The sequence below is a fragment of the Eleginops maclovinus genome, chromosome 23 (genome assembly GCF_036324505.1).
Source record: "Eleginops maclovinus isolate JMC-PN-2008 ecotype Puerto Natales chromosome 23, JC_Emac_rtc_rv5, whole genome shotgun sequence".
NCBI classification, from domain to species: domain Eukaryota; kingdom Metazoa; phylum Chordata; class Actinopteri; order Perciformes; family Eleginopidae; genus Eleginops; species Eleginops maclovinus.
The window spans coordinates 5,488,464-5,608,574 of NC_086371.1; the positions used below are offsets into that span (position 1 = coordinate 5,488,464).

Below are 120,111 nucleotides of genomic sequence, written 5' to 3' on the forward strand. Positions count from 1 at the left end.
AATGAAAATACCTTAAAGGGTGGAACCTGCTGCGGGATAACATATAAAAGTAACATCTTTAAGTGCTTATGTTTGCCATCCAGCAGGGTTCAAAAGCACCTACAGGAGTGGAGTCATCACTTTCTAACATGTTTTTCTACGTATACACAAACATTGACGTGTTTTCACCTATTTGCAATTTTTGGGCCAAGCTAAGCTAGGAATTTGCTGCCAATAGCTTCATATTTAATGTAAAAATATCAGAGTTGTATCAATAATCTCATCTAACTTTTGACCAAAAATTAAACAAGTTCATTTCAATTCAGAAGATATATGGTCAGTTAATAGGATTAACAGACTGAACCTTGCCCTTATGTTGATTTTTGAACATTTTGTATTGAGTTCGCTGGTTATTACACAAGACAGTTACAGCACCCTCATGATGCTGAAGCAGAAGCTCTCAGCCCACCACAGAGGGGGTGGGAGATGTAGCTTAAGTTGGAGTTCAGTCGAGTCCTCATCCTTCACTCCGCTGCTGCCTCCAGGCTGTCCAGAGCTTTTTTATACCAGTTTGTTTATCCTGCCAGCCTCCCCCGCTGTGGTGCTGCCTCCCAAGCACACCACTGTAAACAACAGAGGCTACTGGTGCATCCGGCAAAGAGAAGATTCAAAATGTCAGGCGAATTATATAAAGACATTTTCGTAATTGTTGTTCTTGCAGTAATTATCAGCGAACATGTCCAGAAATCAGTGAAGCGAAACAGGGTTTTGCAGAGATTTGTCATAAAATACATAAACAAAATCTGATTATGGTGGAAAAACATATATGCACAGGTTATATTGACTGCTTTAAATACCAGGGGGCCTTATAAGATATTCAGTATACTATGCGTTCTGTTCCACAGGTAAATTGCTCTTTAAATAAAAACTCCACTGTGCATAACAAAGACCTGCAGCCCTCTGACCTTTAAAAAGCAAACTTTTACTCCGTCTATTGTGCAATGAGTCGGCACATTTTTTAAATGTATGTACATAATAAACTGTGAATTTGATAAGCGCATGAAATTCAGATATGCTTTTTTACCGCTTTTTGTTAATGATGAATTATTGACCATCTGTACGAGAAGCTTTTGAAGTATAAAATTGGTGCATAATGAGAATTTAGCACAGAGGCAGTTTCAGCTCCACCTCACTCCTGCGTGATTACATGTTAAATATTGATTATGCAAAGGCTTTTAAATTACATTAGGAGCTTAAATCATCTTAGCAGAAATCAAGCTTAACTTGCATTTGTGCTTTTCTAGTCTTTGACACAAAGTTAAGCCGCTGTGTTTATTGTGCAGCACATGATTTAAAGCACTCCACTTTAATTTAGACATTTCTACTGGGTTATCATCTTAAAAACACAGTTTAAACAGCATCATTATAGGTGGACATACCTTTAAAGTGGGTCATGCTTATTTCAATTAACAAGCAGTTGTTTAAATATATTTTCTGTGAAGTCATTCATAGTTTGACTCATTAGCTTGTACATCTATTTGTCCCCAGCCCTTACTTTCCCCCACAAAGGGCCGACTAAGATAATAAGCCTGTAATTAAACCTGGCTGCAATGGTTTTTGGTATCCACGGAGAGAAACACAAATGGACGCAGAACTAATTCCAGCTTTATGTGTTGCAGAAAAGGCCTCAGATTAATATGTGCTTAAAAGCCAGGCCTCAGTAACGTCCCTTTATGTGGACCGGACGCACCGTCTATGCACTGACGGACATGAAAGAGCTCTCTGATGTTCTGAACTGTGAATTTACCCATTGTTCATTCTGAAATAATGCATGTGTTCGTGTGCAGCAGGTCCTGCATTTTAGATCTGGGTTTTTAGTGAATCCAACCATTAAAGATGACTACAATGTACCTCTATTGTCTTCCTATCCTGTGTTTGAATTACCTTTTGATCAATGATTCAATAGCTGCAGCCCTTTGCTGTGGAGCGCTGTGTGGAAAACAGTTTGTTATTAAAATAAAAGTGATTCACAGCAACAACACATCTAATTATGTTGTTAATGCCTGCCATAACTTACTTAGAATGTAATGTTATTTTTACAACAAAGTAAGAAGCCTCTGTAGTAAATTAGATATGTGATTTGCTGCTTTCTATTGGCATTACTACAGAATATTACAATTGCAACCACATGTTATATAGATATATATAAATATTCAAAGTCAAAATTGTTCAAATGAAACCAGAGAAGTTTTAGTAAAATTCAATCATAATGTTTAAAATATTAAAAATGGCATTACAGATTATTTTTAAGAGTTTTTTTGAATTATTTTAAAAAAGAATAGCCATCACAATTTCCAAAAGTCGAAGTAAAAGATTATTTTATGTTTTTGGGGAAATATTTTGCTAGTAATACTAGACAGGAAATAACCTCACACTTGCAGCCATGTAAGTATGTCATGCAAATACTTGCAGTCTTTAAATGACATACATTTAAAATAATACAATTATTATCATAGTTGCTGTTGTTTGATTGTCAAACAAACAATCAACTGATCATACAGTATAAACACAAACACACCAGAGCTTTGACAGGTTTCCCCGCTGTTACCCAAATGACTTGTGTACCAAATATTGACCAGCATAAGTGACCCCCTCCCTTTCATCCTCTATGCCGTTTGCCATAACAGCAAGACAGTTTTGAGGTGAGCCGACCTATCAGAGGTCGGACATGAACTGAGGGGGAAGTGTCTGTGGCCCTTCAAACCCTGTTAGGCATAATAGCCAATTAGTGGTTCAGAAGGGAGGGGAATGTCAGCTCGTTGTTTTGATGAGTGTCACAGCAGCTGGATAATACACAACCCAAGCCTGGGGGAGGAACACCCGATACTGGATCTCATTTTTTATGGCATCTTATTACAATAAGGATGCTGCCACCCAGGAGAGAACTTGACCAATAGTGATTATTAATGACTTGGATTTTAAATGCGCATGCCACAAGGATCATAAAACAGGTGTCAAGCTTTAGATAGAGCTGTTGACCAACAGGTAATTTGGACTGTAATAGATTGCAAGGGAGGGAGAACCATTCGTTATTTTAACAACCAAGGGCTAATAGAATACAACAAGATGAAATAAATACCTGGCTGTGTACGAAACAGCATATTAACATACCTCAAACCAATGTACAACATTTTGAATATCCACTCTGCTACTATACTGCCTACGAAATTAAAGATGACATGACCAATAATCTGATTGTATATGTCTTACTCTTAATGTTTGTTATTCAAGGCAAATTCAAATAATGGAATATTTGTTTAAATGTTTTCCATAGTAAATTATGAGCTATTGAGCTTTTCCTGTTTATTGTCTTTTAAAGTCACTCTCTATAAATGTATATTTTTTAAATTAACAGTTAATAATTGAAGCTTTGTGGCTTGTGGTCTGCCATAGGAGAGTCAGAAGAGCTGCATTGCATTCTGGGAAGGTTGCTCAAGTCTCACACAAAAAAAAAATCCTACTAATCTATTGCGACTTTACATTCCTTTCGTACACAGAATCAACAAGCGATGTTTTTTGAAAAGCGCTACTTTTTCCCCGCCATAATTAGGACATTTCTTCTCAAATATACCTGTTGGACTATTTTCTGTATACTAGTACATCGTTTATACTGCTTGTGTACGTTACTTACAGTATGTCGTTGAATTAGGTTACTGAATTAGCTGTCTTGTGATGCTAAACAACGTTTTGAATTCATCATGGTCACACTATCTTTCTTTTGATTAAACTATGTTGGTTACTATGTTTCTACTTCCTGTGGTGGACTTAAAGGAAGACTTCCTCATTTTAGAAAATCTGCTTACTGTAGCCTACTTGCATTCTTGATGATGCAGATGAGAATATTAATACCGATCTCATGTATGAAGCTATAGCTTAGCTTTGCATGAAGATTGGAACACGGCAAAAAAAGGCAAGCCTGGTTTGGGCAAATGTAACAAATCCTCCCATCAAGCACCTAAAGAACAACGGAAAAGTGCTAGTCACAACGAATGACCTGTGGGCTACGTATGACAGTATTATCTTATACATGAATACCTAGGCTATAGGCTACAGTTTTATAGATTAGTGAACCCATCTCGTCAAATAGCAGGTTACAGCTATCAATATATGTCAGTATAATTTCTGTGAAAATGTTTAAACAGGAAGCAGGTATTTACTGAAAATAATAAGTACTTTAGTTTCTAGTGCTCACTACCCATCTGTACTGAATAAAGCAGATCAGGACTCATTAACTTCATAATAATACGATATTTCTGGCTCTCCTCTCAGACTGGTTGGCAGTATTGCTTCCTATCTAATGGCTCCTCAGCCTATATGAGCACTATAATTACCTATGTATGTATCTGATATAAAACAGGTCTTGAAATGCAGGCTATAATTACCAAAATTGGTCCCAGTCTGACATCAGACCAAGGTAAATTGCTAATATATCGAAGCACAATCCGGCAAATCATGCTTTCTATATCCTCTAAAATATGTGGCTGGTCTAAATGTCAGCGTGGATTGAGTGAAGTTAATAATACATTAAACTTCCTAGCTTACACTGCAGACGCATTGTAGGAGAAGAAAACGCACTTTTAATGAATCCCATGGAGAAAATAACAGTTTTACTTCAGACATGTTGTACACTGATCCTTTGGTACCATTACGATATTCATATATTTAAATAAATGCTGAAACCTATAGAACATTATCATAACTCAGTGGACTGTAGCCAGTGTTAAAATTATGGCTCAATACTTTATAATGGACCCTTGAATATTGTTTTTAAAATATTTCCCCTCAGTAGGTTGGCTCCTTCAATCACACGCTGACACAATCAGCCAATTGAAGTGATGGGCATCCCTCTGCATGCCAACTAATATATTGTAAGTCTGCTTTGTAATTGAATCCATGGGTGGTAGATCTCATAAAAGAACATTTTGAATTCAAAGCATCTCAAAGCATGGCTCTCAGTTATATTTCCAGCTTGGATAATGATCAAATGGGATCCTTCAGGGTCGATGAAAATGGGCAGAACACTTCATAAAACACACAAGGGAACGACTCCCTTAATCACTTTCATGCTTCCTACACATTTTCTGTTACATGTATGTCTCCAGAATTACATTTTTGACTGAATGTAAAGCTTTTGTACTTATTTTAGGGGATGTAACTGCACATTGTTTATAACTGGGAATCATGTGATATGACTGTGGCAACACCACTTAATCTCCTGCATACCTGTTATCATTTGCATAGGCAGCATTTAGCTTTTTGACAATCTCTAAATACTGCCAGTAGAGCAATAGTTTAATATCGCCTAATACATTTATCTGCTTTTTACAGAAGGTAAGATGACAAGAATGTGTATTTCCTATAAATATGAAGCTACTGCTACAATAGCACCCAGAAAAAACAACTTGTTTCTATAGTTTTTTGCACAGATTAATCAGCAAGATATATCATGTTAAGGTGCTGCCAAGATATTTTGCTAAGTATTAACAGAGACAGCTAGCTTGTTCTTGTTATTTATAAGCTTTGTGATAGCTAAGCTAACTGGCTGCTAGCTATCAAAAGTTAGGCATACAAATGACTTCTTGGTTAAGCTCTCTTGCTGTTTTCCTGAGTTCAATCTTTGCACTAGGTTTAGCTAACTGGGTACTAGCTGTTGTGTAAAAAGCAATTGAGTTCTTGTGGTATATTGTTATTGTATAGGACAGTTTCTTGAAAGTGCTATGCTAGCTGATATCCTGTTTCTACCATCTATGCCTAACTAATCAACTCTTGAATTCCAAATCAACCAAATAGGTATTAGATTTATCAACAACAAACAACAGTTATCCAGCAAAGTAACTCTTACCAAGAAAGTGGACTAAAATTACAAAAATGCACAAATAATTCAAATTCTTCTCTTAAATGATTGTGCTATACAGATGTTGTTCTCAACCAGGGCCACTTGAGGTATTTCCATATTGTTCCCTAGAAAATGGAACATTTTCACAATTAAACATAGAAATATACCCATTGTTAGTAAGATCATAGGTCTCACTTCCACCTTGGTTATTGAAAACTAAAAATGTATGGTCTCAATTATATGTAAGATTAAGATATAATAGCAACAATACTTTCAGTTCCTGAAGCCAAATATCATGAACCGAGGGGTCAATGAACTGATGTGTATACGATTTGATGCTCCATGAGAGAATAAAAGGTGAGAAACACTGGCGTATGATATGTTAACGTTGAATGCTTGGCCCTGATCTTTAATCCCAGACGTTTTTGTTGCCTACCAAGCGGATGCTGAGAGGATGTTTTCTAGCTCTGTGATTTCTTCTGTGAGCACCATGAATGACAAGAGAGTTATTACTGCATGAGACGACAGCTTCGAGAGAAGTCACTCCTCAATGGCAACGGGGAGCAGGAAGGCACGGATTTATTTATGGGACGGGAGTGTGAGAGACACAGAAAGCAGTGGGAGGGCCTCTGCTGAGAGGTGGTTAGATGGATACGGATAGACAACACGAGTACAAACACTGACATTAACATACATTATAGGAGCAGAATGAGAAGTTGCGAAAAGACTGAAAGTCCTGAGACGGATGTAGCTGCGTGGTTTTGTTCCCAGTTTATTCTTATCTCTTCACATTTGCAGGTGGCATGTCAGAAGCAGAGCCCACTATCTGCTAATCTACCATACCTGAGAGCCAAGAGCCGGAGCGGAAGACTTTTGAGAGGCTTATCTAAAAAATACTGTAGGTGTTGTGCTGATTTGTTGTATTGATTTTCTTTTAAGTGTCATAAGACATGTATTGTTGTAGATCGAAATGTTGTGTTTTGACAAAGCGATTGGAAGTTGTAGTTTAAAAAGCTAAAAGCATCGACAGAGGAAGGGATCTGTTTTGTGTGAAAATATGTGCTTTTATCCAATTGAGGAAAACGACTCATGGTTGTTACTCATATTGGCAGCTGAAATATTTAAAAAACATAGCAGTGGAGTAATAGAGGTTGTTTCCATTTGGATATAAATTGTCTGAGAGAATCAACAAATATAACAATCCTGGTAAGGCACCTGCAGTAAAAATAGAAGCAGGTGCTGTAAAAGCGTGTTGGGAGTAAAACAGCTTCAACCCTTTTATGAAACCTGCTGAATGTGGATATTTTTCAATCAAAAATCTCATACAAACTGCTCTCCCCATCCTGACACTGAGCAATATAGACAGACACTTATATCCAGATATAGATGATTTCAATCTAATATCGCATATCATACATCATTTTGTACATTGCTATACCTGGAAATCCCTTTAAGATATCCAAGCTCTTCTACAACAGAGATGTGGTAAAGTACCATTCAAACAAACAAAATGAAATATATTTCATATCTTACATTACATTTCACTGAGCTGACGCTTTTATCCAAAGTGACTTACAACCATGAAGAGACAAATAAAGAAAAAGGAAGAATCCTGCATTAGCTTTCAATTAGCCAAATCCTTGTAAATGCTAAATTCGACATACAACATAAAGAACATTACATAAACAAATGACTTGCAAAGTAAAAGAGAAGATTAAAGTGAATGATGGATGTCACCACTGTATAAAACAGAGAAGAGTCCTAGTTACATCATGATATAAACTGATCGTTTTTAGTAAATGTATTGTCATATCACCAAGCCATATACCGCCTCCTAACCTTCACTCGATTGTACCAGAGCAAACTGTGCATGCAAGCATCTTAACTGAGGAGCGTGGAGCCTTTATTAATCGTTCTCTCTTTCGATTCTTTGCCTCTGACAGCTTTTAACTGACTTGTCTTGCTGGGCCTGTGCTGCCCCTTTGAATCCAGACACAGGCCGGTGCACGCTGTGACATCTCCACTCCCCTCAGAGCTGCTGCCTTCATCCAATTCACCATGAAAGGGAATCCTGACAGGCCCATAATATGACCCCCGGCTGCCTCCATTGAGCACGGTCGACAACTCATCGGCCGGGCTTCACACACACAACCAGCTGGCTATCTTCAGAGGACCACTGGCCGCCTGCTGCCCCTTGATAAGACCCATCGCCCAGGGTGAGAGTGGACAGCTCCATCTGGCTGGATTATTGGTGAAGAGTGCCCTCTGGTGTTCCTGAGGGCACAGCACACTAGACACAGCCAAGAGAGTGGTAAACACACCGCCTCTGACTGTAATCAGGGGGTGGCTTTACTGTCTGACACAGATTACAGCAATGTTTCCTCTCTGATTTCATGCAGCGCCTGTGCTTCGGGTGATTTTGTTGTTCTTTCGGTTCCACATCCATCCACGTGTCAGTCACACTTATCTTTCTAATGCAGGCGACTGCAGCCTGGATATTTTTTCTTCAGATATTTTATCTCAATGGAAACATGATTTGTCAGCGCTAAGGCCTGCACCTTCATTTGTTTTGAGGGGAAATGAGAACATATTATTTAAAGCTATTTAAAGCCACTTTTCTAACAGTGTTGACACCTCGTTAAATAATGGGAAATCAACGCTGTGCAGCCTCACTATAATCAAGTCCAAAGTTTCTGACTAATGGGAGGAAACTTGAAACAAATGAGTGGTTTCTTGGTGTACGACGAACACCGGTTTCAATTTAAACTTTTCTTTTTAATGTCTAGAGATCACATTTACTGTTAAAGTCACAACATAGTCTCATCTCCCTCTCTGGGAAAGATGAATATGTTCATTTACTTTCCCTAACACAAAATATAACGATACACAAATAGGAGTTTGGGTAAAAAACCTCCCCAAAACAAACAGTTAACCTAAATCATAAAGGCCTTCAAGCTACACACTGCAGCAGAGGTCTTTCCTATTCCCCTTTAAAGGTATACAAACTAATTAAATGAATGAAATGCTAGGGGCAACCACAGCATCCCTGCTCCTTTGGCATTTTTGGCATGGACACATTCAAGAAAACAAAGAAACTGAATATTGGCACAAAAGTCCTGCATCTTCAATAAAAAAAAAAGCTATTTTCTTCCAAATATTTGTAGTTTCTTTCCATGTGTCTGAGGATAGGAGGACAGGAATGGAGCGAGAGACAGCAAAACAGATTCAACATTATTCACCCGACTGTGTTTGTGTGTTTGAGGGCAGCTCCCAATCTTTCATGGTCAGTGTGTGTGTCACTTTTTTTCGGGAGAGAGTGACAAATTGGGGCTCTGTGGTACAGCCACCAGGACTGTATAGCCTGCATGATTCATGAGGAGGGGGATATATGGTGTCTACCGTCATCACAAAACTAGTCAGCATGTCGAGGTGTCGTACATTCCTCCATCTGCAAACAGAAACTGATACGCAGAAAACAAAGGCAACGTGGCGCAAAAATAATGATGGTATTATCAGTTTTAAATTACAATTAGTTTGTTTGTCGGTTACAAATACCTAAATGAAAAAACACAATTCATCTTTTTGAGTATGTTAAGACAAATTATAGATACACAAACACAATCTGTATTCATTATAATGAACATTTCTCATAACCTAGCATCATTTATGAGACATCCTGTGCTTTAGCTCTGATGTTGGTTATTCATTTTAGAGAAGCAGCGCCATCCTGTGGTTAGGGAAGCAGACAACATTTAGGGAAGCAGACACATATAGAACATTTTCATTAAATGCTGCTCCAAACTTTTGTTGTATGTGGTATTTAGATTCAAATGATAAAAGTGCAGTTATTTTGTGACAAAACCATAAAACTCCTTGCCATTTTTATCATCCCAGTCTGCCCACCTCTGTTGCCAGGGCAAATTTTTTTTACAATTTCTAATTTAATTCTATATAATTTGGTTTTCTATTTCTTTAAAAGCATAAAAAAATGAAGCAGTTTTAATATTTTATGGAGGAGGAATAACTGTATCAGATTGCACCTCTGAAACACTCCCCAAGATAACCTTTATTGTTGTTATTATGGGTATGTGGTGCACAATGATATTGAGTTTCATTACCTCTGCCAAGAAGGTTATGTTTTCGGCTCCGTTTATTTTGTTTGTCTTCAGGATCACAGAAAAATGATTGGCCCGATTTTTATGAAACATGGTGAAAGACTGTGACAGGGGACAAAGAACAATTTCGAAGCTGATGCGAATCACGGGTCGGATACAATCAATATCTTCAGGATAGGGAAATTGTGCTGCATTCATGTATGGTCGGGTTAATCTGAAAATATTTCCCCGACGATGAAGAATCATGTAAACACTGGAAATCAGATTAATATCTTACCTATATCAGCGTGTTGTTATAACACACAGAGCAGAAAAAAAACGTCTTGGTAGATACACATGTATGTCGTACCCACAATGAGACTTAAAGCTTATAAACACGATTCCGAGAAGCACCTGAATGCACCATTGGGCTTGAAGGAGGTCTGCACCTGCCATTCTAGTTATTAAACCAAACATCTAACGTAGGAAACTTAAGATCAAAATGAGAGCTGGGACTTGCACTCTTCTGACAGCTCTGGATATTAAGACAATACAAAACATGTAAAAAAAAAGCAAGAGAAGACTTCAATATCTCTTTTTTATTAATTCTGACACACTGCGGTCAGATAGAAAAGTATGAGAGTTACACTTTTCAAGTTGCTTCCATGACTTGTGCAAACACTAGACGGTATCTGGGGAAAAACCCTCTGAAGGAAAGAAAACAGACCGGAAAAAGAAAGACATCGAAATGCAGAAGTAATGAATAAGTGCATTTAAACCTATGTGTTGATTCTTTATGCAGTATTTATTGATTCCCAGCTTCATATAAACTGGATGTTGAGGCATAAACATAGTACATTTGAACAAAAATATAACCAATATTTACAATTATTGTATTAAAAATACAAAAACAACTGATACGTACTCCACCAATTGTCTTTTTAAAAGACATACAGGTCGAAGTAGTACAAGAAAGAATAAAGAAAAGAAGGTCATCACCAGCTAAATGTACATTTCTCACTGACATCACACATCAAATGGAGTAGCAGTTCTACCTACTACACTTATCTTTACGCTTGTACATTTTTGTGCAACTTTTTGTTTTTAGAAATGGACCTCGGCCCCGCTAATATGCACACTATCTTCAGAGTTCGATGAAAGTGAATGATGCATGTCACCACTGTATTACAAACAAATTATTAACAATCTATCTGCAGCCATTACAAAAAGAATTACGATAACAAAAACGGGAAACCCAGGAAATCATTAGTGTATAGTCACAGACCACAGAGGGGAACACTCATTCATCTTTTTCTCAGTCTGTAGTTTTCCGAGACTGATCAATGTGATCAGCGCGACTCAGTGTGGAAGAAAAACACAACGGTACTTTTCACAACTGGATTTATGATCGTTCTGATTGGCAGTCTTGAAAAAAAAGTTTTTCTTCATATGTCAACTTCCTCACCGGAGTCCAAAAAAAGAAAGAAAAATCAGTCACTTCCAGAGTGGATGCAGGAAATGGGATTTACATACAGCACCCACTGAGCTGATGTCTGTAGCAGAGAGGAGATTCTGAGGATGGGGTGATGGAGACGCGTCCACAGTCTGAAGCCACGCGGAAAAAGAGAAACAAAATGCTCGGCTTCATCTTGTACTGAGTCTTCACAAAAAAGTCTTGGGCTTGTATCTTCAATAAGGCATTTCACTCCACTATTGCTTGATTCAAGACTGCTCTTGAAAACAAGGTGATTTGTGACAGGGAACGTCCATGCAAAGAAATGTATGCAATCATGGCATCGTAAGGCGCTTTGGACATTCACAAAATGTGGCATCATGTTCAGGGAGAAGAGAAAAAAAAAGAAAGCCAAATCTGATTTAGTGGATATTATTTTCTCAAAGGGTGTGTTATAAGACTCTGTACAAGATCGTCTGTAAAAAGGTAGATAGTTAAGAGGTACACTCACACATTTTACACGTTGGCAGCTTCTGAAATATGCTGATGTTGTGATCCCTTAATGCCAAAATAAAGGAAGGAGAGGCGACTCCTCCTCTAGCTTTCTGCTCCCAGTTCTGATTCACTTTCTTCCAAATTTGGGCAAAAGCTCCTGGACTAAATCATCATCCTCTCCTCTGATGGAGTCCAACACCTTTCCGTGGGGGGAGGGGGTCAATGTCCTCTGTGCTTTTTGAAATCACCCACAGAAAACATTACACTCTGGAGCAAGCAACAGCACGAGGGAAAAGACTTTTGATATGAGCGCCGCAGATATGGTTCACTCGGGGCCGAATGTCTGGTAACATCTAGAGATTGTGCTGAAAGTGCTATTTTTTAAAATGCGTGTGTGTAGATTTGTCAGTACACTGTGCATGTTGGCTCTTCTTTACCAGGCTCTCGTCCCAGCTGTGATTTAAAACCAACACTTGATAAGCTTTCACATGTGATAATACTGGATTCAGAGTTCAGATCACTCGTCAGATGGGTTGTTTCAGTCCTGGGCCGACTCGGTTTCCATATTTTCCGGCCGCAAAGAGTGCAATCAGTCAGAGAAAATAACCAAAAAAATAAGAAATGAAATCTAAATGGGAGGTTGCTTCCTCAAGTCTGCTTTGTTTTTATTTGTTCTGTCTCTCCGAAAGTAGAAAATGACAAAGTGCAGATGAACTTAGACACATCATGACTCTGTCTCTCCCACAGCTGTGTATGTTTGTGTGTGTGTGTGTGTGTGTGTGTGTGTGTGTGTGTGTGTGTGGCCAGGTCGACCCCTCCTCCCAGCACCAGTTTTATTTCTGTAGTCTTTTTTTATCCAAAGTGCCAGGCATTTTGACCTCGTCTTTCCTCTCCTTCACTTCTTCACAGTATTTTTTGCATGCAGGGTCACGCAACCCCCTATGATGCTTTAAGGCAGGGGAGGGAGACGAGCAGAGGAGTCCACCAATCAGGAGGGAGAGCCGAGTGGAAGAGGCAGGCACGTACGTAACTGATGATGAAGAGTCCATTAGGTCTGTCAGTCTCTTTAATCCTGCCCCCCCAACCGCAAAATCAGGGGGACTTCAGTTTACTGCAGAAGGACGTCCACTGTCCCTCAGACTGCTGACACCTGTTCGTCCTCTGTGGAGAGACAGACAGTAGAGGGTTACTTCTAAAGTTGATACACACCCTATAGACTTATTTAGGTAATAAAGAAAGGTGTGTTCTAAGTGAAAGGTGAAATCTAAAGAAAAGCTACAGCAGTGTGGAGTTAGAATGAAATGGATTCCTGACAAACACTGACAAGTTATTTTAGGGTTTATTTATTCCAGTATGTGAAAATCAACTTATATCTGCTTCTATTATTGACTCAGAGGGACATCAAATATATCACTCTGGTTTTCATTTGAGGTTCCCTGGGGCGTGTATCCTTTAGCAGCCAAATTTCCCTATGAGTCCGCCTTGATTTATAGACACTTTTCTGTCTTTTCAAAATACATAGTTTTTGCTTACGGCTCATTAACACATGTTGTCTTATAAGTGTAGTTCTTGTATATTAAGAGGAGGGTCGTGTATAAAATTGCCTTATAAAGTTTTAACAAAAGCATGTTTTTCTTGTTGTAACTTTTACTAACAAGACAAAAACGATCTTTCATGTCATGTGATGTCTGTTACGATTTGATTTTCATGCACTAAAATAAACCACCTAATAAGTTGAAGAATATCTTTATTTCGCTGCAAGTGCAATTTATTTTAAATAATCTATATTTACTACTTATGTATTGTATTCTAAATGGACTTTGAACAGTTAAATACACAAAACACTATGTCCTCTACATTTAACTGTGAAAGGACCTCAAAAAAAAGCGCTTATTAATGTTGTTTTAACAGATTCTTAAATGATGTATCTTTATTATACACATATTCATTCTTTTTTAATCCTTCCTAATTTATGTGTTTATATTTAAAAAAAAATGTATTTATTTTTATTCGAAAATAGAGAAACTCTCACAAAACCAAATTTCCCTTAAACATTGGACACCTGTGTGTATATAAAGTGCTTTACAATGATGCAGGATCATCCAGAGTCTCTGCGGTGGGGGGCTGCGTGCGGGTGGAGGAGGATGGGGTTGCATGTTTTCAGGCATGTTGATTGCATGGTGAGGATTAGCACTGTGCCGCTGATGGAGGCTGCGCGGCACAGTGTGTGTGACGGAAAGAGAGAGCAGGATGTGTGGTGGAGAGGAGAGTACCAGGCCCACCCGGTATGACTCATGCATGATGACAAATTGTGGGTTAAAGGTGAGGGTCCCACTCCAGAGGAACAATTCCCAGGTCATAAATAATAAATGCAAGTTTTTAATTTTACCAGGGAATTGTGATTTGGAGAGGGACCGTTCCTCCTGTGGGGGTGTGTGAAGGAATGGTGAGTCTCAGTCCAGGTGTGTGTCCCTGATCACATGCAGGTTCATTGAAGTGGAGGGGGGTGGGGGCAACCTGATAAATGAGTTTTACCTGCCTTGGGGAGAGGGGCCCTGCCTGTTAACCCCCGCACACACACTCTCAGAGCCTGGGAGTCTCGCGTGTATGTTGTGGCTTTGGCTTCCTCAGAGCGACTAGTTTGGAAGACAAGGACTCACCCTCCTCTTCCTCCTCAGCCTCTTGCTCCTCGGCCGGTGAGCGTGTGCGGTGGAGGCCCCCAGCCCGCTGTTTGGCCCCCTGCTGGGCCTGGTGGGAGTCGGGCGACTGTGTGACCATGCGCGAGCGCTGCAGAGCTGTGGAGTAGTCGGGCGGCCGGCGGCCAGTGTGCGTCACCGTGGATGTGGGGACGGCCGGAGCCGGGTGCTGCCCATCGGCGAGGTCGGCGATGGTGAGTGCCGTGTAGCCGGGGGGAGTCGGGGGAGGCTCACGGTAACGGCTCTCTTTCCGTGCTGGAGGGACACAAAAGCAATGATGATGAAGATGAAGTTTGTCTTTAAGGGGCCGGTCAATTTTTATTTACATAGCGTGGTAGATAATAACAAAGGCTATCTCAAGACACTTATTATAAAGAGCAGGTCTAAACTGTATGTTTATAAACTCTCTGGAGCCCTAACACATTCATGTTCCCCGATGTGCATCCTCTGGTGAAATCTCTGCCTCGGCTGGTTGGGTAAATAGTGATGGATAATGACGGGAAATGAGGGGAGAGGGAGTAAATGCAACAGAGGTACCTGGGCATGGTCGGCATATTAAACACCCCAGGCCACCAGAGGTCCAATACCTTATGGCTCTTTTGCATAAAAATCCACTGTCTTAATTGAAGCATTTCAACAAATTGCCTGATGGGGGAGTTCATGGATTTTTGAAATGCTTGTTGAATATAAAACAAAGGAAATCATGATGGAAAAATGTTAGCACAATAAACATTGAATATTGGTTGTTAAAGTGATGCAAAACAAAGGTTTGATGGGATATTATGTGCCTTCATGTCGTTTTTACACAGTGAGTGCTTCTAGGCTTTAGCTTCGCTTTTGTAATAAAAATATTGTGCACTAAAAAAGGTTCCTTCCATTGAAAGGTTGAGCTATTAAAAGCAGCAGGACGGTGAAGTGCGGCCACTCACACAGCAGTCCTTTCCCCCCGGTGGTGATGGGTGATGGGGAGGGCCGGCCGAGGTGCTTGGCCTCCTCTGACCCGGTGGAAGTGATGCTACTCGTCTCTGCGTCTGCGTTCACGTCCTTCCCTCCTCTCCTCTTGATGGTGCCGGTGTCTCCCTCAGAGTCCTCCCCCCAGTATGCAGCTGAGGAGGAAGAGGAGCTGGCTGAAGCCCAGCTGCCTCTGGCCTGGGCAGCCCACAGAGCAGCGTGCCCCCCTAACATGGCCTCCGGTCCTCCAGGAGGCAGCCCTCCGCCTCCACCGAAGGCCAGAGTCTCCCAGCTGCGTCCCTGCTGCATGGTCTGGATGTTGTCGTGGGAGCCCGAAGAGCAGGACGTCCAGGAGCCGCGGCCGCTGTCTGCAGCGTCCAGGGAAACGCGGTCGCCCTGATCCTGGGTCAGCTCCTCTGAGCTGGGGGAGGAGAGTACCGTGGGGCAGCCGGAGTAAATGCCCCGACAGTCCTGCATCGACGAATACGACCTGTGATTTGATACAAATACAGAGAATCAATCAAGTTGAAAGGCACATAAATAAAATGGTGACTGGAAAGCATTATAATACTGCTTTTATTTTGATTTATTTAACCTCAAAATAAAACTCCTAAAGTTCCTACCCAAGGCTGTACTGGTCGGGGTCGGTTGTTGCCCTTCGTTCCAGCCGCTGTCCCCCGATGTTCGAATCCCCGACTCCCGAGTGACGCAGCCTCCTCTCGTCCTGCGCCATGTCAAAAGAGGAGTTACTGACGAGGCTGGAGCGGGAGGAGATCTCACTGTGACCGGAGTCCGAGTAGGCGTCTCCCATCCTGTTGTAACCTGCAGGGGGGAAGAAGAAAACGGAAAATAACTGTTAAAGATGTTCACCTTAAAATATGTACTTCAGTCCCATTGATTCACTTTTGTTGCAAAAAGTAGCATGACTGAAATATTTTCAAATTAAAGCACGATAAAGCCTTCTTATAGACCCCTGCATGCTGACTGGTTCTCATTCCCACACTAAGCTCCCAACATTAAACTAACTTATGGTGAATCAACTTTTTTACAGTCCTCATCATAAATCATCTTTGATTCACGTATCTCGTCTCAGTCAGTGTTTTTAAACGAGCCGTCACACAGACTGCGGGGTAATTGTAGAGTTCAATTTTCCAAGTGAGCCAAGCTGCTCTTTAGGGAAAAGTGCTGAAGAGTGTGGAAAAGTTTGGATAATAAGCGTGAAGGGAATGGGAATTGCATAATAAAGTCTGGAAAAATATAAAGAAATCACTGGTTATGATTGCTGACACATGTGAAGACATATTCTCCTGTTATGGACAACTGTCACTGTGGAATTTAGTCTTATTTCCACCACCATCAGCATAAATCACCCCAATTACATCCTCAATCCTGTCTCAACTACTGAGTCGGACATAAAAACAACGTCCTCATTATGTTTTTTAGGAAGCCTTAATTGTAATGATGTAGCTCAAACATGAGTCACTAGGAAATTACATAACAATCTAACTCAGACTGAACTCACATGACCCTTGAGGTTTCGGCAGAAATAGAAACAGTTTTTAAGATCATTTAAGAACAGGTTACAGATCTGAAAAGACAGCAACTGTACCGATAAAGTCCTCAATCAAGGAGCTTCTACGGAGCCATTTCATTAACTAAAAGTGACATGATGCAGGCTTTACTCTCATTTTGTAGCAGACAACTATTTAAGAGTTCTAGATTTTACTTAGGGTAGTTAACTACTTCAATATGTGTTGGTTATTTGACTTCATAACTGTCTTTCTTTGGCACTTTAAAGTTATGTATTTTTTATGTGTTTGTCAACAGGATGATCTATATAATAATATCATTTCTGAGTGGAAATCACAGAGTGGATACGGGCATTCATTATTTTACTTATGGAAATAATCTTCACAGAGGTCTGCGCACTCTTAGAGTCATTCTAGTTTACATGATACTCTTATTGTTAACATGCTGTGTTCAACTTGCTCGTTCTGTCCAGTATCATGAGCTAACTAAGACACTTTTCTAGTAAACAAAGTGAAATGGTGATGAAGTTGTTACAATGCTGTTTAAAAAAGTATAACTATTTATTGCCGACAGTGTGGTTTTTGCCTTAAGCCCAGAACTACTAACCTTACAGCTTAACACACAGATATTAAGGCTAACAATAGTGTTACCTACATTTAATCATCTCTTTTAGGCCTATAAACACTGCTGAAGTGGTTTAAAGTGGGACAAAATATCAGACTCTGAATCTGAAACATGATGCAGTGCATGCTGGCACCACCAGGTGGCATGTATGGCCCATGGTGACAGAAAGAAGGAGCATGAAGATGGTGTGGGAGGGAGGGATTATTGGCTTACCCTTCTTGGGTGAGCTCTGGGGGGAGGTGGGAGGGGAGGAGAGCTGGGAGGAGGCATTGGACACGGTGTCCTCTGGCTGCCTCCGGTGCCTTTCGTTCCCCTCCTCCGACAGAGACAGGATCTTCTTCAGAGACTGAGGGGAGCTGGTGCCTGTGGACATTGACAAGAAGATGAGTAGAATTAGCACGAGGAGCTCTGCCATTCCCTGCAGCGAGCATGCGACTGCATTGTCTGGGACTTTTCTTTTTTGGTATTTGTTTTCTTTGGTCGGACGGCCTCTAGGTGGCAGCACTGTCATGAGGAAGCTGGTTCTTCTATTGTCTGCAAATAACAGGATGAGGGAGAGAAGACTGGGCAATGGTGGCACATAAAACGACAAGGAAGCAGGAGATTTATAAAGGCGTATACCACTATACTACACTGCCAAATAGTATTATGTAAGAGAATACTCTACATTTACAGTTGTATTCACTAACATTAGGGGAGATATTAGCTAAGAAAGGTCCCTATATTACAATTATAAGTAGAGAATTCACTCTGTGGACCTATTTCACTCATTTTGAGGACAATTTCTCACTTTACCAAATAAAATCGTACACATTTCTCAATACAAATACCTCTAAATAGCATCAAAATAGTATTTTCAGTTTTATATTCCACACTTTATAAAGATTGACATGACATCCACTTACCAAAAGGCGGCAGATCCTTGACTGGCACTTTCTTTCGGGATGGGTAGAGGGCCACGGCGGGGACCTGCAGGGCCTGGCCCCCCTTGGCCAGCTGGCCCCTCTGTTGGCTGGCAGCTCGGGACACGACCGGGGAGGTATCTGGTCGTTTCCCACTGGCGTTCTTGGGCACTGGGTAGGGTCAAACAGACAGAGCAAATCCCCGTTACAAAGTTGGAATTTAATAAAATCATATATGCAGATAAAAGGACATAAGTAAGCGCATGAATTCACTGTGAAGTTTAAGAAAACCGCGGGTGTTTGATAGTCAAAGCTGTTCTTTCTGTCTATGCGTTAGCAGATACTGAAGTTGGCATTGACAACGGGAAACTGGCGTAGCGATTCATTCATTTTAATTCACTGCCAATGAGTCTTAAAGCAGGACTGAGTGTCCTGTTACTCCACCCTGTCTGTCTGCTGCTAATCCTGGGAACACACACACGTCTCCAGGGAGATATGCACCTCAACAAAATCAAGTAATCAACGTTTAACTCTAATTATATTCTAGAAATAATTGCTCTGGTGGGAGATGAGTCAGTATGGGTTTATGTTATACAGTATAATCATGGTAGATGGTAAATGGAGGGAATTTATATATTGCTTTTCCAGTCTTTGCAACCCTTCAAAGTGCTTTTACATATACAAGTCAGCTTTGTGTCTCTTAGTCTGTCACAAACTCACGTGTGCTGATGGAGGGTTCGCACTGCATGGAGAGCGTCTGCAGACTCTCCTCGTTGGTCTCCAGGCTGAGGTTGGACAGGTACTGTTTGACCTTCCTGGCCATCTGCGCGTCCTCGTAAAGCTTTTTGGCGTTCAGGAAGGAGCTGCGTCGCACCCTCTTCTTGTGCCCGCCGGTCTGCGTGACGTCCAGCACCGCCGCATTGGCACTACCCTGGCTTAGAGACCTATACATATGCACCCACACAGAAACATGCACATAAACACATAGAAAGAGGAAGGAAGACTTATTAAAATAGTCTGTGAGTGAGCATGATAAGTATAATGAACAGGTAATAATGGTGGACATGCACAGAGCAGTTTTAGGTATTTCTCTCGACTCCAAAACATTCCAGTCATTCCAGGGAGCACAGGGGGGGGGGGGGGGGGGGGGGGGGTGAGAGGGAGGGAGGCTGTAGTCAAACAACGGGGGAGTAGCGAGGGGGAGTTCTGCTAGCTCGCTCATGGTTTACATTTCTGTGGCGTGAGTCAGCTCGTAGTAGGAGTGGTAGTAAAAGCTTCACTTGCACATGGTGTCGTTAAGAAAGTAAACAGAACTATAAATTCATTTGTTCTCATCAGGGGAAAGATGTTAGGGTATTTGTTAAGTGTTTTCATATGATTTTGTAAAGAAATGCTTCTGTGAGACACTGACTATCATATGGCATATCATTTCCATTAGATATATATATAGATGCTCATTTCTAAACCTTTAAAGTACTGCTTTACTGTCCTGTAATTAGAACTCAGCAAATCATATTCCCAGAGATTAAGATCTCATAATTACAAGAAAAACTCTCACAATTACGAGATACACATCTTGTAATTCCAAGATGGCTTTCTCATAATTATATGACCCTGAGTCATAATTACGAGACACAGAATTCATAATTACCAGAAAACTTTTCTCCTTCAGTGAACGCAATGTGCTTCCCATCTGTTTCCTGTTATACGTCTCGATAAATGCACAGCGATATGTCCCATTCAACCACAAGAATGTAAAGCATGATAATAAAAATGTTTTTAAATCCAGGATATCTGGCGGTTTGGAGCTTTAATGTACAGATGAAACCTCAGAAACAGGTACAACTTTGAGAAATGAAGCTGCATGCATTTTGTTAGATAAAACATGTCCAAAAAGGTCACATTTGCAAACATAAGACTGGAATAAAACAGCAAGAATTTTCATTTGTGTGTGTTTTCCCAATCATTTGTGACTAATTGACTGTATTTTTCATGTAAAATAGTCCAGTGTGACCACATGCTAGCATAATGTGACCTTTGTTTCATTCAATGCCCTTCGGTTAGGGCCAGGCAGTGTTAGTGAGAGGATTCAACTCTAACCAGTTAATAAGGTTTGAGAAAAGAAGAAAAGAAGCACGCAAATTGGCAGAAAAAAGAAACCGTGGTGCAGGGGAGGGCAAAAGGTCGTAGGGTCACCACACTTACCCTAAACTCCTCCATTTCTTCTTCCTAGAGGGTGGGTGCCATGAACAGAGAAGCATGGAGGGCAAAGGGTGGATGAATCAAGAGAGAGAAAGAGACAAAGCTTAGGACAGGAAAGACCACCAAGATCACCAAAAGACGAAGCAAATTTGACCCACGTGAAGTCAGTAGAGAGGAAATCAAATGGTTACACCACTAAGAAGTCACATCATTAGACAAAGACACACTTTCACTGAAGCACTGTGCACATTATACGCCAACAATGTGTAAAGGGAAACAGTTGCCAGAGGAAACAGTTGCCAGGGGGAACAGCTGCTTGAGAGAGAAGCGTGATGCAGAAAGTTTTACTGACTACGTGAACTGGCTAACCCCTCAGAGTTTGGTTAGTCAGTGGAGTGCTGACAGGACCTACAGAGAGGACGATGGATCGCTTTTAATATGAAACCCGGCTTAGATTTAGAGAGGATTTAGTTTACCTTGTGCGGAACATGAGGGCCGGGTCCATGTTGACGGAGGCCATGCGACCGACATGGCGAATTTCTTTGGCGATCATCCTCAGCTTCTCAAAGTTCACCAGGCCGTCCACTTTAGAATCGTTGCCTGAGAAATAAAGGAAGCAAGAAAGTGAAATACTGACACATTATAAAGCTGACAACATGAATACTGATCAGAAGCAGGGCTGCAGGAATAAACACCTACATTATGATTTGATCAAATGAACTAAAGACCATAATCTGACATATGTTTGTTATACCACATACAAATTATAATTATGGATAATAAATCAAATATAAAGTTTGTAGTAACTACATAAGACAGACAGCTAATGCAAGAAAGCTATGTTAATGCTAAGGCTTGATGGTGATAAAGGCTACTAGTACCATTAGCTTTTTTCTTACCCATTCAGTGTACTTTTCATATCTATTTTCAATATTTAGAAAATCTGAATAAAGTTTACTTACATTGTTAGTCTTAATACAAAGTATTTAAGACATAGCAGACACAGGACCGATATAATGTAACTCGTATAAATTGCTGAGGTATGGCTACTTTAAAATGACACATGTTTATTTACAGATAAATGTATTATTCTCACACGAGCAGCACAGTCACTTAAAATAACCTAAAATATAAAAGACTGCAGCATCACTTTTTCAGGGATTATGTCCGGTCTGTGCCAAAGATTTTAGGGTTAAATAATCTGACATTAAAGTGCATAAATGACAGTATTATAACTTGTCTTTGTTTTATACAAGCTGTCTAACTTGCTTTGAAACGTCAGGACGGTACAGCCATAACATAGACACTAAAATAGATGTCGAGACAAGATATGTATGACTTATTTTAAGGTAATGAGAATATTTTTGATTGATTTCCTGTCCCTGGTGCTCACTGGAAGCTTTACCAATTTACAAAATATGTGATGTTTTTATCTAGATGGATGTGACCTACCTTCATGTAGGAAGGTGAGGTCCTTCTTGATGACGGGGAACAGAGGGATGATTGGCGGCTGCAGGTTCTGATTGTTCAGGACGTTCCTGTACTTGGCCATGTTCCTGGAGGGGTCGAAGAGATCCTGCAGGTCGCTGAACAGCTTCTCGTACTTACTGGGCAGCTTCTCCCACGTTCCCCTCAGCCTGGAGACTGGAGCCAGGTTCAGACCACTGTGGAGGGGTGGGGGACATAATAAGCATGAGAGTGGAAAAATAGTCCCAATTAAAGATTTATCCCCAGAGTTAAAACTGATATTCACTCTGAATCTAAAATAAACGGCACAATCCCTCCACATTCCTCCGTGTCTCACCTGATGATGGCGAACATGGAGTTGAAGTTCTTGCACTCGCGGCAGTGCAGGGCGATCTTGATGAAGTGCTTCACGTTCTTCATGCGCTTCAGCTGGTTGGGCTCGCGCGTCACCTCCGTGGCCACCCAGAAGGTCTCGTGGTTGATGGCCTCCTCGAAGCGCTTCAGGCTGGCCGAGCCCGTCTTGGACCGCAGCTTGTAGAGGTCGTCGATGTACTCGGTGGGCTCGATGGCGCAGAACAGTTCGAAGGCCCTCATGGAGAGCTGGGTGGCCACCTCCACCGTGCTGAGCTGCAGCAGAGAGATCTGACCCTCCCGCAGAAGATCCTGAGCGTCATCGTCCGAACACAACGTCTCCGTCTCCATGTTGCTCTTCAGGTAGTATCTGGGAGGAGAGGAGAAGATGTGGTTTATTAAAATGATGTGTTATAATGGTTACTAAATCAAGTAATGGGGCAATTTAACTGAAAAGTACCAGTTTTGGTTACAGATATTTCAGTTAAATTAGGCAACATATACATTTTATTACTTATTTTCTTTATTCCACATCATTCTAAACTAAAACATTTTGTGCCATACAGACTTTGTTTTCCGGAAACAGTGATTGCTGTTTCTGGCACTTTATTGAATAAGTTATAAATTGAGGTTAGTTGATTAAACAAATAATTGTAAATTGCAGCTTTTATTCATCTTTATTTGAACTTCAGTTAACCAGAATAATTTAGAGGTTAAACAAATATTTTGAGGAAGAGTCCTGGACAGAGAAGCAGCACAATTTTGTTACAAAATCAACATTTATATAAGAAATTTGAATAAGGAAGAAGGAAAACAATATTCCTTACAATAAATATAGACATTTTTTTCTACCTGGTGTGTTTATTGTATGTTGTGTGCTTGCCTCTTTATTTTATATATTAATTAACTCTCCTTGTTTGCCTTTTTTCCATACCGTCCCGCTTCGTCCCCTTCTGTGAGACGAATAAAGGATGTGATCCGGTTTTACATGTACTGTATTTACCTGCCGCTCAGCTGGATCCGGTCAGCCAGTTTGGACAGCTGGTCCGGTAGCCTCCTCTGTTTGATGACGCCCTCCGGAGTGACGGACACCTCACACAGCGAGTACGCTTCAGGAGCTGCTGTCAGAGCGAACTCCCTGATGGCCTGAGCCACCACCTCCTTCGCCGTGGTGTCCTTCCCGATCATGATGTACCGGGACTGCTGGTCCGCCTTGAAGACTCGTAACACCTGATCCGACATATCTGGGGATGACAGAATACATAATGACGATACATGCTCACTGTGAGGTATGAGCTTTATAAGCATTAGCTTCCCAGGATTAACAAACAGCCATTACATCTTCCCAGAGTTCCCCTTTGAGCAAGAATCAATCACCAGCATCCATCTCTAGGATGTCACCCGCCAACCTTATTAACCAGAATTCATTAGTTTGATCAGGAACACAACCCCGCCAATCAGACGACCCAAAATCTCCCAAACTTTTAAAGGGAAATCAATTACTATGTGCCCTGAAAAATTAACATCTGTAGAGGATTTGACAAAGAGGTGACAGTGCCAGGAGAAGCACGACCACAGGGGGAGAAATACTCACTCAGCACGACTGGGACTGCAGGAACACAAACAACATGTGATGAGCAGGAGGTAATATAGGAACTATACTTCTATTTTATACTATTAATGTACAGCCCATTAAATGTGTGGGAAGGTTTCAAATGCTTGTAAAGCAAGTTAGATTTAAATGAAGAGCATTATCATTATGTTAAGATCTTATAGCTCTCATTTTACACCTAATGCTGGGTGATTTGTGACAGTGCAGGGTCATATTTGGAGCAAATGAACAGAAATCTCAATGTGGGAGTTAAATCTGATCATTAAAATAACGGCTTAATGAGAATTCCACCATCTCCAGGAAAACGAACAGTACATATATATTTTTATGGTAAGTTAAAAGCCCATTAGATGTGTGGGAAGGCAGCTAATTCAAATAAGCAATAAGAAAAATGTTTAATGAAGGACATAATACTCTTTTGAGGATCTTATCTTCTTATAATGATGTGTAATGTTTGAAGAAAAATGTGTTTCTTGGCGACACACTCCACCTGATATCCACACTGCAGCAGCTGTACTCACCAGGCTGGTTGTTGAAGTCGAGGATGCGGTGGTGAGACTGCAGCAGGTCGGGGTTCGACGACGAGAGGTTTCCACTGACGGGCAGAGCCGGGGCGATCTGTTTGGACTGCTTCATCCCCACGATGCTGTCGTCCTGCGATTGGCCCACGCAAACGTCACTATGGAAACAAGAGGGGAGATGTCAGTACTGTCAACAAGAGGCAGGGGGCGATATTTGTGCTGGATGCTGCGGACTCCAGTCATATGTGGGTTGATGAATGAAAATATAAAGCTTAGAGCTGAACCTGGTGCTACATCTTTAAAAAACTGAATGAGAAGTCTACTGTCCCCAGGAATAGTAATAAAAACTAAGTATTGGCAAAACTAAACTTTACAAACTTGGTTTAAACTAATATGTTACCCCTTCTCTCTCAGCTATATCACATTATTATTATTCATTAATTCTTCTGTCACCGTCAGCTGTGGGCTGAACTGGTGTCAGCACTTCCATTATGTCTAATAAAAAAGTAAAAAATATGCACTTTTATTCAAGGTTTTCCTGCAGCATTTAAGAGTGAAGGTGCCTCACTAGAAAAAAGATTGCCTTGAGATTTTTATGAAACATAAAATAAGGCCTATTAAGCTTCAGGGAAAGGGAGCTGTGGCGCTAACACATGCAGCAAAGGCCCCACATTTCATCAGGGAAGTTATTGTTTAAAAATGTCTCTGAAAACTACACTGATAGCAAGATCAGAAGCATCGAGATCTGTCTGATTCAGCTCAGCAGGTGATTGATGATTGTACATTCGCTTGGCAGAAATCAATCAGAGCAGCAAGCTGCAATGTCGGGAAAATGGAAAACTTTCTGAGCTTTAAAAATGTGGGAAAGTAGAGACAAACAGCCCAATTACTCTCAATCAGAGGGGGATGTGTTGATCGCTGCTTCCTCTCTGCACAGCTTTGTATTAATCAAAACTATTATGGAAAACAGAAACACATTTCATTTCACTCTAAAGCTTTAAGCATCCTTTTGATGGAAAACAATCACAGACCTGAAGCTGTGTGCAGATTACTGACACCACCAATATCAAACATTTGGTTTATTACCATCTATATCTGTCATGCCATCTTGTGCCGCTTTACAGTATCATACTTCCTGATAAAGAAGACTAGGCAGGTGTTACTCAGTGTAATTACTTGTATGGTTTAGGCGGCAGGATGCTGGTGAGTGTCTTGTCGAAGATCTTCTTCAGCTTGTTGCGTCCTCCCACAGAGTTGGACTTGGCCTTCTTGCTGACCTTCTCCAGGCCCATCACCTGCTCCACGTCCACCGCCAGGTCGGGGATGGAGTAGCGGCTCGCCTTCTTGATGTCCCCGATCTTCGGGAGGTGGGGCGCGCCGTTCTTCCTGTCGTGTTCCTCCTCACCGTCTAGATCATGGTCATGTTCTGGCCTGGTGAGCAGATCCTTAAAAACTGGAGGAAAAGGAGAGAGGAGACAAATATTTAGTAAGAGAACGTATTCAGCATCAGTAGAATCGTTGTAAACGTGATTTAAAAGGTATGGATACAATATAACTGGTCTGCAGATGCAAGTGTAGTCAAATCATCAACAAAATGTGTATGTTTTCTTTTCACTAGTCAAACAAAATACAGTTTAAGGCAGTCAAGTTGCTATTAATGATTAGGAAAAAACGTTGCAAAGGAGAAATAGGTTTGAATATCCCGCCACCCTCCACATTTTGACATAAAGCTAAGAAGGTGTGTCTGATGAACATGATGAAGCTTTACCTAAAAGGTTTGTTTTCACAGTTATGGACAAGTGTGTGTTGTTCTTCAGAATCTCGTTGGCTTTGTTGAGCTGCACGTTCTCAAAGTTCTGCCCGTTCACCTCCAAGATCTGCAGGGGGAAGAAAAACAGGTTCATTTCAGCAAAGAATTGGTAGTATTGAACTACTCTTAAGCTAAGGCTACCGCATTGTGAAGAAACTGCATGCCATATTGGATCAGTGCAGAAAGTGTTAAGCTTCGCTCTAATGTACATTTTCCATGTGATGATCTCTGAACCACATCTTTTATTCAGTGCAGAAAGAGGAAAACCTCTGGCATGTTATACATCATGACATTTAGTCCTACACATGTTTCTGACATTAATCTGAGCCATGTCTCCTTCAAACTGTCTTCACAGCTTGACCTCCTAATAGGCCAGATATTTGCATTTTAACACAATATGCTAACCAGCCTCTGTCGCTTCCTTGTTAGTGGAAGAGGAAGACGCCTTTGACCGGAACATACGCACAGACCATCCTCTGCCGCTGTGACGCCGGTAAGCGGTGACTTATTAGACCGAACGTCTGGAATCAGCGGCGATTAGTGACACTCTCAGTACTTAGGGACTGCTTCTTATGGCGTGATGAAGAAACAAATGGGACTAATACCACAGCTCTGCACTGATAGGCTCTGAATGTATGATGATTGTAAGAGAAGCTGGTAGAAAGTGGAAGGTGTGAGCAGGAGTGAATGTGTCTAAAGATGCCAGCTTCTCTGCTTCCTTTTGGGGAAACAGCTGCAGAGGATGTTTGGAGTCAAGAGGGCTTAGCTCGCATCCAGACACTCTCGAGATGGCTTCAAGGATTAAGGGACTTTGCTTAAAGCCCTGAGGACTGCAGAGTGTGAAAATGTTCAAGCAGAAGAAAGCCAAAGCTTGCAGCTACTGGCAACTTTCGAAAAAACCTTTTAATGGCAGTTAGAGCAACATGTAAAACCAATTTCACAACAACAAATGAATTTCCAACACTAGAAAACTGATCTATTCAAGAGTGGGTCTGTGTGACAGGAGTGATTTCTGCTCACAAATGTAGCCTGAAGCTAAAAAGTGTATAACTTGAAGGCTTTTTCCTCCCTAGAGTCAAAGATTTGAGCAAACTTTAGACACTTTCTTTCTTTAAATATCTCACCTGATCTCCGCGCTTAAGGCCGACTTCTGCTGCCTTGCTCCCGGGCTCCACGGCATCGAGGAAGATGCGGAAACCTTTCTCCTGACCTCCGAGAAGAGTGAAGGCCAGCGGAGAGTCCCTGGACGGCTTGGTCAGCGTCACCAGCCGCGGCTTGGCTTTAGCAGCACACGCTATGTTTAACAGTCTGAGGTGCCCACACATTTTCTGGAGAAAAAGAATAGGACACAGATGTGAGGGAAGTGCGATAATTGGCATATTTAAAATGCATTTATAGCATGTGAGTAATCCCTGTGTAACTTTCTGTACTTACTTCTTTTTCCAGATTGTTTTCAAACTCTTCCAGAAATTGAGTCATGGCAATGTCACCCTCAAAGTCATTGAAGTGATTGTTTACCCACAGCAAGACTACCCGTGTAACCTGGAGGGATCACATGGGTCAATCTATAGTTTACTGCTTGATTAGTAGTGCATGCATTGTATAGTTAACATCTTTACCTAAAAATGCATATGGATCATGGAAAATCTATTCTAATGAGAGCCTTTATTTTCATGCAAACTATCAATTACTCAATGTGTTTTGTTGCAGGATATAGTCTCTTTTCTTTTACAGACATCTCTGATTTATATTTGAGCTGTCATCAGTAGATGTAGAAATACTCCCGTACCTTGTCCCTGAGGCTGGGGTCGTGGAACCACTCCAGGAGCTTCTTGCCCACGACCATGGGGCTGGAGAGGAAGGTCCTGTAGGTCAACAGGAAGTCCTCAATGTAGGTGGGGTCCACCACTGAGTGTTCCTCCACCAGGTGCATGGTGAGACGTTCCGATGTGCCCTGGGATTTCAAATGTTCTCGTTACTTTCATGCAACAGGGTTGGCTTGCAAAGATCTGTTTTAGATATTTTGAGTGACTCCCATTATTTCGTATTTCGGGTTTAAGGAAAATGTAAATACACTGAGCCTTGAAGTGGTACCTTGATGACGATATGTCCTTTCCTGGTGCCGGTGCGGTCCAGTTCTCTGTGCTCCTTCACCATAACGATCTCCCCTTCCTCCTCCACCTTCTGCATGTTCTTCTCCACCTGGTTGAGGATGCAGCAGTAGTCCTGCTGGGCTATGCACACAAACTGGAGTAGACAGGAAAAAAACAAAAGTTAGAAACAAAAAGGTCGAAACATTTGACACAAACTAAATTCATCCTCCGTGCTTTACAGTATTGAAGTGGATGTATTTTAAACACATATCTTTCTGTTACATCATCATCATTAATGGCAGATGAATATAACCGATGAAAGCTGATTACAAATGTATTCTGCATAGCCACTAAACAACTGTCCTCGCTGATGAATTACACAATTTTTACTTTTTAGAATTTTCGACTATTTCTAAAAATGATCACTTTTTCCTAAAAGATCTAACTTTTTTTTCAAATTTCTGAAATGTTTTTTAAATGTCGACTGTCCCACTATTTCCTCATTATTCTAACTCCTTCTTCAAGTGGCCCTAATCCTCTTCTTTTCACACTTTCTGTCTCCCGATTATTTTCCCCTTTGAATTTCTTTCAAATGATGCTTAAATGTGACATTGCTTTTCATGTATTCTATTTCAAAATGGTTGATGTTAAGGGGATGCCCTAGCCCAAAGCAACTTACAATATGAGTGCAAACATTGTCTGCATACAGTGGGTCACAGTGAGAATTAATATCATGAAACAAAAGTGTGTTTGCTAGGCTTTGCACACTGAGATGCAGATGGAATGGACTGTCTAACCGCGTGATGCCATGCAGGATCATTAAGCTCCTACCTGGCAGTCGTCCACCTTGGTCTTCATCACACCCTTCATGTATTCCTTCTCCATGGTTGGTGACACCCCGAAGCTGTTCCCCATACACAGGATCTCTGTGCGGCCCTCGGGGTACGTCACCTCCACCGAGCCGTTCAGGATCACCGACCACGAGTCCAGCTGGAGCCCGAACACAACATTATATTAGAACAAAGAAACAGGGAAGAAACAAAACATTGGAAAAGGGAAGGAAAAAATAAATAATAACTTATTTTATTTTAAATCAGCTGAGTTTTATTCCCAACAGCTGGTGTCACTTAATGAGTCAAAGTTATTTATCACAAAGAACCATATGCAGAAACTAGAACAGGACAGATGGTTTTTTACTTCCCTTAGAGTGATACAGACAAGATCTGTCCTGCAAAACAAGACTGGAATACGGAGATAACACCGTTAAGTTAAGAGTTACTTGTACTGTACATGAACATTTTTCCAGTTTCTGCTTGGTTATACTTCTACTCAACTACAATTAAGAGGCACCTATTGTTCTTTTTACTACATTTTATTATATATTTGACACCATAATTTACTCACAGCTCTACTTTCATGTACTGCCAAATGAATATGATATTCATTATTGAATCATGAACTAAATTCCAGTGATTTGATATTCTGAAAAAAGACATTTTTAATAATGGTACTCAATGTCTATTTAGATGCTTATACTTTTGTAATTTAACTTTAGTCACATCTTGAATGCAGGACCTTTTACTGTGGAAAGCAGTACGTGCTTGATTGAATGGTGTACATATCTTATTCCTTTTGAGTATAATATAAAGTAAGTTGTTTTGAAGAATTCCTGAATAGCTGACATTTCACAGAATCCCCTCTTTTCCCCCAACAGCAACAATATGCTCGCTGAACCCTGAATTCTCTGTGACCGGACATTTACTGAAGTCGCTTAAAGGAAAGGTCTGCTCTCTATTGTTGAGTGCATCATAGGAAAAAAACACCAAATCGTCTTCAATGAATCTCCTGTCGTGTCTTGACCAGACAGAGAGAGAATACGTGATGCCTGCTTTAGTTGCCTGAGGGACTCTACATCAGGCCTGATAATACAGTGCGGGTTGTCAACCATTCAGGTTTAATAGAGCAGAAAATAACATTAAATGGAAGATGAACGATTCGCTGGTGTGAAGGGGCAAGACCAGGGTTCAGTTCCCTGAGAGACACGAACACATATATAAATATAATTTAAGGCACGTCACAAGACTGGGCTTATGCGTGCATGCACCAACACACACCTCCTCTCCGTCGTTGAGAACGATGGTGCCCGCGCGCTCCACCACAGCGAACACCATGACGGCGCACAGCTCCCTCCTCACCGACATGGTCATGTTGGCAAATGCTGGCAGCTGATGCATGAACTCCAGTAATTGCTCTGCAAGACGGACAGAGGAGAGACACAGAGGAAGTGCAGGAGGTTGAGAAATAGAACGAGTCTTGACACACAGAGGAGAGGGAAAAAGCACAGGCAGCACTCTTGGCAAGTCGCATCGGTCTCTCAGTTCGAGCCGAGAAGGCACGAGCTGGAGGCCGAGCATCAACACGGATAATCACCACAGGGAAAGCCAACAAAGGAATCATTATCTGGAGCACATAAAACCAAATATCAATCCCATTGATATAAAGTTTAGAGGCGAGCCAAGAATAATCGCTGACTCCTCACTCAGTGACCTCTGTGTGAGTTTATTAAGTACACTGCAGACACTGGATTCAATTATTTGATCGATTCTAAAGGAACAGCTCACCAAAATTACAGAAAAACTTACTAAACACCCCGATAGTTGCATTTTCACACGTGCCTAGTCTCCTTTATCATTTTCTTTGCATAGTTTGCAGCATTGAGAAAAATACATTTAAGGTTGCAAATACAGTTATTTACAATCTATATATAGGTCTACACCTTCATAGACTAGTTCCTTTTATCTATACTGCTGCTAAATGTCCCCGCTGCAGGACAAAGGACGGATTTCTGATTCTGATTATTTTCTTCATTACTTGTGACTATTAAACCAGAAATAACTTTTAAACAACAACAACAACAGCAACCAATATCTTGGTTTATTCGACCTTCAAACACAAGGATTTATTTGGTTCACTATTGATTAAAACTTCAAATCCTCACATGCAATGTCTGTTGTTTTTGCTGACTCGATGAATCAATTATTCAAATACTCGTTACTCAGGATAATCCGTGGCTTTCACTGTGAGCCGTTTTCATAGTGACATTTTCTCTCAGTAGAAAGTCATTTTAATGAAAACTGTCAGGGTGAGATTTGCAGAACAAAGAGCGCATCCCAAAAGACAAGATGCTGTTCATTTCCTTTTTTTTCAAACGTTGTTTCCATTGTTTCAAGCTGCATATACTAAATTATTTATCACCTCCTTTGTACTGGAGCGGTGGCACATATATCAGAGCAGGCATGGCACGTCAAACCCAAACTTCTGTACTGCATGTGTTTGAAAGTAAGGAAATGTTGGGTATTTTGGTGAGGAGCATTAATATTGGGTATTTTACTGGGTGTGTCGCCAAGGAAAAAGCTCTATATATATAATCCAAGGTGCGAAACATTCTGCAGCACCCTACATTGGGGTCTAAAGCAGGAAAATACCCCTTTCTCTTCTTCTACTACCCAAATCCCCACCCCACAGCAGCAGTCTGGCGTTCTGGCTGACCTGTGCTTGGCATGGCAACAGCCTTGTGCGTGAAGCTGCGGATGCTCTGAAACTTTAATGTGCTGGGAGAGGTGAGGCGAGAGGATGTGCCGGAGTGACCTAGAAAAGCCTGCCGGCGAAGGGAGGGGTGTACCGTGGGGGGGTGGAAATCAGGGGAGGGGGAAAGCGGTTGGCACCCAGAGCATCATCCTCCCCCAGTCCACATCTGTAGCTAAGCCCTGACAGTGTGAGCTTGTTTTCGCCTATCATTATCATTGGAGTTGAGTCATAGCTTTAAGGGATATGATACCGCGAGCTTGATGAGGCTTTCAGAATTATTTGAAAGCGTATATCGCAAATGAGAGCAAAACAGGCTTCAGAGAAATGTAGATTTATGGCGAGCGATTAAAAAAAGAAAAAGGAGGGTGTGGCTTTTACACTGCGCTGAATTAATCTGAAATTGGGACGAGGAAAACTGTCCCGGCTGGGGACAACACTGCCGGTGCGGATATGTTTGAAAACACACCCGTTTTCTAGGTATGCACAAAAAAAAATAGCATATTTATAAAGGAAACGCTGAATGGCATACCAACTATAATGATGCTATTAGTAGGCTGCGTTGATATCATGTTTGCAGTTTATTTGGGAGCTTACCTATGTCGTCGTCAGTCCTGTCCATGGGGTCTTTCTCCAGGCAGTCCCGCACGATGTCCCGGCTCATGAGGGGGTCCGACGCTCGCTCGATGTCCTCCTCATCGTCGTCTTCCTCGGAGTCAACGGCGGTCTCTGGCAAGCCACTGAGGTCCATGTCGCCTGGTTCGTTTTCTGTGGCCTGGAGAGAAAAAACACATCAAAAAAGGAGTCAGGAATCTGAGATCAAAGTTCAACAAGATGAGGAATTTAGTTTTTTTCCATCCAACATCAGCAGTTGGAAACTACAGTCAATAAGCAAAGTTCAGAAGTCAATCTATAGCCACGACTTTGAGTGAGCACACACAATACAAACAAGCTGCAGATTGTCAGATAGACGCCTGAAAAGTGAATCAAATAATGGAAGTTGCTGACCAATCCAGTGAGCCAACTCATGTTCATCTCAGAGAAAACACATTTGTAAACAACGACAAAGAAACTGAGATCTCGTATGCAAACACACTCACACAAATATTGCTGAAATGATTATACAGTACAAACATCTGCTGTAACACAGAGCATTTCCAACAAACAGCATCAATAAAAAAAGACCCTCTGTAAATCTGTTGAGCAGATTTGACCCAGTTATTGAAATGGATTAGAGGTATTCGGTACTACAGTATGAGAGAAAGACAGGCGTCAACACTGCATACCAAAAAGTGTGCTATGCATAGTAACAAGCTCATTATCTCCCAACTTTCCTTTCCTCTTCCCTTTTTTTTCTCCCCCCTCAGCAAACTCCACAGCCTGCCTCGAAGCCACATCCTGTTCTTTGAAAGCACAAGATGAAATATGTGCGGAGATGAGGAAAATTAACTGAGATGATGAGCCAAAGAAATGAAATGACTTGATACCAACAGTAGTCCCTCTGCTATTATCAAAGGAAAGATTTCTAGAAATGACAGAAGCGCCGTATCGCCCGGTGCCTGCGACATGGTATAAACCAAAGCAGTTGAGAGAAAGTACAACAAAGCCTCAGCCCGGCCGCTCCGCCACAGGGCAAAACAACAACCTTCTTACCTGGATATACTGCCCAACCTCAAGCTTCTTTACAGAAAGAGACAAAAGGGTTGCCTTTGCAAACTGTCCGCAAAATCCCAGAGCCAGACGCATCTTCACCTCCCAGTCTGTCAGTCTGCTTTTAATTTTTCAGAGCTCAGAGTCCAGGACCCTACGTGATTTCCCCTCAAACGCCATGTGCAAAAGGCTCATCAATGATTCACGCCAGTGTCTGAGTGGCCATTTGGGCGTCACCAGTGCCCACGCCCTGATGGGTGGAGCCAAGGATCACAGACTGAGTAAGTATACACTACAAGCATTGCATTTTATCTCAAAATAAATCAATCAGTGGATGCAGTGAAATGGCTGTGATAAACACTGACTTCAAAGAGGTGAAAATGGAGGGACCTCTTACATAAATTTGAATAGTATTCCCTGAGCACCCCTTGTCCCAAAACTACTGAGAGTTACATATTCATGTCCCATTTTCCCCAGATGGACAGAGGACACTCTAGACAGGTTCATCTGCAGCCAGTTTAATAGGAGACTGAAATGAGGATGCATTTTGCTTCAGAAACGCAATCTTTCCCACGCGGCTCGTGCTGCATTTTAATACAAGTTTTGTATTTGTGCACGGTCTCGTTCTCGTGTCATATGTGCATCAACAATCCATTAATGTGCAGTAACCATTACGAGACAGTGTGCAAGTCAGGTGTTGTTAATATTTCATCAGGGCTATTCTTGGATCAATGCTTTCAAAGTCCTTCTGAAGGTCCAATTTCATGATTTATTCAGATGCAAAACAGAGCGCCGCGTTGTCAGTGACGTGAGAGAGTGATGTGGGACTTTTCAGCAGGTGATTCAATTGTCGAGGGCAGAAGGGAGGCTGTGGAGATTAGAGCAGTGGGGGGGGGGGGGGACCTGTGGTTAAACTACTAAAGGCTCCCCATTAATAATCTGCACACCTATATGCAGAGAAACTCTTAAATCAAAATGTCAAGTGCAAAGACAAGGGCCCCCCTGGTCAGAAAACACCTCCAGTGAAGGCTGCAAACATTGTTCTTCTTCTACAAAGACACACACATAGATTTAAACCCTGCAGGGTGCTAAGCTAACTTAAGCTAATGTGTAAAAGAAAAGTAATATTGACAGTTTGGTGAGTCATGTGGGGACCCCAGCACAGTAAGAGGATCTTAAATCCTTTTCTCCACTCTTAGTGTTTGTGCATTTTAATTGTGTGCGCTGATTATTAGTAGTTTATAAGTTAGGAAGGGGGGATTGTGAGCAGAAGCCCTGAAGCCTGACGGATAAAAGTTAAAGACAAACTATATAGAACAAGCTAAACTGAACTTTATTTAACATCTTTATCCTCATTACAGAAGTATTGGAGTAGTAACCCCAAGCAAGATAAATCATAGAGGTCAAGAGATGATTAAGAGGAGAGGGGAATGGAAATATTAATGAAAGTATTCTGAAATCATTGTGTATTACTGGATGATTGTTCAGGCATCTAACATGTGTTGAAAACCTATGAAAAACATTATGCATCATAGCCCACAGACACAGATATACAACCAGTGACAAAATCAGAGGAACAAATAAACTGCTTTTTAAAATGTGTATCTTAAAAATGCTTGTTTGATTTAATTACCAGACAAAAGCAATCAAGTTTACTGAGATGAAAAGACCAAGTTATACTGCAAATTCTCCAATGTGGGATTCTCACACCAGCAAAAGTTATGCCTCCTTTTTAAACATCAGCTATTAAAATCAGTCAAACCGTTCATACGCTTGCACACTCATCCTCTACCAGTTGTAGCGAAAGCGCACGTAAGTAAGTCGCCAGTGAGATGAGCAGAGGAGTTTGATCACATGTGACAAGAGAAAGAGCGATAATGACATTGAGATTGACACACAGGTTAAGACAATGTGTTTCGAGCAAGGTGTTGGGGTATTTATAGCACTGAGGAACCGAGCAGGTGTTGCGACAGGTAGATTAAAGGCTGTTAGAGTCGGAGATCCAGCGAAGGAGGATTGAGAGACTAAAGAAGGAAAGCAGACTGTGTGTTTCAGAGGAAGGGAAATCAAGAGACACAAGTGAGCAGATGGCTGTAAGATCACAGAGCGGGGACAGAAGAGCCTGTCCAACCTGCCCCAGCATGGCTGAAACACACACACGGTAGCTTTACGATAACACACACTCATACAGGCCCAACACGCAATTATAGAGCTGCATTCAAACTATATGATCTGATGCTCCTGCACTCAAGCTGAGAATAGTCCCAAACAAAACAGAGCGACTGTGACTGCTGCCCCTGAGCACAGTCACACAAATAGGAACACAGCAGGTGACGGCGTGACGAGCCAATAGGGTGCGTACTGTGTGTTAAGAGGATTTGAGAGGGTTTGGGGCACCTTTGCAGTCACGAGATTGTGGGTATGTTCTTTTGGTTTTTATCAACCTCTCGAGGGAGTGCAACGACGCTTAATGTGTGTAAATGTTTTTGTTTCTTACCTCAGTCACACCCTACAAACATATTTAATAAAAGCTCCTTAGAACACAAGATGGTATGTCACATCTCCCTGGGGGTGCTGTGTTTCTGCTTTGAGATGCTGCAAGCAGAGCTGGAGGCCGGATGGAGGCGGGACCACCTGCTCACCGCCACCCGCCTGTCTGCTCGCCTCCCGTTGAGAAGTGACAACGTCCTATTAGTGTCTCAAAGTGTCTGCCAAGCCTTTACTTTCTTTCCAGAATTTTCCTGTCCTACTTAATGAGACTGTAACCTGTGTTCCCAGAGGGATTTTTGTCATCTCACCAAGGAGAGACTCACCATCTTGGAATAAAATGAGCTGGGCTACAGTTCAACCACATCACTTCATTCATCCACACAGATAAGAAGCATTCGATTTTATATCCTTGTGAATGTGACGTAGTTCAGTCCAGGAAGGAAGCTAATGAAACATCCCATTGTCAAAATGTAAACTGCTGTTTGTTTCAATAATCTAAGGAATATGCTTTGTTTACTTTTGAGTAAATTGATACCACTAATGTTTGTGTAAATATAAATAATACATATTTTATTATAGAAATCTAAAGCAAGCAGCTAGTTAGCTTAGCTTAACATTAACACAAAGACTGGAAACGGCTCAGTGCAATGCTAGCAAAATGTCCTATTAGCAGCACTAAAGCTAACTCATAAGCATGCTATGTTTAGTTGGTTTAATTTGTACAAAAAACACAATGTAAAACTGTTAGATTTTGCAGTCAGCACCTCAGATAACCTATGCTAAGCTAAGCCATACAGTTGTTGATAGAGTATTTAATCCACAGACATAAGTGGATCAATATTTTAAACTTAGACAACAAATCAGCTAAAGGCAATGACCATAGCTAGTTTATTCTCATACAAACTACCTACTGAATGATTTATCCACGGGAGCGGGCCAAACTTGGGATCCAGCCCCAATTGAGGGGGGGGGGGCGTCCTTACCTGATAAATGTCTGACAGGCTGCTGCTTCCAGAGTCGCTGGTGATACTACATCCTGAGTGGCTGGAGGACACGTGGGTCACCTGTGGGTGCAAGCCGTCGGCCAGGTGAAGTCTGCTGAAGTCTGCGGGGAGCTGCACGTACACACACACACACACATACACACAGATGGTCAGTATCATCTAGCTCTGCAGCCACCGCTGGGCACTCACGCTAACACTCGCGCTGGATGCTAGCCAAGTAGAGACACACCTAGCGACTTGTTAACCTTCATTTTGTCTGAAGAGATATAGGTACTACATGGAAATGATTATATTTCCCTGCATTTATTTCTCATTTGACAGAGGAGTCATTCGGATGAACTAAACAGTGCTTTTTTAGGATAATATTGTATGTTTTGCATTGGATTCATACACAAATTCCTACTATGGTTCTCCTTTTAATTAGTAAATACACTCTCATATAAAAGAAGATCATCTTTATCTTTACTCCACGGCTGTGATAATACAATTGTTAACGGAACAAAAGAATATTAATTATTCCCATTGCAAGAGTTCAAGTCTACATAATCAGTTATTATCAAAGCGACAAAAAAGAAGATGTTAATTAAATCATCCGACTTACTGAGAATCAGTCAGAAGCATTTATCAAGTTTAACACAAAATAGGAGCGAATAAAAAAGGGAGTTTGAAAGCAAACTAACCCAGTTGTCCATTTATCATTCAGCTTAATGTGACCTAACATGTGTCCTAAACTTAACTCGTATTGTCTAAGTGAGATAATAACAACTCAAATTAAATCTTGGAAAGTTTTGCAGCTTTTAGTAACCGCTTGAGCTTGAAGACAAACCAACCAGAAGCGCTGCCTACATCAAGGAAATACCCTCATTAAAGAAACCCTCACAACCTAAATAAGCAAGAGGCAGTAATGGGGGAAGCCCCTCTGAGTTATTCATAGTGTATAAAGTAACAGAAAGCTGTGCTGTAATTAACCACAGTGAACACGAGCCAACCCACATTTTCTATGGAGTTGACCCTAAAATGTAAAATAGATCAGAAACCCCCTGCTGGTGGTTTACGATGATTAGAAGAAAAAACAGATGTAAACAACTGTGTTTGTGGTTTATATGAAGAACATGCTTTACTGTATTTATATGAAGAGTAACAAAGGCTAACTATATATTTTTTTACAAGAGGATTTTCCACTTTTCTCTCTGTTTTATATCATTATAAGTGGTTAAAACAAGGCCTAGGAGGACATTTTGAACTATTTCCTGAAACAGTTTAGACAAAATTGTTAATCCTTAACCGAGAACAACAGGTTATGGGTACTTTTTATTCCCTCATTTGGGAAATTAAATAATTGAATAAAATCACAACTATAATGATAGCTAATCTCAGCTCTCTAAAGTCTTTTATGAAAAAAATAAGACATGTGGTATAACAAATCTGTAAATATTATGGTTAACATGTCATTTAAATTGATTTAATATGTGATTTTATGTGTAGAGTGTTTTCAAATGAAACCCAGGATATCTGACTGGGAAGCCACGGGATGAATTATGAATTTAATCAAACTGTGTCAACTGGTTCATAGCGCCTATATATGTGAATATTTCATGGCTTAAATGTTTTATTTACCAATATATATTTGATACTCAGCAGGGATACGGCACAGCGCTACTTTAAACTCGACTTCTGGCTGCGGCGGATCATCAATATTAAATTCTTTACACCTAAAAGTCAACTGTGGTTGATTTAACTGGGTTGCACTATTCATCACATGATATCAAAGAGTGAGTTCAACAGTATATTTACAGGCGGTTTGATTTCAGATGTGGAGCGTATAAAAGGATTTTGATTTATGTATTAGAAATGTTTCTTTTAGATAGCAAAACTTAACCCAGCTTCGATATGTGCCAGTAGATTAAAAGCCAGACCATAAATGTCATAAGAAAATACTGAACTTTTCTCCAATAAATCCTGACTTGATACTGGAAAGATTGTGCAGTCACTAGCCAGGCTTTTCAAAGTTCCTATCGGAGCTTCAAAAGGTCATCATTTCTCTGAAGAAAAGTAATCTGGGTGTCAGTGTCATCTGCCTCACAATGCTCTTTGAGCTGTAAATAACAACACTGCCTCTGTCTTTCAGTCTTTTTGGAAGACAGACTCACTATGAAGTCTCACTTGGATGACAAATGCAACAGATTGGGAGAAAACACATCTCGGGAAGTTAATTTGCAAGTAAATGGGTTTGAGGCATCATCTGCTCTTGAGCGAGAAAACGTCACAGCTTCTGAAGAGCTCGTCAGTTTAATTAAAAGAGTTTTGGAAACGGGAGGAAAAGTGTTTTTGCTGGCAGACATATATAACAGAGAAACTAGTTTTGAGTTAATAAAATAAATCTCAATATTCATGATCTGCCCTTTGAGACGGAAAACTGCGGAGGTGTAGTGGCACTGCATTGATTTGGAAGAAGGTGTGACGAGATATTTGGAGACCTTTCTGAAGGAGATAAAATAAGACATATCTACACACAAAGTGTCACTGACAAGAGACTGAGGGGCAGCTCCTGCAGCACTGAGGTGTGATGTGACTTCACTGTGTCAAAGATTGCGATCACTATTAATTATCTGGCTGGCTGCACTAACCAAAAATGGTCGACCCGAGGGCCAGTCAGTCAGTCAGTAGCCCCCTCCTCAGGCTGCTGTTTCCCATCCCCTCCTTCGTCTGAACGCCTCCAGCTGACATCCCTGTTATTATAACCGGCCGGGCATCATTGTGTGGGTGTGACCAATCTCTTTGTCTGTTTCTAACTGCCGTGATAAAGCCTCATCACATTTCCTTCTGATGACTTTCGGGAGCAAAAGAGGTTATGGTGCAGTTTATCACTCTCATGTAATACCAACCCAATAAGAAGAGCTACGACTCACAATTCATATTTATTACTGGACATCAGTAAGCCCGCTGTGGCTTTGAGGCTTCTACTTTATTGGGAGAGGGACTACTAAAGCATTATTGGGTTTGTTGACAATAAGAAAAGTATTGAATAGCAGCTTTATCCTTGTGGAATAAAGAACAATACACTTAAAGCAAAGGACACAGTGCTGCACAATAAAACAAACCTCAACGTCAATAAAATACCTAATTTATTTACATATTTTTAAACAATTTGGGTGCACTTTCAATGATTGTAAGTGCACCGAGGGTACATTAATTAAATATTCTCATTATTGAGAGTACAACATGTTGAGTTTGTCGATATGGCGATTCCCTGGACTGGTTTAAATGTCAATAATAATATTCCCACTGGTTTCCACAGCCAGCCTGAAAGGTCCCATCTCCCTCCAAACAAATGAACGACAAACCCCACCCCCTTTAAGAGGGAGGGCTAAAGGGAGGGCAGGGAAGCAGGATAGAGGGAGAGGATAATAAACACCTAATCCTTTCTCTCCACTCATTTAGGTCATCTGTCTGTCGGCCAATAAGCCAGGGTCCATTCAGTCTATAAGCATGTGGTCCATTGACCTCCTCTGCCAAAGGCATGCAAGAGACTGGGCAAAGAAGAATGCCAGTACAATAATAACGACACGCATCATTACGGGTTTTCCAATCTGAAACACAACGACACGCGTGTTCAGTGCGTCATTAACCCCGATCAAACTGCAGAGTCTGTACAAGCACGCTTTTGTTTAAATCTATGAGTGATACGCTCACAATCAACCATAGCATTGAACATGTGAGGATTCTCCTACCTTCTGTCAGCCTTTCTGCACAGCTTTGCTCCGAATTCAGTGCTCTCTGATGACCGAATGAAGTGAGCTCTGCCGAACCGCGAGCCGGAATACGTACAATCAGCTGTCACCGGAGGATTAGGCAGCGCTCTAATGCTCGAGCCACAACACTCCCCTCTGCCTACATGTGAGCAGATGTGGCGCTCCTTAAATTACACTGTAGACCTAATGACCTAGATTGCTGGGTGGGAGACCTGGGTGGCTCTCAATCTCTTTACTGTTTTTATTTGATGGGGGTTACTAGATGTACACTATTGGGTTTTTGTATTGTTAACCTTAGGAGGTTTGAAAAAACCCCTCATATCTCCACTGAAGGGATTCACATTTTAATAGATGGTTCAATAGCTTTAAATTAATTGACAAAACACAAAAAACACAATGATTTTTCTTTCTGAAATCAAGCAGATAAAAGTGCCTGAAGCTCTGCTGCTACTTCCAACATTTCACTTGTGGTTTTAACTTTGTCTACTTGTTTAAAAATGGAGATCTGCCAATGTTGGAAGGCTGAAAGATAGCAGAAACATCCCAGAATCTCTCATGACCATGGTGGCAGCTTCTCTCTATCCTGAGCCCGGCGGATCAAGAGATTAAAACCCTTTTGGCGGGGGTGTCAGATTAAATGGGCCTGATATGCTCTCTGGGCTTTCCCCTCCAGTGACAGCTCCACCAGTCAGTGCCACAGAAACCAGCAGTCAGACAAGGGGTGATGATTACCTACAATGGGGAATGCACTCCACTAACGTCCTTTTTGTGTTTACGTCAAGCTAGTTGTTAGCACGATTACAACTAACTAAATAACAAATTGAAAAAAGAAGGGTGGGTTACATAATTGGAGAATGGTCTCAGTAACTTGTTGTTACAATTGAAATTCGATTTGTTATCCAAGCCCAGCAAAGCTAAAACAATGGCACTGATGTCTTTTTTTTACATGCACTATTTCAATTAAAATGTTCAAAGATATGCATCAAAGGCAAAGCAATTACCACAAGATAAAGCCATATATGTTCATAAAAAGCTAATAAATCAACTGTACTATGAAGGGGAACGTCAATGTGTGCCTTGTTGCAGTAAAGATAAAATGCAGAATGGAAATGGAAGGTCTCCGGGGGAAAGATAAGCAAATGGGGAATTACAGTATGTGGCAGCCAATGGTCATGAGCCCACTATGGTGATGCTATTACTGTAATAAGATCTGGTGGCTGATATTGACTCTACCCATGGTGGGTTTCCTGCTGGGCTAAATAAACATTTGAATAAACCTATGCTAAAAACATAAAAACAAATGAAGAGCCAGGCCTGCACAAAAGATGGAAAAAGAGATATTTCATTTTAAAACAAGAGACAGTTTTACTCATTTGTACCTGAAGCAAAGACAATTACAAAAAAACCTTGAAACCTTGAAACCTTGTACCTGAAGCAAAGACAATTACAAAATGAGGCAATCCTGATTATCGCCTTTAATCCAGGTTTGATCTAATTTACTTGTTTTACTTGCTGTCTTATGTGTTTGCTTCGTCTAATTTGCGGTGCGTATTTGTGGAGCTTTCAGCATATTGAAGCTGTGGAAATTATTGTAATGTGCTTTGAATTAGCATACAAGCTACGTGCTGTTTTGCTTTTCCTGGTCAAAGGTTTTTACCATATGATAAATATTTTAGGATATTTTTTGAGTGGCTAGTCACTTGGCTGATTGCTTTTGCTAGACCTCTAGAAAACCACCCAAATGAAAGCTTAACAATCTATTTAAATGAGGGTATTACTAAATGTAACAGCACATATTGAAGACTATAGACTAGTATACTCATAGTGTAGTTGGGCTAGTCTACAACCTAAAAATCTCAGAGTTGTAACAGGAAACATTACTATCCAAACCTGAGAGAATAGCAGTTGGCTACATATAAATTACTGTAGATGATATAAAATGCATCCCCTTTATTAAACAATGATGAAATGTAGTTCAAATTAGATTGCATACAGTTGTATGCATTTGTTAAGTGTATCTGATACAAACAACCTCTTAAAAAGAGATTTTTGTAGGACAAGGTACCCATGAATGCCTCCCTGAGAAGAGCTGCACAGAACAAGGAGGGTACAATACTGTATGTCATCAAAAATGGCACATCCTACTCTCACAGGAATAATAAAGTGATTTTTTGTTCAGCATCTTTCCTGTGAAACCGTCCATCAGGATGATTTACAGCCCTGCCTCCACGTATGTGTGTGTGTGTGTGTGTGTGTGTGTGTGTGGTCTCGACGTGTGAGTGATGTCAGCAGCGTTGACAGCAGATCAATCCATTCACCATTCAAGTTCAGATCAGCTCAGGCCTCGTCTGCAGGATCTGCCTCCAGCACCACGGACAGCGCCACCAGCTGCAGCGCTCCATAACATGGGCAGACTATGCTTCAGCTGGTGGAGCTAAAAACACTAAATATGCCAAAACATATCAACTGTATGTCGACTTTCTGCTTAAAAGCCACATATGTTGCATCATGCAATGTGATTTCAGGGCTGTAAAAGCTCCTAGGGGGTTAATAGGTGGGGTAACTGAATTTAAGGGAAGCTTCATCTCTGCACACATGACATCACCTCCCATTAAAGCCCCTGACATATTACTTGTACAGATTTCTCTCCAATGCATATATATAGGACACCTGGCGTGATTAATTTAACAGGCTCATCTTAGGACCTACAATCAAATATTGTCATCTGAGTGTGTCGTAAAACATAACGAGGGCGCAGACGTCGGTCGTTAAACACAACATGTGTACCGCTGGATGTGTGTGCGCCTTTAAAAAGGAACAAATCATTATCCATAATACATGTACACGCGTCAATAACCGGATAGGAGTGATTATTAGCCACATATTAACCTGGTTGTCGTATGTATTTTCATTTCTAAAATAATGTTAGTGTTTTACGAGAATGAACTACGCCTATTTGATCGATAGTGTGTGCGTGTGTCTGCGTGCGTGAATGACAGCAAGCACATGGCGGCCGTTTCTAGTTCAACACACTGACACACATCTTTGACTCGGTATTAACCAGCTTCTGTCCTTGGCCTGCCCCGCGTTCATTCATCTTGTGGAGGCTCGATAGAAATCCGATGTGCGTCCATTATAGTGCCGGTAATCATATCTAGAGGGTCATAAATGGGGGGGGGGGGGGTATAATTTTTTTCTTTTTTTAAAGAATGGAGCGAAACCGTCGACAGGCTACTTACCGGGGTTTTATCTTGCTGGCTCGGGACTCCATTGCTGTCTGATGCTGCTAATGGTTTCATACTGAAAAAATGTGGCGAAAATCTACCATCCCCGGAGCGGCTCTATGCTTCAGAGCGGAGCCCCATCTTCCTCCAAGCCGCCTGCCCTCTCCCTTCCCTCGGCTTGACAGTTTTGGGAGTATCCGCTGTTCGTTGGCCTGATTACACCCTCCAAAGCAACACCAACCACACTGCCTCCCTGCTGCTTCTCACACAAATATCTCGGAGGAGAAAAAAATATCCCCTTTTATCCACGCAAAAGGCAGATCTCTCCGCGCTCTTGACAATCACATCTCCAGCCGGAGAGCAGCGCCGATAATAAAGCCAAAAAAAAAAAAAAAAAAAGATGAGAAAAATGGCTGACAACACTTTCACTCACGTTTGCTCCCTCCGCCTTCCTCCTCTCCCTCTCCAGAAAGTAAAAACACGGGGCAAATCGCGCACACACAAACGCCTTTATGCACCATTACATTATGTGAAGACCGAGACGCCTCCACCGGGTAACGTTAGAGCCAGCGGTTTGTTTGTAAGGGGTGGGGGGGTATGTGTGTCAGGGGTGGAGGAGGGGAGGGGGGGGGGGGGAGTAAGGACCTCCTCCCTGCCAGACAGTGATGCTGTAAGAGCAGAAACACTGTGGCTGTGCCCCCGGTGCAGACAGAGAGATGAAAAGAAGGGCGGATGAGGAAAATGAAAGTGAAGAGGAGGTGGAGGAGAGATGATAAAAGAGATAAAGAGCAGCAGAGAGGTGGGAGGAAGAGATTCAGATAGGTAGATGGAGATGGATGGGTGATAGAAGGATGGAGGAGCACATCAGTGCGGGTATAATGCCATTATCACGCTCACTTCGGCACAAGACCGAGGCTGCAGTCGGTTGGCATAGTAACGCAGTGAAGGAAAGCCATTTCCTGGGCGGGGAGACAGAGACGGAGACAGAAGCACTTCCTCTTGAGAGAGTGAGTAAAAGATACACAAAGAAAGAAGGGAAAGATAGTATAGCATTATGTCTTACGAGAAGGAGTAAAAGATGTAAACACATGAGGAGAGAGGAAAGAGAGGGAGACAGAAAGAGGGGAGTGAAGAAAGAGAAGAAAAGGGAGAGAGCATTGTGTGTTGAGAGGAGTGAAAGATGCACATACAAGCAGGAGGGCAAAGACAAAATGAGCAAAACAGGGATAAGCTGTAACTATTTTGATAATCATTCCATCGTTTCAGTCATTTTCAAAGCAGAAATATTGATACAATGCAGCATATTCTCTGATTCCGTCCTTCTAAATTAAAGGATTTGCCACTTTTCTTTGACATACACCATTGTAAAGGTGATATTTCTGGCATATTTGGACTTTTGTTTCCAAAAAGCAAGATGTATAAACATGTCACAGCTTTGCGATGTTATGATGATTGATTCATCGATACACTATAGCAAGAATCTGTACATTAATAGATACTGAAAGTAATGGTTGTAGTTGCAGCCCAAACTGGCAGTAATGATGTCACTGTCACTCAGCTGGTGTAGCCATGGCAACTGTGAGCACAAGTCCCCCCCCCCCACACCCACCCAGCCCCCTACACACCCTCGAGGGCTTTCAGTTGCTGTGGCGACGGAAGCAGCAAGACATGGCGAAATGGAGGGTAGGCGAGTGTGTGTGTGTGTGTGTGTGTGTGTAAATGAGCAGGGACAGTAGAAGTGGCAATAGACTTCCACTTCACCTTCACTCAGCTGTAGTGCAAAGAGCAGCAGCGTCACCAACAAATAAACAACATTGCTTTGTGAGAGCGAGAGGGAAACATATAATGTGTCTCTTTTTTTGTGTGCGTGTGTGTGTGTGTGTGTGTGTGTGCTCAGGTGGCAGGCCGTGCCTCTAGAGACTCTTGATGTGGGACGCATAGCAGGGCCGGTTTATGAAGACGCCCGACACACAGATATGAGGACGTCACGGGGAACAATGGAAGGTTTAAAGGCTAACGGAGACAATAAACACAGCAGCTGAAGTTCATATCCAATTCACTTCACATCCGAGACACAAAAAGGTCTTAACGTAATACCAACGAGAGCTGTCATCATACAGTAGCACATCACAGCACATTTCATCAAGAAGTGTCACAGCTAAAAAATTAGCTGTCATTTTCATGAAATGTTGACATGTCAATCATTTTCTGCTGTCTTTTCAAATTGCTGTTATTTTCTTGTCATTTTTATATTATGAAAAAATAAGGTCAATTCCTTTTAGTACAAAAGTATAAACAAATAACTTAACTATTGTTTTAGTAATAAAGCGACGACAACAACTTTCAGAGTAAAAGATTCCTAAGTCACTGAAATTACATTTTTTATTGTATATTTTTAAAATTCTTAGATTTCATCGACACAACTAGACATCTGAATATGTGCTTTTGTTTTTCTATAATTTGAGATGGGATTTGTTTGATTTTTTACTATCTTAAAGATTCAAATATAGCTAAAAACACATTAGTGATAATAGTGCTAATGAGTGGCAGCTTTAAGTTATTTATATTCATGTGCAAGCATCACGGTGCTCAATCCCACCAAAATATGGCTGTAAATGTGCACAAAATGTACAAAAAAACAGCAAACAAACTCCCATGAAGATAAAACTGAATGTGATTATTGCAATAACAAAACAACAATCCAATAAAACCAATAAAGCACATTTTTTGTTTTATGCAGACGACTAAGACTGGATCTTTGTGTTGTTCTGAATATAAAGAGCTTGGCTGCTCTCCCTCAGACAAAGCCTAGAAAGCAGCGCGCTGCTTACTGGTTTTTTGGAGCCGCTCCAGTCAAAGTACTGGGGAGCTGAGTGGGAGGAGATGAGGGGGGGAGGGAAGCTGGAGACCCGGTATGACATCACCTATCTCGCCGCGAGCCATGATGTAATGTATCACAACAACAGAAAGCTCAGGTGCTTCTCTGTGCAGCCTGTTCATTAACATCTCAAACAATTGCTTGGGGGGGGGCAGGGCATCATTACATCAGCGGCAACGGGGTTGCGTCTGGGGAATATCAGACCTTCCTGCCCAACCCCCCCACTCTTAAAGCTTTCTAGGAACTAACAAGCCAATTAATCTATTTTTTTACTGACTAATCACAAGCTAATGTAAAGGGAGAGAGGCGGGGGGGCATCGATCTTACAGGAGTGGGATAGTGACGTGAAAAACGCCACTTGAGAATAACAATAATGCACTAGTGCTCAATAGCCGTGTGCTAAATGCATGAGTTGTAGGAGGGGAGGGGGTGGGCTCATCTGGCATTTGCAAACAGTCTGTGAACCCTGCGTGGCTTCAATTGTTCTATACATTAGTAGCGTTGGCCATGTGATGGTGTTTTGCTTGCTGGTGCGTAACAATAGAGCCATAAAAACCTCATTACACTGCAGGATGAAACACCCACACATGACCCACACACACACACACACACACACACACACACGCATAGACAATAAATGTTTCAAGGGTGATAACAGAGGAACTCATTACATGGAAACATCTGCGACCCGCCTCCTTTAACTCCTTAATTTGACTCTTTGCAATTTATATTCACAGGAAAATACAGTGCAAGGAACTCAGTTCACATTTCAAGCATTTTGATTCAATAAGAATAGAGCGCACAAGCAGCAGAGCAAAATCCCAACACAGCAGAGATGAAAACAGTATTTATGCACGGTAAAGCATGAGCAAAAACCCTTTTAAAATACATATACAGTCAGACAAATTCTCATCAAAAAGCAGAAGCCAACAAACTCTGTCACCTCTGAACCGCATGTCTGAGGCCCATTTCCCAACCCAATATTTCAGTTCCTCACCCAAAGTTTGGTGTTTGTTGGTGTGTAATGTGCCTCTTATCCAAACCAGCTCAAATGCAAGATACTAGAGGTGGGTTCAATGATGGATTTGCAGATGATTTATACACGGACTTGAGAAACACTTTGGGTTTCTCTTTAAAGTCACACAATTATGAGAGTTTTTTTAAAGTCTACGCACCCAAACACACAGGGTTCTGATAGGAGAAAGGGCTGATATCACTGTTAAAGTGATTTAAATGATGTGTTACATGTATCTCTGGGTGTGGTGTGGAAAATGGTGATTTTAGAACAGGTGGCAAGGCTATTTCTGTACACGGGTCTCTAACATATTGTCAGAATTATGCAGAGAAACACTTCTTAGCACGCCACTGTAGGTTTTAATGAACGTTACTCAAACACATATACATGTTTTGTTTGTTAGGGGACATCTTTTAGCTGCAGATTATTAACATTTGGTGCACTGTGGGTATGTACAGCTGTAGTATGGTATATGGGAAAAAAAGGATCTACAGTAAGTTCATGCAAATGAAGAGAAATGTCAAAGAAGTGACTAAATTATGCATTTTAGCGACCAAAGATCAAGAAGATATATAGGTCATGAATACACAGAGACTTCTTAACGGTAGGGTATACATTTTTCAGTTTTGGTAAGAGTGAAATGTAAAAAAGACTGCTTCTCAATGGAATTTATTATGGGGCATGGGAGAGGATTTTCTAACCAAGCGTCATTAGGGAAAACAAACAACTGACAGCATGTAGAAATAACCAGCCAGAATCTAAAAACAGAGCTCCGTAAATAAATCAAATGATATAAATGAAATCACTTTCACCAGAGACAGACACTGCCTACACCTTACTTGACTTGCAAGGAGTAAGCATGTCGTTGTTCAGTATTTCACTCGGGAATACTTCAACAGAACACGCGGCCTGGCTATTATAGGATCAAACTCGACATACTCTGATTTATTGATCCGTGTCCATTTTTGTTCCCTGAATGTGTGTGTGAGCCAGCAGCAGGAAGAGGAAACACAGCACTCCTGCCTGCCAGCTCGCCGCATTAATCCTTGAAGTCGGTCCCATTACGACGGCTCTAAATAGCATTGTTATAACGAGGAGGATGATCTAATAAAGAGACTACATTTTCGTAGCTGCTACAGCCCCGGGGATTATTTCATTTATCAAGCCGTTGTCACCTGCATGCTGCTCTGGAAAAATAATTTGGCAGAAACACAGGCAGCCAGGCACGTTTAAAAGATTACACTTGTAGGTTCAAGGGGGCGAAACATCTGCACGCCCCTGGACCTGCTGCAAGGTGCACAAATCAGAATGAAAAGAGGAGCTGTTGGAGAATAAGTGGCAGAGTGAGACTGTTGGTAAGTGAGTGAGACGTAGATGACTAACTAGCGGTTTCCGGATGGAGTTATAGACTAACTGTGGGAGGTTATGAACTGGAAGTCTTTAGCAATGATAGTGGGGGTGTGGGGGAGCAGTCAGCTACGGGAAGAGAGTTTCACCTTTATGTTTCTTGCACAATGTCCCCCGTTTCTCTGCTTTACATATCAGAAAGAAATGGAGAGAAAGGAAATGTGAGCTAAATGGTAACACCATTACTTGTCAATGACAATGCAACGCCTCTGTTTTGCAGGTATACTTGTAAGTGGGACACGAATATCTCCAGCAAATACCAGGGGGATCCATTTAAGACTTGTTTAAATATTTAGTGAAGTGAAGAATATACCCCTGCTAAAAATCCTCTAAAAGCACTTAGATGAACAAAAGGCTGCTTCCTTTTCTGAAGATATCTGGTCAAATGGAGAGTAAAAGACATTATGGTAAGATTTGCGCAGCCTTTCAAAACACCATACATGATGAAATCCATCACATGAGAGGCAGTTTCCCACAAACAACATCTTAATTGAACCAGAATGTAATTTGGTTGCTTCACATTTAGTGATAAAACAAAGTCGCTTAAATACATACACACCGCGAAGGCAACGTTCCATATTGGAGTGATATCACCATGTCAAAAGTGAGTGGAGAGTGGATTTTTTCTTTATGGTTTGAACTGCTTTTGAAGTGTTACTTGATGGAAGGTGCTGTCAGGTTCAAATGGATGGTGAGCAATACCAGCTCATGCAGAATCTGATGTATTAGTTGATTTCCTTTTAAAAGCTCAGCAGTTCTTCACATTATGGGACTTTACGTCAGAAGATGGTACATCATGGCAAATTGTGTGACAGACATTTCAACACCGCAGTATATATGAATGTCTGTAAACCACACGACTGTTTCAAACTGGACTGGAAACACCAAACCACCATGATTACAGTCTCTCATGTGGTTGTCTTTCTCAACATTAAGATGCATCCACCATCAGCCAACATGAAGCAAGACTCATACACAAACATATTAACCCTTTCTCCACCAGACAAGCAGAATAAGACCTGATATGTTTCAAGGTTTAATCACATATATCAAGTATCTGCTGCAGCATCCACTATTGTAACCAGCTGCTGAACACTGAACCGATCAAACAGCTCCGCTCTGAGAGATTTTGATCACGTTTAAGTGACACAAACAAACAAAAAACAGCGTACTTTGTTATCCCCGCCATGCAGGCTCATTACCATCCAAATAAATGTCATCTGTCAAAGCCCCTTTTGAAAATACTCAGCTTTGAAAAAGGTCTTTGAATGTCAAAACTGACATGAAAAGCAAATCAAATGTCAGTAAGCGTGTTCTGTAACAGCGGTTGAGGAATGAACCACAGCCGGTTTGTAAATGAGTTTTTCCTTCATTTGCACAAGGCACACTTTTCAGCTGCGTTACCGAGAGAAAGCAGCCCCAAAAATATCTGTTCTATTTCAGTCAAAGTCTGATATTTGGCTATTAATAACTACAAACACACATTTAGCTTTTATTATCTGTGCAGGGAGAGAGACACTCAGGTGCTCCATTCAACCATCAAAGAGAAACACAGTAAATCTGATTTTAGAAATGAATTTTGTGGATCTTTTTTCACATTTTTCACCATTTTTTTTTAAATAAATGAAAGCTGGTAGAGCCGAAACAATTAGTTACTGGTTGAGAAAAATAATTGGCAAGTTTTTAATGATTGATTCACCTGCCATTTTTACACAAAAAGCCAATCATTCACTGGTTCCAGCTTATCGAAACCACAGTTCATTTATTATAGTTGTGTTTTGGACTGTTTGTCAAAAAAAAGTAATGTCAATATGGTCTTTCTATTTGTTGGCATTTCATGGATCATTTGATTGATTGATTGATTATTATTTCACATTACAAAAAAATGAAATAATCATTAGTTCCAGTCCTGAAAAGGTCCTCAATCAAACAAACAAACAGACTGAGTAGTAGGAAAGAAAAGAAAGGTGTGCAATGAACCGTTGTTTCTTAAGCACTGCAGTCGCTACACAATGTCTTTTGAAAACTGCAGCTTTTTTACCCGTGCACAGCTGAAGCGGAGCAGGTTGTCACAAAGGACGGCTCTAAAAATAGAAGCTCTGCTTTTTCTGTGGCCCTAGATTGGCAGGTTTGTTCTCTCCGCTCTCCTTTTGCTCCCCAGGTCTGACTGCTCAACACCTTGAGCTCTGATCTTTTTTCAACCTCTCCTCTGTCTTGCATTTCTGCCTGGGCTGGGAGGAAATACTGATATGATATAAATACTCCATCAGGGGGACTGTGATAGTATGTTTACATGCAGCACAAATGGTGAAAGGCATCTTTGAATAGCTGCGTAGTGCGTTGGTAAATGCATTTCATTATACTTAAACACTTTAACAGCATCAGCAGATCAAGACCCAGCAGAACCACACCCACACAGCAGGAATAATAGTAATACAAATAATCCATAAAGCAAAAAGACAGTCAATACCATTATCAAGCACATCAGCCAGGAGGCACAGTGTTTGAGATATGATGCACCGCCTCAATCAGCTAAATTGTCGCCATTATCTCAGTTTACAGGCCCATAATCTGCAGCAGAGCGATGTTTATCATTTCTCTGTCATCACCCGGGGACGTGATGAAGTCTATTTTCTACCAAACACGCTCAATTTTCAGATCAGAACCAGGACAATGTGTGTGGAAGCAGAAGAAATTACCAAAAAAAAGAATTCAGTTCATGTTGCTGTTGTGGTAATGCAGTTCCTTCTTCATCTTTATCAGCACACATGCCAACAAATGGAAGGTATTTATTAAGGGAGACTACCAGGAAGCTACAGATACAACAAATGGCGAAGCAGAGGAAGATAAAAACCCAGCAGCAGGAGCACAGACAGCTATAGAACACACACTCACAAACACAGTCAACACAACATCGTTAATAGATACAGTACCTGAGGTTTATTGCATTCCTGGGAGCCAGGGTTAAAGGAGAAAGCCATGAAAAGAAGCAGAGAAGATGAAAGTTATCAAAGGTGCCACTTGCCAGTCGAGGATGTGAGGAATAGCAGGTGAAAGCATCACAGGAGGAGTTAGAATAGAGCGTTCTGCACCAAACCGAGAATAAAGTCAACGTAAGACAGAGTGTGATGGGACTGCATCCTGAAATGTTTATCGGATAAAGATTCCTAAAACTCGCTTTATGCCCTGTGAGAATAGAAAAAAAAAGACACTATGGCAGAAGATACAGCGTTTATTTGTACTGACATTAATAAAAAAGAATCTCAATTATGCAAAATCTTCTCATTGTTCTGGGTCTCAGCAGATTAATGCATTTCCAAGGTGAAATTTCAACTTTCTCAGTGCTGTTATAGCCAAGGACAGGTAGGGAACACACACACAAACACACGCATTATCATTCTAGCCTGCGCACACATCCTTGCATTCGGCATGCCTGCAGATTACTGAGCACTTTAACTCCTGCACCTCCTCATTACCACTGCGGGACATCTGTAATCTTTAAAGAGACAATAGGACTCCAATTATGAGGTGCTATGTGACGTGGTTTTAGAGATCATGTTATGTATTTTAAATTAGCTTATTATCCTACCAGAGATGTCTAATTTCTAAATCAATCAGCCACAGAAAAAGCAACTTCAAATAAAGAGAATACTTCAAATAATACTCATATAAAGCAAGACAGCAGCTCATAATAACGCTCTCCCTCACAGGCAAGAGGAGCTACCTCCATATGAAGTATTATTGAATAAAAAGGCTAGATATTTTGAGAAATAAAGTTAAATGAGAAGATCAATACAGTAATAAACTGCAACCAGCTGCCGGGTAGCTTAGCGTGGCACAAAGATTGGAAACAGCTCGGCCCTGTGAAACCTCAAACAATTGCTTTTCCATTCATTTTCCAAGGAATTGAAACAAAAACAACCATGATGTTAATTTGTGAGCTTCTACAGAGGCTTCTCTTTTACCCTTGGACAGTGTCAGGTGATCTGTTTTTACACTAAGATTAACTAACACACTAATGGCTCCAGTTAAATATGGTATATTGATCTTCACATTTAACTGTCTGCAAGTAATCCAATAAGTGCTTGTCCCAAAATAATGAGCTAATAATTCAATAGCTAGCTTTTTATTAAAAGAGTGGTTTCCATCTTGTCGCCTTACTAAGTAATAAATGCAAAATGTGCTTCTCAAGTTGTCGTAACTTTTCTTTTGATGTAGATTATCTTAATTGCAAATTTGATACAGATGCAAGTAATTGCTAAGCCTTAAGATGAGGTACAATGGGTCTAAAGTTCATAATAGAAGCTTTGCTATTAATATACAGTACAACCCACTGGAGACTGACAATCTTAGCATTCATTTACTTGAATAATTTTGTCTCAGAGTCGTCTCTAACTAAACATTATATATCTATGGGTTTCCAACATAAATCCATGTCAGAGAAAGTGACGAGAGAATCATGATTATCTGCAATTGCTCTCCTTTCATATGTAACTTAAAGGCAATTATGGAGTATTCAGGAGATGAGTGAGCAATGTCAGTGTCAAGGGCGCTCCAGCTGAGCCAGGGTCGCTGATGGACACCTTGGCTGCAGCGGGGATTAAAACTGCGACCTTCTGATTACAGGCCGGCCACGCTAACCACCGGGCCGCCCGGGTGGAGGAAAGGAGTAAAAGGAGTATTGATTGTCTGACTCCTGCTGCTTATATAATTATAGAACAGCTGTTTGGAGCCTTGAATGCCCTACTGGACGCCGAGTAAACCCAGTGGAGGAATATTACTGAGAGTTTGGATCTGGGGAGGAGTCTTAAAGGAGGAATAGGAGAGGGGAAATAGAGGACAAAGGGTAGGAGATCTTGGATATTATCATAATTTGCTATGGATGAAATCAGCAGCGCAGCGTTCAGTAAACATGAGGCCGCCACATCAACATGTCATTTCAAACTGAGTGACAGGACAAAGACAATAAGTGAGAGGACAGGGAGTAAATCTGTGTGGGTGTGGGTGTGTGTGTGTGGGGGGGGGGGGTTTGACAGCACAAATGGCTGTTGATATTAGATAAACAGATAGTGTGTGTGCGATTAAGTGCAAAATTGAGAACGACTGACAAATAGAGATTATGAGCCTTTGCAAGGGAATATAAAAGAACAAGTGTGTGTGTGTGTGTGTGTGTGTGTGTGTGTGTGTGTGTGTGTGTGTGTGTGTGTGTGTGTGTGTGTGTGTGTGTGTGTGTGTGTGTGTGTGTGTGTGTGTGTGTGTGTGTGTGTGTGTGTGTATGTGCCAGCTAGAAAAATAACTGGTGTCCATCCTCAACAAGGCATTCAAGTGTAAAGGCGCTGCTCTGCACACACAGGAGACACATGTTGAATTATAAACACTGTCCTCTTTCACCGCCCTGATTCATACAGGACACAGGATTGGTACATCGCTAGTAAAATGTGACAATATATTTGCTGTTTTTTACTAGAAGAGAAGGTGTATATGTAGATGGGCTTATGTTAATGTGACACGGAAGGTAAAAAAAAAAGAGGAATATCTTACATTATACCTTAAATCAAAAGCTTTCCATGTTTAATGGTAGCTGTGGTCACAATAAATCTGACAAGCGCGTTAGAAGCCAAGAACCGTCGTCCTATACCTCAGACTTATTGCCAAGGTCAGTCTGTTCCCCTCTTTCGAAGGAACACTAATTCACGCTCAAACACAAGAAGCCTGCTTTATTGTTTTGAGGCACAAAAAGACAGAAGCTCAGGTACAGCTTCTGATCTGAGTTGTGCATGAACTTAAATCCCTGTCAACATTAAACTGTCAATCAGAAATGTGTAGGAGGGGTTTATATCAAGGCATTATATCCTATGCCTAAGTTAAATCAGTAGTTACAGAAAAGAAGATGTTATCCCAAGTAGATTATTAATCTAGTTTTTATGCTGCTGCAATGCAAACATTTCCCAGTTTGGGATTAATAAAGTAACTATCTATCTTTAAATTATATAGACAAGAGGCTGGATAACATTTTAGTCACTATTGATTATGAACATAAGGGAAATCTGCTTTTAGGCTTCTTCAACGACGCATTGCAGACAGACCTCCTATCTTCTGGTGACTTGTTAAAGGGACAAAGGTTGTAAGAGTTCATCCAAAAATCACAACAAACAGGATTAAATTGCCCGACCTAACCTTAATCATCTCTCTTCATGTCCTTTAATGGTGAAGCGCATTCAAATAATTGTTATGAAATGCTGCTACATGAATCAAGACTGATTGACTGACTGATTGTTTCCTTATCTCACATACATGCTCGCTCTCTCAAGTGCTAGCAATTATAAAACAGATCCAAATGAAGCCATTCATTTGCATGAGTAGTGTACTTAAGGCCAGACTCTGTATTTACACGTTCCAGAAATAACTTTGCATTATGTTTGAACCCTGGGAGCCAAATAATCCTCACTTCATAAAGATAATAGGGAGCAGGGGCCCGGGGGGTATCTGTGTGTGTGTGTGTGTGTGTGTGTGTGTGTGTGTGTGTGTGTGTGTGTGTGCGTGTATGTGTGTGCGTGTGTGTAAGCACTCCCAGTGGGAGTTCCCTCGCTGGGTTACAATTAAATTTATTTTTTAAGGGGTTTTAAGCTGGCACTCCAGAGCCACTCACAATGACTAAGCATGGTGAGTGTGTTGCTCATGGACACACAGCTGTTTACACACACTCTGCACACCAAGGGGATCAAACCCACGACCTTGGCGATAAAGAACAACCTCTCACGAACAATGAAGGCCACTCGGAGCATAAGCTATTTCAGGGTTTGATGCATAACTGAGGATGAGTGCTGCCGTTGGTATGTCATGTCTCATCGGCTCACAAAAGCGGCGCTGAGTCGTTCGATAAAACGTCTTACACTTGACTTCACAATAACAATAATCACATCTGAAACAACATAATCCTGAAATTGCTAACCGTTTAACATGTCTCTTTAATGTCTTTTGACTTAGTGGAGACATTAAAGCTGGAATCACTTGCTGAATGTTTGTAATTAAAGTCTTGAAATGTCTCAGTAAAGTGGTGAAAGTATATCTGCTCAAGTACAGTACTTGTTCTTTATAAAATATGCAGCATGGTTACCGAATACACTACCCCACAGTATAATTATACTATAACCACTTTAACAGCTACAACAATGAAATGCCACGCACAGACACATGCTGTTATAATTAAATATTGAAAGATATAAAACAACTCCTACAAAAGCATAATTAGTACATTTTATTTGGAGATATTTTCCTGGATAATACTTTCATGATGTAATAGTATTTTTAGCTTGGGATATAAAAATCTTACATGAATAAAACATCTTCCTTCCTTCATCACTGTTTATTCTCTTTCTACCAGAACAATATCATGCTCTGTAAGCATCATTCTATCTGTAACATAAAGGAGAGTAAAAACCAACACTTGAGTTACAGCTACATAAATTAAAAGCATTAAATCAACCAGCAAATTAAATAACACTTTGATAATCGATTAGGTCTTTTATCAATGACTTGTCAGCTCTTTAGAGGTGAAGATCTGCCATTATTCTTCCTTTCTACATTGAATAGATTTAAGTTTTGGAATGACATACGACTCTGGAAAGTCGGGGTAGACGTGTCACTAGTTTGTAGACCCAACAATCAAAAATACAGTGATTACAAATGAAAACAATAATCTCAGCTCTAAATTAAACAAACCTTCTCACATTTAAAGAGCTTTAGACTTCATGATAAGTGGCATGTTTTCGTAGCCCGACTCACATTCCCCTTCGCAGGAGTGACTAAGCTGAATAAAAGCCTTGCCTGCCGGAGAGATCTCCTTCCTTCAATCCCCAAGTTTCTCCTCGGTGCATTTCTCACCTCCTAAATACGCCTCGGGGTAGGACGGAGAAGAAAACTGCACGGTGCCAGGCATTCTGAATGCTGGAGATTAGCGTGCCATGTCAGCTTATAGCATCCGCCCAAGATTCAGCGTCTCTGTGCTCCCCTCCACCCCTCTGTCAGCAGCAGCAGCAGCAGCAGCAGCAGCAGCAGCAGCAGCAGCAGAGGAAGCGGCGCGCTGTTGTTAAGTTAGCTCCCTTCCCTTTACTGTACTTCTAAGTGCACTCGAGCACAGCCCATTTGGGACTGCTGGTTGCCATGGCACCCGCTCCATCCTTCCCACAGGAGCGGTACTACAGCGAGGAGAGGAGGAGATGTCGGGCCATGCGAAAGTTCAGTGCAGTACTTTGAAACGAAAACACAGTGAGGCTAAATTTAGGAATCAGGGTGGGGCCGAGGGGAGGATGACTCTTGCCGCATTTTTCCCTTTTAAGCACCAGTGTTTCACAGTGGCACAGTGACAGAAACCCCCACGGGAACGTCAGGAATGAGGAAAAATAATGTATGTAACTACTGCATGCTGGGTATTTGCATCATTAGTGTGAAAATGTTTTGCTTCCTATTCCCAGGGAAAGAAAGGGAAGAGGAGAGCCTGGTAACTCTTCCTCTGCTGGAGCCAAATCCCTTCACAGTTAAAACTAAATACTTTATCATCGCAACTATCTCCAGAAATACAGAGCTTGGTGATTTATCTAGCCTTTAAAATACTGAAGCAGCATTTAATTAGAAGATGTATTGTATTATAAGAACTGCTACAGGCATTTGGCACAGATGTGTGAGATGAACACAAGCTGTACTGTTGTGTATGTAAATGAGGGCTTATAAGAATAGAACAGCTGTATGACTTATCAAAGTAGGCACTATCAGACTCACACATTGTTGGTTTTGTCCCATATCTCTGTTCTTCTTCCTCCGTTTTTACTTTCTATGTTGTTATTATGGAAAAGGAGAATACATTAAATCACAAACCCTGTATTATTTCCTACTACCGAGGTGGAAACCCTCTCCCTCTCGTACTACACTACCTCTGGGACACACTTTTTCCTGTAAATATAAGGAACTATAACTATGTGGACCAGGGATTTGCTGAAAAAAACTTCCACATACTATCATCATATATGGTGCAAATGTTGCACATCAAAGCACACATCTTTCAAAAACAGCTAAGAACCATGAGAAGCACAAACAAACATGATCAAAGACACACACACACAGAATCATTTCACATTCAATACAGGAGCGTAGACACACTAGAGCCAGCAGCAGCTACACACATCTTTAGTTTTAGCCAGTGATGGGTAAAACAGCAATTGAGCACCACAGGGGAAACGGCTCAGAGCAAAGATAAGGAAAACAAGCTCGAGATGCACCCTTAAGGGTGGGGGCTTTTCCCCCGGACACAAGACACCAAAACAGAACAACCACGGGTCAGCTCCGGCCAGCAGACAAAACACAAAGTTGGTATAACACACACAGACACACACACACACACACACACACACACACACAGCTACCATCTGAAGCACAGCATGCTCAGAAGCGCAGAGTGACACTGAGCACACAGCGATCCTCAGCGAGGGGGAAACACAAGCGCAGCTTACCGTGTGATACCCCCGGGCTATGGGCGGCTTTCCGGTGGGATACGGATCCACGGTGTCGATGATGGTCTGCCTCTCCCCTTTCTGGTTGATCTTCCGGAAGCGCCGGCGGGACTGTCTGTGTGAGGCTTGTCGCTGAAAGTACTCCTCATTTTCATCCATATAGTCCACCTGGAGAAGATGGGGAGGAAGGGAGAGTCTTCATCTTCATTCACGCTCTTCCTCTTTCAAAACACACACGCTCAAAAGCTTCGAAAAAACCCCACCCCTCCTATACTCCATCTCCGATTCCTCCCACCACCTCCTCTGCCCTGCCTCCCGCTCCTCTCATTGCGTAAAAATAGAAGTGTGTGTGGGCTGCTCAATGCACACCTACGTCAAAGGGTGCTCACAACACAAAAAGAGAGACGGGGGGGACGGGGGAGAGGGAGGAATCTGGAGAGCGATGGGGATTTAAGTGATTGGCAGGACTGTGATAAACAGAGATGGAGTAAAAGACATCCCCATGCCTCTGCTTAAAGTAGTATCCAACATTTAATTACAAAATAAAATCCATGTTTGTATTTTAATTTTCACAAAAGGGGAAAAAAGAACATTGTCTAAGTGGAAACTAGCCTAGAATACCAGAACACAACAGGCAGTGAAGTTATATTCAACAGTTTTCTAAAGTATTTTTCGGTTTAATGGGACCATTTTGTTGCCGGGCGGATTTCGGGTCACGCTGGAACAACGTATTTAAGTTTTTTCCTTCTTTTTGGACTCATTCCCTCCTCTCACTCTCAATCGGTGCTTTCACTTCGGCTTCACATTTCACAGCGCTCAGCCTTTGGGATTACACCGCCGAAATCTCCCGCTGCCGTACCAACTGCTGCCATGACAACGGCAGGGGAGCCGAGTGTGAGTGAGCGCATAAGTGTGATTGTGTGTCTAATTGCAAAGATCTGGGCAGAAATGGGTGCATTCATGTGTGTGTGTGTGTGTGTGTGTGTGTGTGTGTGTGTGTGTGTGTGTGTGTGTGTGTACAGTACGGACACGTGACTGGCTTATTTTTCTTTTGACGTGTCTTTGCTCGTGCCTGTTCCTCTCCGTGCCTCTACATCCCAGCAGAAACCCTCCTGAGTAATTACAGGGCGGGTTGGCACCTATTATAGAAAAAGGGGTAAGGCCAGAGAGTGTCTGCAGCGAGCGGAGCAGAGGGTGTTATTACCGAGGGGTTTGACAGTATCTGATACAGTCCCCCCCCGTCCCCCCCATCTATGACACAGAGACACAGCAATTTACAGGATGTGATGTGCTGTGGCTGTGTCGTTATTATATACTATCAGGCAAGGGATAAAAAAAGATAGCAAGGGGGAGTATCTGTGTGTGCTGTAGATTTTGGAGAGTAAGATGCACGTGTGATTTTAAGGGGGAAGTAAAAAGTGCAAGAATGGAATTCATTTTAACATTTTAGCACATTGGTCACTCGTTAATGGAAATGGCAAAGGTTTTCTGGCTTAAGTAGTCAAAACATTTGCCCAGCTTTGTTCACTGCCCCCTCCACACACTTTACATGCGACAGAGTATGCTTTATGAACTTCCTCTATGATCCTCTGATGGATCAGATGTGGAAGGATTTGTGGACGTACTGATGATTGCAAGTGCTCACAATTAGATTATATGTATTCTGCTTATACTGTGTATTGGTGAGGACGATTCTCAATCATTCAGTTTGTATAACGCGTGGAAGAGTAAGGATTCAAATGGTCTAAAAAGGCAAGATAGGACAAGCATTTTCCTGGAGTTATAATAATAAGGTGATTAATCATTTAGTTGATCAACAGAAAAAACAATAGGCTATACTTTTTTCAATAACCATATAATAAATGTAGCTTCTTTGTTCTGAAGATGTGCTGCTTTTAGCTGTCTTATGTGATATCAAAGTAAATATTTCTATTCTTTTTTTCACTGTTGTTCGAAAAAAGCAGGCTTTAGGAAATTGGGATTTTCTCTATTTTCTGACTTTTTCTGGAAGATTTATTGAAGCAACCAGTGCCTTGTTTACGTGACAATGCAATGAATTGATTGATGGGGGAAATTACCTTTAGTTACAGTACCTTGTGACCCTGTGATTTGAAAATCCTTCCTACCAATTGACATGATCTTCTCAGAGGGAAAAATACCAGTAGTATTCTGGATGTTAGTAAAAGTGACTGAAGAAGGAACAAAATACACTTCTTAAAATAAAAATCTTGATCCAGTTTAGATTCAATTCTCTAAACCTACTATTCTTTCCATTTTCAACCTGCATTTTTCAGAGTTTTGCTATCTGACTGAGTGTTTCTTCTTATGAACAGTTAGTACACTTTTAGATTCATTTTCCCTCAGCTGTTTTGAATTTACACAGAGATGATTTTGTCTGTAGTTCGCCGCTGGCCCTGAGCACAAACTCCTCATCAGAGCTGCATCTGTTGTGATGTGCCGGCCTCAGACCGCTGCTGCTGAACAGATGATTGAGACGGGAATGATTTGTTTTCGACAACTTCCAATGTGAGCCAGCACTTCATTCGCCATAAAACTGGGTCAGGGCTGGAGCTGTTCTCCATTAAAGGCAGTTAAATTCAGCTGTGCTTTAAGGCTGCGATGAAATGTCAATGGGAGGCATTTTGTTCAGAACATCACAGGATCTACTCTCAGGGATGTTATTACCACATTACGGATATAGTCTGCTGTAGGTAACGTACATCTGGAGATTCACATGAGTAGACAGCTCATTCTTAACACAAGAAGGAATTATAAATCAATAGTTATTCAGTCTGATAACATCAGAGACTACTGAAGCTGGTTTAGCCAGAATAAGGGTTTTAGATGACAGGTAAAAGCCATGTACTTCTTTAAATATAAAAATAACCATTGGAAAGGTCGGTAAAGGGCCCTCTGGTGTTTGGATTTGGTTTATAAGTAAGAGAACATTCTCATTTGGGTGGGGAAAGCCTGAATACAAATCTAAATTACTGTTCCTTTATATGTTTTTGACACCTTTGTGCTAAAAGTGTGAACAATTTGACTCACCACAATCATCTCTGAGGGTTCCAGGACGATGCACTCACATCCACGTCGCAGGCTACCCGCTGATCGCTTCCCAAAACTGGACGGGAAAAATAAATGGAAAAGATAATTAGAAAAACATGAATTAAGACGTCAATGTCAGTGAAGAGCGGAGCAGTCAAATATGTTTTTCACACTCTGTAAATGTTTCTGGAGAGATTTTAATCTGAAGAGGCACAGACAGATCCTTTACTGTCTATAGGTACGTCTCTGCATGACATATTAAATGTGTAGCAGGGATTTCTGTATAAAATGTTGAACAGAGCCACATTGAATGGACAGTTCCTCCTTTCAGAGCTGACCACTCCCACTTGAAGGGAAACACCCGCCTCTGGAAAAGTCAACTTTCATGACGTCACAGTTTGTACAGTAAAAATCTCTTCTAATGAAGGAGGGGGGAAGCCGGGGAGTATTAAAAGCAGCAGAGACCGAAATGTCTCAAAGAAGGGCAGCGGCCATGGAAACTCTGAGCATGAGGAGATCCAACTTGTGGGTTTGGTGAAGAACGCAGCCTTTGTCCAGCAGCCTTCTACATGCTCACACACAAGGACTTCCTTGTTTGTTATATCTAACAGATTGGGTTCAGAGCCACATTTCAGTGGTTTACTGATCAGTTTGTAAGATAAACCGAGGCGACTCAGAAAGAACAGGCAGCTGTCGAGATCGTGTGCAGAGACTTTATTTAGAGCCACGAGCGGCAGGTGAGGCATTTATCTTTCAAATTAACATTGAGTCAAGTTGCCTGGAGGCTGAAAATATTAATTTATTAAGGTCTATTAGAGCTGTAAGCGTTATAACACATACAATGGAACAAGGAATGCAACAATTGCCTCTGGGAAAATTCTACAACATTTTTTCCAATCAAATAGCTTATCAAGCAATTAAGAAACAAACACACATTACATTATGGTGCGACGCCTTTTGAAACCCATTTGTTTCATCCACTTTATAATGATTTGCATTTATTAATGATTGAATGTCTTTGTTTCATTATCTTTTTATTATTCTGTCGCATAACAATGTGTCGACAATTGAAAAATAAAATGGCATGTTGACAATGCATTGATTGTTTGAGTCTGTTTTTTAAAGCAACATTTATGTTGTAACCAGCTGGTGTTGCTGCTTGTCCTTGGTATTTATAATTGCACATTAAATATCTTTGAGTTTTGGACTTCTGGTCGACGAAACAAGCAATTTATGGATGTCATTTTGAGCTCTGACAAGTTGTCAAGGGCCTTTCTGCTTATGTATCCTCGTTTATTAAAGCTAAGTTATTGGGGTAACTCGCTGTTTGTTTGTTATTAAAATTAATAAACGGGGCCTTATTAAGAAGTAGCTCACTTTGTGGATACGCAGTAAATAACTGAGGTGTGGAAAGTTGTCCCTCGTTACAGTGAGGTGGGCTGTGAGTATTAGTGTAGAGCAACCTGCATGGAGGTTGTGAAGGTGGCAGCTCTCATCAATCACTCCGACCAAGAGCAGACCTCGAGCGCAGCGTGGTCTGAATACTTTGGAGGACGGGCTTGTGGCTACATGTTGTGGGTTCAGCGTGGTCAGACTGGTATATTAACGCCAGCCTGCAAAGAGCTGCCAATACTCCACCTGCCACTTTGACAAAGAGCAAACATTATTATTGTGGCTTCTTTTATTTTCTAAAAACTGGTTTTAGCTTACTCTGCTTTTCCCTTTCTGCCCCCCTTCACAGTGAAGCCTTTGTTGGGTTTCTGTGTTGTTTCCTCTTTTGTCAGCCGTTCTGTTGTTTCTCTGCCAGAGCTGCAATTTTTCTTTACTAATTTGTCAACTTTCTGAAGCCTCCTGAACAACAGTTTGTCAGAAGAGTCCACACGGTAATTGCGGCTGAGAAGCATAAACCGATATCAAAGACTTCTCCAGGGACAGGACCGGACCAAAGCCAGCTCAGTGCATACAGGCAGTTAGGGGGTTAATGCTGATGGCTGCTGTTCGCTTTGCCTGAGCTTCAGTTTAATTCTTTTTAACGCTGCTCGTATCCCCAACATACACACAAGCCTGAATTCCACCACAGGGCCAAAACAGAGCTACAGCATGCAGGGCTTACTCAGTATTTTCTCTCCTAAGAAGACAAACGTTGTAATTCTTTTGCAACTGCGAGGATGATTTGTCAGCTGGGCAGCGGTTTCAGAGAATCGAGAGCGTTTGATCTGGTTTCACAGACATTTGGAGCCGGTTCCAGCTTTGGATCCTGTCGAGCCTCTCTTGGCTGGCTGTGCTTTGGTGAAGCGAGTAGTGATGGCACCCCATTACGCGTCACCAAACGCGTTAGGCCAGCGAATGCAAACATCAGAGTGACATGTTCAATCATCTCCCTCCATTACATTCCTGACATTAGTAATCCAATCCTCCATTTTGCAGGAGGTGAATGCCAGTGGCAACGTGAGATATTAAAGAGGGATTATGGAAGTGGAGAGTGAGGGGGCGGGAGGCTTTTTCTAACACAAACGCATCTTGTTTGGAGATTAAAAGACTCCACTGTTATATGATTAGTGCTGAGCAAGTACAAGATCTGCTGTGTGGGTGATATCAGACATTAAGTATGAAAACAAACATTTGATTATTCTAGTAAACACTTGGTTGGATGGGGATATTTGCAGCAGTTAACGCTGTCGAACTAAAAAGTTTGACCCAAAGCAAATATTGAATTTTCATTAGCTCTACTGATGATGCCAAAGTGTGTGCACAATCCACTCACTATTTATAATTCAGCGCTGAGGAATTCAGGTTCACAATTGTATATGAAGTTTGTGTGTTTTTCCCCTGAGAACCAGAGTGTGTGCTGGCTGACATACTTACAAAACCAGATAAGCCAAAGATAGGAAATGTGCCAGATGGCTGAGCAGGTATGTAACTCATTTATAACAAACACAGCACTGAGAAAAGATTATCGCTGTCTTACTCTCCGCACCTAAATGTGATTTTATGAGCTGGTTTAGCTGCGTACTTTAATATACTAATGTTGAAAAATCGTCATGCTACTTTACTTTGTTGTCACTTCTATGGGAATTTACCTGCAGAATCTATTAAAGATACAACAGACAACATATGGTACATAAATACATAAAGGCACAGCATACCTTGAGAGAAAAGGCCTGAAATGACTCATCAAAGGATAAACAAGCCAGACAGTGTTAATGACTAAGTTTGCACTTGAAATATGCAAAGTGATATCAAAAATAACTTTTAACCGCAGCTAAAAGCCACTTGAAAGTCCAATTGAGTTTTCTTAATAATCAGTGTGTGGCTTTTAAATAGCATTTCAAAACAACCAAGTGATAATCATGACTGGGAAACATATTCCAATTGTGATTTGATGATATGAAACACAGAAAACGTTCTCATACCATAGTGGTAAAGGGCAGAAGCTGAAACTCGGGGTGGTTTTGCATTGGAAATGGGTTATTTTGGCAGGAATCTCACCTCACCTCTCATCTCTGTATTGGGTTTGCCTTTAAAATAAAGTTGTTTAGGTGCTTTCGATCAATCAGTCTTATTTGCATATAGGCACAGATATGAAGATGTAATGTCTCAATTAACCCGGCCTAAATTGTTGTGTGATTCCCTAGATTATCCTCATAATTATCAGCATATGCGTAAAACTTGTTATGGTAAAGCTAGACAATAATCACTTTAATAAAATAACAGAATTAACTTGTTTTTATAGCGACTCATGGTAAAAAGCTATATTGTCCTATCCCACCCATGGGACAGACAAGTTAGTAGCCATAAAGTATAAAAAAGTAGTAAACCAAATGGAGATTAATCTACGGCTGGACGATTGTTCGATACTATTTAGATATTTCCATTTGAGGCTGGATATCTAGTGTTGTCTTTTCCTTGTTTTAAAGGCTAGATGTTTTCCATAATGCTCAGCCCTATAACTGTCCTTTGTAAAGTGCTGTATCAGTATCAGACAGTGTGCATGAGCTGGTTTCAGACAGGCTTCCAGCGTCTCATTTCCAAACGACACCCTGAAGCTCTCTCTCAGCCGAATGACTGACGTCTCCTCTGCCTCAGTGGCCTTGCATTCCCCTCCCGTTACACAACAAGCCCGGGCGTCTGGAATGTCATTCCACATGCATCACCAGCCTTTCACTCTGCGAGCCCCGCAGCCCACCGCCAAAGCCTCAGATCCACTCTGAACCGGTGCGTAAAAACCCTAATCTGCACCCCCTGGTCTGAGCTGGAGGAGAAGGGTGGCGGGAAGGAGGCTCCGTACTCTGTTAATCCGTTTAACTGAGCAAGTGGTGAGAGGGCACACTGGCTTTTTTAACCCACCAGACCCTTAAGAAGGACAAAGATTAAACTCTGTGGTTATGCAAGAGTTTAGACCTGGCTCACAGGAGGAGGGAAGCGGAGGTCATGGAAGAAGAGAGAGGAAGTGTCCAGGATTGGAGGGTTTACCAACACCCCCTCTGAGCTGACCACCCGACCACCTCAGAAACATAAACAGAATTCCTCCGAGTAACAGCGTGGCTGCTCGGATCACACACACACTCGCACCCCAAACCTTTGCCCCAACACTTCTGAAATAGAAGCTGACATAGATGCCGAGAATGTTCGAATGACTCCTGACTTTAGCTTCCCAAAATACAACTTCCCTGGCAAAGAGAGAAGGGCACACACCCCTTTTATTGGCGGCACACGCTGCACACTGACAAGATCCAAAATAAAATCAAAGTCGTGTTTAAGGTTAAGGTCTTACTGCAACCAGCTCCCCGCTCGGAGACGAGTCAGACCATAAACAGAAAAGGTTCTCGGCAGCACTTTTAAAGAGCCATATACAGGAGGAGTAGTCTGGACACTCACCCCCGACCCTCCAAACTGTTCCCGGAGTGACACCACCAACAGATAAGATAAGATCCCTTCTTCCAAAAATATCCCCCCCGCTGTTAGTCCACAGTAAGCACGACAAGCATGGTCCAAGTCCTGACACTTTGCTGCGACTGCGGCATATCGTCCTGCGCACACCCGAGTGTTGCTGACTGAAAATGGGAGTGTGTGGCTCTGAAAGTGTCTGTATGAGTGTGTGGATCAGCTTCTGCCCAAAGGCTCTGCCCCCTTTCTCTCTCCCCCCTCTTGCTCTCTCTGTGCAATGTTGTGCGTCGACTACAGGACGCATTCCAGCGTACGACTCACTTCCTGCTTCTGAGGTGTGTGTGTGTGTGTGTGTGTGTGTGTGTGTGTGTGTGTGTGTGTGTGTGTGTGTGTGTGTGTGTGTGTGTGTGTGTGTGTGTGTGTGTGTGTGTGTGTGTGTGTGTGTGTGTGTGCGTGCGTTACTCATGATCATCTTTACTCATGACTTCAGAAGAGATAAATAAACGTTGGCAGTTTTTAATCAACTGAAATGTCTTTATAACAATGAGTTCCTTATTGTAACTTGAAGAACAAAAGTCCAGCTGATCGTTTACATAATCACTTAATTAAGTTTCTGGAAAGAATGTTAAAATATTAGCATACTTTCCAATTAAAGTCACGCATGTTGAAGATAAAAAGAAAATGTGAAAATATGTCCCTTAGATCTCTTTCAGATGTTTGAGGCCATCGAGCTTCCTTGTTCTTCCTGAGTTTGAAGGCATGTTCTATGCATTTTTAGACAATTGATGATAGTTTGTTTGTGGAAGCTTAAAACACATCTCACAGGATGTAATCCCGGAAGATGGATTAGGCTTTAAAACTAGTGAAAAAATAAATATAATTAGCAACTAGGGGAAGTCAAACCCTAATTGAAGAGTTGTTGATTCAACATCAGTTTGTCGCACTTCTGCTCATATCTTTCCATACAAGTTGAGGGAAGCAACAGGGGTACAACAGAGATATCCCGACTTCAACTCTTTAATTAGCTCCACAAATGATGGATCTTACAATTCCCACAATGCAACTTGATAGCTTCATTGAACAGCACTGTCAAATACTTTCAAATTCCTTGACTTAATTTATGTATTGCGCAATTTACTATTGAAAATAACTAAAGCTCATATAACTCAACTTTATCAAACAAAGCTGCTTCAGAGTAACAGAAGACGTACATCAAAGCAGCTCAACTGACCTCTTCAGCATCATTTCATTGTATTTCCATATTTAAAGGGGCCTAGACGCTCATCATTTGATGTCAATACCATTGATTTTTTGATTGAGTAAGCCAGTGATGTTGGGCCTTATTAATCTGGTAGCAGCGCTCATGTGAGTCACTGACGACAACGACAAGTTATTTTTAAACGTTTTTATCTCAAAAAGGGAAAACAGTTCTCATGGCCGGACTAACCAAATCTAATTTGAAACGTGATTATAGACATATTTCATAACCTCTTCTGTTTTTTTGCCTGCGTAGCATAAGAAACTAAACTTAAAAAGTGCTGTTTGTATCCATGTGAGGAGTAAAAATTGCTGCAAGTCAGTCATAGTTAGCTTGTTATTATCAATTTAAGGAGTAAAAATCACTTTTCAAGCCTGTTATCATCTGTCAGCTCCCATAGAGCACACAGTGTATGAGAAATACTGAAAAGAGAAGAGTGAGATCTGTGTGCGATTACAGAATAAGTTATGGCTGGATCACTTTGTCATCTACAGTCGCAGATGAGTCTCTCTGGGCTGCTGCTGCAGGCTGTCAACACATGATTTAATGCTTTACTGACCTTTCCTTCCAGCAGTTCACACAAACAAAAACGGTGAGGGCGACATTCCTCCGCTAACTTGAACCCCGGCTGCTGATCTGAGCTGATTCAGTTAAGAGTTGTGGTTCTGGGTAGCCAGTATAAGGCAGGTTATCAGGAAACAGTTCAGAGAATGACCGGAGGTAGAGTCCTGACAGCAGCCAGCTGATAGTGGTGATGAATGCAGGCAGCAGCACGGAGGAGGGGAAGTTAAAAACTGACTGAGGTTAATAAAGTTTATCATTGTGGAAGTAAAGACTTCCACTCTGTGGGATGTTGCAACTGGAACTAAAAATCTGTCAACATATTCATTACAGTGTAGTTTATAATTATCCATTCACATCATTGTTCCTGAATCAGTGACAAACGCGATTACTCACATGATTTGCTTAAAAAATGATGCCTACAAGGAGATTTTTTTTGCATGAGTAACTATTACATGCGGGACTTTTCATACTTTCAACCCCCATTACCAACAACTATGTGTCATATGTTACGGTAGTTTGTTTAAATGAACTTTAAAGGGCTTTATTAGACTTTTTTGGGCTTTTCCCTTTCCTGTAGTGTGTTATAGGTTATTGTGCATGTAGAGGGTCTGAAGACAGAGCCAACCTTTGATAAAAAATGACTATGAATGATTCAAGCTTGGTTCATAAAACTGTTATTAGGTAGATAAACATTTGTTGTCTGCGCCGCCGGGTGGAACAGTACATTTGATCAGATGCTTTACTGGTGTGTGTAACAAAAGATGGCGGGCAGCGATTGGCTCAAGTCCAACAATACTCAATAATGATTAATTATCACGGAGCCTGACCCTGGTGTGATTCACTGATTTGCTCTGATCACTTGTTTTACACAGCACGTGTTTCTACATGCTTTAAATCTGTGTCACATGCTTTACTAAGATTTATTTATTTGGGTTGTATTTGATTTCACGCTGGCCTCTGGGTTAAATAAAGCACACAGCTCCTTCACTGAGTCATTGCTCTTCCCCTGGATCACATTTCACTACAGCGACCTCCGAGGGGAAGGCAGCAGAGTGAGAGAGAAGCACCGAGTGAACGATGGAAGCGTATCAGGTTTTCAACCCTGTTGCCAGAGTAGATATGAACAGCCATTTCTGGGTAGGGCTTGTATGAAACCCAATTCCAGCACATCTTTAAAAGCTTCAGGAAGTCCCGCTGGACTCCATTCAGTTCCTCGTGTCACAACCAATTTCCGCCTCCAGCTATTTTGTTGCCACTATCTTTGTCACTGTGGCCATTAGAAAAGATTGGCAGGAAACAATTCCAAGTATGAAGGAAGAAAATGTTGATAAATAACACTGAAAGAGATAGTAGTTTTCAGATGGTAGGATAGTGGAGGCTTTAAGAGGCTGCGATTGTTGGAAAAGCTTCAACGTGTAATAAACCAGTCAATATTCAAACATGTCACTTCTGTGAAAACAACGACACACCTGCTGAAGCAGAAGTGTGCTGAATCTGCCTCCTGCTGGGATTTCACACAGCTTCCAGTTAAATTGAAAGCATTGTACTACGCTGCATAAAAAAAGTGTTGAGCACCGGTCCTACATACAACCGTTGATTACTAATGTTATACACGTCAAGTTGTTCAGGGTCATTATGCAGAAGTCCTTGAAATGTCCTGTCATTTTGAATGTTCAAAAATGTCTATTCATGACCAAGGTTATGCAAAAGATTCTGCTTTTTCCTCCCAGGAGAACTATGCTTTAATGCTGCAGCCACACAAAGGGCTGGCACAGCTAAGACTATTCAAAATTGCAAAGTAGAGGAATACATCTTTGATTTAGTGTAGATGTATAGCACTATCTGATATATCATATCAAGAAGCCCTACTTGCATATGTTTTTGATAATAGTTCTATGCAAGACTGAGTTTTGAAAGAGTCTTTATATTTGCAAGCTGTGTGTTGGTGAAAAACATATTTATTTTTGACTGTAAATTATCCTATAATCAGCCACCCTGTTTACTGATGAGAGAATACATCTTTAATTCAATCGCCTTTCCTAAGAGTGGAAATATTATTGTCATAAACCCAAAGAATCACCCTCCGATAAAAAGTGCACAGTCATGCTTAAAGGAAAGTTTTGATAAAGGTTTGATCGGCGATGTCAGCATTGTACGCCCCACCAAACATCCTGCATCCTGCTAAAACAACACCATGTTACTTCCACTTCTGCTCCTGGGAGAGGATGGTTGATATTCACATAATCACAAGAGGTCATGGAAAATTCAAAAGTTCAACAATCGGCCAAGGCTGTCATTTCTCTTGAAGGAAAGACAGTCACAAAATGTACCGTGCAGCCTGAGTGAATATTTAAATAAAGGTTAGATAGCGTTCTGACGAGTGGTGCGAAGTAACTTGGTACATTAACTTACTTATCTAAGCACATATTGTACTTGAGAACTAATTTGACGTACTTTATTATTTACTCTTTCCGTGACACTTTATATTTCTACTCCACTTCATTTCCAAAGGGAGTAATGTACTTTTTACTCGACTCCGTTTATTTTACAGCTTTTTACTGTATAAATTCTGACTTATACAAACAACAAATATGAACTGTTAAATACAATGTTTTGCTGCAGATTAAACTATCCCACAATTTAAGAGCCTCAGACAGAAAAGAACAAAAATATTAGCATCAATTTTGCTAATAATTTTCTAGAATTGTGTGTGTAAAACATTGTTTTTGTTCTAGATGCTTTTATTTAAATAACATGTTGCAATAATAGTGAGTTTTCTCTTTACTTCGAGTACATACTCTTGAAAAATGACTTAACTACCCTATTCAACGCAGGATTTCTACTTGTAATGGGAGTATTTTGCAGTGTATTATTGGTTATTTTACTTGAGTAAATAATCGGAATACTTTCTCCAGCACTGTTTCTGACTGATGAACATGTGTACACTCAGTTTGCATCTTGTTCTGCTCTGCTCCTTAACATTATTTTAAGAGAAGTTATCCTGCTTCATATTATGATTTTAGTCAATGCATGCTCAACGTACATTTCGAGCCTCATGTGTTTAATTCCGTGCAGTGGACGGAAACAGGTCAGTCTTGTGCAGTGGAGTTTGCATCAAGCAAATTATAAAGCATACAGTATGGTCTCCTGCAGCAGGGCGGACAGGCTGCCTTGCAACATATGCTTAGTAAACATTTTCAGAGTTCTCTCTCCCCCTGTGACTGCGGCCGGGCATTAACTTTAATCTGCCAATACCTGCAAATCCCCGCCCGGCATCCCACACACACATTTTCACCTTGGCAAAACTGAAAAGGTTATATTTAACAGAGGAGCAGCTTTGTGGCACATTCCCGATCAAGCCTTGCATGTTGAATGCCACCCACGGTGTTGCCGGGACAGATCTGCTCCGAGAGCTAAAGTGCCGGCCCGAGTGGCCCGTAGGTGTGTGTTATGCAAGACTAATGGATGAAGAGATCATTGTTTTCAAGACGCCCACAGCAATGCTTCATGTAACAGAGCCGCTGGTGAAATCACAGCTTTTTAACATTTGGGTCTTGGCTCTGGAGGTGCTGATCACTGCGGAGAGCTGGAGAGGAGGACATGAATCTCTAAAAGTCCTCTTAAAGGTCTTGTGGATAATAATTATCCTTGATGGGAGAGGGCTCTTCTGAACGACTGGGTTTCAAACACTCCTTAAAGACTATAATATGTGTTTCTTGGCAAACACACCTTAATTTAAAAAGGGGGCGTAAATCATGAATTTTGGAGTGACTGCAGACAAAATAAGATTTAGTTTGCCTTCAATATTGATAACAAAACCATTCAAGCAGCTGACTGGACCATTATAAATCCTTTACTGAAGAACCCCACGGTTTAGCATTTAAAATCAATACAACATTTAATAACACAGTTGTAATATCTTATTGATTATTCTTTTTACCACCCTATACTTACAATTAAAAATGTAAAATAGTCTTACAACTACATTAAAGTGTGTTATTAGCCACTTATTCAATAGTTGTATACCGCTTACAATTGCTAAACAGTGTGAAACATGTTTCCAATTAAGCTAAAATTCAATGTGGATGTACAAGACTTTATTTTGAAAGATTCAGGTCAATCTTCTGGTGTTATAATGTCTCAAGTGTTGGTGAAATATACTTTATGGTAGTAAATATGTTCTGATGTAACATTTTTAAGCTTGATTGGAAAATGTTTCGTACAGAAGTTTGCTAACTGGACGTTTTGCGATTCCCCTCGCTTTACTTAGTCTCTTCACTAATGACTTTCCTTGGGGAGCTGAGCATTTGCTTTGCTGTTTACTCTATATGATATCTAAGCTAATTCTCTTTTAACAAGTTTGCAGTGAATGTAGAGATATTTTTACTTGTGTATTTCATGAATAAATCCGCTCATTAGGAGAGTTGTTTGTGCAGCGGGTCAGCAGAGGAGCGTGCAGGGATGGACTGCTGAGAGACGTGCGACTGTTTGTGGTTTCACACCCACAGATAATATGTGTGCAAGAGAGGCTGCTTTGTTTCTACAATTGCAGGCATGTGGGTTTATAGGTGGCTGTTTTTCTGCTGTAACATTTCACAAAAGGGCTGTGTTTTGTTTTGGTTTCTATTTCAAGAACCCTTTTTTAGTATCACTTTGTAACTTAAGTGTACGTTTCATGCTTCTTTCTTTGTCTCCTCTTGTTCAGGAGTTTTCCTTTGGCAGGCACGGAGATAATTCATGCTAAAGAGAATCTGTGAATGCTTCATGTCTCTAGAAGGCAGAAAAGATTGGCTGAAGCCATTTCTGATGCTGAGACAAGCAAGTAGACATATGGGAGTGAGATATATCAGTCATGCTAAGTGAAATCATGCGGAAATATTTGAAATACAAGACAAATTACGTTTTTGTTTAGAGGTTCACTTTCTCTTGTTCTGGACGACCTTAAATTAATGATAAATAAAGGAGTAATCAGATTTACTTTGAGAATTTCAACAACAAGCAGGTGTGCCATTTGTTACCTCAACTCTGCAAACTATGTCGTTGAAGCCAATTTATAAAGGAAACACTCTTGTTTACTCCTCTGGATAAGAGCAGGTTGATAAGAGGGAAATAAAACCTATTTGAGATAGTAAAACATTTAAATTAGCTCTCTCTTGGCAATCTTAGATTAGCTCTTTATCTTCCAATGAGACCGCTCTAAAATGGCTTTTAAAAACAGATGTTTCTCGCATGATTGTGCCAAGGTCAACAAAAACAACCCTGAACCAAAATGGCTCCTACCTGCTTCTGGGCAGGAACATGGACTCCTTGATGAAGACGGAGCCGGACAACAGGATGTACCAGCAGCTCCCGATGTCGTCAGGGCTGGAGACAGAAAGAGAAGCACAAAGAGGACAAATCATCACAGACTGCCATAGATGTTGAAGCAATTTTAAAAGCAATATCAACTGTTTTAAGAGTGTATTAGATTTCTAACTAGATCTCAGTCAAAAACAAATCATAATACTGTTATGGACTACTATTCTTTTCTTAAACTGTAAACACACACAGAAAAACACCTGCTTGTTTCATTGTTTAGTCAATTCCCAGAAAGTTAATCAAGAATTTTGATGACAGATTAATCATTTCAATCTTTTTTAAAGCAAACATGACAAGAAGACACTGGTTAAGGCTGATCAAATGTTCATTTCTAGTACTATGTGCTAGCATTTTGGTTCTTTTTGAAATAAAACAGCCATCCACTTGTGTGTGTGCATTTTCTCCCATTTTCTGACAAAAAAGGATCTTCAAATGCAGAAAATCAGCAGATGCAACAATAATAAAAATCCTCATTTGTTGCAGCCCTACTCTCTTTAATGTTGGGATGTTTTCTGCGTTATTTTCTCCCCCTACATGGGGACGCACTCGTGCTGCGATGTAATGCATCTCACTAATGAAGGACACGCTCTCTGTGCCAAATACAGATCTTAAAAACAAAGTATGAAGCAGAAAACACGAGGAAGAGAGACACAGATAGAGAGGGAGAACTACAAATGAACCGAGGAATCATCACTCATCCTCCCACACCCCGTTCAAACACAGACGAGGAAATTGGGCCTGGCAGACTCAGTAAACTCGGACTGACCTCTGAATGATGCTGCTGGCTGTCAGCTCTCTTACAAAATGACTAGTAAACTAATACACAATCCCAAATACACACTTAAGCAGCACTTTTGGCAATTTCATGTAAATCACAGACACGTTTTCCGGTTTTATGGGCATTATAGTGAGCCAGAAGCCTTATTAGTGAACATCAAAGACTCTACAGAGGGGATGAACAACGCTGTCAGCGGTAATAAAGCACGCTGGTATTTTATAAATGATTTTCTTTATTTAAATGTATCTGTTTCATTACTTATCTCAGGACTTTCATGTGTACCAGGGAGTTAATCTGACTGGGATTCAGTGGCTCTTCTCTGCTCTGTACATGCAGGATTACCAGAGGTCATGTATGTTAACCTACAGGAAAGCAAACAAATTGCTCTGTACACGGATAAAGAGGTTAATGCTTTCTTTCAAACACAACAAATGCACTCTGTGAGCAGGTCAGGTCAAATGTCAGAGTGAACTGCTGTTGTTACACTAACACGCTCTAGAGTTTACCCACAATCCCTGCGTGTTGGTAAATAATATGTGGGTTTTTGTTAAGGAATCTGCCTGTTTTTTGAGACCGATAAATAGAGTGTCATTTTTTTCCACGTGAAAAGGTATATCAAAAAAAATACACCCATCCGACCCTCCAAAAAGTCTAAATGATGCTTATATTATTACAGTTAACTAGTCAGGTAAATAAATAATGAATGAATAAATAAGTAAATAAAGAAAAATATACAAATGTACAAATAATGTTAAGTCAATATTTACAAGGAATTCAAATATAAATACAGAAATCTAAATGATGTAAAGGATATGAGGATTTAACGCTCAGTTACAAAGCTGGGATGCAATGGGATTTATATAATCTGGTCACATCTGTCATAAAGGTTTATTTTTCCAAGGCAGGACGTTGAGAGAAATTCTTTAAACACCCAACTGATAGAAAGTTTCTCAAACGATAACTATGGTATGTTTGAATTCAAAACAGAGACAAATTAATAAGCATTTTGTTTTGTGTCTAGGCATCTGTATATGTTTTAACTTTAAATCAGATTCATTGTGGTTTTAATCTTTCTTGGCTGTCCAGCATCAACCATGCTCCCTTACAGTAAAGAGGAAGAAGAGACCCAGAGAGGGAAGTATTCTCATGACCCATAACGCTGATACCATCTTTCTCCAGTGCTGGGAATTCAACGAGTTTTGTCTGTGGTGGACAGAAATAGTCCCGTCAGTAATAAACACTGCTTTGATTTTGCTCTGATGCTTCTTAACAACTGAGACTGCTGACTGTGTAATAGAGGCTTTTATTGTTTGCACTGAAGTTCTGATAATACTCACAAATAATCTCATTATTTATTGCGAGAATGGTTCAGCATTTTGGGAAATACACTGCAATAGGCTCCCATGTCAGGATTTAAACCTGTTAGTTTAGCTTCGCGAGCCATTAGCATACCACCAATACTAGAAACAGTGGGAGACAGCTAGCCTTGACAGCTTCAGGCTAGTCGCTTTCACACGTTTCAGTCTTTATGCTAAATCAATATAAGCTAACTGGCTGTTGAATATACTGTAAAGATGTTAAAAAGGTACCAAACTTCTCATAAGTAAAGGCGAGAAAGTGAATTTCCCATAATATTGAACTACTTCTAAAATGCTAGAACAACAGCCTAAACATTATTTTGAAAAGTGAGAGAAACCTCTGCAGTCTTTTCCGTCTGCTGCACCAGTTCAGATATTGCTGTTAAGCTTCACCTGATGGTGTGAAAACCAGCAATTATATTAATTATGAAAGCACAGCAATGATTCAACTGGGAATTCAAATGGACATTTCTCTTTGTGAAGCTTTCATGTGTATACAAAAAAAACCTGTCATCTCATCACATAGGGGGAAAAAACGTCCGCTCATCAAGCTGAAGTCATACTTAAAGGTGCTACGGTGTTAATAAGGCGGCAGCTCGTGTGATAATCACTGAACATTTCCACTTCAGTCTTGTTAATTGAAACCAGAGGGGAAAAGAGAAATCAATGACCAGTCAGACGTCAGCGAGGTGGAACTGGTTTTTGCTTACAGAAAGGTAAAGGATGGACGCGCTTATTTAACACAGACGCATATATTCACACCGGGCATCGCCGTGCTGACTGAGTTTCTTTTCCTAATCACTGAGAACAAAGTCTCCCCCCCCTCCTTTTTCCTCCTCACTTTACTTGAGGAACTAATGAGGCTGCAGACAGCACACCCTACTGACACGAATTCCTCCAACAGCATCCATCCTCTTTTCTCCCTCGGCTGATCTCCAGCCGCCCTCCCTGCAGACCCGTTCCATCAGTTCATGGTTCTGCCTTGCGTTCAGAGATGACACGAATGAAATGCTCAATTATTAATTACTGGCACGCAGATGCACGGAGCGAGGGGAGCACCTCAAATAAGAGGAGGAAGAAGAGAAGATACAACACCAGAAAAGCAGGAGATGGGAGAATCTTATGCGCCGCGACAGCTTGACTGAACTGGGTCACGAGTATAGAAAGCGATCGTCAACCGCTAAACATCATCCACCAAAACCCCTCGGGAAGCCTTCAACAGCGGGGTGTAGGGCTATAGAGAGTATGGAGGCAGTGGGAGGGGGTAAAACGACGCAGGAATGGTTATAGTATCTAAACATTTAAGAAATGAGGATAACATTTTCCCTAGAATCAAGAATTTAGTTCAGAATTAAAGGCCTTTTTCTCAATTGAGTCTCCATTTTCCATGCAGAGATTTGTCAGATAGACTTTTTACGTTTAGCAGGACACAATAAACTCTTTCCCATATGTGTGCAGAGGATTTGGAAAGACATTAAGGTTGGTTAACAGAGAGAGGAGTCACTGACAACCACATCCAGCAGCCCAATATAAACAAGAAGCTTAAAATACGACAGTTTTCATTTGTTATTGTTGTGATGTGTGCACCATCACACTCTTGAGAGACTCTCAAAGCCACAATGTTGATGTGACATTGCGAAATGAGGCAATTACACCAGTTTTGCAACCGTCCAATTGTCTTTAAACACGTGTGTTTTGTTTAAAAAGAGAATGAGCTCCTAAAAAAAGCTCAAGAGGTGGGTGGGAGAGGACCATGTGGTTACTGCGTGGTGGGAAAGTGCAGTCGTGCATTTTCAAAGGAAATAAATACAAAAAGATCTTAATAGGTGAAACTAGAAACACTAAGGAACAGCCTCATACCAGAATATGCAGAATATAAATGACAATGTCTTCACAATAACACAGATCCTGGATTACAGGCATCTTCATACAATTCAAGGTGACGTTTCTGTCAGTTTGACTCATTTAACTAGCCGTAATTCGAAGTGCTTGTCAAATAACTGATGTATGCATGTCAGCACTGTGCATAGGTCATGTTATATTATTATAATCGCTGACAGGTCCTTAGGATATGATGACTTTTCCAGTTATATCTTCAACTGAGTCACCTCTTCCCTCCTGTTTCAGTGTTTCTGAAGTCCAGCAACCCCAATGCTTATGTTGTTATATCCAGCTAAATACAAAAGGAAACAAGGGTATACTGAAATGTAAGGCAAGGCAAGTTTATTTATATAGCACCTTTCAACACAAGGCAATTCAAAGTGCTTTACAAACATGAAAGACATTAAGAGTGCTAAAAAATAGTGCAGTATAAACACATTATAAAAAGGCATTTAAGAGCAAAGATAATGAAATAAACACAACAGGTATAAAATACATGAATAAAAGGCAGAGAACAAGTGATTTATTCAAACAGGGTGCTGTGCCACGCCTCACTGTTGCTCTGATGTTCATGAGATACAGAATGTTTTTGTTTCTCTTGGCAACAGCTTGTTTGACCTGACTTTGACATCTTCCTCTTTTAATAATAGCAGAATCTCTGTGACTGTACGGGTAGTATGACGGTAACACAAGGCGACGTGTGTAGGAGGTTCAATTCAGTTTTCATGACAACACTACAATCAGTAGAGAAACAAAAGGAAAAGGGAGAGGTTTTGTTCCTATAAGAACAGACAATGAAAGGACAATTGGTCGATAAGTCTGCTCACACTTTCACGTAAAAAGTTTACACTGTGGGAGTCGATGTATCCTTGGGAAAGATACTTAACCCTGAGTTGCTCCCGATAGCCAACGGTGTGTGAATGTTAGATTCCTAGAGCAAATGGCACTGCTCTGTATGAATGATGTGGGAAAGGGTGAATGATGACTTGTAGTTTGTAAAGCACTTTGAGGTGTCGTAGAGACTGGATGAAGCGCTATATAAGTGCAGTCCATGTAACACTGAATATGAATACCCAATGAAGACATGCAGGCTTGACTTCATAATAACAACACAATAAGAAAACATACGAAAGATGACTGTGTCAAATGTATGACTGCAAGAATTATCTTCACCGGTCAGTTAGTCAAAAACAGTCAAAAAAAATGTTCAGAGTAGTCTGGACATCTTCAACACATTCAGACCAAATTTACAGTTTGTTCAGCTCTTGTTGAATTTAATACTTACATTATTTGACGGGGGCCTTATTTGAAAAATAAGGCTCCCAAACAAGCTAATTGTGAGGCTCAAAAGCAAATTGTTAAAAAAAAAAACATTGCGTTGCAAATCTATAATCATGGGGTTTACAGTTGGACCACACAGAGCAGTGGGGGTCGAAGGTCAAGGGTTGCAATGAAAGAGCTGACATGGAAGAGATTAAAGGCCGACCAGAAGGTACTAACCCTCTTCACCAGCGGATGGCAAATTGTGCCAGGTCAGCCTCCATCTCAGGGCTTTAGCTCTATAATCTGTGGATGCTCGCACAGCATGGGATGTTTTCACGAAATATTGAGTGTGACTGAGTGTGACTGAGTGTGTGTGTGTGTGTGGATGCATGTTAGTGTCAGTACTCTAGCAATCCAGAGCCGCAGGCAGCAGAAAATGAGTAGTTTTATAACTATTACCCTTATCCTCCTATCATCGCTGCAGGACTGCCAACTGTCACGGACAGCTAGTGAGACTGAGAGTGCGCGGGTCATTAACTGGTTCATTTGGAGGGATCTGATTGCTTTTATCCAACATTACGGGTGTTTGTCGGCGCAGAAAAAAACATTTATATGCAGCCAGGATTTAGTTTTGTGTAACATGTTCTTCTAGGTGCGGTCTTTCCTTAATTCAAGGGAGGAACATCCAAACAAACGGCTGCCAAACTGAGAAACTTGGCAAAATTGCATATGAAGTAAGGCCAGTAATGTGTCCAACCTAAAAAATGTGTGTTTTTTGTATGACTTCAAAGCTGCGTTATAGTTAAATGAAATAATTTTCCAAACTGTTTCGTTTTTCTAAGGAACCTGGTGGGGTCATTACCGCACCAGTGTTACCGGATCTGATTTCATCTGTTAAAAGGTTTTCCAGTGAATGCACCTTATCACAAGCGATATTTTGTAAAACGCTTAATCACACATACTCCCACTCATATCTTCCCTTTAATTCACAGATGAAGTGTATCATCACATTTCACCCAACACATAGAGTACGTCAGTGGTTCTGATGAAAGGAAAACTCCCTATAAACACAAATGCCCACTTCAATTGTAAGTGAAACTCTCTAAATGGTCACTCTATGCTATTATAAAAAAGGAAATGAACCATCTTTACAGCCGTCTGACATACAACTCAATGCAACGGCCATACCATTTTTACAACTTCATAGAGATACTACCGCAATTAAATTCCCCCATTGACTTTTAAAGCCCTCGTTCTCCTGCAGATTATTGCTGTTGTTGAAATAGACGAGGAAATGAAGACAGGCCGTTAAAAGCTGGTGTTTTCACCGGGGAAGGTTGATTAAGATCTTGCACGAGAGGAAAGTCAATCTGATGTGCTGCTGTTTAACACCAAGCCCTTATCAGGAAGACTTTTTACTGGTTCACACATGCATGCATGCACGCAATCACTCGTAAGCAGACAAACAGTTTCACAATGACACAACTAGAAACTATGACACTTGTAAGAATTAAATGAACCAATAAACCAAAATGACAATAACCTGCTGCGTTTATTTGACAGGATGTTTATCTCTGTGTTATATAAGAAGTTCATACAGGGAGCAGGTCGATTGCATGTATGTTCAGAGACAGCTGTCACATGTGGATGCGTCTTCTCCCTGTAAGCAGAGACCCCCTATCAATACACTTCACTGATAAACTAGAAAATTACACAAAAACCCATTCAATTATTTTTAATTACCAAATAAAATCAATGTTTCAGATTCACTGCTCTCCCTCTGCTCATGAACACACTCATTTGCTTTCTTATGCTCTCTTGCTTTCTCTCATTATCTCATTTTGGAAAGCAGTAGATTAAATGTTGTTTATTCATCGTTAAAGACATGTTGGGGTAGTTTCAAATAAAAAAATGTACACTTGAGTCTTCTATATTTGATGGGAGCTTCACATTTCTTGCATTAAACTAAAAAAATATTTTAAAAATCCAAGACAAAATGTTCTATTAGATCATGTATTGTGACTAAATATATGAATGTAGTTGTTCTGTTCAATATTGTCCTATAATGTTTATACCTTGGGTGAGTGTAGCAGGCGGGAGAGCAAGCTATATATTTTTTCCTCAATAAATTTAACTTTTTATCTTTGCAACGGTCTGGAGTTCTTGGAAAGATTTGGATCAGCTGTAAACTACCTTACGCAACCACCGCTTGACTCTAATTCTACGAATAGTAGAACAGTTATAATATAAGTGAAGCCTAATCTTTATCTGCAGAGAAATACTGCATTTAAACAGATGCAGCATTCGGATGTTGATTCAGAATTTGAGTGTGTGCGTAATGAATGACGCTCTGAGGCTTTAAACCATTCAGTGAAGCCCTTATTCCTTCCCTGTTGCAACACTATGTCTAGGAACACATTAATGCCAAAGTCCACCAGACTCCAGAGCAGAGAAGGTGAAGGAGCCTCAGCTGACGCAGCTTTGGCCCATGTGTTGGCCTGAGTGAGGTATTAGACGACGTCCGAACTAAGCCGCCTCAACCTAAAAACACTGTTTACGTGTGAAAATGATGTTTTCATCTGCAGATTTACATTTTTGACAGTAATACGTTTATGACATCCACGAATGCTCTTTATTAACAATACCACTAAAAATGCAAATTGAGCTTCTTAGCTGTAAGCTTTTGTGTGTGTGTGTGTGTGTGTGTGTGTGTGTGTGTGTGTGTGTGTGTGTGTGTGTGTGTGTGTGTGTGTGTGTGTGTGTGTGTGTGTGTGTGTGTGTGTGTGTGTGTGTGTGTGGTGACTGGAGTAAGGGGCCTGAGGGAATCTCGTTGAAACTGGAGTCTATTATGCGACCACAGCTTAATCTGCATTCCTTTTGTTTAATCAGCTCCCACACCACCGGTGAGCTTCTAATGAGGTGTTGACTCTTCCCCATCAACCACCAATACACACACATAAACACATACATATAGAACCCCACATACACACCTCATAAGGGATCAGGAGGCATTGAAGGGACAATGCGTCCTCTGTGGTCCCTTGAGAGGCTGATAACGTTAATTAACCGTCTTAATTCTCACCATGGGTGTTCGGGAGACGTCAACATGTGACAGCAGTCAAACCGTGTGTGTGTGTGTGTGTGTGTGTGTGTGTGTGTGTGTGTGTGTGTGTGTGTGTGTGTGTGTGTGTGTGTGTGTGCTTGCAGCAGTTAAAAAAAACCTCCTCACACACTCCGAAGCTGTCAGGAATCTGCCAATACTGCTTTCCGATAACATGAATCTTTCACGGCACAGACCTTAAAGGAGGAAGCGTTGAACCACCGCTGACTAGCTGGTAGCACTGGAGGAAATGCTTTTACGGGATTGAATAGCTTCCATTTTTCTTTCTAGATTCAATCAGTAGACGCAGACTGATTGAATCATGCTGAGAATAGACTGGAAATCCCTTCTACGTTATAGTAGAGTGGTTGGTTGTGGAAATGATACACACCTTCGTAAAGCCATCGAATGACTGCGCCTGTGCTTTACGGACATTTGTTTTCATTAAAGGCACCCCCGTTGCTCTGCTGTGAGGACCCGGACGCCTCCGCTCATCAATAACTCTGAGTAACGGCCCGGGCTAAAGTGTGCTTTGATCACACAGATTTGAAACACGGTTTCATTGGTAGCACCCTGTTGTTTTTCATGTGTGTCATACGCTGGTAGAAATGTAAGCGGTTGACCGTGTATCATCCATATCCCTGTAAGCACAGATACACACACATATACAGTTCCAGGGTTGTGGTACTTACTAGTATAGCACTTCATTGGCCTCATGTCTCTCATAGCGCACCGTCTCACACATTATCCTGCAGGGACACAGAAGAGGGTGGAGGTCAGAAAACAATAGGAGGAAATATTACCTTTGGTTGGTTTGCAATGTCACATAACAGTACAAAGTGAAATGAATAAACCCAGACATGACTTTATCAAGGTTGAGCTTCAAATAATAATAATTTCAGTCATATGAGTTGGAATCGGCTCTGACTGGACAAAAACAAAAACACTTGCACTTTTGACATGTGCTTATTTTCAGGTTGATATATCTAAGTCTGCTCTGATTGGTTAGCTGGCCGGCTCTGTTTTGATAGGTCAAAGGCGTAGAGATGTCCCGCCCCTTAGCTTATCACTACAATGTGTTGGAGCACTAACCAATAGAAGCACAATTGTTACATAGTGATGTCACTATGTTACGTAGAAATGCTGAGTTTCTTTGCATTTCTGAGACTTATCTTTTAAACTTACTTTTATTTTGGGTAATCTCAGAAAGTCAGCCGTTACATTTTTATTTCTGCCATGTTTATTAGATTTTTATTTGTGTCTGTTTGATTTATTGTGTTTGTTTGTAACGGTTGTTGTTGGCTCTCATTTGTATTTGTATTTGTTCATCCATCATGTTAATTGTTTGCTGTTGATGCAGCACTGATGAAAGGTGAGGAGACAGTTACTCATCCACTGAATCATGACAGATTTTTCAGGTACGTTTTTGGATTTGAGCAATTAGCGTACAAGTCCGTTTATGCATCTGCTCCCAAAACAAGTAAACAAGTGTCATTTATCCCGGTCAGATAGACTTACTGATATGCGTTCTCTTCCTTAATGAGGCAAAAACTGACTTTGTGCTTCCTATGCTCTGTTTCATGAAACATGATGGATCTAAAATAATATAAATGTAACTGTAATATCAATATGCAAACAAGGACCTCACTTTTTTGTATTATGTTCCATTTGAATACAAATGACAGATGTCTAATCTTCCAAGCCTTTTTTCCTCCCTACATTAAAAGACATCCTCATCAGGCTTTCCCAAAACGCCCCCAGCAAAACAAGTTTGCAGACAGGCAGCTATACAGTAAACAGTCGCTGATTAAAAACACGAAAGGCTTCAAAAAATAGCCGGGGGTGGCCGTCATGTTGCAGCCCCCACCAGTGCACGGCGACGGCGGAAAGAAAACAACAATCCCAGCTCTAAAAAACAAGTCGACAGAGGAAAAACAAGACATTCCTCCCAGACAAACTGTGGAGGAGAAAAGATCTCTAACATAATCCCATAGTTAGTGGGATCATAGCTGGCTGGGAATTGTATTGTTTTTTTTCGTGAGGACAAGCAGAGTTGGCGGGAGTGGAGGATTGGTGTGTGGGACCATGGGGACATTCCTCAGGACCCAGAGGGAAGGGGAGGGTTGAGGGGTTACTGTAGGGTGGGAGGCCTCAGAGGGGTCACACAGAGGAATGTTCCAGCTCGCGGGTCATGTACCGCAACATTGTTCCGTCGCCAGTATAATCCACATGTATGCACACAAGGCATGCTGGGAACAGACTTCTGACATGCAGTGTTTGGAAAGGACTAGAAGGCCGGTGTAGTGACCAGAGAGCAGAACGGTGTGTGTGTGGAGCGCAGAACGGTGTGTTCACGGCACGGTAGTTTCATGGAAATGTGAGGTTTTTATGTAAAGATACACGTCCTTTACGTCTTAATCAAAACAATCTGTTTCGATAGAGAGAGAAGCTCAATATGGATCTGACCCATTTGCATTTTACTGTTCGAAAGAAAGTCCTGATTCAGATGAAATTTTCACAGAATGTAAAGATAAAAGTGAGAGCTATAACTAGGGCTGAAACTAAATCCAAGATTCAAGGGCTTTATTGTGTTCCGCACAATAGCTGCAGAAGAGTTTTGGCAATTAAAGAGTCCCATACTCCTTCCACAATGAAAAACTTGATATTTCTTGACATAAAGAGAAATAAAAATAGTGCAAGTAGAAATAAAATTTGAGCAATGCAAGAACATATTTCAAGTTACCCAATGTTGCAAGAAATTATTTATATATTTCCCTTTTTTCACCAAAGATATAATAAAAATAGATGGAAAAACACATCCCAAATTCAGTATTTCAATAGTTTTTACCAGCAGCCCAGACCAAAAGATTTCAACCATCTTACTATACAGAGAAACAGAAAACAGAGGTAAAGAGAGAAGACCATCCCTGTCTGCTTTCACACCTCGACAGCTCCCTTTGGTGTGAAATTGGTGTTACTTTCCTTTAGTTTAAAGCTAAATTAAATGTCTCATTTAGAAGAATGTGTGGTTTTACATATCGTATCATGTTAATGTGTACACACCTACATGAACCACTTTGTTATCCAGCGAAGATATGGGCCTCACAAGCACAAAATAACAGACTTCAACATTAATTATGCTTTGAATATGTTTATACTGATGAGGAAAGTATACATGTTTGTCTGCTAGTCACAGTCACAGCTGGTTTTCTTTTTTAGCAGCATAATTGCTTTTTAGAGAGTGAAATTATTCCAGCCAACGAGTGGTTGTAGGGCAGAGTGGCTGCTGGATTAGGAAAGCAGACGATGTTCCGCAGCTCTTGGCTGCCGGCTCAGTGTTAATTCTCCACCCCTGACTACAACCGTCATGGAGCAGACACTGAGGAATTGTCAGTCGTGATTTAATTTGCATTTCAAATTAATGTGATTGGAATATCAAGCTCTCAATTATGGTTATTAAGTTCCGGTAATGTGTGCAGATACTAACCTCAGCTGGTGCTCCCGCAGGTTGGACAAGGCCTCCATCCCGTGGAGATACGAGTAGACGATCTCCAGGTCCTGAGGAGCAGAGGAGAGGTTCTTGTGAGACATAGAGGATTAGAGATAAAGCTTTAAAGCCGCCACAATCGATATCTATATCCACATTGAATGAAACGACAATAACTTTGTGTGCAACTGCTTCGATAAAACGTCTGAACAAAACCAGCTCAGCAACAAAGACAGAGCTAGCAAATACCGGATGAACATCTTTAACAATGTACCTGCAGAAAACAAGGTATCTGATTGTAAATAGACCACTGTTAATGCTTCCATTTCACCATATCAGTGTTAGAAGGAGATCTTCAGTGACAAAGTTGAGTTTACATCTGGTTGGAAGGATAATAAAGTGGACAAAGAAATCTGATTAAATGTAACTTTAACGTCACAGCACTTAACTTTTATTCATTCTTGACGCTGCTGCCACTAAAGATCCCTTTTATTATAAATTACAGATATTTTGATGACATGAATTAAACAAAAACAGCACCTTGTAACATTTGTATGGTTGAAACCAATAAAAAACTGGAAGATTTCCTTGAAAAGTGCTTAAATATATCGAATTGCCCTTACATTTCCTTCATTTGTCTACCTGCTCAATCAATCAATTGTTTTAACTCTTTATCTGAAACCAAATGAGCAGAAAGTGTCAACAAAAACACAAAGTTCATTATTATGTGGTTGCATTGGTGTTAAAACCGCTGATTATTCATTCTGCAGTGGACACACTGGCCACTCACACAACAGACAAGTGTTCACAGAGACAGAGACATTGATTTGTGCGACGGAGCATTGGATTAGAAAGCAGTAAAGCACCTCACAGAAAAAATAAAGGAACTACACTGCAAAACTATAACCCCCCCCATTCAATTACTGCATCAAATGACCCAGTGAGCGACTCTCAGATTGTTTGGCGCGAATCCAAGTCAGAGGTGAAACAAAGTGGCCCTCTCTGAGAGCTGGCAGCCAGTACAGCTACTCCACTGTGTGTGTGCACACTGGGGCACTGTGTGTGTGTGTGTGTGTGTGTGTGTGTGTGTGTGTGTGTGTGTGTGTGTGTGTGTGTGTGTGTGTGTGTGTGTGTGTGTGTGTGATGCTGGTTGTGGCTACTGGGATGCCTTTGTCGGCGGCATTTGGAGGTAGATGTGGCGACAGCACAGCGGAGGGATAACAGAGACTCTGTGTTAAAATCCTGCGTGACACACACAAACACACACATGAAACCGCACACAATGCCCACCCTGTCTCCGGGTTATGTTTCTAATGGAAGCAATCACAAGCTAATTGCAAATTGTGTTAAAATGTTGACCACGAAAGCTGAATAACGCTTTCTTTCTGCTGGTTCGGTGTCAGATTGGAGGAGAAATTGATGAAATCACACCAATGTTAAAAGCCTCACCGTGGTTAGTTTAGGCTGATTAAAAAAAACGTCGAATAATGTAAATAATATCTTGTTTCAGTCAGAAAACTGCAAAATAATCCTTGTTTCTGAAGCAATGTTAAGTGTAAAACCATTTCTTATGAATACAACTTATATCTGTTGAGTTTAAGTGTATCTTAACATTTCAGCTCATATGGCGTTAGATTAAAAAAAAATAAACAGCATCCTAAACAAAAAAGACACTCAAAATATTAGTAATGTTCCCCTGAGAATCAACCAAGTGGAACAGTGCCAGATATTACGGAACATTGTAGTACAAACATGAGAGACATTACTACTATTTAACATCTGAATGAAGCTACAGGACTGACTCATGGTCCCTTGACGTCAGCACACACTCTTGTAGTTATTTGGGTTTGGCCTTTATGGAGCGTACACAGAGAGAAAGTGTCCTCAGGGCCGCCTGGACCCGTTACATCACACAGCGATATTCTCACTAACCGGATCCTTATGTTCAGTGTCTGTGGTCAGAGGAACAGGAGCACAGGCACCACAGAGCACATGTTCAGACTCATACCGCCACCTGCTGGGCGACCAGGAACTGCAGGCTGGGTTTACTGGGTTCATTGGGGATAAATGGCTCAGCACAATGACAACGCAGGAGACACATTCCTGCTGGAGTGCAAGTGCAAGTCAAAATGACAAATACATTTATAGAAGGTTTTAAAAAAAAGATGCAAACTATAGGAAAATTAGCAATCACTCGATTACAAGCTGATGTTTTCAGGTTTATCGTAAATATTTAACTTTGTGCAGGGGTATGGATGAAACATTTTCATTAAACAATTACTTTATAGTGAGAAAATCAATGTTGAAACGGATTATTTGTTCATATTTTGAAGTAAAAGTGCCAAAAAATTGGAATATTTTCAGATTTTCGAGACAAAGCAAGCAATTTGAAGGCTTCCAATTCGACTTTTGCGATCATTATGATGAGCTCTTTTTTGTATTGCTATTATCATACATCTTTTGAATGAAATGTATTAATTAGTGAGGAATAGAATCGGCGGGACTATTCACAGTTAATTTAACGGTGGAGACACTCATTTACAAGCTTTTTTTGGCTGCTAAAAAACTCTGACGAACTGAGGACTTACTTTAAACACTATATGTTAAACTCCAACCTAGAGCCTATTATGCAACTGTAAAGATCACAGCACACGTACATGAAGTAAACTATACACTGTGATATAATGTGATTACTTGTGGAAATAAATAAGCACAGATATACTTTGACTGTGGAAGAAAGAAATTCCCTCCTTAAGCAGCAGGTATAATAACAATGCAGACAGAGGGTCACCACTAGGTGGCAGTGTTGCAGGGTTTTTTTTTTCCTTTCCACTGTGATCACTGTGAATGAAACAGCCCCACTCAAAAGCTGCCTCACAGGGAGAAATATGCAAAACCATCAATTGTGGCTTCAGTCTCAAATATTTCAAATTGACTGTATGGAAAGAATGCAAAGGACCCCATCTTTTCCACTCCCGGGGCCCAGCATTTTCCCGTCTAATTTTCTTTCTTTTTCTCTTTCTGGCCTCTTTAAAGACGGAGCCAAACACAATCACCACAAAGTACACAGAGAGAGAACATAGGACTGTGTTTAGGACAAGGACAGGATTTTAAAATGACAACATGTTCACAATTTCAATTAAGTTTTCAGCTTTTTTTAAATCTCATTTTTTATTTCAGACGGCTAAAAAAAAAAGCCCTTATAAGGACATCCCCTCGCATCATCTCACAGCTGATTGTCATGTTTTTTCCTCTTAGAAGAGAAATCAGCAGAGGTTCAATGCTTTCAACATCACCACCTGTTTCATGTTCGTTAACATCTTTAGCTGAGAACGATACCAACAGTTTCCCATAGAACAGAAACAGGAAGTGAAGTGGGGAGCTGAAACTAGGACATGCTGATGAAGGCTGAAACTGTGCTCATTGTGTGTGTGTGTGTGTGTGTGTGTGTGTGTGTGTGTGTGTGTGTGTGTGTGTGTGTGTGTGTGTGTGTGTGTGTGTGTGTGTGTGTGTGTGTGTGTGTGCTGAATAAAGACAAAGCTTGTTCATTTTTTGAAAAACACTGCTTGCTTTTAGCTGGGGGTAGCTTAAACTCCCAGGCTAAACCAGTAACACCATCTAATCCGGCCTCCTTCCTTCTCCAAACTAATCCTTCCAGGAACACAGGTGGCCCCCACTGATGGAAAAACATACCGAGATGCTGCTCATGATAAAACCTTGAGGACACTTCAAAGCTGTTTACGCAAAACTGCAAAAGACATTCCTCACATACCACTTACATACTGTCAACCGTCTTTGTGAGTTTATTTCCTCGATGCAACATCACTTTACACCTGTATCTGTCAGACAGATGGTAGCAGTGCAATGCAGCCAAACAAGTGAAGGTATTGCCTCACCGGTATACAAATGAAACAAGAAGCAGACCCTGTCTTCTTCTGAAAACACAGAAGACGTACTCCATTTTCCAACCATTATGTTAGGGCCCCGGAGGGAGAGGGAGCCGTGTTGGGCCCACTGCCAGTCTGTTCAGTGGCAAAGCACTCAGTGGGCAAAGCGAGGTTAGGGAAGTTGTAAAGTTTTCCTGCAGTTTGTTTATTGAGACTTTTGAGAAAACAGAAGAGCCCCAGGTTTCTGTCTAAAAATATTCAGTTTCACATCGGTATCAGGGAAACAAGAAAAGATAAGTGAAACCCAAATGATAAAAAAAGAATGTTGACCGACCAGAACATTGACAAAAGGAAACTGTATTTCTTCACAAATGTAAAATATTCAACACCGTGCATGGTACCATTAATGCTAATGCTTAGGATTAGTTTAGGATTAATAAAGCCGCAACTAATGTATTGTTTTCAAGTCATTTGCAGATTATTTTCTTGATAAATCCATTAAGCGGTTAATTTATGAAATAGGAAAACATTGGAATAAAAATGGCAATCACAATCCCTCAGAAGCCATGTGATGTTTTCTATTAGCAAGTGTTATAAACCTTAAAATGTTTCCAAATATGACAAAGAAAAAGGCAACTTTGAGAAGCTGGAACTCAACGAAATGATTCATATTTTTGAAAATCAGCTGCCAGATATCTTTGTGTTTATGGATTAATCAGCCGAAAGCTGCAGCTCTAAATTTAAATAAAATAAAGAGTATCTGAATTACATCTGATGCATGTTCTCTGACTGGGATTGTATCTGCAAATCTGTGATTGAGACACCTAAAAACCTTGTTTGTACCGCTAAGATGGGACTGCAGACCACAAGTATTGTCATTATTTTCTTTTCATCAATTGATTTGTCTCTGAAACATCAGAAAAGGGACATCTTTACATTTTCTACCAACAGCAACAGAAATCAAAGGTGTAAAATGGTTGCAAATATTTACACCAACACTATGCATTTAAATGACTTCATAGTTTGCTCGACTATCAAAAAGGTCACACCTACTGTTATTTCAGTATTGTTTTGAGCCCTAAACTATGGAAAAGAAGAGCCTCTGCTTTTCTTATCTCCTAACACCCCACTGTCTGTATTTCAAATAGGAATCCCTTTTCCTTTCACTGAGCCACAAATGGTCAATCCATTTATTCATTTGTCCCTGGCTGGAGTGCAGATAGCAGACCTCTGCATGCATCTATCAGCCGCTGCAGACAAACATCAAAGAAAGGGGGCTGCAACCTTTCAAAAACAATGGCACACTGTGGAAGAATACACAAAGGAGTCTCAGGTGGGGAGGGGAGGGAAGGAGCATTTCTGGTGACCTAAGCATCCTCTGTACCCGATTGACGATCAGATACTAATTACTTCAACACATCCGTATATCTAGTTTGATTCAACCATAAATTCCACATGTCGTCGTTAACAGAAACAGTGGGAAGCATCATTTTATAGAGCAGTATCTCAACCAGTAGAGAGACGGATGTGTTAATGTGTGTCGAGGGACTGAGGTTACGCTTTTATATCCGTATAGGAATGACCGATTAAGTGTTATAACCCCATAAAAGCAGACACACGATGGCTGCTGCTCTCAGACAGTCCCCCGGTGGAATAAATCAATGATGGTGTCTCCTTTGTCGACAACACTAACATCTCCAGGCGTCTGCATTTGTGCAAGCAAGCCCGTGCTGATCCGAAGTACTGTCGAGGAAATCCTTCCATTGTGTCATCACAATTAATGTGTGTTACATGTTTGCTTTCACCTTTCACCTTAAAAAATCCAGTCTCAATCGAGGCATGTTTAACTTTAGATGAGGGGTTTCAGTGTGGACAGTTTCTTTATTGAGCATGATTCAACACTGTACAACGCTTTATAAAAAGGGAAACTTGGAAACTATTATATATTAAATATTAAATACCAAATAATTGTTTCACATTTGGCTGACTAATATCTTGACATTATATAAATATGTTAATATAAGACGATGTATTGTAAAATATGTGATATAATTGATGTCTTTTCCTGGTTGTAAAGGCTTCATTACAGGGAGGTGATGTCCTTTTATATGTGTTTGATTTGTCTTTATTTGGCCATACTTACATAAATGCTGATTATTTATCAAAAATCTCATTGTGTGAATATTGTATGAAAGCACAGAAAGTCAACCTTACTATATCATCTCCATATCAACGTCGAGGTGTCATTAGTATTTGATAAACGTCATACTGCGAAGCCTCTAGTTTAAATCTAGCTGTCAATTAAGAGTGAGACTACAGAGTGGTATAACAACAACAACATTAAACAATGCATCTGGTGCTACAATGATCAGCTCTTTCACTTTTAATCTCCTTATTCTCTTAAAACAAAACTCTGTCTGCCAACTCTATTGCTCTCCTTACAAAGCCAACAGAGAGATGAACACAGAGTGAGAAACCATCGGGCCTCCTGCTGTGAGGCATATGTACTTCTGTCAGCACAGCCGGGCGACTTGTAAAGAACTGAATGAGTTTTCACACTGAGTAACATCTCACTGGCAATCTGTGAAATTTGGCACATGGTCATACTTCCTTCTGTCAGTGCTGTGACGTTTGATGGTTGAAATAAACCCAACTTTTGAGCATGACACACTTTTCTATCCTCAGTTTTTGTTGTGGAGGAAAAAGGAGACTTGTCCTGGTGTGAGACTAAATGAAGTGGAACAGGAAAGTGCTGATAAAGTCCAGAAGATCTTGACTCGTCACTGAAAACAATGCAGTGCGGACTAGTTTTCAAGATGCAGCATTTAGGGAACAAGCTGCATCTTTCGGCTCATTACACCCTCCCTGTCTAAGATGCTTACGACCTTGATCCCTGGCAGTGAGGGAAGGAATGGCCGCTCTAATCATGGCACTTTACGCGGGGAGGGGGGATTTGTTGTCGTTCTGTTTCAGAAAATAGCTGCGAAATGCACAAATTAATCCCCCGCGACTTGGGAGCGAGGACGACCTAGTTTTACAACAATTGCTCACTTGTCACTGCGGGGGGAGTTTTATGCTGTGTACCTTCACCCTCTGAACTTTACTGTGGCCGCTTCAAGGTTGGAATCAAACAATGAGGCGTGGTATGCAGAAAAAAAGAAGCTCATTAGGGGGACATAAGCATGATTAAAGAGATCCAAGGATCATTTCTCTTTGAACCGTGGATATTCTGATGCCTACTTTTCATTTTAAAGCACACTGCAGCATATTGCTATGGAAACAAACGTATCTGTGTGTAATTGGTAGAACATAGGTGGTTATTAAATCAGTCATTCATTCAATTTCGAGCAGCCCCACACCACGTCGTGATCCAGAACATTTCCCTTTGAAGTTTTGACCTTTTCCAGGTTTGCCTTTCTACGCCACCGACCCCTCGTTCAGCCGTGCGTCGGTATTCCTGGATCCTGTTACCGTGACAGCGGAGGGGCCGTCTTGTGTGTCAGGCCGGGGTGAGGCTCGCATTCCTCGGATGACACTGCCTAGATAATGTCTCAGTGTCCACACACACACACACGAGGCCATAACGGCCGTGCCTCCCACCCCCTGCTGAGCTAACCTATGGAAGGTATGGCATACCAAGTGGAGGAGCCATCTGGGTCAACTATAAAGGACTGTGCCTCTTGAGGGCCAGCAGGGACACAAGCAAGGTTGCAACTAAGGTCTATTTTAACAATTAAATGGTCTTTTACAAATGAACCACAAATTGTTCTCTCTAAAATGTATAGACCAGTTCACTATTGTATTAAAAAAAATACTTTCATATAGGAAACAAGTATTGCTAGTCCAAATCTTTTATAATTGGTTATATATAAACACTTATTAGTCAGCAGTTGGCATAAAAAATCTAACAAATAAGCCAAAAATTGTTTGCACAGCTGAACTGATTACTCAATTATTGATTACCGATTGGTCGACCAACAGAGAAATAACACAATGACTATACTTCTTTGGTCCTTTATTAAGGGATATGTGATTTTCAAGCAAAAACACATTTATTACTACCTTTTCAGTTGGGAGAATTTGATCCTTTTGTATTTCTTTAATGACAAATTGTATTTAGTGTTGAAGAGGTTGTTCGATGAAAGAAGTCATCAGAAGATGTCACCTTAGAAATTTGCAACAGTGACTGTTTCCTGACATTTCATAGGTTAAAAGCTCAATTAAGAAATAAGCCATCAGGAATATAATTGTCATATGGGGGCATTATGTACCTGACAGCACATCAGAGCACACTGTCCCTGAGGTCCTTCAGAGGTTCATTAGATACTGCTAAATGTCATTTTCATTAAACAACACAACCACACAAAAGCAGAAAAATCCTTCTGTTCATTTTCTAGATTCGCCACAGACTCTACATGAAACAAAATGTCAGTCTTATCAATGTCAGCCTGTAATAAGAACATAAGGCTGGAATGACACTCTAAATAGTGTTTAAGCATAATGAAGTGCAGTGTGTGAGGAGGTAAACAGCCTGCAGCCCTGTAGCGAGGTAAACAGACTACTGGGAGTCAGACAGCTCGTGTTGAAGGTTAGAAGGTCATGTTGCCTACGGTGCAATATCTGCTAATGGCAATATATTGCATTATATTGTCTGTTCAGCACAACCCGCCGCGGTGCGTCTGTATCCTCGTGCCAAGTGGGACTGAGGAGCATCGCCCCCCTGGAGCAGACAAAACAGCAGCAACAGCAGTTTATCCCAAATGTGCACAACATTCATCACACACCTCAGGGGGGCGGCAGCATGAAGTTCCACCGGGTGCCACTGTGTGCACGTCTGTCTCTGTTTGTGTTAATACGTATGTGTGCATTCCCTTGCCTTTGTTTGTACATTCCCTGTGTTAACAGGGTGGCCAGCAGCTGTCCTTGAATCTCTATTGACAGAGAGTGTGGGATCTGCTGGGTATTTTTATCCATTAGCTAGTGTGAGAGAGCAGGTGGAGGCTCTGTGGGCTACAACAAGGTCACACGGTGACGAGAGCGAGCGCTACGACGCTCTCTGTGAACGTCTCGGCTACCAGGCGAGGTCTGAGCGGCCGTTTTTACAAAAGACACAGCATGGGAGGGTAGCGAAGGGGCTTCTCTGGCTCTTTTCTTGGACACTTCATTCATTCCTTGGGAAAGAAACAGGAACTGGAGTGAATCTTTGAAAGACCTCCAAAATGAAAAAGTGTCTTTAAATCTGGTTTTCATTTCTTTATGTGATGAATAAAAGCATCAAGTCATGTCTAAATCCTTCTTGAGAATGAACACAAATCTCCTCAATGTTTTGCCACTCGTAGGACTACTTTAAAACCTTAATGAATGAAGTTGGCACATACTACACAAAGCTAATTAGCAGCCTTATTAGCATTAGGCACTTGGTGTTAGCCGAACACGTTAAGCCATCAGAGCACATGGCGCCGTCTCCTCCTTCCTCGGATGCTGATTTAAGTGTCGCACAAACAATCACACATCCAGCGCCACCTGCTCAGAAGGGTTTCAGAAGAATATGGTAGTCTTCTTTGTCTACAGGAAGACGTCTAACGCAGCCAGACATCTTTTACTTTCGCTTCTATGCCCGCTTGATGGGATTTATTGAGGAGAATTACACCTCTGAATGACTGTTGGTGGCTGTAGTGGTCGCGGTCACAGACACAATTTAAAGGCACTTGGAAGCGTACGTTTATTTCCCACCATGCTCAGGCAGTCATGGCTGGAACGGGACTCAGGGAGGCATGTGAACGGGCTTAACAGCACCTACTTGAGCTGCCAGCCAATATAAAACCATCAAGATCCAAAACACACTCGGCCTCGTGAAGCATGCAAAGTAGTTGCATGCTAAACTGCAGCAGTAGCAGCAGTGAGTGATTTATACTACTATGTCTTTTGTAGGCATTGTGCAGGAATTCAAGAGGATGTTGTTGAACCAAAAAGTCTGCATGCCAATTTGTCTTAGAAGTAGGCATGTCCAAATGGATGCTAAGGGTTAAGTGACCTCTTCAACCCATGTGCTTTGATCAGAGCTGCAACACAGATGCTGCTGTGTGTGACTTCAGAAGATATGATTGCACAACCAAACCTCTTCCAAAGATAAAAACTGTGATATATAAAGAGTCAGCGCGAGTGTCAGCGTGGCATGACGAGATATGCTGTATCTGTCACTTGATAAGCAAGTGTCTAGAGAAATGCATTGCTTCCTATCTTACACTGATGGCAGGGGGATAGTCAATCAGCAGAGGCTAGTAAAAAACGACTTTTTCAGGTGAGAATGTTTCACAATCCTCTTGCTTCACTATGGCCCCCTGCCTTATCTGTGATGTGGCGCAGACCCCTTTTTATCAGTGATGATGGGAGGAAAAAGGGCCTCTCTTTATCCGCAGAGTAACAAAAGTACTGAGTCTCTTCTGTACCTGAGGAGGGGAGTTGCTCGGGCTAAGGAGAGGAAATAATTTATGAGGAGAACAGAGAAGGAGGTTGTGGTCAGCAGTCAGGGAGCATTGTGCGCAGAACATCTTATTAACTCACTTAATAACAACTGCAGGTTTATTGCTTTGAGGATATGTAGTAATGCAGTTAACACACCGAGGACACAATGCTGTGCTCACTGTTGTCCTTGAGGGTGAAAACAAGCTGTAAGACGTTACTTTCCTGCGTCCGTGCAGTGCCATTTTATCCACATAACATCAGTCAGGCCACACTGATAGAGTAGCTACGTCACAGCGATCTCATTAACACTGAATCATTTTTGCTGACACGGTCACACCCCATAATACCAGAGCGCTGTCACACAGGGCAAGAAGTCAAAGCTATCAACGGATTTACAAGAATGAATTAAAGGATCGGGGATTAAACTCTGTGTGTGTGTGATGGTTAGGTTAAACACCTGCTCCGATGCACCTGGACACTGCTCTGTCAAATGAGTCTGATGCTCTGCTGCAGATAGTGGAAAATCTGTTTTTAAGCTGCCTCGTTTGACTGCATGCTGTTCCCAAAAACAAACATTATAAAAGGATAAGACTGAATCAAATCAATAAAGTTGCAATTCAGAGAGCAAAACAATGAAATGAGACTTGCTATAAAGGTAAGAACGATGTGCAGATTCAGGTAATACTTGTCTGAATGTTCCCCTTTGTCATTCCATACACAGTTATATTAAGCATATTGATTTGAGCTGCTTTAAGCACAACTTTCTATATTCAATGAGTCTGCCTTAAACAAATATTTGTGTACAAATATTGAGTTTCTTTCTTGACCAGTCGAAGAGCAATTCTTCACGTACCTATCCGCTTTAACGAAGCTTGTTATTGGACTTAACAGTGAGATCCTTTATCCATCTGGGCTGATGGAAAAGACACCATTTTACACCAAATTAAGGACTATTATTGGTCACTGACTCTATAAACAAACACCCTGCAGCCTCCTGACACAGTGACCACAGTCAGAGCTGCACCATTAACCAATGCTCTGACCACAGCCTCATTCAGAGCCAGCCACTGTTCCCAACTATCAACACAGCCTGAGCTAACCGCATCTACCACTGCTCTGCACAATTACTAATAATTAGTCCTGTGTTGGGAATCTCAGTGTAGAAAAAAAGCAATGAAACAGTAACAAACCACACGTGATGGAAAGCTGAATTTCCACTGCATGGTATGGCACAACTCTACTCTCTTATACTTATTTTTTGATTTCCCATTCACAAATGTTGCGGATAATATGTGGCAACACCTCAATCAAGGTCTGAAGCAAGATTATCCAGTATCAGGAGGTGGAGTTAAACATTGCAGACCACTGATTGGTCAGGGAGAATCTTCAGTAGTGACGCAGGACATCTGGCCTTTACCAGCTTTTTTTTAGAAAGCCATCCTACCATCAAAACTGTGCCAAAGGGAATTGGATTTTTTTTTGTATTCACTCACAGAAGTGTTTGGTTGCCAGTGAATTTATTCAGCAAGTCTCCTATCATGGCAGTTTCACGTTACAGTAATCAGCAGATAACCCTATCCCTACACTGAGGATGTACTATCCACCGAGGAGAACTATTGAAATGTGTCATCTTTGGTAAGACATTTCTTCTTCTACTGCAACATGTTGAATGCTGGTGCAATGACTCTTCAAAATGACTTAAATGAGGTTGCAGAAAAACAAGTAAATGAAGACTACTTATCAGATATTTTGGTATAACCACGTTATTTATTTTAGCCATAAACAAGCATCCTTAACCACAACAATGCGGATTCAACGGTGGACTCAACCGATACTGGACACAAAGACATCTCTCAGCTCCGTCACTGAACCTGATCGTAGCAGGTCCGTCCCCCGGGAACAAAGCCAACTGTCCGGCCAAATGAAACCCGCTCCATCTCGCTCAAACAAAGGCCTCAAAGAGGTGCAGCGCAATCATCACAACGTTACGCAACATCATATAAAGATCAATTCATGGGAGCTCAAAGGGAAGGGTGGAGAAAGTGGGGTGGGGATGGGCTTTAATCTTCCTGGGGGAAATGGCTTACTCGGTGGCCTAAATGATCCAAAAATGCTAGCTTCCCCCCCTTTCTTCTGTCCAATTAACTTGACACAAATAGAAGCTAAAAGCCAGGAGGAGAGCGACTAATGAAATCCCCCCAGAGTTCCACAATGGGAGAAAAATAACACCGATTCTCTGCCTGGGTTCAATATTAAGCTGCGTCCATTTGGTCCGTCCCCTCAGCCATTAATCCCTTTGAAATATTTATGGAATTCAATAATCAATCTTTTCAAATCTTTGCTGCTTTCTCCTACGAGTTTCTGCACGAAGTAATTGCCGCATTACAATGCTCTTCTGGCCGCTGGTTGCTAGGGAACAACCGGAGAAACTCTTTCAATACGAGGACTGCTTTCACACGAGCCAGATCCCTCTGTTGTTGGGCCTCAAGGCCAAACACTCTCTGGTCACCACAGGGACATAGCAGTTTGTTTTCTGGTTTGGAATCTTGTGTAAAATCTGTTGTTATGGTAGCATAACATGATGCGTTTTGGTGCAAAGCCGTACCAATGTACAGGTAACAAGACATTGAACTCACAGCTGTTGTCGTGACTGAAATGGATCAATAGTTTTTTTGGCACATTTTTACTATTTAAGTAAGATAAGAATGACTTTATTGATCCCGAACTGGGATGCTTTTGTGTTGCAGCAGCATAATACAATACAATACAAAGAAAAACAATTGAAATAAAAAGAAGATATAAACAAAGCTAAAGTGTAGATAAAAGAAATAAAAATAAACTGGCTTTTAAAAAGTAAGCATGAATTTCATCAGAAGTGGAGGGTTTTTATACCCAAACATCCCATTTGTTGTGCATAAGAAAAGGACATCTTCTAACCATATAATGAAAATTGAATAACTATTGCTCATATGTCCTTTATAAACTACCATTCTACTTCATTACACATGCAACAGGTATCAGCGTTTGACATCACTTTGCCACGTCAAAACAGGTGCACGCTACCGAACTCAAACATGTTTCTTAAATGAAGATGACTTGTCTGTTTTCAATCTGGCAAAGTGGCACTGTAAATTCCTTAACTACTTTAAATGCAACCTTGGCAGTGGTCTCATGTTTGGAGAGGTTCCAGAGGGTCTCTATAGGCACATGAACAGCATGTTCCCTCTGAGCTGGGAGCGAGCCAGCAGCGTTGTCTTTGTTGGTATCGAGACAACATTGTCATCCTTGCTCTTTCATCATTTGCCATCACAATTGATGAGGAGGGGGGGGATTTACCGCCTGCTTGTGCTGGTGTGACTCCTCACCTTTTTGTCTAAAAGGCTGTGAATGTCAAGCTGTAAATCTTGCATCGAAACAGGGGACAATGACACTGTTGTTTTATTTCCGAAGCAAGTGACAAAAAACTATTTGCTTAATGGGAGCTGACGATATATCTGTCGAGTTAAGGTCAGAACAGCAACAACGAGATAGCGGGAAGCGGAGGTACTTAAGCATACAAGGACAGATTTTCCTGCGTGAAAGTCAGGTATAATCACCTCAAGTACACCCTTAAAGCATACATTAATATCGTTTCTGAGGAAAGTGTCGTAGAGAAAACTTGACGGCCTGCTGAGGATCGGAGAGTAGCACTACAGCTGATTTCCTCTTGTTCAGCATCTGCACCACATCGGTGCGCCCGGCTCGCCTCGTCTTGAATGGAAGCTTCCTGTTTACAGAGTTGCCTTATGATCCCACCCAAGGCCTTTCACTCCACTCAGACTAAAATAGACCTAAGCTCCAGACAGACGGGGATTTCAGCCTATATCCTGAGGATGTTTTACAAAAGAAACATGGCGAACCATTGTGATTGTTATCTTTTTGTCACAAGTTAAGGTTTTCCCTTTCCTTGGCATCGCTTAGGCGAGGCATAAGGATACATGCTGCAGTTGTTTGGCCCCTACCGTTTCCTCTCACTTTTATAGGATTGTTTATTTTGATGCTAAACTTAATGCAACTTGTAATTGCTAGTTACTCTTTGAGGAGAATGGGGTTGTTGCCTGTATGTGGGAATTTTATTTCCTAAAAATGAATCATTTAAACCTATTTAAGTTTCTCAAAAGTGCATGATCACACTTGCAAGCTATTATAATAAATTCCTATGCAACAGCAAGTGTTAGTGTAGGGAATCAATATATGCATTGTACAATTGTGCGGTTGTTTTATTGCAATTATGATTATTTGTTATTTACTTCCATTAAATGTAAATGATAGATTGTAACTCATGAGGTTTTGGGCTATAATACAAGTCTTTGTTTAAGTCAGCTTGGCATGAGTACAACTGCAGTTGGTACAATTTAACTAAAACATCCATTCCCAGTGCAGCGACAAAATAATTGGTGTGATTTTAACTGTTTTTGACAAGCAGAAGCTGGAAGTAACAGGGAGGCATTGTGTTGGGTCTGCACCGCACTTGCACCCGGGCCTATAGGGAAGCATGCATGAACGGCCTGCATCTTTCCCTCCAATTATAAATCAAATACAGTCTTCATAAAGCGCAATAATAACAAAGACCACAGGCAGTCAGGCCTAACAGGTGGGCAGAGCGACCAAAGCATCACATGAACGCTGTTCCAACGCGAGTCACATGTGACTTTTAACAGCACCCACTGACACTGCGAAGTTAAACATACCCTAGAACACGGCACAATGCATATTCACATGGTGACACATGTGTTAATCTGTCATGAATTAAATCTGCCACGCTCACTTTTTCCACAGAACGATTGAAGGACAAAACTATTGTCTTTGGAATCAAATAAGTACCATGAACGACATAACCTTTTGAACCCTTTCAAATAACTGTGACGAGTTTGTTTTACAATGTGGAAGTGGAATTTTGGTTTGCTTTTAACGGCAGTAAACTGAAATGTTCCGTGGGTATTGAGGATTAAGCAAAGAATACATTTGAGTAATTCGTAAAACATGTGACAGAAGAGCTACACGTTTGATTACTCATTATTAGAAAAGCCAAAAAAAGGGTAAAAAAATAACCACTTTTCAAATGATTGCAATGTGTGAATTAAGGATCTTCTGACTGATTTCCACTGAATGAGTAGTACTTTATTACGTAAGTTTCGCACGTGGGAGAAAAATACTTCCGTCATCAGCCATTCATCTCTGTCCTAGGGTTGTATCGCGCCTCTTCATCTCAAATGTTCACGTCCCACATATGCAGCAGTGTCTGACGTGTCAGCAGTGATGAGCGACGCTTTATTACTATTCCCTTTTAACACAGAATCACATTAGCAAGATGTAGAACGCAATTTGGAAGATGCTGATGTTTCTCAGTTAATACATTTGCACCAACGTCATCAGGACTCTGTCCTTTTGACTGACGTTGCAAGGCGCATTTGATTCCTGCACATTGTGGTCTTTTGTACAGTTCAGACTTTGGACCTTTTTTTCAATCAATAATGCAGTCAAATGTAAAAAATATGTACATGAATATTTGGATTACTTAATCACACATTCTGTTATTAGGAGACTTCACACACATTAGCCTCATGGGGAATTCTGTTAGCATCTTTTGATACATAACACATAAGGAGGTCTGCATGCTAGTCGTGGCAAGAATGATTAATGTAAAGGGTTTGCTCTCAGCAGGAGCCGTTTGAGTGCGAAGGAAATATGGGGCCATATGGGAAAACGGCTGGCAGAGGATGGCACTTTGAGGTCAACCGAGGCAATGTGTCAATTAGCCCGGCCAAGGTCTGAGGCGCCAACGGACCAACGACGTTTAATAAATTATGTCGGGCTGACATCACAGTATTTAGTGAGGAATAAGTGCTCGAATGGTGCGAGAGAGCACACCACAATGTCACCAGAGTGAAGTAATTGTCAAGTGGGCTGAAAGCGCAAGATTGCACCACAGAAACAAATGTGTTTCCACAGAGGTTGGATCATGAAAGATCTGGAAACACACACAAACACAGGAGCTATCTAGTTCAAGAGAAGGATAGAGCATCATCTCAGACGGGCACCCGAGTGGTCTGAATGGTAACCGTTGTTTCAGCTTAGATAATTATCCCCTTCTTCCAAAAAGCAGGAAGCAGGGGAGAAACTGTCAAACATTCCAGCGAGAATCAGATTACGTCCAGACCTCGGGTAATGAACCAACCTTTTTCCCTGATGGGCAAACCGAGGGACAGAGGGCTGCAGAGTCGGAAACGTGACCAGCCGCAGGTTAGACAAACCCCCAGGGACCAATTACAAAGATAAAGTTTCAACAAGACAGCGATCTGCTCCAGCGTGTGCAGGAAGTGGAACAACAGCAGCCCTAATCACGATGTATAAATGGGGGAAACATTGTTATGTGGGGCTGTTTTCCCCTGTTTGTTCCCTCTCTGCAGGCTGCATGTTCCTAGCAGCCAACTTAGACTGCTGCTGCAGCAGTTTTCACTTCTGACACCAGCATCCATTAGCAAAGACAGCTGTTTCTGCTCAGACTTGCATCGTAATGAATCACCTCTTTTAGCTCACAATGCGCGTTATCACTTGCCTACCACAGCCACCAAAGCTGTTAATAAACCACTGTTAGCACGAGGCATGACGGGCCATATTAGGATCCAAGGTCCATCCGACAAAGAGTGTTGTGACTCATCATCACAGCTTGACACGGAGTAAAATATCCTCACAAAAAAAAAGCACCTTGACTTGCCTTGTGTTCAAAGGTACTATATAAATAAACTCGCCTTGCCTACACAGAGGGGTGGTTCACTTTGCATACAGACACACCATTGGCTAGTGGTGGGAGATATCCTTTGTTGCTTTAATCTTAACTGGGTAAGTGTGGCAATTGCAATCAATGTATGAGTAAAACATCAAAAATAGCAACAAATAACGGGAGGGGGGGGGGAATGAAAAGCAAGACACCTGGTTAACGAACACAATGCATTTTTTGAATTTTTGCAGGTGCATTAATACCCTCAAAGGACAGGTAGATTTGCAGCATTGGCAGCAACACTAGAAACTGATACATGTGCAGCAAAGGTACTCTCAGTGCAGCTAGCAGTACCTCGCTGATGAATATTTGAAGGTCTTAGGCGAGCAGTCCCCAGAGCACGGTGTTAATGAAGCTGGCTCTCGCCGCTGCAAGTGGACAGATATACAGCCGCGGAACAAATTAAGAGACCACTGCAGCATTATCACTTTCTCTGGGTTTATTATTTATAGGTAAGTCTTTGAGTTGAGTGCTTATTGTATTCTATAAACAATTGATTTGTCTCTGTGTTAAAATTCAACAGACACTGGAATGGCTGCAGTGTAGAGTTAAAATGTAAGGACAATTTGGAGGGGTCTCTTAATTGTTCCCGGGGCTGTATAGAGCCACGATGCTAATGAGCCTGGCTCTAGGATGCAGATATACAGTGCCAATCCCTGCAGAAACTCTGGTAGTAAACAGGTCTGCACAATAAAGTGTTTTACCAACTACAATCCACGCTTTAAGCATTCATTTCTCCCCACTTATGACAGACTGAAAACCCTCATTATGTAAAATGCTGTAAGCGAATGCAGCGCTGCTCTCATATATTAATCCTCACATTAAAATCTCCAAACACAATAGCATTATAATTGTGGGTATAAGCAGCCTTAGCGAAAAACGTTGCCCTGATATTGACCCCGTTCTCGCAACAGCAGAAGTCATTCTGTGGCATTGTTACAAATACTGTAAACAAGCATGAGCTGCGTGGTGAAGCCGTATTCTGGGATTTAGAGATCGCTAATCACGCAAATTAATCAGCTCTCCATCTGATCCACTGCATGTCTGAGCAGTTCCCCGAGAGGGAGGATTATACAGCAGATTATTCACCAGAGTGAGCGTGTAGTGCGTGGGACTGGGGGGGGAATACAAATTCACTCAAAGAAGCCTGCTAGTTGTTTATTGACCATTAACCAGGACAGAGAGTAGAAATGCAACATATTCTTTCCTTATCGATCTTTTTCTGCCATGTGTCACTGGAATCTCCAACATCTCCTTTAGGAATGAAGCTCGTCATGACGGCCGCAGCATGTAGCGTAACTCAATAGCAGTCGTGTAAATATCGCACGTCAGGAATGGTTTATTCTCTAAGCTCTCCAAGCAGCCAAGCGGGTCCCGGGCTAAGTTATGTAAAGACTGTGGTCGCTCGGTGGGATGAGGTCTATTGCCTTCTGCTGTGAAGGCCAATGGAATTTCTGGAGCCCTTGAATCCGGCGCTGTTTTCCTTTGCTTTAAAAATATCTTGGAGGAATGCGAACGTAAGGAACAGAAACATACCTTGGACGTTATAATGTGTGTGATTCAGTGGCGATAAATGGACATTTTGACCCTGCAGGCAACGTCCTGGTTCAACTGACAAGATAAAGATCTGGGCGCATGTAATGCATCACGCAGACCGCCGAAGGGATCAGAAGTTTCAATCAAAACTGCACGAAAACTTTACATGCAATCCAAACAAAAAGCACTCTTTCTCTATAATTTTGCAAGCTTACAGGAAAAGAAAGCTTCAACCCAATAAATCAAAGCCACTAGAATATGAATCACATAACCTGGAGTGATCTTATAAAAGCAGAAAGAAAACAGCATGGGGCTTCTTGATACACCTTTTTGTTTTTTTATGGTGTTACTTTACCTTCCTCTCCTCACCCTCTATTGTTAGAAAGGGAAAACTGATCTGATTATTGCTGTTGGGTTGTCGTGTATACCTTTGCAGAGGTGGCAAAATCACAGGAAGTATCCGCCTTAAACACGGTCGAAAAAAGCTTTTATTGTTTGGCAGTGGATTTTTTTTTACACACCTCAGAACACCGCATACTCAAATGACTTCCACCGCAGGCACAGACAAAGTGAAACACAACCATCTCGTCTTTACAGCTCGAAAAGAAGAGTTTTGCTGAGTACTATGTGCCGTATGTCAACTGGGGATAAGAGAGGTGCAGTGGGCATCGCCCCTTGTGTTCTAAAACAACACAAGTACCTGGAAAGATGAATCATTAAAGATAATAATCGTTATGTGCAGCCCTAAGACTCTAAAACAGGCCTTTATGAAGAATCGGGTACCACTTTAAAATCAGACTACCCTTACAAAGGGTTTAGGAATAGTTTGTAATTCATTTATTAATTAGGTTGATCATTAATAAGCTTTTATAAGACAAGAGATAAACAAAACATCAAGATGGGGGGAGAATCAACTCAGTGAACAACAGATACCCAGGATGTTGGCTGATGATGAAGACGAAGTAAGCTAGGTAGCAAATATAAGGCTCATCTTGCCAAATAGTGAGCCTGTGTTAATGTATGAAAACTCTGTTAGAACTGGTTTATAAATGGTTCTTAATGATTAATAAAGTGTTTACAACCTAATTAATAACCTAATTATGAATCCTTTATAAGGGTAGTCTTATTGCAAAGTGGTACCAAGAAAGCTATAATAGCCTCGATAGACCAGCATACAATGCAGCCACAAATTGTCTCTACAGATTTAAAAGCATGGAGCATGGTGTCCAAACTAAAACAACTCTAAACTTGTGCACTGAAAAGACATTTGACTGTGGAGAACACAAGGACACAAAGAATGTCTCAACCATCTGAGATTGATAGGGAAATACAACTTGAAGTGTTAACCTACGTCTATATTTCAAGATTCGATATCAACCTACCTTATTCCTCAGTATAAACATATCAGAGCGGTAGAACTGCTGTAACCTCAGCCGACACTGAAGCGCCAAAGCTTGGTTTTGCGCTCCGCTTTCTGGTAAATGAAGCTTTGTGGGGTGAAGCCGCAGTTTGTTTAACTTGCTCCAATCTCAGTGGAGCATTTAAACACCAACTACACCAGGATTGGTCTTTTCATTATTAGATTTCAGGGAGTTACAGGCACACGGAGCCACACAAACATCCTGCTGTATTCTAGTTTCTGGAATGCAAATGACCCGCAGCTTGCTTTTTCACCATGATATGACATTTATCCGTTAAATTAAACTGTAAAAGCCATCTTAGTGCAGTAAAGGGGCCTCTGATATTATCTAAGATTCAATCTTTTCCCTGTACAGTCATAACAGTGGAGAATCGATCATTTTAATACAATATTCAATACTTTTTATGACTCCACTGAACAGTAGGCAGTGCTTTATTGCCATTACAATACCATAAAGAGTGGAAATAAAAGCCTGATTTTAAAGAGCCAATCAGAAACCGTGCTGGATTTCTGTGTGGGTATGTTGGCGCATTTGTTTCCTTCCTGAATATCTCTCCCTGTATTTAAAACTGGGAGGAATACGTCACTGTGACCGCGGTGTGTGTAACCACATCAGCCTGCACTCAGCCTCCACTTTAAACACAAGAATAACATGTGACATCACTTTGCTTCTCCAGGGTTTGCACTGCAGAGCACGAGCAAAATGGCAAAGGCAGGCAAGCGCCTACATTTACATAATGGACGGGAGGTTGTTTTTGGGACAGTAACAAAACCCAGAGTTGCCTGAGAAAATTACACCACAACGACTCCAGTAGAAAAAAAAAACGTGTCCTTCCTCTTGAGCCAGCAATCCGGACTGTTTTTAAATAGGTTCACATGCCTCTGACGCCCAGACAGAAATAGGAAGACAGTCACAAAACAACTCCCAGATCCAGAAAATCAAAACAGGTCGTGGGGTTAAAGACGTTTTGTTGTCCGGTCATTCTTCCGTTATATGTTAGAGAAAGCATCTTGACGCCTTTCCTTTCCGATGCTGAGAGAGTGCAGTTCCGTGCCCATCAGTCATTTCAGAACCTGTAGCAGCTATTAACATGTCAGTAGTTATAGTTTCCATGCAAGGTAATATTGTTTTTATCTACAGCCAACATTTAAATCAAAATGTGATTGAGACAAAGTAGCTATAAGCTACTTATTCATATTTAAATGTGATGTAATATCGCCCAATCTATTTAATCTAAGTTTGGCACAACCAATGAACCTATAATTTAATTATTTAAATGCAAAGTGATGAATGCATTTAGAAAACATACTTTTTATAAGGATACATATTCTTTGCTGTAAGGTAAGATGCAAGTATTATCTTCACTTAAATGCTGTGTTTCTTTAGAATATGTTTTAATACAAATGCATTTTAACTTTAATGTTTCTATTTGGTGTTGTTCTGTCAGGCCACAGTGGTTGAAAATAATTATTTCTTTATTTGAATGTTTGCTATTTTAGCTGGACCATTAAACTCCTCGCAGTTTGTATTTGAATATGAGTAATGAAGGGTTAGTGGCCGGAAATTCAGATTTATTTTTCTCCCTGACGTGTCACTGAGGTCAAGATTATCCGCTGAATGGCCCAGATGCATTTGTTTTCACTCTGTCAGGACCGTCACTGCAGGCTAGTGCTGATCTCCTGTGAATAATATGTGGAAACAATGTAAAGTAGGCAGCTTGTCCCTCCAGATATGTGCCTGTGAAGCAGGGTCACCTCAGCGGAGGACTCTCCGCTTGGGCCTTTAGCTTTGCCACCTGGCCAAACAAGAGGAGACATATCTGCTATTGGTGCAGATAAACAGACAAGCTAAAGACAAAGGGAGTATCTGTGCAGGTGTGTGTTCCTATAAGAGTACAGCTAGTGATTGCATTCACTTATTCCAGATGATTTGGTAGGCTATAGTTTCGTATTCTTTGACCCACAGTAAAGAAACAAACGCTGCATCTAAAAGTATGGTTCAAATCAGTTCAGCTTAGCTCCATGGACCACAGAAATTGCATTACAGCTGCAGTCATGAATCAAATAAGGAACTAAATATACCGCATTTCTCAAAGCAGGCAGTACCCATTATTCCAGGTGAAAAACAAGAGTTCAAAGCGGAGTTTGGACGGCAACTGAAGATAGCCCGACCCCCACCTAGTGACCTGACAAACAAAAATGCCAGAGATACCACTTTCACACACAGTCCTTACGTAATGGTTGATAACGAACGTGCATTCTGGGGAAGCAACTACCATTAATTTTGTGTTGGTTAAATAGCCCAAAAAGGTGAATTATCAGACTTAAAAAGAGAGTTTATTTTCCCTGACTGAGAGGCCAAATTGCTATGAAAAGGAAACAGGCTGCTGTGGTGTCTTGCAAAATCCGGTGCCATGCATTTGCTGTATTGAGTTAAAGCCAAGGATCTGATAAACACGAGTGTGCACTGCTGCCTAAATATAGACTCCTACTATCCAAGGCAGTTTCTCTTTCGCTGTGTCGCCTGCAAATCTGATCATGTGCCGTCCTGGTCCGATCTGCTGCAGTCCCTCTAAAAAGCGAATAAAAAGACCACCCTAAGGGGAGACAGTGGGGAAAAGCTCTTTTCAGATAAAAAAAAAACCCATGGACCCTCGGAGGATTGAGTCGACAATGGAGGAATCTGAACAGCAGCGTTTCTTAGGGCTGTCTTTGTCGGAATAAATTTGAAGTTGACTAAAACGATGCTCTAATAGATTCTTTGACAGGAGAGATCAGTACAACTGGGTTTCTGCTCAAGGAATCTTCCAAAAGCACTTCTTGAACTAGGATTCATATAAGTTTAATGGAAATAAGCCATGAAAGAAGCATTGCGAAATGTGATTTAAAAATGTAAATTAAGACCAACAACCAATTAAGATTGGACAGCTCTTCAATAATGATTCCTTTTTAAAGGGGGTCTCAATTGAAACCCAAAGCCATATTACATTAAATAAAAAATACTGATTCATTTAAAGGGATGTTATAACCCCCAGATTCATGATTTCATTTCAAGATACCAAATAAATTAGAGATGAAATTGCCATGCATGTTATCATATTTTGTATCAGAACTGCAGAACTGTGCAGCAGTGCATTTCAGAGCGTCCCCCCTCCCTCTGCTCTCCTGAATATCAGAGGGCTTGCTTTGTACGCTGAGGGAAAGACACACTGCACTTCCAGTTACTGTCCAAACCCAACTGACAAACCCAGTGTGAACACTAGCTTTCAAGTGGGCCAGTTATTTAACCTGTCATGTGACAATGGGGTGAGGCAGAGGGTCAAATCCCACTGTGGTCAGACGGGAGAGATAAAGACAGATCCCGTTAACCGTTAGCTAATCCCGACAGAGAAGCCCTGCCAACACCATTAGGATAAACAGAGTCAGACACCACGGCCGCTAGACACTTGAACAGAACACCGGTGAAGGTGCTGCTATTGAAAAACAACCACACAGTCACAAGATATTTAATACTGTGGAGATTAAAGTCGAAAAGACGTTGTTATTATGAACATGTCTCCTTGCTTTTCCGGCAGAACGATCACAGAAGAGAGGAATGTGCTGCTTTTCCAAGCCAGTGCAAGAAGACATGTAGGGCGATATATTGAAATATGAGACCAGATATCGCCTTAGATTGTGCATATCAGAAGCGGTGTCTTTTCTAGGTTGTGGAGGCTGCATTACAGTAGAGTGTTGTCCGTTTATAGTTTGGTTTGTTTGTCTTTACCCACTGACAGAGAACCTACTTAGTCAACTACACAAGGTCGATGCAATTGTGATTTTTGGTCAAAAATATTGTGATCTTTGAATATAATCCAAGGTTTTTAAACTCATTTGGTTAGTGTTCAAACCGTCTTTGTCTCTTCTTCATTCATATTTCCTCGTTTCAAAGACTTCTTGATAGAAATGTTTGCATACTGACACACCATGGGTTCATACCATGCATGTTAAAGGACCACAGACACACCAGTCTTTTGTATTGTACTGGATCTCAACGTAGGACATATTTTGTCCAAACGTAAGATCTACAAATCAGAGTATGATACGGTTTAGAAATGCTGAGTACCTAATTTACCATCAAGTATTTGTGTCACGTTTGGAAAGTCTCACTAAAAGCATTCAGGCGTGGATATGATACTGAAAGTCTTGCTGATGTATGTTCTCAGATAGTTTGCAGGATGTGCAGGTTTTATCACATGTGAAACTCTGAATCACATCCTTATCTTCATATTACCAATAGATAACACTTCAAAAAAAAAATCAATTTAGAGTAATCAATTAAAGGAACATATCTTCAAAACTACCTGCTATATTATTCCAAATGGGAAATCCCTAATTAGTTGGGACACTAACCGAAAATCTGACCACCACACTTGAATAACAAACATGTCATTTCTAATAATGTAATCAAAATGAATTGGCAAAATGTCAAAATATAAATCATTTCGGTCCAATTTCTCTCCGGAAAAGCAACAAAAAATAAGTAAACGCGATGATGTGCTACGATTAAAAAGAAATCACAAGACAGTTGATTGATTTTAACAGTTGTATGACATTCCTATTGGCCCAAAGAAGTTTTGTAGGGCCTTTCCAGGTTTTATCTTTAATGTCATGGACACATTATGTGATTTGAACTTCAGATGCATCAGAAATGAAAACAAATCATTACTTTCAGAGCTTACGCAGACTACTAACGCTTAGTCACGTTTTAGATGAGCAATGCTGCAACTGATGCCAACCAAATTCTTCGTCCACATCTTTGTTTCCATAACCATTATGGAATCTGCCACTGGTTCAAATTATAGCCTGCACAAAGCTGTAAATGCCATGGGCTTGTACAGTTAACAAGCCGACGATGACACCATAATCGTTCCCTCAATGTCAAACAGACAGGCAGACGGCTGTGCCACTAACTGTAGCCCACACTGGTGTAAGTGGTGGCCTATCGACTGTCCATTGTAAAGTCATGCTGAAGATACAGTGAAATCAGGGCTTGAATGAAATTATGCCATCTTCACAACAAACCGGGATTTACTGCATGTATCTGCAAACTGTAGTTAGTTATGCAAAATAAGGTTCGTGTATGTGGCTCAGGTTAAAACCACAGGATTTAAATAGTCAGAAGATATACAATTCCACACTAATGTATATGGAAGAGATAATACTGAGGGGATATAGTGCATTGGGAATGCTTAGCTTTAATGTTTACATTGTTTTTCATATCATAACGTCTCCTTTGCTGTAACACTGTAGGATTATTAAGAGTAAGTAAAACCCCATTTATTTGTGTTCACGAAACATAAGTAGACCTATGGTTTGCATGCCAAAACTATGTAAAACTATATCAAAGATAGTCTTAACTCAGAAGACCTTCAAGTGTGTGCAACACATTATGATCAAATTAAAATGAGGGACTGTTTTGGTATGCTAGTAAAGCCTAGGTTGGGATTAGCCAGTGTCTCTCATGCTAGCTAATTATTCACAACGTGTATGTGTATATTTTTGTTGTGTGCAAAATGCACCAGCAAGTTTGGACTGCTTTTTGCTACCTGCACAAGTGTAAAATGAAAAAAGCAGGATGCACAAACACACACTGCTGCTAGATTAGCTTAGATTCCCACCAAGGCTCCAGCTCCTGTTATGTAAAGTAGCCTTGATTATCTCTGCTGATAGAGGGTTTAGCGGGATGTAGCTATACGTAACACTTGAGCAAGCTGAATGGCAACAGTTGCACACAGAAAACACACTGTTGCAGGATTTAGACAAACTGTTGCAATGCCGTCATGTACCAACACACCGCATAAGAGCACTTTTAAAACATTCCTTTGGTATTATACATAAATTATTCTGACCTGTTGCGTCCTTTCAGCCGGATTCATCATCACAGCCTGCCGAAAGCTGTTATCCACATAAGACGCCATTGTTTTGGAAGACGCCGTCTGCAGGATATTGAATTCCTTATCCTATATAAGTGTTTATAAATATCCAGAGCCAAGGATATCAACAAAAGAAGTCCCCCCCCTTGCTGTCTTGGCTGTATTCTTGTCGCTGGTGTTCCCGATGCTAGCGGATAAGCTGGGAGTGCCAGGCCACGACTGGAGCCAGACAGCCGACAGTCTCCTCGGGGTGTCTGTCTTTCTGTGCCAGAAACCGGCTGCCAACACCCGTCCCACCGAGAGAAAACTTCTCACAAAGCCGCAGCTCAAACTGTCTCTTTGGAGTTATTTTCTTGGTGCAGAAAATGTCCCTTTATCCAAGCCAGCGTTCATGAAAGCCATTCCTTGTCTCTTCAGCATTCTGCTAGCGACGGAAAGAAATTACGCACCAGCAAACCCCAAAAAGTATGCTAACCCAAACTGCTAACCCGTCATTAATACACCTACGTCCATTTCGAGAGGTACACCCGAAAGCACTCAATGAGAAATCCCATTATTTTAGCATTTTTAATGGAGCTAAAAGTGGAGATAGGTCCGCCGCCTCTGTGTTCTGTTGTATGCCACCATGGTGACTGACACAGCAGCGTAAAGCCGGACGCAGTTAACGTTTACACTTCCTGTAAGGATTTCCAAAATAAAACTCCAACGTGTTTGACGGTAATACAAAGAGACAATGGACGGAACGCTATATTTAGGGAGGGGTCGGAGGTAAATTATATACAGGTTATTGTGTTTTTCTCCCCAAAATATAATGTTCTCTGCAATATAGTTGTGTCTGCCTGTGTCAATAAATACAATGAGCTTGCACTATTTGTTTTATTTATTTGTATTTCTTGTATATTTATTTATATATATCACTGATTGAGGAACCTGTGAACAGACTACACTGTAGCTGTGTTTATGTTGAAGTTGAACATCTTTGAATATGCTAAATGTCATAATGAATGTACAACTATTGCTTCTTTTTTGTTTACATGATATAGCCTATCAGATGCATTTAGCTGCACATTACCTCCATAAACTCAAAATCAAGGACAGATGCTCATTTTACAGTAGGCTATACGGAATGCAATGAACAGTAGACTACCTTAAAGTACACTGTGCACCATGCAGTGACGTAATGATCTGTTTTAGTACATTCATTATATTTGCATTATATAGTGCTGTTTTCTCAATGTAACTCATATTTTATTTTTAAGGCACAATCATTCCATTTCTGGTGTAGCTGTTGTTATCTGTGCTTGACTTGACGGCGGTGTAGACACAAGGGGCGGCTCATGGGCGAGTCCATTAAACAAAAAAAGGAAAAAAGGAACAAAAGTAGGAATGGGAAATGGGAGTGCAGTGTGGAAAAGTGATGCTCTGCAACCACCTAGTGACTCAATAAGGTAATACACATTGATATGACTACAACCATGCATGCAATCATTGTGGCTTTAAAAGAAAAACTAGTTCTCCTTATGCATTTTATCAGGATAGGATACCAGGAAATCATATATGTCTCTGAGCAATTCAAGCAGATTATGGAGAATGAATGAAAAGTAAAGGTTAATGTAAACTCATTATTTTGTGCCACAGAAAAGCAAAACTTGAATTGTACGGATAAACAATTCTGGTAGTTTTTTTTATTTACAATTGTATTCACATCAATCGTTTTGGGTTGTAAAAACTCCACAACATCATAAGGGAACGACATATACACTACAGTGTTTGCATATAGGGTCCCAGAGAGGAACTGTACTGTACATGTTACAGCAGCTTAGAAAGAAAACAAGAAGAATACATACTTCTAATAATCCTGAGGCTAAGACATAAGAAAACAGATAAAACAAACATGATTAATACACTACAATACCTTTGAATATACAAGTGAATACTGCAGATATATTAGTGCATACAAGTTTGTAGGTAAAGGTATGAAGTTATACAATGACATAACAACATGTTTATTGTTGGGAGTGGCCTTCCCAGGGAGCGCCGTAGAGTTTCTATACAGTTTCACTCCATGGAAGTGAAACAATATTACAAGTTATCAAGTGGAGATCTCATAAAAAAGCCCTTGTAGTGTGATTTGGTTAAAGATCTACAAATATACAGTCAAAAATGCACATTTATTGGGAATTAGCCACCACAAAAATACAGGTTTTTTTCCCCGCTTTCCCAGTGCCAGAAACTAAAGAATGCCTTGGAATAAACATTTTGTCATGCATTTGTTTTAGTCTGAAGTTAATTCCAACCGTAAAAAGCATTCTTGGCTCAATGATTGAGTCTATGGGATAAAGTTTACAGAATGGTGATCCCATAGGCATCCAGGAATTAAGCGAAACTAAGCAAGAAAACGAAAGAGGGGGAAGGGGGAGTGCCTTTTCCCAAGCTTTGTCTGAGTGAAATCCCACAGTCTGAGGATATGAATAACCACAGACCAAGGCTATTAATAATGCAGTTAATAGAAGAGAATTGTTCAGCATACTTAAAAGAAAATCTATATCTAATTCATTATGTAATGTGACATTAAGAGGGACATTACCATACACTTAACTAATCTGTAGCTTTCAACCATCAGCATACCTATTACATATCACTTAGAACTGGAAGAATCCTGCAAGTGCATTAGCAAATAACCCTTTCCATTGTTAGTGCTACATACAGAAATAAGAAGTGGGTTTTTTTTTTTTTAAATGGACATGCTTCAATAACAGAAGCATCTTGTTTTTATGATGTAACTGGGACACAACCACTGACGCCATGACAACCGACCATGACCCCATGGACAAAGCAGACCGCTGGGCTCCAGTTATCACCAGAGGGCCCATTATATAGATGTACGTACAGACTGCAACTGAACTAAACAAGCAGTGGGAAAAGAATGATGCAAAACAGCGAAGCAGCTGCAAGAGGGCCACAGCCGGGACAGAGGATGATTTTTACAGGTAGGATAAACATGGAGAGCATCTACCTCTTTACTTTAAAATCTATTATAACTAATGTGTGCTTTTCTTTGATATAATAATATGTTAGCTTATTATGTGTTATTGCATGCCTTTTTTTTTTACCTGCTATGTCACTTTTGCTGTAACAAATGTACATTTCCCCGCTGTGGGACCAATAAAGGACTTATGATTCTGATTCTTTATTAGGTCATTCTTTTACTGTACAGTATTGGAAGTAGGTTGTTATGAAATGTTGTGTATACAACAAATGCTGTCAATTATGTAATTACAACATTAGTATATTAGTAGGACTATTATTATAATGCCATAACCCAGTTTACAGTAAGGTTGAAAACCCTAAAACCCCTTTTTCAAACATTTTTATGCCCAAAACGTTGATGTCCAAGAAATCATACTTCAGCTTGCTACTTTTTCAATATATACAATTTCTATATTTTCAGTTACTCTCTATGTTCATGACAAGGAAAATCTAAAAATAAGAATTTAAAATGAAAGAAAGAACACAAAAAATAAACCAAAAGAACATAAAAGGATAAATGAAAAATAGGTTGGATTCTGCACACATTCGTGTAGATGTCAGTGTTCACGTGTAGACGTCTGCTTACACTGCAATATTTCACACATTGCGATGCATGGACATTTAGAGTGCGATGTGCCTATTGTTTTATTAAGGACTATTAATGTATGTTTCCTTTATGTATCTGTTATTGAAAAGAAAACACTGCATGTTTTAAAGACAAGACATTGATGCACTCTTTCTTTCTCTTTCTTTCTGTCTTACGCATATTGTATGTGTCTGTAGAATTGTAACTGCTAGTAAAGGGTCAGGTTCATTTGGATATTTGTTTACCTTCTTTCCTCACATGTCCACTGCTTCTATCAAGGCCCAAATGGAATTGGAGACTACAGGCCGAGATCAAATTATTTCCCCCGGTACATCGGTGTGGGCGCCTCCTCACCAGGAGCCACAAGTGACCTCAGTTACCTGTGCCGAGGTGCCACACATGCCCCCCCTCCCTTGCCCAAGCACGGCTATGTGGGGGAGGTGGGTTGGGGCCTGCAGTATAACCAGCTGTTGAACAGTGGGACGCTGCTCAGCAACATGCAAATTAAGGTACGGCTAAATCCACCATATGTGTCTTATGCAAATGAGCACAAAAAAGCATTATTCTTCAGTTAATGTGTCACAAGGTTAGCATGACTTTGAGGATGGATAAATATGATGCTGTTTGCAGGAATGTAATTAATGCCTGGATAAACAGTAGAACAATATATCATTTCTGGATGGCATTTAATGATTTGTGTTCATCACTCTTTGTTTTCTTAACCGAGAATGTGCCTTTCCACTTTCCTTGTCAGGACTTGAAGAGTTATGATAATGAAAATGCTGATTAAATGAAAGAAAACAGGAATAAATCAAGCAAAACCGTCCTCCTTTCTGACAGAAAACTGAGTTACGGACAGCGTTGGAGGACAGAGTGTCTCACAGGTTCCAGAGCAGTCAGTAAGGCAACATTTGTAACCCTCACATCGCACACGTTGAATCTCTCCGAATCGTATTACATGTGTGTGCTGTGTCGAATGGATAAGTGCGAACATCTCAGGTTTGCACTGCGTTGAGTGACTGCATTGTGGGTTATCTGCTTGCACATCCATAATGCAACACTTCCACTTTTGCAGGAACACACACCGCCTCAGGCCCGATAAGAAGTCAGCCAGAGAGACACGAACACACAGCACAAACACACAAAACACACAAACACAGCACAAACATAACAACTCATTCATTTCAATTCAAAAACAACAATAAATACTTTTCTTAAATAACCCAAACATAGTACAGTTAAAACAGGATAATTCATTCCGTTTTGAAACAGGCCTTAAGATCATTTTCAACACTAATATTAGATTCAACTTTATGGTCATTGCACATGTAACGAAATGCAAGAGGTGGATGTTGCCTGTAAACGTAGAATGCATGCAACAACATTCCATATATATTCATTTGGATGTGACTTGTGTCGTTAATGGTAGTTTAGCTGCAGGCTTCTTTGCTTCTGTCCCATGGAGTCACAGAGACTGGAATAATCTATGCAAAGGTGCATTGAAGCAGGTCTGGTAGTCCTTTGACAGACGATTAATTTCTCATAGTGTTTAATTGTTCAGTGATTTTGTTTATCTATCTATAAGCACAAGAGCTTAATGGGACCTCTAGACACTGTCAGGTTATGGATTTTTAATTTAGTGCCTGCATTGGAGGGATATTTCACCTCCGAAATGACCATTTGCATATACATTATTCACATAGTATTAGCTTATTAAACACCTTTACAGTAAAGAAAGAAAGATACATAAAAAAGAAAATTCTTGAACGAAATTCAACGTAGGTATTAGACTTCAATGGGTAAAACATGTTTGTTCCATAAGATCAGATTTCTTCTTTTGAATACCAAATCCTATCTCTTACCTTTTGAGAAGTAATATTTGGAGTACCTGCAAAAGTATCATGTGTTTGGAGATAATAACCAGGCTTGGATATAGTCAGATGGATAAGAGAAGAAAACAAAAAAGAAAATCTACTTTTAAGGAGTAATGTCCCACCTGCATGTACATAGAGCAACAAGATCCCACTCATGATCAAAGAAGAAAGTGATTGAAGGCATCCAGCCCCAGCTTAGAGAGCTACTTATCCCATCGCAACTCTTCTGCAAAAGGAGCCGCCTGCTTCAAAGTTTGGAAGATGGGAGTGTGAGGATGTTTTATCATCAGCATGTGTCACAAAGGCTGCTTCCCCCTAGCAATAGACCCAGAAAGTATGCAGAGCCACACACAGCTACTCGAGGAGAAACTTAAAGAGATGGTGTGATAAATGGTTTCCTTAAGGCTGGCATTGTGGGAGGTTTCAGCAATCCACTTCTGCTGCTGGGTCTCAAATGATAGAGGAAAAACAGAAAGTGATACCGAGGCGCTCAAACCCTGCCATTCTCTCTATAAAATGGAGGATCTCAATCTCCTTTCGACCCAAAAACAATTTGGCCGTCAAGTTTAATGTCTGTCCTCGACCAGGGAGACACTCTGTGTTGTTTTGCTGCCTCATATACACTGTTATCACTATAGCAATATGATTTATAACAAATTACACATTTCAGACTTCTTATTATTCATTGTCTATGACTTTTACATTGAGCTCCTTACAGCCAAAAAGAATACCAAACTCATGGTTTACATAAAATAATTTCCTGATAGAAAAACAAAATGACCATAAAGAGACACCACATTACCTCAAGGAGATACAAAACCACCCAAAGCACATAAAAAGCAGTCAACTATACACAAAAAAAGACATTTGAGAGGCACAAATCAGCCGAAAAGAGTGACAAAACAAGATCAGGCTGCTGTCAAAATATGGTTTAAGTGGTCACATTTACATATGCAACTTCTAAATGTCTTCCTTTTAACAAAAACATTTGAACTGGAACCTTCAGTGATATGAGGATTGAGAACTAAATGTATGAGCCCTTTAAAACAAAGCGGAATGTATCACCGTAGGATTTAAGCGCTTAAAGACAAATTAGCTGAGAGTATCTGTCTTTCAAATCAATGTTGGATAACTTTCGGGTGTATTTTGAAGGCAACAACTAAATGACCCTCTGACAGGTGACTTGCTTCTTCTTAATATCTGAAAGAACATTAAACAAATTGAAGAAATAACACGCCCTGTGGGTACACATATTGGTCATTGATCTTGGCTCATTCATTTATATTACCATCTCTATTTGTTTCCTTCCAGGAAGAAAATGACGGATGACTCACTGCAAGTCAACAGAAAGTTTCATTAACAGTCAGACCTATCCGCAGCTGGCTTCTATGACCCTGGAGGATGTGACTCTTAATCTCCGTAGAATCTGGATTTTTCACCAGTTTCAATTTGCAGAACAATATTAAATCTAATACGGACTCCAACTTTCTTGCGCGGTTCTACATACTTGTGTGAGTTCACGTTGAGTTCTGTTAAACTTATTGTAATTCCAGTACATCTGACAATGTAAACTGGCACAAACAAGGGATGAATGTTTTTCTAAGTTCTGCCAATCTGCTCCAAGCAGGATCACATATCAGATCTGCTTCCTAAAACAGTAGATGATTTTCTCCAACAATAACAGTATTGTTCATCAGAGGTGCCCCTCAGAGCATCACAGATACACTTTTTTATTGTCTGTATGAGAAGCAGCAGGTAATCCATCCCCACAGCTAAAGTAATCATATCCACTTATGTCTGGTGTAGATAACCGGGCAAATTCTGAACCACAACATAAAAACACCAATTTTCGAATAAAGAGCCAGAGACAGGTATCCATATCTCGAAAAAGGCTGCAATTTGCTGACAATCCCATCACTTCAATAGTCTGGCCCCAGTCTGGAGACCGCCTGAAGGCAGGTTGTGATTGAATTTTGTTGAGACAGAACATTGTATGCATTTACAGGAAGAGGTGTATCCCAGAAGGCTGAGTCGAAATCATCCTAAACAACAAATGGATCCATAAGGGCTGCTGTTAGTTCAGGGAGCCTAAATCTGCTAATCACTATTGGTTTAATTATGTTGTTTGTTCCAAAACTGTTTGAATTGTGGACAATAAAAAAATGAATATTCACTTGTTGCCTCTTGAATATGTCTATGCATTAGGTCCAGCTCAAAATAAGAGCTTCTGGCCAATATTCTTGTAGGCATTCACATGTAGAATCATCCAGTGTTTACAAGTAGTAGTAAATATTATGAGGTTAATAAAGAAATAGAATTGTTTGCAACATCATCTTTTTTGTCATGTATTGAAATCACTGGAGTACCCAAAGCCTGTTTTATAGTGAGAATAGCCCAGTTATTTAATTG

General features: G+C 40.9%; 1 protein-coding gene across 12 annotated transcripts; it reads right to left on the reverse strand.

Annotated features, from left to right (window-relative positions):
* Positions 1-10,553: 10,553 nt before the first annotated feature.
* rapgef2b (Rap guanine nucleotide exchange factor 2b) lies at positions 10,554-112,825 on the reverse strand. 12 transcript variants are annotated; one of them, XM_063876271.1, is made up of 30 exons: positions 112,189-112,825; positions 86,170-86,240; positions 83,375-83,431; positions 74,225-74,308; positions 62,236-62,311; positions 59,188-59,355; positions 37,385-37,516; positions 32,859-33,036; positions 30,791-30,927; positions 29,508-29,666; positions 28,678-28,830; positions 28,373-28,537; positions 28,018-28,125; positions 27,708-27,911; positions 26,542-26,650; positions 25,950-26,226; positions 24,774-24,931; positions 24,235-24,249; positions 23,644-23,884; positions 22,627-23,010; positions 22,275-22,486; positions 21,299-21,422; positions 20,826-20,849; positions 19,341-19,564; positions 18,624-18,791; positions 17,932-18,081; positions 16,188-16,386; positions 15,543-16,054; positions 14,578-14,868; positions 10,554-13,078 (listed from the first exon to the last, which is right to left on the reverse strand). In XM_063876271.1, exons 1-30 carry the CDS (start codon positions 112,255-112,257, stop codon positions 13,053-13,055), a joined length of 4,875 nt encoding a protein of 1,624 aa, XP_063732341.1. In that variant the 5' UTR covers positions 112,258-112,825; the 3' UTR covers positions 10,554-13,052. The 12 variants fall into 12 exon arrangements, with proteins under 12 accessions (XP_063732341.1, XP_063732336.1, XP_063732337.1 ...); XM_063876266.1 differs by having other exon boundaries at positions 14,457-14,868; XM_063876267.1 differs by having other exon boundaries at positions 14,453-14,868.
* Positions 112,826-120,111: the final 7,286 nt, after the last annotated feature.

Coding starts and splice junctions, on each gene's coding strand:
- rapgef2b (XM_063876266.1), bottom strand. CDS start 112,257: ATGGCGTCTTATGTGGATAACAGCTTTCGGCAGGCTGTGATGATGAAT. Junction 30,928..32,858: donor CAGGACTGACGACGACATAG/GTAAGCTCCCAA, acceptor TCCGTCTTGCAG/AGCAATTACTGGAGTTCATG. Junction 20,850..21,298: donor GCCCTCATGTTCCGCACAAG/GTAAACTAAATC, acceptor CCCACCCTCTAG/GAAGAAGAAATGGAGGAGTT.